Source organism: Pectinophora gossypiella, chromosome 15 (genome assembly GCF_024362695.1).
Source record: "Pectinophora gossypiella chromosome 15, ilPecGoss1.1, whole genome shotgun sequence".
NCBI classification, from domain to species: Eukaryota; Metazoa; Arthropoda; class Insecta; order Lepidoptera; family Gelechiidae; genus Pectinophora; species Pectinophora gossypiella.
Genome location: NC_065418.1, coordinates 5234925 through 5375902, shown reverse-complemented (window position 1 = coordinate 5375902; position 140978 = coordinate 5234925). Strand labels below are relative to the sequence as shown.

General features: G+C 37.2%; 8 protein-coding genes across 15 annotated transcripts; 4 read left to right on the top strand and 4 right to left on the bottom strand.

Moving 5' to 3' along the window:
• Nucleotides 1-682: 682 nt before the first annotated feature.
• LOC126373450 (uncharacterized) lies at nt 683-3428 on the bottom strand. Its single transcript, XM_050019609.1, has 3 exons — nt 3339-3428; nt 2210-2392; nt 683-850 (listed from the first exon to the last, which is right to left on the bottom strand). The coding sequence occupies exons 1-3, from the start codon at nt 3426-3428 to the stop codon at nt 683-685; spliced, it is 441 nt and encodes a 146-aa protein (XP_049875566.1).
• A 16317-nt stretch (nt 3429-19745) lies between these two features.
• Nucleotides 19746-25689, top strand: LOC126373093 (uncharacterized). Its single transcript, XM_050019090.1, has 8 exons — nt 19746-20647; nt 21728-22263; nt 22342-22698; nt 22782-22923; nt 23215-23362; nt 23524-23632; nt 24762-24889; nt 25390-25689. The coding sequence occupies exons 1-8, from the start codon at nt 19941-19943 to the stop codon at nt 25528-25530; spliced, it is 2268 nt and encodes a 755-aa protein (XP_049875047.1). The 5' UTR covers nt 19746-19940; the 3' UTR covers nt 25531-25689.
• Nucleotides 25690-25733: 44 nt separating this feature from the next.
• Nucleotides 25734-79322, bottom strand: LOC126373057 (40S ribosomal protein S19a). Of its 5 annotated transcripts, XM_050019018.1 has the most exons (32): nt 79195-79310; nt 78699-78769; nt 78101-78310; nt 74517-74693; nt 72142-72445; nt 71481-71735; nt 69568-69729; nt 67201-67449; nt 51203-51465; nt 50603-50790; nt 48927-49008; nt 43323-43355; nt 42461-42724; nt 40860-42384; nt 40451-40649; nt 39304-39428; nt 38651-38863; nt 38026-38353; nt 37614-37831; nt 37081-37239; nt 36264-36430; nt 35736-35863; nt 34811-35046; nt 33913-34150; nt 33101-33373; nt 32518-32653; nt 31759-31864; nt 30739-30864; nt 30215-30357; nt 29226-29434; nt 28125-28322; nt 25734-27316 (listed from the first exon to the last, which is right to left on the bottom strand). In XM_050019018.1, the coding sequence occupies exons 2-32, from the start codon at nt 78767-78769 to the stop codon at nt 27255-27257; spliced, it is 7047 nt and encodes a 2348-aa protein (XP_049874975.1). In that variant the 5' UTR covers nt 79195-79310; the 3' UTR covers nt 25734-27254. The 5 variants fall into 5 exon arrangements, with proteins under 5 accessions (XP_049874975.1, XP_049874971.1, XP_049874972.1 ...); XM_050019014.1 differs by lacking the exons at nt 74517-74693; nt 78101-78310; nt 78699-78769; nt 79195-79310 and having other exon boundaries at nt 35736-35851; nt 72142-72454; XM_050019015.1 differs by lacking the exons at nt 43323-43355; nt 74517-74693; nt 78101-78310; nt 78699-78769; nt 79195-79310 and having other exon boundaries at nt 72142-72454.
• Nucleotides 79323-79471: 149 nt separating this feature from the next.
• On the top strand, nt 79472-81041 carry LOC126373236 (protein lin-52 homolog). The gene is made up of 4 exons (XM_050019299.1): nt 79472-79584; nt 79742-79846; nt 80104-80202; nt 80644-81041. Exons 1-4 carry the CDS (start codon nt 79551-79553, stop codon nt 80781-80783), a joined length of 378 nt encoding a protein of 125 aa, XP_049875256.1. The 5' UTR covers nt 79472-79550; the 3' UTR covers nt 80784-81041.
• Nucleotides 81042-84951, bottom strand: LOC126373449 (probable cytochrome P450 301a1, mitochondrial). Its single transcript, XM_050019608.1, has 10 exons — nt 84573-84951; nt 84209-84446; nt 83818-84011; nt 83437-83635; nt 82956-83026; nt 82776-82876; nt 82457-82623; nt 82313-82378; nt 82036-82249; nt 81042-81758 (listed from the first exon to the last, which is right to left on the bottom strand). Exons 1-10 carry the CDS (start codon nt 84949-84951, stop codon nt 81648-81650), a joined length of 1740 nt encoding a protein of 579 aa, XP_049875565.1. The 3' UTR covers nt 81042-81647.
• Nucleotides 84952-85360: 409 nt separating this feature from the next.
• On the top strand, nt 85361-87313 carry LOC126373218 (probable N-acetyltransferase san). The gene is made up of 3 exons (XM_050019273.1): nt 85361-85472; nt 85617-85940; nt 86177-87313. Exons 1-3 carry the CDS (start codon nt 85465-85467, stop codon nt 86373-86375), a joined length of 531 nt encoding a protein of 176 aa, XP_049875230.1. The 5' UTR covers nt 85361-85464; the 3' UTR covers nt 86376-87313.
• Nucleotides 87314-88383: 1070 nt separating this feature from the next.
• Nucleotides 88384-112688, bottom strand: LOC126373086 (hormone-sensitive lipase). 4 transcript variants are annotated; one of them, XM_050019076.1, is made up of 16 exons: nt 112549-112688; nt 112118-112405; nt 109221-109378; nt 102658-102844; nt 101421-101634; nt 100735-100925; nt 99293-99542; nt 98331-98540; nt 97702-97827; nt 96912-97061; nt 95479-95623; nt 94495-94590; nt 93750-93863; nt 93126-93270; nt 92677-92802; nt 88384-92418 (listed from the first exon to the last, which is right to left on the bottom strand). In XM_050019076.1, exons 2-16 carry the CDS (start codon nt 112403-112405, stop codon nt 92317-92319), a joined length of 2502 nt encoding a protein of 833 aa, XP_049875033.1. In that variant the 5' UTR covers nt 112549-112688; the 3' UTR covers nt 88384-92316. The 4 variants fall into 4 exon arrangements, with proteins under 4 accessions (XP_049875033.1, XP_049875031.1, XP_049875034.1 ...); XM_050019074.1 differs by having other exon boundaries at nt 112484-112670; XM_050019077.1 differs by having other exon boundaries at nt 93750-93845; nt 112484-112670.
• Nucleotides 112689-112930: 242 nt separating this feature from the next.
• LOC126373149 (telomerase Cajal body protein 1 homolog) lies at nt 112931-117557 on the top strand. Its single transcript, XM_050019177.1, has 5 exons — nt 112931-113469; nt 113648-113836; nt 114226-114389; nt 115257-115543; nt 117191-117557. Exons 1-5 carry the CDS (start codon nt 113036-113038, stop codon nt 117488-117490), a joined length of 1374 nt encoding a protein of 457 aa, XP_049875134.1. The 5' UTR covers nt 112931-113035; the 3' UTR covers nt 117491-117557.
• Nucleotides 117558-140978: the final 23421 nt, after the last annotated feature.

The window sequence follows — 140978 nt, the reverse complement described above, 5'->3', positions numbered from 1 at the left end:
AGTGGGACGTATTATAATGTTATTTTTGTTTTAAGTATGAAAGAAAAAAGTTGATTGTTAGCACAAAATATAATAAGTATAAAAACACCAATACTTACAAATACGTATAGATAATACAAGTCTGTCAATAATACCTCTCACAGTCTAGAGAATTCAAGTAACTGTTGACTATTATTACGAAATATATGAAAACCACTGAAAGAAAGATTATTTCCGTTTAATAAAACTTGTAATACCAGAAGATATTGTTTAAAAAGGGAATCAGGTAAATAATATCACAAATATTGTGGGTACAATGAAAATATATGAAAAGAAAGGAGAAGGGGCAAGTTAACTTTCACAGAAATCATTTTCTAATATCACAAAAAACCTAACAACAAATTGCTTACGCCGCCGGCTCGAGGCGCATCGAGGTAATATTTGGCAGGGAGAAAAGTGTACTTTACGACAATATTAATTATGGTAATTACTTTAAGGCTTATAGCCGAGACCAACGGTTTAACGTGCCCTCTGAAGCACGGAATTATAATACTTTTTCGGACCGGATCATTCAAGCCTACAATGTGCATACCAAACAAAGGACAGTCTCACAAAGTGATTTTGACATGACCCATCGGGAATTTAACTCGGACCTCCAGGTCGTGAGGCCAACGCCCCAACCTCTATGACATGGAAGTTGTTGTTACGTACCCTCATACAGAATGCCAGCTATCACGATAATGAGTCCCGTGATATAATAAGCGTTGAGTAAACACACGGCTGCTTTGCCTACAAACAGGATTGCGTATACCGACAGTATCGTCGTGTGGGACGAGAACCATAGCGAGCATAGGAACACGTTGCCGTGCATCTGTAAATATTATATTCAATATCAAATTCAAAAATATCTTTATTCAGTAGGTAACATAGTTACACCCTGAATCGTCAATTTTTACATAACGAACGTCTCATCCGCCTAAAACTACTGCAGCATCTCACAACCAGGATTATCAGGAGGATTATCAGTCTCTTTTGGCCTATTGTAGATTTTCCGCATAAGGCATTAAGTACATACTATTAGACAGAAGGATTATTTCAGTAAGTACATCAATCCGCAGCACGAATTAGATATGTCATACAGAAACCAGTGTTGCGACGTTCATTATCATAGTGATGTATCAGTCGAGAATACACCAATCGATTATATTTTATCTAATAGTAGTTATTCGGACACCTAATAAGACACCACGAATTTATTAAAAACATCATAGAAGGAATGCTGGAAGGAAAGAGAGGAAGGGGAAGACCAAAAAGAGCTTACACGGAACAGATTAAAGAAAAGGTTAATGTCGTGCCTTTAAGGGAAAGTCAAGGAATTGGCCTTTGATAGACTGGAATGGAAAATGCTACACCGACAAGAGCGTGGCTCTTAAATTGATGATGATGAACCTATTGTAGATTTGCCACATAAGGCATTAAGTACTATTAGACAGAACGATTATTTCAGTACATCAATCCGCGATACAAATTAGATATGTCATACAGAAGCCAGTGTTGCGATGTTCATTAGCATAGTGATGTATCAGTCGAGAATACACCAACCGATTATATTTTATCTAATACTACTTATTCGGAAAAGTAGAATTGTCAGAGAACATCATCGTCTCGGGTTCGGTTTACTTTACCTGAAGATTTCGAACAAGAAAGCGACTGCTTGTGTGGAAAGCCAAATCAATTACAGAAAACACATTTCTCAAATATGAGTTTCCTTTACCGTTCAGCACATGGATGATAATCATTGAGGATTATCACTAAGCACTTTTTGAACAAAAAGATTCTGTTTTAGGCCTACCCAACAATCTTATAATCCACCACGACATGGCTGAGAAGAGCCTGCGCAAAAAACCCAAAAAAAAACTTTTTTTACAAACGTCGAACATTTTCTCGTTATCTGACTCTGGATTTCCAGATGAAACGCGTTCAGCTGCAAGAGATATAAGAGACTATACCCTTCCCTGTCCACTTTACATGTCGTATACAGTCATGAGCAATATCATGTACCCACTTTAGAACCCTGTCGCACTATCATATTTGACATTTAATAAGACTTACGGTTTAGTTTGTCAAAAAAGTTAATGTGACATGGTTTCAAAGTGTTACATATTAGTATTCATGACCATACTATCCAGGAACACATGAGGTCAATTTTGCTTAACCATAATACACTGACCTTAACTGCTTGCCACAGAAGCAGTGTAGACAATAAAATTTGATACAGAGACATCGGAAAGAAAACCAGTACGATAACCAGATTGGCCGCCTGGATGGGATGGCGGCCATACATCTCGTTCTCTTTTGACGTCATGACTACCAAACCGACGACCGCCGCCAAAAATGTTGCTAAGGACACCAGCTGAAATAAAGTTGATAGTATAACCATGCATTCATAAGTGCTCCCGTGCCTCCCGGTCACTACTTACTGATGTAAGTACGTACTCGTTTCATGGGACATATCAGGGTCCATAGGCACCTCAATAATAACTCTGACTCCAGGGTTGACGAGCTTGTTAATCCACCTCAACACACAACAGTAGAAAATAGACATACCGACATATTTCAGACAACTTAAGCACAAAATTTTGTTTTTAATCACGTTTCCAAGCAATTATAATAAAAAGTATGAAAATAAAATAAGAACCATTAATCCAGGAGAAAAAGTACCTATAGAGCTAGTTGCACCAGAAGTTGAAAATTCCTCAGTCAAAACGAAGTTATGCAATATTGGAACTAGCCAACTAGGAAGCAAAGTTTGTTTCGCTTTAAGAAATTTTAATGTTGTCCGAGTGCCGAGTGGCTACGGTGCTACGTTGCTACGCTACGAAGGCACAGTTGGTGCTACGACAGATCGCCAACTTTGGTGGCTCGTAGACTTTCGTAGTAAATACACTACGAATAACTTAGTAGTTGGTAATTTCCTGAAACTGTTTGCTTTGGCTCTTTTCTCCTGAGCTACATTTGATATACTTAATTGCTAACTTATACTTTACAATTTTAAAAGTTAGTATAATTAATAGATAATTTCTGAGGTAAAAGTACCGGGTTTGATTTCGGGTTGTGGCAATTTAGGAAAAGGATTTTTTCTAAATAGTGCTCACTAGTGGGACTACTCTATGTTATATTATTTTTAAACAATAACACCGAGAAAGGTGTGTAGCATCTGTAGAGTCCGGTTACATGCAACTAAAATTTAAAGCAATGGCTTTTATATTTGCACCCATCCCCGTGTAAAAGACATATGCCTTTCAGAGCAGATATAAAGTTATGTTCTATGTACTTATAATAATAAATATTTCACTCACAATGGTTGAAGTTCCTACGAACCTGACTCCGAACTCGAGATTGTAACCGAACACTGATTCTATTATACAACATTTTTCCTTGTTGTCCATTTTATAAAAATAATATAGAAAATATAATAATAATTCATAAATAAAAAGCTCCGAAAGTAAATGCAAAACATAATACTTCAAAATGACATGAAAACATTGTCATATTGTGTCAGTCACATATGGCTGATTTTTTTCTATGCTTGTTATTCATAAAGCAGCCCTATAAAGATACTTTTTTCGAAAATTCAAAATGAAAATTTTCATCGGAGTTAGTATGGAAATAAATTTGTCATATAATTATATATATACATAATAACTAAAAATCAACTAAAAATGGTCAAGCGTCGTACTCGTAGCAACTTATTTCATAATTAAAATTGGAAAATAAATCAAAAAGAACAATGACATTGACGTTTGGTAATCTTAGATTGAATTTTATTTCTATGTATTTCTATTTTATTTTATTTTTTTACATTAGTAGGTAAATTAATTTACAGATTATGTATGTTCTGTATGCAGCACGCATACTCGTACATCTATTGAGACTTTTTTAATTCATAGACTAAATACACAATATGTTACACTAAAAATAAATTATATCCCTCCTATAACAAACACAAGGAAGGCATTAATTTGCATTTGTATAAACAAAGCTGTTATAATATACCAAATGCTACGTACATATTAGTCACTCGTTCCGCAATCACGTGAGACAGAATAATAAAATGCAAAATACCGTCCGGTTTTTTCGCGAGGGTATCCGTAAAATTTTAAATTTTAATGTGGTTTTGAATGAATTCGTGTCGACTGCTGCGGACCGCAGAACGGCGCCGGAACACAACTTGGCAACATTTGCGACACAAAAATGGTAGAAATGTAAAAATAAAAGGAAAATTTACCCCTTTATACGTTTTACAGTTGAGAAATATTTTGCTTCAAGTGATACACTACGGTGCAAACAAAATTAAAAATTCACGTGCAATGCCTCTTTCCTCGTTGCTGTTATATTTATTAAAAAAATATGCTTAGTACGTGTTTTGTTTGTTTAAAATTAACTAACTTTCGTGGAAGTTAATTCATGAAAATAATAGTTTACTGCACTTTTATTTTAAAATATCAACATGCTTAGGTGCAGCTTAACACGATAGAATTACAATTACAATGCTAAGCTACCTACGATTCTCAAACACAATATTGATGGCGCTGTAAAGATTTTTCTTCGCTTAATCTTTTAATTTCATGGATAACAGACATAATGCATTTCTTATCTTTGTTTTTAAGTATAAATGATGACTCTTTTTATTACACTCTGACACAATTACATCATCCACCCATTATTATTCTGATCAAAATAAAAAGAAGGATATACATGTAAGTACATTTTGTATTATACACACAAAACTCTCAATGTTATATACCTCTATATTATTTAGTTTATTTATAAAAATAGTACAAAAGCGACACACTGACTGTGCAATTTATCAACAAAAATCTATCCCATTTTTCTGTGGAAAGAAGAAGAATTGAAACATTTTACAGCTTTGCGTTTACGCAATCCAGATCCTCCAAAGTGAGTTACAGACGAAACAACAAAAACACAGGACACGCGATTTATCAACAGAACATTTGGGTCACCTCATCATTCTTCTGCGAAGACCGCGTACTTGAGGCCTGAGGCACATCGCATACAGTGGACTGGTCCCAATAAATAATGTACCCTCGGGAGGAGTAGGGAATGTGTCGTCCTTAGACCCTTTTACAACTCTTGATGACACCCCTACGAATTTGTGGACCGCTGAGGGCGATGTGAATAGTGATTTTTGTTGCGGTTCTGCAATAGACAGTGGATGCGACCTGGATGTTTATAAGACAGGGAATAGAGTGTACTCTATTCTAATGGTATTTCTTCAACCAATTCAAGGAGCAGTGTTCTGTCGCAATATGTGTAAGTCTTCGAAACGCGCCAGTGTTTTCGTTTCTTACCGGTCACGATTTTAAACTATTAAAGTAGTTTTCTAGAAATGTTTGGCTTGGAAAGTAATTTTGGCCTAATCCGTATGTCGCATATCGAAGGGAATACCGGGGTAAACTTGAGCGAACAGAGCACGGGTATCTAGTATAAGTTAAAGTAGTTTCGTATACTGTAAGTAATTCGCAGATAATTAGTGTAATGATTTTTGTTAAAATCCTACACGATTGATGTGGGTAGTCCTAAATATTTAATCCCTGGGAATTGGTTTTAGAAACGCTATGTAGCCGAATTTAGATTGAAATAGTTTTGTGTTAATTTACACTAATTCTAGTAACAGTATTCTGGGTATGCATGTTCAATCCGTTTTAAATTTTTGGAATGTATTACATCGTGAAAAAATATAATAAAATTTCACTATCGTAAACATAAAGTACTTATAGATTGTTATTTAAAACGCACGCAATTTATTTTTGTCTATTGGTAGCTAAGCAATCATACTCATCATCATCATCTCCCTAGCATTATCCAGTTCTTCACAGGGTCCGCTTACATAACCTGAAGATTTGACAGGTCCGGTTTTTACAGAAGCGATTGCCTGTCTGACCTTTCAACCCACGCCACGAAGGGAAAATCAGCTCAATACAGATTAGGTCACATACCTCCGAAAATGCATTTTCCGGGAATGTGGCAATGAAAGCTACGCAATAAAATTAATAAGCGAATCATCTATTGAAAAGAACAAGTTCATAAAATGAGTCACAAAAAGTATGTAAGTAAGTAATAAAAACAAAATTATATCCACGGGTAGGGACGACAGGCAATCTAAATGTAGCAAAGAACGGTAACTTATTTGCTTAGGGAGTGTGTAGAGGAAACAACTCTCAAAATCTTGCTCTCAAGTCACGTTTGTCATTCCACACCGATCCGTCACCAGAGAATTTTCACACTCTATAAATTTTCGACATAAGGAAATCCGCAGGGTTATTTCCAATTTCGAAGGATTTCACATTAAGCCGATTTACGTGTAAATAAATCCGTGCTTCTCTACCAGATGTGGGTATCCGCGTAAACAGAATGTAAGGTTATGTTTATGACGTCAACTTTTTTGGTTGCGTGGATAAGATTAAAAATAAATCCTACATTTATATTCAAACTGAATTTGTGTTAGGTACGTGGTAATATAGCTATAGAATTGTTCATTTTTATAATCCACTTTTATCCGTGTCATTTGTAATCATTAGTGCAATTAGCAGCTTCTGTTTGCATGCCTGTATGAAGGGCCGAGTGTAAATATCGTTGAAAACATAATGGCATATTAGCCGTTATAATGGCTCTCCCTCGCTAAGTATACGATGATAATAACAAACCAGCGGACATAAATAGTAACATAATTATGCTGCTATATTTTATAACTTGTAACTTAAGTAAGTACTTAAGTTGAATCACATTGTAGTGTCACAGGTTTGAATCTCAAATCGGGCTTAAAATCACTAATTCTTTTAGACTTAAACATGTAACTATCGAGGAGTACGGTCACGAGTAAGTACTAATATAATATGTATACACTTTGAAACCATGTCACATTAACTTTTTTGACAAATTAAACCATAAGTCCCATTAAATGTCCAATATGACAGTGCGACAGGGTTCTAAAGTGGGTAAATGATATTGTTCATGACTGTACATGATACTATACACCTATGCCTACCCCTTCGGGATATAGGCGTGATGCTAGCTATGTTATGTTATGTGTTACATAAGAAGGAACTAATCGTTTTTTTTAATGTTAACAAGTAAGTATTATGTTTATAGAAAGTGAAGATACGTTTTAGTTTAAATTAGTTTGACGTTTATTTTCGTAATAGTACATATGAAAACGCGTAGCCGCGGTCAGAGTTTGTCCAGGCAGATGGACTGGCTTGTTGACTGGGAAAGTACATACAACCACGGATATACGACGAATAGATGAGTTCCGTTTTATTTATTGAACATAACTTAAGCTCTCGCATAATGACATCCATCGCAAGATGAACTAAGTACCCATATCTCACCGAGCTTTCTGTTAGACCAACGTGATAGATAGTGAGCCGTAAGTGTATACTAGTAATGGCGCTACTGTGTTTTTCTATTCAAGATTTGCTGGATAAATGAAGAGCGTTGATGGCTGTCACCAGGTATAAATCTCCTGCATTATTTTTGATGTGATTCATTCCATTTATTCTGTAATATCATTGTTTATTGTGTGAAGTCGAGTGTAGCCTTCGTACTTTTTTTTCGTAAAAAGTGCATTGTAACAATTGCATTTTGCGTTATCTGTTCACTGTGCCTACATCTGTGGTTAAAAACACACAGACAACGAACGGACTATGAAAACGCTAAAGTGAATTGTTGTTTATTTTGGTTTGCACGTGTTACCGGATTTGCATCGCGGGTTGGAAATGGTCGCCTCGATACTCGTATGGGTGTGGACAGTGGATTAGAATGTGTGTTCCCTGGTTCAGCGTTTATCGCTATCGACCCACTAGTGTCGATTAAATCTTTCAAATATCTTCCTTTCAGACGGCGCCCTGAACCGAGTTTCCCGCCCAACTGGGCATCCTCAGGTCTGTTGTCTTAAATTTTGTACCGGGTGAGAGACCTCAGCGCAGAGATGTAACGTGCCTATTTTACTTTGTATATTTTTTTTTACCAACCTTCTTTGTAAAACATATGGAGGACAAGTCAATTTATTTTTTACATAGTTTCTTCAACTTACAGTTGCCTGGAAGAAATCGCTTCAAGCGTGAAGTCTCCAAATTCCGCGTAACCTATAGATAAGTTTTATTGTAAGTAACTGTTTCCTTGTTTTGATGCAAAAAAGTATAGCTATTTCTAAATTGTTTAACGTAATAAATTACTAGTTAAAGGGAAAACAGTTTTACATCTAATTATTATTGTATGTAACAATATGGCGAAATGTGCTGAACGCTAAAAGTAATACTTCCATCTGTATACCATATTTATTACAATACATTTTCATTTCATTTTATTTCATGAATTTCGTTGCCCACATAATACGTAATACGTTTGAGTAATGAAAATTTCAACCGAAGTCATCATGATTATGTTACATTATTATTTTAAAAGCAAGTACCAAATTTTTGATATCAGTGATAACGGTAAGTGTATTGGATAATTTGACACTATTAATTATCACAATTATGTAGAAGCAATTATGAAAAGCTTATTATGTAGAGGTATAATAATCAATTTGTAATTGCAGCTAATCGTACTCGAATATTCGATTTACGATGCTATAGGATATACGATAGGGTGTTAATTATGAATGCGGTTGGACTTAGACGAAGCCCACGCAGTACCATAACTCCAACATGACGTAGTGAGTTGGCATGTGGAGGATACTAATAGTCCCATACATTTAACCCGACTGCGGCAAAACAAAAAAGAGGGTTGTGTTTTTAACCGCTCCGTCCTAAGAGTTTGCTTACGACGGCTATCTCCTAAACATCACACTATTCGGAAGAATTTCACATAAATATACCTATTTATTTTTCCTAAGTGCGTAATTTTTCTGATTTCAGGTTAAACGAAAGAAGACAACAAGAAAGGAAACTTAAAAAACATTTTATTTCTAAAACACACTTCCGGGACGTAACTAAAATGGGCTATTTTGTACTTCGTAAAATATTTTATTTTCTTGAAAAAGCTTCATACATAGATAATATAATAGAACAAAGCATTATTCTTAATTATAATTTCGCGAGAAAACATTTGGTCATGTGACATTTTGCCCAGTGATGTCAAATTTCAACACACAAAGAAACTGTTAAACAGTATAACCTGAAACCCGACAGATAGTTTTTGTTTATTTTGTGATATGTGACGACTCTCGAAATCAATCGCATTCTTATTTTGTAAAAATAATATATATAAAAATGATCTTAATAAAAAACTATTACATAATTATCGTTAAATGATAAACTGTCATATCGGACATCGCTACATAGAATAAAACAAAGTCGCTTTTTCTGTCCCTATATCCCTATGTACGCTTAAATCTTTAAAACTACGCAACGGATTTTGATGCGGTTTTTTTAATAGATAGAGTGATTCAAGAAGAAGGTTTATATGTATAAAAATAATAAAATAACATCCATTAAATAGAGGATTTCATTGGGATGTCGTAAATAATTTAATTTTTTCCTCTGCATTGCACCCGAGCGAAGCCGGGGCGGGTCGCTAGTATAGCATATTTTATTGTTACAGCTGTCAATTAGCCAATTCTATGTACACTTGGGAGATATACAATTCCATCAAAAGTAGTACAAATGTACGTACTTGAAGTTGTTGGATAGCATGTGCATACTCGAAGCTGTTCTCTACTCGTAACTGCGGTACTGATGCATTATTGACATTAATGAACTAGTGCAAGCCGTAATAGTTAATTACAGTTCCCATTCCGTGCAATGCTGTTTAGAAGCATTGTGTGTACCAGGGATGTTAGGGAGCTCCGTAACCGTAACCGAAACTATCGGATATCCGATGTAAAAAAATATCCGTAACCGAATCCGAAATAAAAGTTTCGGATAATATCGGATAGGGGCACACAAGCCGTTTAACACTATATAACTTGTCGTTATAACTTTTGTCGTTTTAATTAAAACCACTTTATTACCTATTTGTATTTTACTTTTGAAATTCCTTAAAAAATAATATCCGTAACCGAAATTATCCGAAACTAACGTATCCGGAATAATAATTATTCTTAAATCCGTATCCAAAATTTCATATCCATAACATCCCTGGTGTATACTAACAAAGTGTATTACCTAGGGAGCACAGGCGACGTGCCGACAAACATGTAGCTAATAACACCCAATTGCTCTATGTACACCTTGCGAGGCTATACCTGCGGAACCATAGGTAACTAGAACAGGTTCTAAAGGGATTGGGTATTCCATAAGGTAATTGCGAAAAGCTATCCTGATATCATTAATGCGAAAGTAACTCTGTCCGTCTGTTACCTTTACGCGCTTAAACCGCTGAATCGATTTAGATGAAATTTGATATGGAGATAGTTCTCAAACTCGTGTCTCGTTACGTCGTGTTATGTCCCGTCATAAGATTTTTTCCAGAAATCACTCCTTAAAGGGACGAAAATTGGAGTCGCGGCGGAAAGCTAGTTAACCGATATTTTTATACGAACACTAGCTTTTTCCCGCGGTTTCGCTCGCGTTAAATTCGGGGTAAAACAGTTCCCGTTTCCTAATGTACCAATTTTTAGCTTCCTACCTTGAAAACTGCAAAATGTCGCATATAAAAGGGGCTGTGAAGGGGTTGGAGGCAGAATTCCTAAAAAAATGATGCACGATTTTTTTGGTAGTCACTATTAGCTACATACCAATTTTTAGTTTTTTACCGTCAAAATTGCGGAATACTCTATACAACCCAATTTGCGTGAAGTGGGGGGGTTAGGAAGAGACAAAACTTTTTTTTAACTCAATATTCACTAGTGGTTCGAATTCCCTGTACAAAATATGCTAAATCCGCTGCGGGTTCAAATCCCGTCCTTTTCGACTTTTTCGATTTAATTTTCTCTTTTTTGGCAACATAAAATGTCAAAGCTTAGTGTAAAGCTTATATATTGGAGAGGGGCTTTGCAATTAGCACTCTATACTGTAGCAAACACGCGCGGGAAAACGCGGGCAGCAGAGGATCAGTCATTGTGCCGAGTCTTGGGGGTGGACTATGTTCAGCAGTGGACGATTTTCGGATGATGATGGCCGAACCAAACAGCCAAATGTAGTAACACACATTGGACCACATTACTACATCACGTTCCATTTTCAAACAAAGCAATATCCACTATTAAAATAAGAAAAAAAAACAATCATTTTTATAGGACGCCACAGATAATATACAGAATGTTAATGACATCGTAACGTAAACTTTCACGGATGATTCATTATCAAATGGAATTTTCCGTCGCAAATTTTTGTATTTTGTTAAATTATTTCCAATTCTTTACTACTTTTAAAAACTCCACTTGATATACCCTGTATAAACAACATGCTGATATAACAATACCATGACATTACAAGACAAAGAGCAGACACAAAATAAACCTAAGGCGATTCTCACACTGCCCCGCATGATGCAGCGTAGCGCGTGGATGCGTGTTCTTCCGTTGCTTGTATCTCCGTTTGTATAGAAAACACGCACCGGTCTAACACACAGAAAATGCTACCACGCGCGTGCATGCGGATGCATTTTCTGTGTGTTAGACCGTGCGTATGTTCTATACAAACGGAGATACTTACAAGTTGCTTACAAGCAACGGAAGAACACGCATCCACGCGCTACGCTGCATCATGCAGGGCAGTGTGAGAATCGCCTTAAACTAACAACATTAAGAATAGCAGATTTGGTGAGTAGGGAACTTAAATAATATAAATTCATTACCCAAGCCTTAAAGTCTACTATTTATTTTAATATTAAGCATATGTACGCGTATAACAGTCTACAGAATACACCACATCGCATTTATTAAGTACTTACTTATTTCATTTTTATCTATAAATATAAATTAGGTTTTGTTTTGTTTCTAAAGAATATAGAAACCTTATATATTTTGTAAAGACTCCAGACCCACGTCAGGTTATAAAAAGTAATTGGACAGAAGGTAGACAAATAAGGAAGTACAAGGAATGTTCTTCATTTACCCACATCCACACATTTTAACCAAGTATATTATATATTTTGGTTGGTTATTTTCAGTTCGGGTCCCTATATACCTATACAACCAAACACCTATAAGTAGGTATAAATAAGTTGCAAACAATTATGTGAAACGACAGTGACAGTTGTAAAAAATGTAATTATAGGATTACAATGTGATAGTTACATTCCGGCACTGTCAATTGACAAAATCGTTTGCAACTTACATGTAATTACTTAAAATATGTATCTAACTTTTGGACATTTATAAAGTACATTTAATTTACAATACTTTATCATACTGCAAAGTTTCGTCGCCTCAGGAATTACTTTACTGTGGGGTCCATTAACTTTATTTCCTACACTACGAAGTGTAAAAAAAACTAGAAGAACAGATCATCGTCGACAACATCGTACGATTCCACGTAATTATACATTAGTAACGATTTAGTAATCTGTGGTAATATAATTTGTAACTTATCGTGTGAGTTATGAGGTGGAATACCAGCCTCATCAACCCTGGCCTTAGGGTTATGATTGAGCCGCCAAAGGCCCCTGGCATGACTCATGTAACGATTACTCACTTACATCAGTAAATAGTAACCTGGACCAACGGCTTAACGTGTCTTCCGAAGCACGGATCATCTTACTTTCGGTCAATCAGGCGTTCAGCCTGTAATGTCCTAACCAAACTAGGGATCACAAAGTGATTTTTATGATATCTCCCTACCGGGATTCGAACCCGGGGCCTCCGGATCGTGAGTCCAACGCTCAACCACTGGACCACAGAGGCCGTGATTTGTAACTTAATAAAGATATACGTTTCAGTAACTTTATATTCTTTATTTATGAACCAATACTACAAAGGTATTGAAAACAATCTTACTAAAACAATTTAAAGGAAGTAAATGTTAGTCTTTCTTTGGCTGATGCAGTAGGTCGGCATTGTTAAATGCACTCAAAAGCATTTCAAAGATATGAAACAGTTTCGTCCCTGCCAAGTTCCGTCCAATAGTCTTGTATGGCAAGATGCCGAGCATAAAATTAGTGAAAGAAACCGGGACATCTCTTTATATAAGGACGTCTTATCTGCTGCGCGATTAAAGTTTCCTGTTGTTGCTTAAATAAAAGCTTTAGCTGTTGCACAGTAAAGTAATAGTACTTAACAACATAATTATATCTACTATCTACTCAGCCTGTACCCATTGCTTGGTAATATTAGATAAGCAATATTAACTATTTATGTAAAATGAAGCTATATGTGGAGGAAGCAAGAGAAGTATATCAGAGTCGAAGCAAATAGAATTCCAGTCTCTGCTTACCCAGGTGGGAAATATGCGTGAGTTTATGTATGTATGTAAAAGTATAAATCGTATAAGCAGACAACATACCAAAGTCTTGTTAATTCAATTATATATTAACTCATATTGTCACCTATATATTTGACCTAAAGTTTATAAAATCATATTTGAAATTATTATTCCCTAAGCAGAAATGAAAACTGTTAAAAGATATAAAACAACCTTAAAGACTAACCATGTTCGACATAAGTAATTCAGATTTTAAAGCCTTGTCATCACCTCACGCACTTTTTCCGTCAAGATTTCATCAAAATACCAAAACACTATTTAACTGAAATCTCCTAATCGTACAAATTCCTCGGTATTTCCACTTAGTTGATTAAAAAGAAATGTTGTGTAGCAAAGTGCAAACAGCGGCGTAGTTATAAAGTGCTTGTCTCAGTTCGTTAGCTGTTCATTACGTCGACAGTTGCGCTTCTGCGACACAATTTTACTTGGGCACAATTTCACATCAACCATTTTTGTTGGTTTTAATTTACGTTCAGCAGCCGTTTTTGGCTTTATTTCCATTTCTGTTAACACAGCAATATCTGAGTTTTCATTTTTAATCAGCAAGGCTGTTTTAAATGTTAAATAAGTACCTATATAAAACGAAATGGAAATGTATTAAACATTCAATGATCATTTTGGGACACGTAACATTCATACAGACACAACATAATTAACATAGCTTTACGCAAAGGTATGAATGTATGTAGGTATACTCGTAGTATACATACATTCAAAGCACGGCAGCTACGTTTAAGAGTCTCTCTTTATTAAGAGATGCGCTCCTGTCGGTGTAGTGATCGCCTTCATTACTCCATAGATAGGGCGTGTAGAACGGTGGTTGCCCCAATCGCCTTCCGTTCCACAGTACACCGACAAATTTCTAAATCGCTGATGTTCTGGCTAGAGCCCTACGAGAATCCATTTCCTCGGCCTCCAACCAGTACTGATACCGCTGCTGCCCGGCATCAAGGGTGCGCTTTTGAAGTAGCGGCGCCTACTCGTTACGTCACAAGATCGTCATAGAACCTAAGTAGCATTTTATAGATTAGCCCGTCCCAGTGAACTACCCACTACGTTCTGATAATCCTGTCACGTTTAAGAGTGTGTGTTTATTTGTTGCTTTGTGTTTATTCATAAAAAAGTCAAATTAAGTACTTATGTTCAGTAAAAACATTCGGCAGTATTCCTTATATAGTTACGTAGTAAACACATACCTACAACACTACAATAATCGTCACCATCTAACACACCTTAGACCCAAAACCCTTACCGGAACGTGGTAATTCGAATAAATATCACTTTATAGTTTAATTAGCCGACGTCGGTGGCGGCGACGGTGGTGGAGCCCTGCAAACCATATTTCACGGGAATTGCCCCCCGGAGGCCTATAGCCGGCGGGCCAAATCCTGACCGCATGATCGGAGGGCCGTCCTCTCATCGTCTCTGTAATAACTATACTTAGCAATGTCCGTAGGAGACGCGAGCACTATATTCGAAACCACATAGGGTTCGTCACTGGAAGACTGTTTATTTGTTTTAAGATTCTAGTTTATCTTATTTAGCCTTCTTGATCCCTCTGTTAGTGTTGCGCAGGGTCGAGAGGAGTGGAAGAAACAAGGGAAGTTTCTTGCTAATATTTTATATTCTTTTCAAAATAATTCACAACATTTTTTCTCAAACCCGTAGTGCGTAGTACTCGGCCATTTTTTATTATCAGCGAGAATGAAAAATGTATACCTATGTATTGCTCAAATTAAATTATTTATCAAGACTCAAAACGTAACGTTGAAACGTTTATCAAACCTTAATCGTAGAACCTAAAACGAAACGTAAACGTTCCAACGCGAATGCTTGTTTTCACACAAGCAACCCGTAATTAGGTCCGCTAAAGTAAAAATTCATTCACTGTGGAAGCAACTGCGAAACTGGCCTGAGGTTGTTTTCACTTCAAGTTTGTTATACTTTAAGAGTAGAGTAGCCTCACAACTCACAACCTCTCTTTGATGGTTGTAAAGGGGCACCCACAAACCACAGACCCGCAGTTTGACATTCACAGAGCGAAGATATGAAAATGTACATTCTAATGTCGTTTTATAACAAGCCCCCTAGGGCATTACATGTGCTCTTGTTTGTAGACATAAAAATATTATGACCGTATTTCTGTATTCTTTAGAAGGAAAATCTCACGTACAAAGCTGTCATTTAAAATATCATGAAACATTATTCTCAACTCATATGTGTTAGGTATAATGAGAAACCTTTCTGTAGTCGTGTCGTATTTTACATGCATATCTTCGCCTTATTGTAAACCACGTAAGCGCTTTGTTGGAAAATTACATTGGGATAATTCAAATTCAAAAAATAAAATATCTTTAATTCAAAAATATCTTTATTCAATAGATAACTTAGTTACTTACAATTTGAATCATCATTTTTTGCATAACTAACGATTCATCGGCCTAAAACTACTGCAGCTTCTCACAACCTGTACAGCCGGGGAAAAGAAGCTGCAAGAACCCCGGCACATGGCCCTAGATGTTATTTAAAAATAAACAAACATTATTATACAATTTAGTAATTTGACTGCCTAATATCAGTTCCCAGACAGTAAATCCCGTGCATTCATATCTTATAAATAATTACTAACTTCACTAATTCGTTATATTAATTATATTCTAACTAAAAATTATGCATTCCCAACTAAGCAAAATAATACAGCGAAAACAAAATGGATTAACGCCTTATTGAACCAATATGGACTGAAAAAGTATTCGGTATTTTTTCCTAAAAGCGAAAATTATACATGGAAAAGATGAAATATGCGATAAGACAAATAAATGGAAACCCATTAATGCGCATCTAATCTACATCTAGTTTATTTGTATGCATTGGCCGTGCGATTGGAAGCATAGTCCGCACGTTCGTTCAGTTTTTCAGTCGGAAAGCAATCTAGATAGTTTTTTAGTTTTTATCAGTTGGCACCGTTTCTTGTGAATTCGTCTATAGTTCCTCAGTTTATTATTAGAAGGATTTCCTTTGTCTACCTATTCTAATCTGATTATTTACTAGAGTTGCGTAAATTGTGAGAGCGTACGGGAAAGGACTAAGACGGATAATATCTTTCATTAATTCTAAAGGACTTAGCATTAATGAAAGATATTAGCTTAAAAGTTTAAACATAACATAAAAGTATAAACTCACGCCTGTATCCCAAATTAGGTAGATAGAAGTACATTAGTCGTAAGATGAACTAAGCATTTACATCTCACCGAGCTTTCTGTTAGACTAACGATATACAACCAAAGATAGTGCTAACTAAAGTATATATGGTACTATTTTGCCACGCTCTTGTCGGTGTAGCATTCTCCATGCTCCTTTTTTAAGGAAAAATACTACTTTGTAGCATATCTATAATATTTTTGATTATCAAAACACCGAACTTTCACTCTACCCTTTACAAATAAGGAGACGCATATAACTATGCATTATATTTATCCAATAAAGTGAATATAATATCATTGTTACAGTTACATTTACTTTTCCTTAGTTCCACTTTCTTTGTTCAACAAAGGCTTTATTGAATAACGAACAAACAAAGCACGTTTCCTCGTCTGTAATATTAAAGTTGAAACAATGTTCCGAAGTCGAAATAGTATTCGGATGTTGGGCGTTCGGGCGAGAAAGATTTGTGGAGTCGAATATCGTGAGAACATTCCCTGTTACTCTAGCTTGCCCTCGCTAGGAACTTGGCGAAAAAAGGATGTTTTATAGCCTGAGCTGGCCAGCGGGCACTGTTCCAGCCGGGCCATGTTTCCCTTTGCTCTTTTTTGGCCAATCTTCAGCATTCCTTTTTAACTTCTGAAGATTAAAAGCCGGAATCTGAGCACGTGCGAACAGCATTTTAAACGAGATGCTAAGTACTATCATAATTACTATATTAATCAAACAATAGAATTCCGAATGCTAATGTGTTAGCGAACAAACCTGATTATACATTAGGAAATGAATTTCCGCCAACAATAACGCATCGTTCCCCGCAGCACGGATTTCAACCACCATTTCAATTTCCCGGCATATAATCGTGTTCGTAAATATCCGTTCTATATCTAGTCAAAACTACGATTAAATCATTCGGATCATCAGAAATCATAATAAAAGCAGTTTAATACAACTATCTATTGTATTAAATTTCTCAATGCAATTTAATTTAATTTTAAATTCTTTATTCAAGTTACTAGGACTCATGTGCACTCAATGCTGTGTAATAAATAGAAAAACTATATCATTCCGGTCACATTTTTTTCAAAACTCAACTAATAGACAACAAATCGGTTTGGTACCTATTACTTATCATACGTGTACATAGGTACATATGTATACGTATAGACATACTTCATTTTATTTATCATAAACTATGATGCCTCAAATTTTAATAGCAAGATTGGTTCTAACATATTAGAAATTGCAGACCTAAGTTTTAGTTCATCAAAACCGAGTAAATAAACGGACTTCACGTATACTTAGCTACATGTGAATGAAAAGAAAAATAAACTCGAAGTTTAAAGGCGATGTTTATTGAAATTGGAAGGAAAGCAGCCTGCAAATTGAGTTGAGCTATCCAGTAGAGCCAAAGTTTGTAGTTCGATCGAAATCAATTTGGTCGGTTCGGCAAGTTTTTAAGTACCACCTAACTCTTATCAGGAGTTTGAGCGGGGAAGTTTGCGAACGGATCGTCAGATAACCTCGTTTCAAGTCTCTCGAAGCCATGGCTGTTCGCCTTTCAAACCTGTAAGACGCTGTAGAAAAAACTCATCTAGTTCAAGTACTCGCTAAACTGGTTATATTATAACTTTGAATTTCTAAGAATATGAAAAGTGAATTATAAGTTTGGGATCAGGATGCTCTACCTTATACTACATTGCCATTTCACTCACACAGATGGAGATCGAACGACGCCGATCATATACGTATATGGTCGTAAGGCCCAAATGCCTTTTAAAATCCAAATCCCATTGTTTAACTATTGTGTCTGGAAATCCGGGAGTTACGAGGATATAGATACTTTAGGTATAGTAAACAGGACCAAAAACATCCCCCTGCGACATCACTATAAATAAGTATTACCAAATCTGAAACCCAAGAAACTCCCATTGACGTGTCACTAAATTTCATAAAACATCTTCATCATTATGAGTCACAAATATTTAAAAATAATAGTATGCTCACCTCAGCTTCACAATATGCTTAGTGTTGACAAATTATCTGCATATAACCACATCACGTCCTTGACATACTTTTGCTGCTTTATTATTTATTACACATTTTTATTATACCATAATAATAATTGCAATAATGACGTCATTTGTAGTAATAATTATGTCAGGGCCATTTATTTCCCTCTAGTGCCGACGCATATGATTTGCGAATGATAGAATTGTTTACCGCTCGGTTCACAACTTAATTGCAATGTACAGTCAACCAACTAAAACTTGATTAAATCAAAATATTATGTGACCATAATCAAAGCACATAATAACGGGTTCCATATATATGGGAGTCTCATATCCCCATTTAAACGCGGTAAGAACCCGTTATTATGTGCTTTAATTATGATAATAACCGCGTAAACTTAAAACAATTATGTGACCAGTGAGTAGACTGGTGACTCGATGTGGCTTCGCCTGACATTCATATATTCCGTATATTGGTATTGATTTATAAGCAATCAGCTACGTTAACAGGAGAGCAAATACGTCGGGAGTCGATGACTGAAATGCGTAAACATCTTTATATATTTGATAAAGTTTCCTCTAATTTAGACGCGTTCATGTTAATTTTATATGATTTGAACGGTGATGCAGAAAATTGGAGAAACTACGGATTTTTTACTGTATCGTTCAAGATATAGTGATGATATTACATTTAATCTTCGTCATCGTCATCGTTTCAACCCGCGAAGGGAGTTAATAAAGGTTAGGTTACATACCTCCGAAACGTATTTCTCGGGTATGTTGGTTTCTCCGATGTTTTCCCACACCGCTGACCACGTGATAATAATATAATTTATGATCCAAACATAAATTTGAAAAACGATTTCGAAAATCATTGGTTTAGGCCCCCGTACTTGATTCGAACCTTACAGTGAAAGTCAAGCGTTCTACCAACTGGGCTACCACGGATCACAATTAACCTAATAACAAAGCGAAAATAAAGTAGACATATTTACCGCAGTAGGTATTTATATGCTTATTGTTTTTAAATATAAATATATGAGATAAATAAATTATATATAAATTCTGCGAACGATACAAAAACTAGAACAGTTGAGTGATCGGGCCGACCACAATTTTCCGCGGCGGGTGCGTGCGGCGCGTCACAAATCATCGTAATTGTCGCCAAATAATAGCCCCACTAACTGCGTTCACTGCACTCAAATGCCATTTAATTGTTGCATATGTGCATAGCTGCACCATTGCAATATCCTGTGCTTCCTCTAAACTCTGATGCAACGCACACGCATTTTATATCAAAATGTTCGCGGCGATCGTGTTCTGCCTCCTATTTTCAAAATCAATCGCTCAACTCAATGGTGAATTTTGGTGGTTGAACGCAAAATTAAATAATTTACGCGAAGAACCCTCTCAACCCCGATTTGAAACGTTAAGTAAATTCGATACCGATGAAAGCGCCAAAATTGTGTTCAGAGACGACGACCACGGTCTAACTCATAGAGAAGACAAATACAACTTAAATAGAAATAAAGATAAAAGTATAGATAGAAGTGAAGGAAGTAAAACCATTGAGTTTCAAGATAAAAGTGAAATATTATGGCCCGATCGCTTAAAAGAAACCATCGTCAAAAATAAGAATAAAGTTTCAAAATCCGCAGTAGAAAATAAAAATAACAGCAATACAAGTATAACGGTACCTTCCAACAGTGATGAGTTTGAATTTACATTTCCAGACAATGATATTTTTTTGTGGCAAGATGCTCGATTTAATAATACAGATAAAAATGAACTAGAAGTTATCGTGAACAATAATACCAACAAAAACAACTCAAATAGAATAAATAATATAGAACAGAATGACGCAAATAAAATCACATTTATTGTTAACAAAGTTCCTATTAAAGTTTACAAAGATGTAATTGTGTCACAAACTGAAAGTATTTGTACATATATGAAGAAAATGGAATGCAGTCGCATTGGGGGGACTGTGTACAGTAGTCGTGAAAGGTAATACTTAAACTGATAACAGCGATAAAATATTTTTTATGAATTACTTATTTTATTTTATTTTATTTATTTATTGCTTCATGTACATAATTATACAAGATGTTATAATGATTAATGAGGTAAGTACATGACCCTGGAAGGGTGTTGCAAAATTTGAGCGGACTGCGTGATGGTCATAATAAATAAAACATTAAATATAGATATCAATTAGTGGTATTGGATCATGCTATATTTATCATATTTGTGATTTTATTATAAGAATAATTTTGTTTGATCATGCTGTAATATTATGGTATATTATTAGTGGGATCATATTTTATTTTTATTATTTTATTTGTTATTGTCTCGTTTTCGTCATTTTATTCATAAAATTGTTATTTTGTTATTTTATATTTCATGCATGTTATAATTTTTTATCATTTATAAATTCATTTATCGTATAGTACCCTTTTACACACAAATAGTCTTTTAGGTTTTTGTTAAATGTTTGTGATTCTATATTGTTTCTTAAGTGCTTTGGCAATGCATTGTATATGTTTATAGCTCGGTAGTAAGGACTAGTTTTGAACAATTCCATCTTTGGTGCAGGGGTCTGTAGGAGGTCTTTCCTTCTTGTGCTGGTGCAGAATTCAAATTTTTGAAGATTTCTTTTCACGAACAATGCTGTCTCATATATATATATTGAAGGGAAAGTCAACATTTTGTTTGATATAAAGAATGGTTTACAACTAGTTTTAGGTCTTAGGTTATATAGGATACGTATGCACTTTTTTTGTTGTACGAATATATCTCCCGAGTCTGTGCTATGTCCCCAAAGGAGGACGCCATAGCGCAACCAGGAGTAAGCGTACGCGTAGTAGGCAGATAAGGCCGATTCCAGGTTTGTGTTTTGTTTTAATATTGAAAGGGCGTAGATAAATTTTGAGAGTTTAGTTTTTATTAGACGTTTATATGAGTGTTTCTTCTTCTAATCGAGTGTTTCTTTTATCCCCTGTAGATGTAGGTCTCGAATAACAGATTTGAGTGCAATAAATAATATTTGTATTTGTTAGATTTCTAGTGAAATTTTATATTTTTCAGCACATCAAAAAGACCTATATTTGAAACCCGAATGGTTTGTTGCGTGCTACCATTACGTCCAGAATTTTTATCCTCTCAGATATATTTTTTTGACAATTACAAACCAGTCAAACGCCTTAAGAGATCAAATCAGAACGATAAGATTAATCCATCACTGAAGCAAAGAAACAACCTTATGATCCACAAATTCGGGTCACAAGCTTATAAAGCAAGAACAACTACTACAAGACCTGTAAACCAAGGAATCGTTACGCCCAGTGACGAATATGTTGACCCTTACTGGAATATCAAAAACAAAAATTCAAAACAACCCACTACAAAATATGATGATTATGAGGATTATGTTGAAGATTACGTAGTCGAAATACCTCGTCCAGGACTAGTTGGGTTGTATTCGGACAATAGGCCTTCTAAATCAAGTTGGTCTTACCCAAACGTTCCAATAGTGAATAAAGGACCCTACGGCCAGATAGACAGTGATGAAGATGGTGGGCCACTTTTTGGCTATGCCCCACCAACACTCGATCCGAGGCTAGGTAAAGAACCTATTTGATTTTTACAAGTAACTTTATCATCATACATATTAATTATTAACAATTGTTAATTTATTTTAGGAGATCGTTTACCTACTTCAAAGCCGAGAGTAAATGGAAGACCAGTGAAACTTACAACTACATCAGATGAGCGGACATATGATATAGAAAGTCAGACAATCAGCTATCAGTCGAACCCTGATTTTCAAGTACTTCAAGGCTTTAAACTTTTAAATTTGGTACGCAATAAAAGCAGGATTTTCCGGAACGGGAAGAAGACAACGACAGAAAGAGTTATCGAGGATGAAAGCAAAGAACACGTGCTAACAGCTTCGAGCTTTGAAAGTGATTACGATGACAGCTCTTTCGACAAAAATCAGCAAGTTTTTGGAGAATGCGGAAAAGTTGTGAAAGGATCCAATCGGAGTTTTGAAAACGGTAAGAGCACGATAAGAAATAAACATTTAAAATAAAACTACTTACATAAAATGAAAGTAAGAAATAATGGTTATCGTTAACAGGTAAACAAATTGGAGACACGCAGAAAGGGGTACATCCTTGGCTTGCGTTAGTGGTTTTGACTAGAAGGCGACAAAGTGTTCTGTGTTACGCCACAATCGTGCATCCTAGAGCCGCGATTACCGCCGGGGATTGCGTGTTTGGGTAAGCACGTAGACAATTATTCCGTGACTAGAAAGTCTCCAAGTCTAAATATTCTAATAAGACCTTATTCTGGGAACGGTGTGTGAAATTGTAAGCTTAGTTTTAATTGCTTTACTTTTTAAAAGGTATTTACCTAACTAATAAGTTTAGAAACATTACGACTAATCTTTTTTTTCATCATTTTGGGCCCATTTACAGTACGACTTCAATAAGAGTTAATGGTTTTATTTGTTTCTGTTATTCTAACGAATGATTTGATTTTATTAATCTTGCGTGCTATTTGCCTAACAGTAGAGCATCCCCTGGGGAAATAACCCTAATTGGGGGTACTTGGCGTCTGAATGAGGAGGACCACGAGGAATGGCAGAAACGCATGGCGTCAGTTCAACTACATCCGCAATACAAACCTGGACAATTGACACACAACTTGGCTCTTTTGGTAAGCTACATGCAAATACTATTGGAAGCAGAAACGCTGGATTTGACAAGACAATAAAAAAGTTAAATGATAATAAACAGCACTCACCGAGTCTTCATCCTATTGCTGCCAGTCGCTGTTACACCGTCTTATCTCAATCCTTGAATTTATTGCTGTTCTAGTATTGGAAACGCCCACTTAGTATGACCGTAGAAGTCCAGCCCGCCTGTCTCGCACATCCTCATGTGGGCGATGTCTGCAAGTTCTTTGGCTGGGGAGGATATGATCAAGGTAAGACAGAAAGTATAAAAATTAAATACATATTTCATTACAACTCATATTGCAGTAAATTCAGAAGTAGAATCACAAAGAATTAATCACTATGAAGTCGGTTAAAAAAAACTTATCTGAGGGGTCAAAAACTCAAAAACGCTGTGTACGAGCGATATGTGGGTTACGCCCCTCAGACAGTTGTAGACCGCATTTTAAAAGACTCCGACTATTAACAGTACCTTCAATGTACATATACGAGACTGTTATGTTTGTGAGAATGAATATGAATCGCTTTGCCAAAGTAAAAAGCTTAAGACGAAGCTATAAGTTGGTTCACGTAAGTGGTAAAACTACTTTGTTTAAAAACAACATTTATGCCATGGCTCCGAACCTATATAATAATCTGCCGGATGGCCTACTTAGAATTAGCAATAACGTGAAATTTAAAAAACAGTTATTTAATTTATTAGTTGACAAAGCATACTATAAGACATCTGAATATTTGACAATTTTCAAATAAGACGACGACACTGAATTTAGTATAATATGGGTATTTAAGTTATAGTATTCGTAACGGTAATGTGTAATTGGTTGGTGTTTGTTGTTAATTTTATTGACATTGTGACAGCACATACTATTGGAATGTATTCACTCAATGCATGAACTCTTCAGATATTTGTATGCCAGTCTCATGGCAGTGCATACTGATACATGTTTAATGTTATGTAATGTTTAATAAGATCTTCTTGACGTATGTACACAAATAAATTATTTTGTATTTGTATTTGTATTTGGGGTTAAAAACGCCACATCAAAGTCATTCATCTAAAAAGCAATATTGCAATTTGACGTTTGCACATAATAGTAAGTACGCAATGCCAACAAATGTCAAATAGCATTATTGCTTATTAGGTGAATTGTTTCGATGTGGTCTTTTTAGCCCCCTGTTCTGGACCAAAACGTCATCACAATCCAAAAAACAGCCATTATGATACATTTTCAAATATACACCGTAAGGATTAGTCCATAACATCATGAACACAATCCTTCTGGCCGTCTGTCGGTTTGACGCCTCCGTACCCGGAAAGATAAAAAAGTACTTATATTGAAAATAACAAAATAATAAATAACTTACATTTGCCTTTAGCAATCCGCAAGCAATCGAGGTGGCAAGAAGCCGTGATCCTGACGCCACACACATGTTCGGAGCGGGTTACCAGCAAACGTGTACCTAAAGAAGCGTTCTGTGCCTCTGTGCAGTCCCGCGGTACTGTTGTAAGTGTTTTTTTACAGCTACCTTCTTTATAAAACTTTTCTAACCACTCATTTAAAATACAAATACCCACACGTAGGAACTGCTCACAGCCTCTGCGATAATCGAGCCAATAAAAATGCTTTATTTATCGCATAACAAATACAGTTGGCTCATTCAACGCGTCGTGGTGGTTAGCATGTTAATGCATGTTATGTGTGGGGGCTGAATAGTTTATAATCAGTTCCTATTTTTAAATTATTTTTTTACAGTTCATTGTTAAAATTCATGCATTTATTATACATTTATATCCTCAGAATCAGTCATTAGCGTACCATAGAACTTACATAACGCGCGCGATGTGATATGTAAGCCGAAGTTGTTAACTACGCGATAAATAAACCAATTCTAGTGGTTCAAATATCAAGTCACGCGCCATTTTGTACATCATATCTATAACGGGCGTAAGTTATACTAACTTGTGGCCAATAGTGGATTTTCAATACTGTCATGTTTATTCCAGACAGGAATAGGCGGTCCACTTATGTGTAATGTGGGCGGTCGTCAGGCCGCGGTGGGGGTGGCGGTGTGGCGCGACCACGCAGTCGTGCTTCTGCCGGCGCAGGAGTGGATTTCGCAGACGATAGCAGACTTACAGCTGTAGAGAACTTGAGATGAGAACAGTATATTCAGTCTATTATGTTTGTCTCACGATGCAAAAAAGTCGTAATATACTGAGATCATTTTGTTTTGACTCCTGTTACAGTGTTTTACAATGCCTTTACCGTTTAAGATGTTTCTCTAATTCTTATACGATTTGAAGCATAATCGAATAAAGGATTATTTATTGAAAATTAAACAAGAATCTTATTTTTATTTGTTTTATTCGTTCATATAATGTTCCTATTTATTTACTTTCTGTTTCAGAGACCAGCCCATACACTTTGTTTGAAAATTAAAAAATAACATACTAGACTGATCATTTTCGTTGATGTCTACAATACACTTTAGGAACTAAACACAAACAGTAAAAAATGTATAAACATTTATGGGGAATGTCGAGATCTACTAACGAAATTATACTAAGAAGTTCAACACAGTCCTTAGGGGTTTACAATAAATTATTTAAATTGTACTTACGACGATCTTTGGTGTCGAACTTTTAAAAATAATAATAAAATAATGAATGAGATAGTTGCGGTTATTATATACTTTTCTCTACAACAATTTTATGAGATGAGCAAAAGATACATGAAGATAAAAATTCACAAAATAACAAGTCTTTACAATTTACAGCCCTTTTTTTCATAGCCTACGCTTAATCTTATATTTCTGAATCCTACAAAGTTTACAATTAGCTTTACGGATGAGAAATATAAAATCAGACACGTAAACATTTTTCTAGTCCCTTAACATCACTAAGTAGTTATAATTGATAAACCATAATAATACTCTGGGCAATTGTAGGCAATTAATTATGTTTCAATAACATTAACTTTAATTTGCATTGTGATAGCGAAGCTAATATTTAGGGAAAGCGTTTACATTTTTATATGAAATACATTATATATGTTTTACTATTTTTTTACTTATGTCTTTTTGTTGTTCTGTGACATGCACAGATGAAAGAGATGTAGTATATCGACCATCACAACACAAGCGAATGATAATAAAATGCAAATTTGTCTACAATGCGCGGCTAAATGCCTGGACTACACCTACAATTTACGAAAAAAAAAATACAAAATAAAAAAAAATAAACACAAATCCTATGTGCACGTGGTTTGAAAACTTTTTAAATTTATACTTATCTAAAGGCATTGCGCATTAGGCATAATTCATACTAATCGTAATGGAGCGAAGGTACCCAGAATCTGTACACAACACTGGTGTTAATCTGTACGGTCACGAACATTAATACGTATACACTTTGGTACCATGTCACATTAACTTTTTTGACAAATTGAATAGTAAGTCTCACTAAATGTCAAATATGTTAGTGCGACAGAGTCCTAAAGTGGGTATATTATATTGCTCATGACTGTACATAGCTAGAGCTCCAATCTCGGTACCTTCGAACAGCGACGCTAAAGCTACGCGTCTACTTGAGTGGAATCGGAGGAGGGACGGCCAAGATTTCTAGCTTTGTACTGATTCGGTAAATTCTGTCCGTACGTTGCCATGACAACATATAGCAATTCGCAAATATCGGCTTGCGTCCAGTCCGATTCCACTCAGCGGACGTGCAGTGTTAGTATAAATCGTGCTTAAGTTTTCGAAAACAATGTTACGAAAATTTTAATGTTTTTAGTATGTAGATGTGAAGTTCAGGCGGCGCAATACGAATACTAGATAATGACAAGATCACATTCATCACATTGTTTCAGCTCACGCGATTACTAGCGGCTCGTCGTCTGAGAAGCCGTGGATTGGAGGCACGTCATCGTCGTCTGGAATAAACATTACCAATTTTAATGACAATTGTATGTCCCCATAGTTTTGTATATTTATCAATATTCAATATTCTTTATTTATCATACTATGATGGTGTACAAGTTGGTAAGTTACATTTGAGTTTCACAACACAGACCCTTTCGGGCACAACAAAATAGAAGTTTAAAAGAAAGAAGGAAGCTTTTCAAATAGTAACATCAGTATCATTAAAGTATTAGTGCTGTAGTAACATTTATTAATTAGAAGTTCTTTTATTTTATTCTGTCGTGTAAAGTCAATCGTTGAAATGCACCGATCGATATCTGCCTGAGCAGACCACGATGTGTCGGGATTTTGTGATTTGCGTATATAATACCCGCCTTATCGTTGAAAGCATAAATTTTGACTTGCCCGCCCATACTTGGGCAAATCCATTCTCTAAGGTGAATGACATACAGACAAAATAAGGAAGTTTAGATAATAATTATCACGTTAATTCTGGACAGTACCGTCTCTATTTTTATTGGGGAACGTGGAGAAAGATACCAGTGGATACCAGTGTCGTGGTTCACGCCGCGACTTGTGCTGAGTGAGGCCCTTTTATCTCAGAACGTACACCACCACCTTATGATCATTGTAATGAACATCCTCTTATGCTTTTTGTAATTGTTTTGTAAAAATATAAGTGATGTTATTGTCTTGTCTTTGTGTGTGGCGTCCTTTTATAATAAACAATTTCTATTCCATTCTATTCTTTTTTTTTAAAGAGTCCGTCATTGTACCGAACTGGTTGTTCTGTTTAACAGTATGGATGATTGTACTAACCATGATCTCCAATAGTGGCTTGTCCCCGTCGACTGTCGTACCGCGGTGTGTGCGAGGTGAACCTCAGGAAGGAGCGCGTGAGCCGGCGGTGTCGTATGGCGAGGTGCAGCAAGGCGCCTCCCAGTGCGATGCCCACGATGACGGCCGCGCCCGCGCCCCACCATATGGCGCCCATTGCTGATTGAGGCTCAGCCATGCCTGGCGGAAAAGTGACTTTTTATACATATTGTATGTAATTAGTTATTTCTGCTAGCGTTGTAAGCTCTTTCTCACTGAAAACGAAAAATAAACTTTTTTACATAACAAGGCATCACGCCAATCACGCCTGTATCCCCAAAGGGGTAGGCAGAGGTACAAGGTTTGGTTTGTTGTGACTGGTTGCTGTAAACTATTTTACGTGTGGTGTATTTTATCGCTTTCTATAACAGCCCAACTGAGTAATTAAATTACTCCTGTTCCCGGATGAATAAATCAATACCTCTTCATCTCTCGTGTGGACCATCTACCCTGGTGTCAGAGTGACAATTGAGCCACCAAATGCCGCTGACATGGCTCCTATATCGACTACATACTTACACACTTACATACCGACTACATACTTACACACTTACATACATACTTAAGCATATAGCCGGGACCGACTGCCTATCATACTACGCATCGTCTTACTTTCAGACAATCGGGTGATCAGCCTGCAATGTCCTAACTTAACCAAACACTAATATCAACACAACGCTTATTTTTATATTATTATATTACACACAATGATATGATATAAACTACCCATAATATATATTTTTAATTGAGTCGTGAACTAGGTTCAAGATAAATTATTTTGATTACTAAATTCTGAAGACAGATCTAAAACTAACGAGAAACATTTTTTTTTTTCTATTTAACTTATTTATGAATTTTAATCAAAAAAGACGTAATAACAACTCCGAGATTTTATCACGTTTTTCTATGACGTCACGGTGTGCTTTTTCTATAATTTCCTTAGTAATTTCGTGTTTTGACGTTTAGTAAGAAGTAACTGATTTGACTAGTTGGAAACCAGCCTAATAAATATACGAAATAAATAAAAAAACATGACCATCTTACCTTCCATATTAAGCGTATGAACTTCGCTAAGGTCACTGTAGTACCCGTCCTTGGTGACAGTTCTGACGCTGACGTACAGGGGACTGGCTGTGGTGTAGGACACGACGAGGATCGGGGAGTGTTCCGCTATGGCCGTCTTCATATCTTTTGTCGGGTGCAACATATCGTCTGGAATCTCCTTCTCTGAGACTATTACTTCGTACTTGTGTCTGGAATAAAAGTGTTGCAGAGTTCGAGATTGGTGTTAAAATAAACAGCTCTAGTTTATCAAAAGTATATAGTTGACAAGTATCAGTCATAAAGAGAAAATTAGAGCTGATTGGCCGACTCTATGGCTAGACTAATCGGGTCGTCGGGATCGTATATTACGTTCTTCGGGCGCCGAACATAAGCAACCGCTAGCCCCACAGTGTTCTAATAAACATGCATTTCTGTATAGACTGTACTGTACTTTTTAAAAGGTTCACTATCGACTGTTTATCAAATACACTGCGTAAAACAGAGTCTGTCCTTATACTAGTAAAGTTGCCGCTTGTAACACGCGCTACCGAGGGTGTTACCGAACTATGAATAGTTTGACTTTTGAAGGTCGGTTATCAATAGTTAACCTTGAACATCATCTGTACTATCCGATCGACGAAAAAGACAACAATAGTACTATCTAATGCAATAGAACAAAGTAGTAGCAGCACAACAAAAAAAAAATCTCGAGTTCCTCCGTGCTTCGGAAGGCACGTTAAGCCGTTGGTCCCGGTTGCATTAGCAGTCGTTAATAACCATCAATCCGCACTGGGCCCGCGTGATGGTTTAAGGCCCGATCTCCCTATCCCCGCTATATAGCCCGTCCCAGTGGGGACGTTAATGGGCTGATGATGATGATGATGATGAGTAGCAGCAGTAGTAGTAGTAGTAATGTAATAGTACTTTACAATAGGACTATCTGTAGTCTATCGATACCCTAATAAAAAATAAAATGTCAGTGTACTCACTCGGCGAGCGTGTCCCCGGCGGGCGGCTGCCAGCTGACCATGACGTGTCCGTTGGGCGCCTGCCACGCCACCACGCCGGTCGGCGCCGCCACGCGCCCGCTGCGCACCGCCGCGCACGTCTCCGCAGACCCGCTCACGTCGGCCTGCAAACATTGTGTTTTTTTTTGTTCCGCATAACATTTACTATACGGACAAATGGGGAGCGCTGAGGACTCTCGCGCGGTACAAAATTCATGACAACAGGCCTGAGGGTGCTCTTTTGAGCGTCTGCAAACATACACTTTGACCTATTCATACAGTTTCACTTGCAATAAATGTTGTCGTGATCCTTCAAAATAACCGATTGTTGTCTCAGCAATTGCTATTTGAGGTAGAATATAAGAGAGCGTTTTCTCTGAAATGGAACGGAGCAATTGCAATATTGTTTTATAGATGAATTGCCTTGACGTAGACTTTTTAGACCCCCTGTTCGTGTGTTGTGTAGGCTATGAAAGATTTATTTACTATAAAAATCATAAACTCACTTCAATACAGATTTTGAATCGCGCGCCGGTCGGCACATCGTTTATGATGTGCGTGAGTGTTGTGTTGATCGTCGGGTTCAGCCGATACCTGCTCACTTTCTCTCGAGTCTCCTCTGTTATGAACAGCTGAAAACATATTCCTTCTTTACAATCCATATTGCTAAGTTGTGTTGGTAACTTTGAGAGTATTTATTTTAATTAAAGAATACTTTAAATTACATTTAGTCATAAAAATACGAAATGTCCTAAATAAAGCTCTTAATAATTTACCAAAAAAAAGTTAGATGGCGTTGCAAAGTATGAATAGAATAGAATAGAGTAATTTTATTTGCTTGGATACATGGTGCAATTTGATGACCATCAAATTGAATTGAATTAATTGATTCATTTAATGATTTTGGTTTGATGACGTGAGAAGAATGGTTTTTCCCTCTCAGGGTGTGATTTCCCTTGGCAACGCAGAAGTCTAAATAAGAACGCAGAAGTCTAAAGAAGAATAAATAAATAAATAAAGTCAATTGCTGGTTGGCAGAGCCACTATCAAGTAAGGCTTTTAGTTTATACTATCTGGATGACCAATCCTTGTACAGGATAGGTACACGAAAGCACCTAAGCGGCTGGCATGATCACTCAAGGTGTTCAAAGTCTCGTTAAAAATAAGAATAAAATAATAAAAAGTATACGCTACGCTCACATGACAGTCGACAACGCCATCTAGGTTTTCAAGAAGAACTAGGAAGTCAATATAATGTTCCTATACTGCGGATGCGACGGTAGCGCTCCTAGCGGATAAACGAACGTAACTTAAATCCCGCTGGCAGAAAAACGACATCTAGATCTAATACGGGATTTGGAATTCTTTCCGGGATACACGTCGCAGACAGACCTCTTGTGTAGTAGTCTGTAGTAATACGTCCATGGTATAAGTTTCTTGTATTTGTGCAGTAAAGTGTATTTGATTTGATACACGAAACTCTAATAAAACGGTGATTTATACTGAACAGTAACAGGACCACTAACCTTGTAAGCGACAGGCTCACGAAGCACATCACAATTGGCGTTCCATATAATCTCCAGTTGAGACTTGTCCTCTAAGAAGTTGAAGTGAAGATTCTTTATTGGAGCTCTGCAAAAGAATAATAAATTATAATTTACATATATTTCCCACCTTGTGAAGCAGAGACTATGGAATTCCATTCGCTTCGACCCTTACTATTCCTGACATAGTTCACAATTAAAATTAATTGTTTTTTTTATTGATTACAATAAAATATTGAGAAATATTGATATGATTGTAAAATTTGCAAAATTCGTATATTATATTGAACTATACCCCATTTTACGTAGCATGATTAGAATACGAGTGAAATGTCTTTTTCGCACTAATGGTGTACAGCTTAGTACGAACGAGACGACAGATATGCATGACAAAAAGGAATTATGAAATGTTAATTACGAAATCACTACCGAGTCTGAATCGAAAAGAAACTATTTCATTTTTCCTATTGAATTTACTATTTTTTTTTAATGAAAATCTGCTGTATGTTATCACGTTTTTGTATGACGTTACGACGTACGTTTTCACTTTTGTTTCGACGTTTAGTAAAAAAAATACTAATCTAATCTAGCCTACTAGATCCCACTGCTGGGCAAAGGCCTCCCCTTCCTCTTTCCATTTTTTACGGTCCTGAGAGTATTCCAGCCAGTCCCTTTAAAAAAAAATATTTCAACTAAATGGCAACTACCCAATTATGCGGTTAACGTAAGAAGAACACTCACTTGGCATTCTCCCTGGTGATAATTTCCACGGGCTTAGAGAGCGGACCGCTGCGTAGGCCCACTGCGAATAAGTAACTCTCACACGCGTGGAAACCGCTTATGATGACAGTTGTGTCCTTGGTGATCAATTTCTGGGCTGTTGGAAATAATTAATAAATAAGATTTTCCATAGTAACTTTAAAAAAAATCTTTATTGTTGAAGATAGATGCTACTTTGTAATATTTAGAATATCAATTATCATAATTATTATAATATCAGCAATTTAGCATTATTGTGATAATGCTGCATTTAACTGAGAACAAAGTTACCTTATTCATAGAAACCATGATTACAATTTGCTTCTTGACTAAATGTGTGTTAAAAGCAAGGGAAAATTTTGTAAGACATATTTTCTTCAACTTAAAATCTTAATATAATAATAATAGTAAATTATGTTATGTTGAATACTTTTACAAAAAACGCGGGGGGGGCTGTTGGAATAAGCAATGTTATTGACAGTTTGTCCATCTGCTACAGTGTAATTGACAGATTGTACTATGTACAATGTATTTTTACAAAATCATAAGATAATTAATAACTTACGATGCATCATTCCCGTACTAGTCAAGCCGTTCTTCAAGTGACTGTAGTGCACCCTGTACTCCAACTCTTTGTTCTTATATCTATCACTGGTAGGCCGCGTCCACGACAGTTCTACAGCCGTTCGCCTCTCCTTTATTAGCTTGGCAGTAAGGTTCAAACTCTCATCTGGGATACCCACGATAGGTAGAGGAATTGTGAAGGGGTTGCCGAAGACATCGCCCTTGTAAGCCATTATGTCCACGTATACTTGCACGCCGGTTGGTAAGTCGATTACTGGAAGAGAATGCACGGTTAAGTTGAGACACTCCAAATAAAAATCTCTCGCCCGCAGTTCTAGCTAAACTAGGGATCATAGTGTTTTTTGTGATATCTCCCCTTCAGGATTTGAAACCTCCGAAAACTTGAATTTGCAATTAACAAGTGGTCCTTCTAATCCATAAACTTACTTATATCAAATATCAGGGAAGTCTGAGCGAGTTAAGATATTTATTTCATTCCGGATGTTATTACAGAGGTCTTAAAAGTAGAGGAAACAAACAGAGACCCTGTAAGGGCACTACGACATAGTCGACCCAAGTAAGTTTACTTCACTTAAAATTTAATACATAATGAAAATATAAAAATGAGAATAAAAATAATAATGATTGTGGCGGTGGAGGTTTTGGACTTTAACATAGCTGGCGAGGAGTCAGTGTAAATACTGTACACGTCTGCCTTCGGGGATACAAGCGTGTTCTGAACGTATTGTTCGTTACAACAGTAACTCATTAATGAAATAGCCAAAAAATCTTAACACAAACATCACAACTTACATGTTATATTAGTAGCTGTAGTATTGACGACGTCGGACATATCGTACTCCCTCGGCGCGAGTATTCTGACGAAGTAGCCTTCAATGCCTCTGATCTGGTGCCATTCGAGATAGACCGCGGTATCGTTCAGTCGGGACATGCTCACGTTGACCAGATCGTCGACGTCGCCGATATCGTCGAACACCAGGTACGCCACCTCTGATGATTCGGATGAGAATGCACCGTTGTGAGCTGTTACCTGCAGTTTGGAACATTGTTAGTATACAATTGAATCTTTCTTTTTTCGGGTTCACTTGAGCGTAACGGGCTTTTTTGACGGGACGGCGATATAGATTTGCCACAAATGGCAGGAACTACTTGTTCGAAAGATTAACTACTTCGCCGGGTGGTAACGGGTCTTACGGAACGTCTGCATTAAATAATTGCTGAGTTGTCAGCAGTTATAGGAATCAATACAAAATAAGAAATCCTGATGCTTCGTCGTCTTCTATTCCACCCAAGCGAACGCACCGATTGTTGATAATTATTGATTTACGCGTGCCATAAATTTGTTGTAGATAAATGTAATGTTCTTACAGTCCTCTGCAACCTCTTGGTTGCGAGGTAGACCTCCGTGATCAGTAGGACAATGTACGTTACTTAAATATCAATCATATCTGATATCTAAACCTAGCCAAGCTCTTTACAGAGTCGAATAATATTTTACATAATATAAGAATACCCCTTCTAACGACACTATGATTAGAATGACAGCAGAACAGAGATAAACATCGCTTAGTACGAACGATACGACAGAATATATGAATCTAATCATGATACGTTAAAAGGGGTAGAGTACAGAAGTAGAAAAAAAAGTAACTTCCTACTAATCTAAAAAGAAAAGACTTCTCAAACTTACCCAGAAGGAATAGTTAGTCTCTGGTTTGAAGAATCCGTCGATGGTTTCAGAAATGGACTTGTTGTTCGGCGGGTGCCACAACATGGGTACTTCCTTCTTGACCGGCGGTATAGGCGGGGCGTAGTGTATGGTGTAGGAGCGTATGACGCCGCGAGGGTGCTCTGGGGCATCCCATAATACGTCCACTCGATGGCCTATCCTCTGCCGTACGCCGATGCGACGGGGCGGAGATGGTACTATGGAGGGAAAATTCGATTTAAAAGGTGCAAATTTCAAATGGGAATGGGCCAGTCATGTTTGCAGAATGCATCCAGATAGGTTGGCGAAATGTGGACACCAAAACCTTTTTCTTTTTATAAAGAATCTTGGATGCAGAGGCGGAGGCAGGTTTAAGAAGCTTTTGACAAAATGTGGAGAAATCTCTCGGTACAGATAAAGATGAAAAAGCAGGAATAGGCGTTTTCCCAGCAGTAGACACTTTTGACTAGCTTTATAACAATATCAGATCATCAGATGACCAGTGAAGATACGGTCTGAGGTGGAACTAAGTAAGCATTAAGAGTAAATATGGCGCAGTACTAAACAAGTACGAAAAGATTAACGTGTGAAGAAAACAAGTACCTAGCAAACTCGAAGGAAATCCAAATCCATGTTTCTGTTTACCCCCGCATTTAGTTTGAGTTTATGTATACTGTAATATGAAGTGTATCAAAACCACGGAATAGAAGAAAGTGATTGGAAAGGCCCTAAGCTTTCCTGTGATAAGGAGGGGATCTTGGCCTAATCAGATATCGACTGTGATTTTCCCTGCAGGTGATAATGCAATAGACGGCCTTTTGATGTATCATCGGACGAGCGGAGTGCAAAGTTAAAGTCAGTTGGCCCTTCCAACCGTATACTTATATTCTGTGATCAAAACACATACCTCCTTCTCCAGTAGTAGTATTGTAGTACTTGTTCGACGCATAAATAGTTTTAGATTTGCTATCTCGGAGGTAGAAAGTGACGTTGTATTCTGTGTACGGCTCCAAGTCGGTGAATCTGTAAGTAAAACTTTGTATCAATTCTTATAAGACTGTCCAAACTAAATTCGTTCACATAAAATTAAAAGGCGGTTAATAAACAAAAATAAAAATAAAACTTCTTTTTATAAAGGTACGAAGCACATTTAGAATGCCTAATTTCATTGGCGTAAACAGTGATTTGCGATTATTAGAAACAATCAAATTCTAATTCTTCTTATTGAGTGATTTACGAATTTTAATTAAGAAATACATAACAAAGAATACGGATGATCAATATTCATCTTAACTTTCCGTTAATAAAATGGCTCCAACTTATCCTCTGATTACTCGTTGCCCTGCCCAACCCATTACGGATTACGGGCGTGAGTTTATGTATGTATTAAGATTAACAAAAATAAGAAAAACAATACCATCAGTCTCAACCTTACCTGTAAATACTATCATTGGTCCAGGTCATATTTTTCCAAATGCCGTCGCTGACTTTGGAGATAGATGGCAGGAAGCTGTACTGTACCATCTTCTGTTGCGCCATCCAGCAGGATATGAGGAAACTCGTCGAGTTTATCGACAGCTGATCCACGCCCATACCTTGGAACTGTTTGGAGAGAAACGTAAAAGGTAAATTATCGCCGGAAGTATAAAAGGTTCATTGTCGCAGTAGATTAAAAATATTGACCCCATTTTCTGAAGGCGGACGCCTGCACGGCGCAGAAGCGTTACCGCCAAAACTTATGTACCTTACGCCGCTCCTAATATGAGTTATTATAGATATTATAACACTTCATCATCGCTAATTTAATAGCCTGGCTCTTGTCGGCGTAACATTCTCGATGCTACTTTTTATGGAAAAATAGGACAATGGTTTCCCTCTTTCCTTCCGTTTCGAAGTACTTTGTCTGACGTGAGCGGGATGACGTCTAGAGTAGTCTATTTCATAGCCGTACCGATGGCTGGGAACCGTTGCAACCGTTGAGGTCTTCATCCGTATCCCATATATCCCGGGCAAGAGTTCTACGTTATACCCCGTAGGTCTGGGTCCCTATCCGAACTCAGCCACCATCTCACTCCAGCCTACTGAATAGGCGGCCACACCCGTGACAAGGATCGCCGAACAGGAACTGCCCCAGTGACGGGCAAAGAAGATGACTCTGTCCCCTCTGGGCCGAGTTAATGGTCATGTATGAAATCAAAACCAAAGGCTAAGTTGTAACACTAAGACACAATAAATAAAATCTCTTGTTTTACCTGAGTATTCCTGATGGAGTCACTAGAACTGGAGCAGTTGGCTTCGTCAGAGCCGTCGTAACAGTCCTGGTGTCCGTTGCAGAGGGAGCCTTGAGACACGCAGAGCGTGCCATCATCGCAGAGAAACCCATTCGGGCAATCCGCACTTGGTTTGTGGCCCTGCGAGTAAATATTTATTCATAGAAAACCAACCGCTAGACAGCCGCTTTTGTAAAAAAACCGGACCTGTCAAATCTTCAGGTTAGGTAAGCGGACCCTGTGAATTTATAAATCTATCTTCCTAGTGTCATCCAATTTTTCTATGGAAAACCAACAGTCAAACAAAAAAATCTGTCTACCAAAATCGGCAGCATTTATGAACATAATTTCGTCTTTAATTGCCGTCCTCGGTTCTGGCATCTTGTTGGGTCAAAATATAATGTGTCCACAACTCACATATAGCTTAGAGGACAGCACAGTACCGTACAGACACTCGATCATAGTGGGCTGAAAACGTCTGTATGCGTGTCATGGGATCCTAATAAGATACTCACAATGCGTCCACAAGTCGCCTCGTCGCTTCCATCGCTGCAATCCCTCCGACCATCACACAGCTTGGAGTTGAGCACACACCCTCGCCCGTCTAAACACGGTGTCTCGTCGGCCGCACAGGTTTGTATACGTGTGATGGGGTCCTTGCAACCGCGCTCGTCGAGACCGTCCGCGCAGTCTTCTGCCGTGTCGCACACCCATTGCAAGGGTATGCATACTCCTGGGAGAACATTATCAAATGACAATCGATAGGGCAATTGATATTGGCCTCTCCAAAATGATGCACCATGTCTTGGGCTGGTAACCTCCAGTATTGGCTACCAATAAGGGTCTCATAGACCATTCGGTTCAATCGACCAAAAATTAACGCAAATACTGACGCTTTATCGCTAATAAAAAAGTTTTCCAACTTACCCGGCGAGCACATAAATTGGGCCTTCCCACATTTCGGAGAGAACGCCTCATGTTCCGGTCGCACGGAGCTCGTCTCAGGCGTGAACATTCCACAGCCCACTTCATCAGAATTGTCCCCGCAATCGTTGATGCTGTCACACCTCCACCAATACGGAAGACAGTTGCCGTTGTCGCATTTGAACATCCATTCGAGGCAAGAAGTGTTTAAGGCGAATTCAGGCTTGTTTTCAGTTGCCGGTCGCGGTATTAACTTCGAATGGCCAATGATTGTGCAGTTTTTCTCGTCTGAAGCGTTGTCGTCGCTACAATCGTTTTCGCCGTCGCAAACCTGGAGGCCAAAGAGAGCTTAGTAACGAATTTACCTCTACGGCATAAAATCAGCCTATGAATAAGTCAAACTGTTAGTCACTAGTTTATTCATCTTTTTCCGTTACTTTTAGTTTCTTTACGAACTTCTAGTGAACCATCGAAGACAAATAATATCTACGCAAATCACTAATTGTTAGCCCGTATGGCTTACGAGTGGTGTCAGGGTTATTATTCAGCCGCCAAAAGCCCCTTACACGGCTTATGTAATTACGTACTTTAGTGTACGATTTATAGTTATGATATCTGTCTAACTTACCCAAGCCTTGAAGATACACTTGCCGCTTGGACACCTGAACATATACGGCGCGCAGGTGGAGTTCCTGCATCTTTCGTCTCGCTCATCCTCGCCGCCAGGACAGTCTCTTTCTCCGTCGCACACCCACGAGCTGGGGATACAGAGGGCGTCGCTGCCGCTGCCGCAAGCGAACCCGTTCACTGAGCAGTTCACAGTGTCAGGACGTTTTGGGATCTAACAAGAAAATGTTGTATGTATTTATTATTATTATTATTATTATTAAAATTATTATACTAGCCTATTACCTACATAATATCCGACTGCTGGGCAACGGCCTCCACTCAATCAACAGAAGGGGGTATGGAGCATACTTTACCACGCTGCTCCAGTGTTGATGGAGACGTTTCGGCTAGTAGCCAGAAATATCTTATAGTATATACTAAAAACTCAATAAGACCACATTTCTTATCATGAGTTATAATTACGCACATCCACTACTTTCAATGAACAGTGCCTGCTGTTTGTCATAAATAATAACAGTTATTATCATTAAAATGACTACTGCAGATCCTTCACTCACATCCTTCACTTTCAATGAACAATGAGAGATAGTGCTATCATAAATAATAATTGCAATTATTATTATCCTAATAATAATAAAAATGGCCACTCACAGTGCAGTTCCGTTCATCAGAGCCGTCTTTACAATCGTTATCGCCGTCACAAACCCATTTCTTCTCTATGCATTGTCCTGTGCCGCACTGGAATTCATTCTCCGTGCAGTTGCGGTGACCGCAATCTAAAATAAAACAAGAATACTCTATGTTTAATCAATAATACTAACATAACTCATTCATAATCTTATTGGGGACTTGTGGCTCTGCCCACACGGATAGGGATACGAGCTTGACTATTTGTACAGATCGTGTAATACTTGACGCGGTATCATAGAATATGGAATAGTACCACGTATAGAACGCCAACTTTCCGCTCCCCACCAGCGTCTGAGCTAGGTTTACTTTTTCTATACTCCAAGAACAAAAAACGGCCTCTGTGGTCCAGTGGTTGAGCGTGGTCCGGAGGTGCCGGGTTCGAATCCCAAAGGTTGTTCAAAAGTAAGACGATCAGTGCTTTGGAAGGCACGTTAAACCGTTGGTTACGGTTACTACTTACTGATGTAAGTGAGTGATCGTTATATGAACTATGTTAGGGGCATTTGGCGGCTCAAAGATAACCCTGGTGGGTTGATGGAATAATCCACCTCATAACCCAAACGATAGAAGACTCGAAGAACTAAAACCTAAATAATAATATAATTGTTGTTCAGGCATTACAATTATGCGAATATGTAGTACATGAATAATGCATAACGCGAAGTGGAGTTCCTCGTATCGTTACCGCAAAGCGCTTGTTATTTTTCTATTACCGAGAAATAATTGTAACTTGTGTCAAGTGTTATGTCGAGCTCTGCTGTTTTGTACATAAAACTAAGCGATGTCCATTAAAAACGTTATCGCTTAGAAACTTTGCTTGTTTTAGAATCATAAAAAACCGGAATATTTCTGCTGTGGTATATGAACAGGACGCAAAACGGGTACTGTTAATCAATCTAGTGGAGGAAACAAGAGAAGTACGACAGGAATTCTATAGTCACTGCTTACCCCGGTGGGAAATAGGCGTAAGTTTATGTATGTATGTATCTTTTATATTTTTCTTTAGTTTCCTCACTTTTCAGTTGATAAAGATCGCCATGATAAGACTCTCTTAACGTTTATTTTTGATTATTAGTCTTAAGGAATAAAGCATATTCGTGTGACTTACCCTTCTCGTCAGTCAAATCAGCGCAATCAAAATCTCCGTCGCATCGCCATGCAGGTAAGAAGCACTTGACGTCATCGCACGGGATCATGGGCGGCGTACATTGACAGCCTAGCTCATCAGACAGGTCCCCACAGTCGTTATTTCCGTCACACCTCCACGCTGAAGCTATGCACATCCCGTTCTGGCAGGCGAACTGGCCCTGTGTTGAAAAGAGATGGATGTGTAGTTGTCACTTAATCTTTTGAAAGAGCAGCCAAAACATGTTCTGGAGAAAAAATGGAGTTTTCAATTTCAACATGAATTTTAATGACCTGAGATTGAAAACACGATTGTAGTTTCTAAAAATGTAAATAGTAAGTAATATTAGGTAATATAGGTAATATTATAAAGTGAAAAGTAAATGACTTACAGCACTGCAGGAGCCGTCAGGTTTCTTAGGACATGTCATATTCGGGGCAGCCTGTACACCATTAGGGCAAATACACTTCCCATTAACCCTCTCGAAACCATCAGGGCAAAGGCAGCTGAAAGTATTGCCCGGCCCTCCGAGACACAGAGTATCGCAGCTTGTGTTCTTATATGAGCAAGCATTGCTTCCATGCTGGACGAAATGAGCAAATACTTTCAAATCCATCAAGCTAGTTAGAGAATCGTTGATCGTCACCACATTCGCGCCAGTATCTTTGTCCGCTATGAAGATGGACTTGGCTTTCCAATCGTCCCAGTACATCTTGTCCTTGAGTACTGCAACGGCAAACGGATGCGACACTTTTTCGTCGTTCCACAATATCCTCTTGAAGTAACGACCGTTCAAATCTGCGCTGGCAATGTAATCCTCCATAGCGTCGACCCAGTAAATCCTTTCTGACATCTGATCGATTGTGATTCCGTTAGGCCACTGTACGATCGGTTTCCCAAAAAGCTTCTTCACGTCTTTTCCGTCTAAGTTTGACCTTGAGACGGATGGGTTGCTTCGGTCCCAGTCAGTCCAGTAAAGATATCCAGCTTTAGGATGCACGGCAATGCCTCTGGGCTTCGATAATACATGGGCATCTAAAATAGTCGCACGCATTCTTCCTTGACTAGTCAAGTCAGTCCTTACAGCCTCTATTTTCCTTCTCATACCGTCAACGAAGAATAAGACGTTAGAAATCCAGTCTAAGGCCATTCCTTCGATGCTGGCTAGGTCAGTATCAACGACGACCTCTTGTGTCGTTCCGTTGTTGAAGCACTGGCGACTGATCTGATCCAGCTGAATGTCAGCCCAATAAATACAATTGTTCTTTATGTCAAACTCAACTGCAACTATGTTCTTCTGGCCTTGCACTGGGACGATGGTAGAGTTGTCCGACAAGTCTATGCGTGCGATTTTGTCCCTCAAAGCGACTATTAAGAATTCTTGTGGTAGTCCTATCGGGCATGGAGTTACGTCTGGTTCATAAGGCAAATAAGCGGAAGCAGTGCATACATCGCCATCGATTTTCCTGTAGCCCTTTGTGCGTGTGTAGAAATGTCCAGGTCGACATTGAGGCGGTGTAGCATAAGGATCGGTCTTGACAGTTTTGTTACGAATACATTCGTTTCCTGAGAGCATGAAACCAAAGTCGCATTCGTAATCACGTCTGCTACATTGACACACTTGCTTTTGCACGGGCCTATCGTAGTTGATTCCATTATAGCAGTTTGTATGAGCGAGTCGTCTCTGGAATGTGTCTCTCTGGCCAAGAACGCATGACACGGAAGAATTTGGCGGCGAAGGTGACCAGAATTTGTAGTCGTCGTTAGTACAGTTCCGAGCGAAAGTATTAAGTAGGTCAATGGTTATAATTATCCACTGGTGTTGTTCATTAGCAGAGCCGAACATAGTGAAGGTGGTTGTATTCTCGCCGGGCTCGGTCATCAGTCCGTAGATGCGGAGGTCGTCGGCATTGAACCTGCAGACAGATACGCGGTTATTGTAACAGTCGGCTTTGTTGATAAAATGTATGATAATTTGAACATGTGACTCACTGATAGGAGTTCCATTCGATGCCCTCGTTGGTCGAGTACAGGATCTTTCTGGTTTCTCCGCGGGATTTGAAGTATTTCACCGCAACGAGAACGCCGCCGTGGTCGCCATAGTTGAAGAAGTAGTAGTCTTTGAGGATTCTCTTCCACGTTAGCCCTGCGTCGCGACTCATGTATACTCCAGGGATTCCTTTTAGGGACTTGCCCATTACTCCGGTCGCCATAATGATTCCAGGTGCTGATTTCGAACTCATTATACTTGCCGATCTAGAAGAAAAAATATCTACATCGTTTTGGATATACACAACGATGAATCGATAATGTATCAAGGTGCTCACTCACCACGATTCGCGTGTAATGTAACGTTACCAAGCATGATGGCAATGAAGGAGAACCGCTATTAAGCTGCTAAGCAGTATTACATAACGCACAAAACCGAATCACAAATGTTACATTACAGGCGTGTGCTCCCGGTGAGAGTAGCACCTTTAGGTGTATTTACACGTACTAAAGTTGTGTAAATAGTGAAACAACTAAGTGTACAAAAGTGATTCAGTGACCGTTGCGAATTGGGTACAACCAAATATAAATACAAAACAAATTGTGAGTTGAAAACCAGGAAAAACTGCAAGTGCTACCTGTGGATGGATAGGTACAATTATTTACAAGGAAATATACCCTATGTTAATTAAAATACAACATAACAGTGGTAAGGAAAATGATACAAAATAACCAATCGTAAATAACTAAGCGTCATATCAATGCCAAAAAACGTTGTCAAAAGCTAGAAAAGAAAATTGAGATAAATGATAATATAAAAACAATGTTATATTATATACAATGCACTCTGTTACTTGGTTTTTACCTTAAGTTTTGATTGGTAACATTTCCAGGCGGGCTGCAAATAAATTATCAATATCTTACTTTATAGGAAAAGATTAATTCCCTCGAAGTTCCCTAGGATGAAAATAAATACATAGAATAAAGGGAAAAGAGCGATAAATATTTAAAAAGAGAGATATACTTTTCTAGAAAAAATCCTAGCATGTCCCCAGCTTTTCTTCCCGTTATGAGTAGTATAATAAATGAAAAACACGACATGCATAAGCCATCATGTAACATGTTATAATTATTATGTTTTACGACATGTATTTATTCATGTCGAATAAACAAACTAGTTTTATTTAATCAACAAATTTTGTAGATAAAAAATTACTGATGAATATTAGTAAGTAAATGTACCTAGTACATGAAAAAGTGGGAGGTAGTGATTGAATAACAATACCGATAAACAGCTATACGTACTTCAAGGTTATTAATAAACTATTGTTTGTTATATTATATAAATCATAGCATGTAGCTATATTTAAATGAAAATACACATTTATTTATAACTAGCTTTTGCCCGCGACTTCGTCCGCGTGGCGTGTTATATGAGAGAGAGAGATCTTTGTGTGTGTGGGAGTGCATATCAAATTTCAAGCATCTAACTTATGCAGTTTAGATTTTTTCATACAATTTTTTTCCCAATAACTCCCATTTTTCAAAATACAGCCAAAAATAAATTTTATATTTACTAAGGTATGCATGCATGCTAGATTGAATCAATTGATTGAATTGATTTTTTTTTAATTGATTGTTCATTGAATTTTAATTTTAATACACACTTCCTCTCTTCCCTTCAACGTTGCTGTGCCCTACAGGGTCCATGTTTTAGTTCCTATGCCTATGTAACACCCCATTGTACTACATGGAATGCAATAAATAATTTAATTGAATTGAATTGAAAACATCTATCTTACGCGGTTTCGATTTTTTCATACAAATGTTTTTTTCCCGCTAACTCCCGTTTCCGTGGGAATTTTGCAATATCCTGTTGCAACTAAGCTTTAAGTTAACTAAGGTACCTGCATGCCAAATTTCAAGCGTCTAACTTAAGCGGTTTAGATTTTTCATACAAAAGGATTTTCCCGCTAATTTCCGTTCCCGTGGGAATTCCGGGAATTCCTTTCTTAGTGCACCTCTACGGTACCTAAGCTATGTCCCTTCCAAATTTCAAATGCCTACGTTTAGCCGTTCAGGCTATGCGTTGATATGTCAGTCACTGAGTCAGTCAGTTTCTCCTTTTATTTAGATTTGATTTTTGCGTACAAATGTTTTTTCCCGCTAACTACCGTTCCCGTGGGAATTTTGTAATATCCTGTTGCAACTAAGCTTTAAGTTTACTAAAGTACCTGCATGCCAAATTTCAAACGTCTAACTTGAGTGGTTTAGGTATTTCATACAAAAGAATTTTCCCGTTAATTCCCGTTCCCGTGGGAATTTCGGGAATTCCTTTCTTAGTGCACCTCCACGGTACCTAAGGTACCTGCATGACAAATTTCAAACGTCTAACTTGAGTGGTTTAGATTTTTCATACAAAAGGATTTTCCCGCTAATTCCCGTTCTCCTGGGAATTTTGGGAATTCCTTTCTTAATGCACCTCTACGGTACCTAAGGTATCTGCATGCTAAATTTCAAACGTCTAACTTGAGTGGTTTAGATTTTTCATACAAAAGGATTTTCCCGCTAATTCCCGTTCCCGTGAGAATTTTGGGAATTCCTTTCTTAGTGCACCTCTACGGTACCTATGGTACCTGCATGCCAAATTTCAAACGTCTAACTTGAGTGGTTTAGATTTTTCATACAAAAGGATTTTCCCGCTAATTCCCGTTCTCGTGGGAATTTCGGGAATTCTTTTCTTAGTACACCTCTGCGGTATCTAAGGTACCTGCATGACAAATTTCAAACATCCAACTTGAATGGTTTAGATTTTTCATACAAAAGGATTTTCCCGCTAATTCCCGTTCCCGTGAGAATTTTGGGAATTCCTTTCTTAGTGCACCTCTACGGTACCTATGGTACCTGCATGCTAAATTTCAAACGTCTAACTTGAGTGGTTTGGATTTTTCATACAAAAGGATTTTCCCGCTAATTCCCGTTCCCGTGGGAATTTCGGGAATTCCTTTCTTAGTACACCTCTACGGTATCTATGGTACCTGCATGCCAAATTTCAAACGTCTAACTTGAGTAGTTTGGATTTTTCATACAAAAGGATTTTCCCGCTAATTCCCGTTCCCGTGGGAATTTCGGGAATTCCCTTCTTAGTGCACCTCTACGGTATCTAAGGTACCTGCATGCCAAATTTTAAACGTCTAACTTGAGTGGTTTAGATTTTTCATACAAAAGGATTTTCCCGCTAATTCTCGTTCTCGTGGGAATTTCGGGAATTCCTTTCTTAATGCACCTCTATGGTACCTAAGGTACCTGCATAACAAATTTCAAACGTCTATCTTGAGTGGTTTAGATTTTTCATACAAAAGGATTTTCCCGCTAATTCCCGTTCCCGTGGGAATTTCGGGAATTCTTTTCTTAGTGCACCTCTACGGTATCTAAGGTACCTGCGTGCCAAATTTCAAACGTCTAACTTGAGTGGTTTAGATTTTTCATACAAAAGGATTTCCCTTCACTACCCTGCTCCTATTGATTGTAGCGTGATGAAAAGTATACTATAACCTGTCCAGGAGTGTGAAGAATAATTGTACCAAGTTTCATTAAAATCCGTCCAGTAGTTTTTGTTTCTATAAGGAACATACAGACAGACAGACAGACAGACAGACAGACAGACAGACAAAAAATTTACTGATTGCATTTTTGGCATCAGTATCGATCACTTATCACCCCCTGATAGTTATTTTGAAAAAATATTTAATGTACAGAATTGACCTCTCTACAGATTTATTATAAGTATAGATATAAGATTACTTATAGAATAAGATTTCCTTCAATATCAGTAATAATTTCTTATCTATTAATTCCTCAGTAAGTTATTAAAATTAATAGATGATAATGTTTAGTAAGTGCAAACACCAATGAAGTTATTTTAAAATATTATAAAAAATAAATAGTTTAAAAAATATATAGTATCAATTTGAAAACGAGAACACAATATTTCCTGTCCACCAAGTCATTTTCAATGTGTCATTTAATGTCCTTAAGATCAAGGAATATGATACCTAATGGTAAGAACGTAGTAAAAAAGTAGGTACCTAATTAAATTCACGCCCGTAATCCCTATTAGGGTGCATAAATAAGATCACGCCTATTTCCCGTTGGGGTAGGCAATAACCACAGAACCCCGATCCTGACATGTCAAGGTGAACGCTTTCTGTTTTTAATTCACGCCCAGTCCAGTGAGCAAGCCAACTTACTAGAAACTTGTTTCTAAGACCACAACAATACCTACTCTATCTCAAGTTCAAGACGATAGCATTGCTCTCTATGATAAGTGTTACTCACGCGATAGTTTCTTGACCATTCCAACTAGTGTGTTATTTACTTATTCGATCTACGTTTTATTGAATGTATTTTGATACTTAATATTGCGCTCACGAATCGTCCAACGTGATCTAATTATATAAGTCCCATTCCCACAGCTGGTCACAGACATCCCCTATACCCTCAATCAACCGTTGGGGTATGCTATCACGCTACACCACTGCGGGTTGGAGGTGGGTGATACACATATTAAAATCTACATAATCACATCTATGTTAAGACGCTCACGCTATCATCCTTTGTCGTAGATATATATCTACTACCAATAATAGAGTAGATGACTGGGACAAAAACAAATTATAAATTGCTAATCTAGAAATGGGAGCTAGTAAGATTTTCCTATATCGTCGATTTTATGCATATGGCCTTAAGGCCCTAAGTCCTTTTAAAATCCAAACCCTATTGCTTAACTATTGTACATATAAATCTAGGCCGCTGGTGAATATACATACTTAGGTGTGTACGTATTTATGTTTGGTATAGAAACGGTCCAAGCAAGTGGTAAGTTGTAGAAAGTACATCCTATCGGTATTGTTTAACAGCAATACTAGAAACTAAAGACCATTAAAACACTCAAATTCGTTAAAAATAATATTGATCTCATTGACTTACAATTCTGGAAATGACAACATGTTTATATTTCTTACAAACACTGGTCTGTCAGAAACAAATAAAATAACAAGTTAAGGCGATAAAAATTGACCCATGATTTTTTTATTATTTTAAATTGATCACGCATGGAATAATATTCATAAATATCTGTCCGTATCGAAAGCACAATCCCTGACAAATAAAAAGTTAAAAATAATACTTTATTTTTAACTCTTGCCTTCCGCCCCGCAGTACTCTGTCTGATGCGAATTCCTGTTCAAGTGAAGACCTCAACGTTTGCAAAAGCGGAGATGGGAGCCATCAGCAATGCAGGACGGAAGAGGCGAGTCACAAAGACTGTAACCTCGAACCTGAAAGATGGCAGTAGTAACTGTCCGGTACTATTCACAGACGAAGGACAAGAGTCCTAGTACGGTTTTGAAATAGACTACTCTGGGCGCCATCCCACTCGCGGTTGACAGAGTACTGCAGGGCGAAAACACTCATCCGATCTTAAAATATTCCACCAATATTTAGCAATCTCGTCGTGTAAGGTCTAATAACAAATTAAAGGTCGTAGTTAAAAATAATACAATACAAAAACTCTTTATTGGGTAGTGTCCTAGGTCAAAGATAAATTAAGAAATTCTGATTGCTAAGTAAAGACAGATCTAAAGCTGACGAAAAACATATTTTTTTTCTATTTAACTTATTTATGAATTTGAATCAAGAGAAACGTAATAATAAGTCCGACATTTTGTCATGTTTTCTATGACGTCACAGTATGCTTTTTCATACAAATTCAATAACAATTCGTGTCTTGACGTTTAGTAAAAAGTAAGTTTACTACTCACATACACCGCGTTACTTATTATTGTTATTGTTAAAATAATTTATAAATTTATAATTGTGTTAAATACCATTTCATTTGATGTTAAAATAAATTAATTTGTAATTAGATCGTCCTGTCCCACATGTGAATGTTTAAGGAAAACATACCTGTTATTTTGACACCTTTAAGGAATCTTTAATGAACACCTATAAGGAAAACTGAAATGTAGGTACCTAATTTTATCTATGTATTCTTCAGTTTATCCTCTATACGACCTCGATTTCGAGACCACAAGAATCATTATAATACTAGCATAAATAACCTTCTAATCTACTGTGCAATTGTATTTGTCACTTCTCCGGGTTAAAGTTGTAAGACCGAATGTCCTTTTAAAATCCAAACCCCATTGTTTGAAAAAAGTTTGAAAAAAGAGATAGTCAAATGCGCGTCGTTTCGCTTTCTCAATGCACACAGACACTAGCAACCGGGAGCTCAAAGAAGCGGGAGTTAGCATTACAATTGGATGTTTGCATACACAATTGAACAAGACAAAATATGTCCCTTACCCCACCCCCTCGGGGCGGTCTCGACACTGTATCTATACTTTTAAAAGTGCCCTTTCGTTAGTTGTATAAGCCATATAATCCTTAAATATATTGAATTCCTCACCTTGTCACTGGATACAGTTGACTGAATTTCTGGCACAAGTGTAGACTGCACGAGTTCTCGATATGGCAGCTCAGTGGTTTGCCTGCGCATAAATAACACGCGCCGGTGAGCAATATGAGCGAAACAGATTAAACAAAGGTAAAATAATACATTGAATACTATATTGAATATTCGACTCAGCAGAAGATCCCGATGAGGACATATCACAAAAATCACTTTGTGATCCCTAGTTTGGTTAGGACATTACAGGCTGATCACCTGATTGTCCGAAAGTAAGATGATCCGTGCTTCGGAAGGCACGTTAAGCCGTTAGTCCCGGTTACTACTTACTGGTGTATGAATGTAGTCATTACATGAGCCATGTCAGGGGCCTTTGGCGGCTCAGTAATAACCCTGACACCAGGGTTGATGAGGTTGGTATTCCATCTCACAACCCACACGATAAGAAGAAGCAGAAGATACTGATATAACATAAGCTCGCGACTATATAGTCACGATAACAATTGATATAATTGGGATATACCAATTGGAGTCGTCAGAGGTACATTTATTGGAAGATGATCTGGGGGGGGTTAAAAAGGCCACTGTGTGCATTGCGCATTTAATTTTATACGCGCAAATGTCAAATTTAAATATTGCTTTTTTAGATGAATTGAATTTCTCTGATGTGGCCTTTTTAAACCCCCTGAACTAACTACCCATACCTTACCGAGCTTTCTGTTAGATATGGATATATATGGATATATAGTGCACTAGTTACAATACACACAATTTCATACTAAGAATATACAGCACCCCCTCCGGTTGATTGAGGGGAGGCCTGTGCCCAGCAGTGGGACGTATATAGGCTGTTTATGTATCAATAAATATGATTGAAGGCTTTCACGTCTTATCTGGGTTAGTACTTAGTAACCACCTCGTTTTAGTTCTCGAGCCTAAGCGATAAGCTCACTGAGAACAACGTAATGAAGTTTGATTACACAACAAAGCAGCGTTGTAACAATATCGCCAATTTTGCACTTCCTTATCATGCGAAGTGCGATGAACCTACTTCTTGAAACACTGTTTGTGTTGTTTACGAATGTTCTAGAATACGCCCCTTGACATTCTTAAAATAAAAATAAATAGGTAGTGTTTGCTTAGGTTAGGTGTTGGCAAGATCTCTGATCTCATGGCTTGAAACCTTGACTACTAAATAGAAGGGTTTAATTGCCGGTTCCGTCAATTTAGGAAATTAACTTTTCCGGATTGTCTGGGAACACCCAGAAAACCCCATTAATTTGAAGTTGTCTTCCGATTACTTGTGGTTCTGCCCAACCATTAGGGACTACCGACGTCTCTTTATGTACGAATGTAAGATTTTTCAAACAAAAATAGGTTTGTGTGTGCCCAAAATCTCACCTGATGGTAAGTGAAGAAGCCTGTACAGTCATGAGCAATATCGTGTAACCACTTTAGAACCCTGTCGCACTATCATATTTGACATTTAATGAGACTTACGGTTTAATTTGTCAAAAAATGTTAATGTGACATGGTTTCAAAGTGTATACATACATATTAGTACTTGTGACCGGTAAGTTGGTACACGCTTACCAACGTTGCGTAGCATTGATTTCCACTTATGTAATCGATGTCATTAAAGTCATCAAAATCCCTTAAGCATCAAGCATTCTTACCATTTTCGTCTTCCGTGGGCGGATTGATAGGAGACCATGTGACGCCGTGGTCGAAAGTGATCAGGGAAATGAGATGTTCTGGTCCGATGTTGGCCACAGGCGCCTTGGAGTCCACTCTAGACGCTATGTAGATGCCCTTCAAGCCTTCTACTCTGTACAGGTCCGTGAACGGGTCTTCTGTCACATCTCTGAAAGGATAAACAAAGTTAATACAAATTTGGACGGATTTTTCGGAACTTTCAATTTCTTTTTGGCTGATAACTAGTATATAAAAGCGAAACTGATGCACTCATCACGAAATCTCAGAGGGGTTGAAAGTTTGCATGAAACTTTGTCTTTGTAAAAGTTAGAATCATGAAATTTCACGAAAAGTCGCGAGCGGACAGTTAGTCACTCAGCATATTATGTCAAATTGGCACATTTCGCTATTATTTCTACAAACTCCTAGTAAGCAGCGTGGTAGAAAGCTCCAAGTTTAAAATTTCTAGATCATATTTAGGGTTATAATTTACTAACAATGGAGGGAAAATCCTTACTACTCAACAAAACATGATATTATGCGCTAAGTAAAATCAGAAGAATATTTTTTAATATACTTACTCCAACCAGCTATCTTTCCAGTTGCCATCAGGGAAGTAGCAGAGAATCTGCTCCATACTCAAAACGAAGTTGTATTGCGTGAAATTTTTGCTGATCTCCGAAACATATAGGTCCGCTAAGGTTTCTGTGTGCATGACAGAGACGAATATACGTTTGTCAGTAACATCTGCGATGTGGAACTTTCTTAGGTCCAGTTCCGTTTCGAATTCAGCCTTAAAGAATGGCCCTCTTTGGTGTGAGATGTAGAAGTCTAGAGTATTTCTCTGTAACAAAACAAATACATTATTTGGACAACTATTCATAATATTCATATGTACATCATCGTGAATAAGGTACATAAAAGTAGCTTCTTTAATGAATAAAGAGTAGATATATAGAAGACATTATTAATACTGTATTGACAATCCGCTTGAAGCGATTAGCCTGCAGTCCTAAACAAACCATAGAAGTTGTTTTTATAATATGTTCCACAGGTTTTTGACCCCGGGACCTTTGGATAGTGAGCCACACGTTCGACCAATATGTCCCAGTGCTGGGCACAGGGCTCTTCTCAACCGGAGGGGTGTATGGAGCATACTTCAACAAGCTGCTCTAACTGCGTGTTGGGTTTTTTTTTACACATGATGAGTCTTATCTCGCATTATTGAAGTCCGGGCCTGAATCGCATTACCCTACCTACTGGATTTACCACTTCCTTCGCATCCTGATAGCCAGACGTACTCTAATTTTGTTAGTCATTGCATTTTGTACATTTCCAGAACTTGTGCAATTTATTTTTATACGTGAACTTTGTCCATGAATCAGTTCCTATGATAAACAGTTACAAAGAACCCTATCTAACTAAATTGTTATTAAATCCATCCTGTACGTTTCTTCCGCGGTTAATTGAAGCAAGGGATCATAATATTAAATAGATATTTACGTCCTTCTAAATAAACTACAGAAAATAAGCTAACCATCAGTTTTATATACACTGCACTTAAGGTTTACGGGAATATGGTGTCTTTTTAATTGCATAGGCAATAAATAGCTGACATTATTGTAAAATGCAGGTACATTCTTAAATATTTACCGTACACTCATAATACGTAAATATTTATTACGTATTTTAATATCATTATGCATTTATCATCTACAAAATGAATATTGAATTATGAAATGAGTATATTTACAAACATTAAATAACAATCAGAAATATATTACGCAACATTTACTTATTTAGAAATTAACCAAGAGTATCTATGTTTTGGTGCATTAACTACTTGGCCGGTCAAAGCTATGGAGCTGCCACAATATGCATTATGAGTTCACCGACGTTTGCCAATAAACAAGCGAGTCTAATAATGTACTTGTTCCTCGCAAATCACACTCCAGTAATAAAGGTCAATAGTTGAACAATATCAATTATGCTGAAATGATTCATTGACAACGACGGAAGCGTGTCATCTCATCCATGCGCGACCTACACATCCATTTATTGATACATCTCTGAATAGGTATTGAGTCAGAGAAATATTTTATCAGTTCTCATTTTACCAAAAATTAAGTATCGTCTTTTATGCTAAAACTGGGAACTAATGTAACAATGTTATATAATATCGTTACATGCGTGATCATCATCCCCCTAGCATTAGTCTACCACAGAGTCCGCTTGCCTAACCTGAAGTTTTAACAGGCCCGACTTTTTACAGAAGCCACTGCCTGTCTGACCTTCCAACCCGCGAAGGAAAAACCAGCCCAATACAGGTTAGGTCACAAACCTCCGAAAATGCTTTAAAATGCTTTTGAGGGTTTCCTCACGAGGTTTTCCTTCCCCGATGAGCACGTGATAATTTATGATCCAAACATGAATTCGAAAACAAATCCGACAATCATTGGTTCCTATGTAAGATTCGAACCTGCGACCTGAAAGTAAGAGGCAAGCGTGATAATAAACATAATAATTATATATACACCTAGTATATGCACGCACTCCTCGCCAGCTATGTTTAAGTCCCATGTAATTATATTACAGCTGGGAGCAAATAAAAAACCCGTACACGAACAGGTACGGTCACGAGCATTAATATGTATACACTTTGGTACCATGTCACATTAACTTTTTTGACAAATTGAACTGTAAGTCTCACTAAATGTCAAATATGTTAGTGCGACAGAGTCCTAAAGTGGGTACATTATATTGCTCATGACTGTACATCTACTTAACTTCCCAGGTATGCCCTGGAAACCGACGTGAGATCCTTTCTAACATGATGGACACCATAATGGGGATGAGCTGATCACCTTTCACCATACGGTTAACCATATCCATCTTGGGACTTGTATAATATTGTACATAATCCGCCTTAGCAATAAAAACTAATTTGTCAGCCAAGCAAATTTCAATCGAATTATTTGATAATTGTTAAATGCTTAATCACGCGTTCATCGCTACTTTATTTTTATTTGTAATACGAGTTATGGAATGGAATAAAACGAATAGAATTCAAATCGAAGAAACATTTGTCAATGTCCGAGATCCTTAACTTTATCATGCGGGTTTATTCAACGCCTATAATGTAGTACAAAACAGACAGATCTCGCTCTTCCCCTATCATCATTACCGTCTATTTTTCTTTGATTCGGGGTGCTCTGTAGTTCAATTTTCTATTTGATGTTGTACTCTTGACTTTGAGTATTCAAATGCTTATTATCAACGCGGGTATGGCGTAACAAATGACGATCGTATACGGAATAATAACCTATCACCATATCGCTCATCAGATCAAACTACTTATATCCGAAAAAAGCGAGACATCCAATGTGGGTGTTTGTTCTGGTAATTAATCTAATTTTCTATCTTATTAGAGAAGTATGCCAGGATCAAAGCAAAAGGGATTCCATAGTCTCTGCTCACCCCGGTGTAAAATAGGCGTAAGTTTGTGTATGTACGTTCTCTCTTCGTGGCCCATTGACTTGGAGGTCTTCCTAATCATACGGCAGGTCCTGTGTCGTATCTGATAGCATGTTTACATTTTGAGATCTTTCTTTATGATTGCCATCCACGAAGCAACTATTGTAGATATTTATTTATAACATACTAGGTACTGAATTGATATTTCATATTTGAACAATTTATCAATAAAAAATGTAGCGGAAATTACCAATAATTACATTTTTCCTATTATTAATAGGTCATAGAGCTGAAACGTATGACTTGGGATTTAGACATAACTGACAAGGAGTAGATAGATGCATATACTATACACCTACACCACCCCTTCCGGGAAACAGAGCTAAACTGTTTATTGTAAAAAAATGCTTCTAGGTATTGGAAAGATCTGGGGAAGGCACGATATCAAACTAAATAAAATTATAATAATACTATAAGGATAATCCTTATTGCAAACAAGGGCATAGATATTTTTTCCGATCACGTTGTTATTACCTACTTTTTTTATTGTTTTAACATTTTAAATAAACCAGGTTTAACTTTTTATACCGAACATGATCTAAGTATAAGCAAAATTCTGCAATTGAATTTGGAATAACTTAAACCTAGCATAATCTAATCGCTAAACCAGGGGATGATGTTTGAGCCACTTGCTCTATCTTTTATATTTTTAAATAAGCCTAGCTACCCAAGGTTAAATAAAAAACACATAAACACACCAAAAAGACTTTATTAATTAAAAAAAAACAACTAAAATCTTTTTACTCTCGCTTGTGTGTGAACCCCGAACGGTGATATTGACTTTTGTTTTTCTGTGCTTTATCGCTAACGGTTTAGATTATGCTAGGTTTAAGTTATTCCGAGTTTATTTGCAGAGATTTTGCTTATTCTTAGGTCATGCTCGGTATAAAAACTTACACCCGGTTTATTTAAAAAGTTAAAACAAAAACAAAAAGTGAGTAATAAATAACAACGTGATCGGAAAAAATATTGTTGCCCTTGTTTGTAATAAGGATCACCTTGGTTTAAGTATTACGGTATAAGTCTAATAAAATCTTTAGCAAAAAGTATACAGGATTTAATAACAAATCGATTGTACTAAAATAAAACAACAGGAATGAATTAGCATAAAACAATTAACGATTTCATAGCAAACATAAATAAAGATATTTTCGCAATAGGTCCTATTGTGCTGCAGTTTTTCTATCGTTCTTTGTAACGTTAATGTATTGTACGCAATCGTAAGTATTGATTTGTAATATCGCTGTTATAAACGTAAGAAGTTGATATCCTACAAATATAATTGAAACTAACAACCTAACATGTTTGAAGTATGATCCGTCTGGTATTTACAGATATACTAAGAATTGATTAAAAAATATATAAAAAAGAAAGAATAATCAGATAATAAGCCAGATAGACGGTCTCATCTGTAAAAACCGGACCTGTCAAATGTTCAGCGGCCTTCGCTAAGTTGCAAACGATTACGAAAGTCCACTGTCATTATATCATCTCCCTAGCGTAATGCCATTTTCACAAAATCTGCTAACCTAACATGAAAATTTGACAGGTCCAGGTCAGGGTTTGACAGACGACTGTGTAATCGAATATAATATATTGAATTGAAATTATTTATTTATTTATTTATTTACATTTCAAATGTCACCTTATTGCATATTACAGGTTGGTAAATGGACCCTGTTTAAGGAAATAAATTATCTTTATCTTTAAAAAACAGGAAACTTTAGGGAGATGATAATGAGCCATATAATAAATCTGCGACTCCCCATTTTTCCGGCCAAGTAGTTAATGCCATCTGCGGCAAATCTACAATAAGTCACGTCAAAAAACAAAAAAAAACATAACTGATATCATATACCTTATATAATGCACTTCGTTATACTTATGCGTTGCTAACTGGTTTGTCAAATATTTTTAGAGTTCCGAATCTCAAAAGGAAAACGGAACTCTTAAAGGATGACTTTGTTGTCCGTCCGTCTGTCTGTTCGTCTGTTTCTTATTAAAACAATAACAAAATACAAAATCATAATATTTGTCGTTCTAATCTGCCTAGTCTAAATTAGTCCACAGTAAATCAAGCCAATAAGTACTCAAAACGCCTACGATGTAAACATTCACATCCTATCGAATTTCTTTGTGTAAACAATGGTACAATTTCTACGAACTATGACCCATGTGTTTATATATTAAAGGTAGCCAAACAGTTCTTTATGTTTTGATTTTGTACCTCGTAAGGCCTTGATATCAAAACACAGTAGTTAAACGGTTTTGGATTTTAAAAATCAACTTGGCTTTACGACCTTAAACACACTCAATAAGTAGCATTACAGAAAGAAAGGTATAATTTTCAAATATTTTTTTTATAATAGAAATAAGCTCACGAATATAATATTCCCAATTGGTCTGTCAGAGGTAGATACCTAAAACCATCGCAAGATGAACGAAGTAACCACTGTTCACCGAACTTTAATTTGTGTATGTTTTGTATGTAGGTACTTACCTACATTTTTTTACATCACCTTTAAGACCAAAGAAAAATCTTTTGTTTTTTTTTACAGTAAAGTAAGAATTCAATCGGCACGATATAGTTTTTGTATTCTTATCGAATAACAGGAAAACCAAGTAACAAGTAATCCATTGGATACCGAGAAATTAATGTGCTCAATATAAAATAAAGAAGCTAAAATATAACTGAGGAAAACATCGATTTTAGTACCTATCTACTTGTTTTATTTGTTATTCGAATTTTATATTTAGAACATAAAAATGTGTTGGTACTAATTTATCGCCTTAGCTTCACCTGGCATATCAGGCGAGAAACAGGAAAATAACAATGCATAACGTAGGTTCTACCACTTATTTTGAATCCTATTAAACTTAATACTTAAATCACTTGACGCTAATGCTTTAAATTTCACAAAAAAAAATACACAGGCAAGGAAAATCCCCGAGAATTACTGCAGGGAACTTTTTTGAGAACTTTTTAAAATAAAAGTGTTGGTCGTAAGCACATACAAATTTTAAGAAACAAAGTGTTTCAATTTGTCAAACAAACTTTACAAGATCCTCAGAATCAAGTCAATCACTTGTAGGTAAATAACTGTACTTGTATATTTCTAGCTGTCAGATACTTTTTTCAAGTACTTTTTTAAATAGTTTCAGATTAGTCCGTAATCTCATTACACACGGTAACACGCTTTAGTAAATACCTAACTCAATAAAGGGTGTTAGCGACATCGTAACGAATACTGAGGGGGATGATTCAGACCATGATTCAGAATTAATATCAAGTGGAATTATAGGTCGAATAGTGGAACAAAGGGTTTAGTGACACCGTAAAGCATACTGAGGGGGATGATTCAGGCCATGATTCTGAGATGAAGTGGAAATTCCTGTCGAAAAATTTATGAAAATTTTAGTGATTTGTTATTATTGTTTTCAGTTTCATACTTTTGCGAAAATTGAACCTGATATCAAATCAGAATCATGGTCTAAATCATCCCTCAATGTTTTCGTTACGATGTCACTAACACCCTGTATAATATTTTGGAATATAAACAGTTAAGAAAACGGACAATCAAATTCTTAAATACAATCCACGTATCCATGACATAATTGTGAAACGGACGGGTCTCAGATTTCATACGGATACCCCAAGACCCCAACCGCAGTAGTGGGGGCAATTTGTTCGGCGCGCATTATTCACTTGTTGGACAATTTCCTCAGTTGTTACGTTAAGTGAACGAGTAATAGGCTAAACCTCGGCCAGGAGTGTCATCACACGGCGGGATAATAGGTCAGGAAGGTTCATAATAGACACTACTCACCCTTGTAATAAGGTAATTAGAATTACCACAAGTATGGCACCTGTACTTTTTAATAAAGCACATCTACAAATAGAACGGCCAATCATAGCGCCCGCCCGCCTACTTGATTAAATGGGTTTTTTTGGTTGGCACTACTTACCACATTTTCTGGTGTCGCCATGTTTCTTTTCTCTTACTAGTCTGTGGTTATATTCACCGGGTTGTCTTAATATTTAATCTTGTCAAATCTAGTTCTAAAACCTCTTGAAAGTAAAAAATGATCATAAAATCTTATTAGTTTGATTTTATACTAACACATTCAACGTAAACAAGTAGTGACATCTGAAAAGACAACTCAAGTGTTGGGGCCTTAGCCAAGTTGCAAATTGAGTATAGGTTTGACATAAGGTGACATGTCCATCATGATGAATGTATACAGTCGATATACGTTCGTATAGTGACAGGTAACCAACCCGTTGGGCAGGAGGGTTATCCTAATAAGTCATAAAGGTCTATCATTGCATGAGCGTGGGCAGAGTACGACTATACAACGACAGCACAGATCAAATTCTTCTTCTCCTATCATGTGGGTTGTGCGGTGGATTACCAACCTCAGCAACCCTGGTGGCAAGGTTATTGTTGAGCCGCCAAAGGCCCCTGATATGGCTCATGTAACGACTACATACTTACATCAGTAAGTAACCTATTGCAAGTCTTATAATAATAAAATACATTTATTTTTAAAGTTGCATAATACCTATACAAACATACCTACGTTTACGTTTCCGCTTTTAGTAGTACCAATTTGGAATTTCGTCATACGATAAGCTTTATCTAATACTTGACTTAATATTATAACACTTATCAAAATTAAATAATTTGTGCGCTGCATGAGTGATTCTTTTCTATGCGTCCTTTACCAACTGCGTATATTGTATCGAAAGGGTCGTTCTGAAATCCAGGCTCCCGTGCATTATAGAAACTTCTCGTCTATGCAGTCTAATTCAGGGGTTTCCCGTTGCCTAATCAGTCGACCGGTCAATCGGCACAATAGGATTTATATTCCCCTTTCAACCAACGATTGATGTTCGATTAGTGTGGCGAACGAGAAAAAAATGGATCGATTGATCGACCCGGAATCACCCTCCAGGTGTTAGTGACGTCATCGTATTTAAGATCTAAGACGTATTTAGTACCTTATTAAATACGTCTAGATATATATAATACTTTATTGAAAAACTTAATTCGAAACGCATTTTCACTAGATGGAAAGTAATGATACCGAACCGACTATCGACCATGAAGCGTAAACAGTGACTCACTTTTTTTAAACACCAACTTTGACGCAGTTAGTGCAACAGACTGAATAAAGAAACGAATTCACTGAATTTGGAATCTTCTATTTCAATTTCTTAGCAGCTTACCCAGAGAGTGAGGTCGGCACCCGATACGAATTGGTGCGGGGTAGAGAGTTACCGTTCTTATATATTATTCTCTATGCGTAAAATTTATGTTGCGGGCGTAAGTGATAGAGAACATACGCGTACATACTGCGATCAGATCAAAGATGTTTTAAAAAAAGGGCCTGGTCAATAATAGTAGACGGCGAGTACCTATGCATGAAGATTGATGATGAGAGTAGAAGAAGCGAAAGTGGTGTCAGGTTCGTAGTAAGTGGAATTCCGTGGTCTATGCCTCCCCGACGGGATATAGGCGTAATCTTATGTATATGTCGTGGCCAGATCGTAGAATTGATCATTTCATGGTGTGTTCGACCATTTCATGAAATGGTCATATTTCACAAACACAAAACGTTTAACGATATGAGCAACTAAATGGCCAAACGTTAGCAATCATATTGTAAAATTAGTAACATTATCCACCGGTAGTGGCGCTGGCGTCCATTATATTTAAAACTTGATTAATATTATAATCGATGAATCAATGTAATTGTCCAATTTACCATATGGAATAGGTACATCATTTTGAACCTAAGATATTAATCGACTATTCGCATTTTTATTACACCACATAGCATGGACACCGCCTACATTAACGTTATGGCCAAACGTTGATTGAAATATCATTAAACGTTGACTTTTCAATGATATGGTCAACTTAAGTTGGCTATTTCATGAAATATGACCATTTTATAAAATGGTCGAACACATCATGAAATGATCAATTCGATTTAGGCGCATTAGGGCTAATTCTCATTATGGCAACCGACTCGCAAATGGACTACTTCTCATTATGGCAACTTCTCATTTGGGCTACTTCTCACTTGGGCTTCTTCTCACTAGGGCTACTTCTGAAATTTCGGAAATGTTTAATGAAATATTTACTGTATTTAAGTATATAAACATTATGTAACATTCATTCATAAGAGATAGCAACTGGATCGTTTATTATTTATTATAATAAACGATCTCATTGTATAATTTATATAAGCCTATTTTCTACATTTTATCCGCCGTCAAGTTGTGGCCTAACAATAAATTCAGTTGCTACACAAAAAAATCACTGCCAATTTAAATTTAAATAAACCTCATAACTTAATATAAAGCTGCTACTTTATGCTTAAAATGCTACTTCACTATAGCTGCCAACCTATTATTTTTGCTACCCATTTTAATTATTTTTAAAACCCCAAATCACATTAGTTTGTCGCCGCGTTAAATACATGCCCTTTATTTTCTATTATTATTGAAAAGAACACCGCAGAAAGACAACTGGAAAACAACACACGTAAAAAAACATAAAATCAAAAATGACATTTCATGACAGGCCGGAGACCAGCCAGTCACTGCCCAACTAAAGAGTTTGCGACATTCTGGTAAAGAATACAATATTGATTTGTGTATGGTATAAATTATTAAAACCAGACTAAAGTAATTACAAGAAGTAATACTTATAATATTGTATATTTACCTATTACATTGGTTCAACTAATGTTGATTTATTATTAAAATAATGTCATTGATCTCTTATGAATGAATGTTTATATAATGTTTATATACTTAAATACAGTAAATATTTCATTAAACATTCCCGAAATTTCAGAAGTAGCCCTAATAAGAAGTTGCCATAATGAGAAGTAGTCCATTTGCGAGTCGGTTGCCATAATGAGAATTAGCCCTAATGCGCCTAAACCATCAATTCTACGAGCTGGCCACGACATATACATGCGTAAGGCGTGAAATATGGACACACCATGTGTGAATGATTGTGTCATCAGCTTACACTAAGAATCATACATAAAGAATCTGGATCACACGCACCCTTGTAAATTTCCAGGATTATAACAGACGAGTAATGAGTCATACGTGCAAATATAAGACACAGTAGTAGATTACAAGGCAAAACAGAAGCACACGCACGGAATAGCGCATAATTACCGAAGCCAACTACGAATTGCAGAAGCGAATTCGTATAATCATGATAATACACACGAAGTATTCAATTATAGAGGTCCAAGGGCAAGAGAAAATGACGAGTGGTTAATTATTCATTCATACAGATACAGCCTTTACTGCAGATGGTCGAGTCGCGTTGGCTCGAAGCCTGCATGCATATTTTGTTTCTTTTTTATGTTTGCGTTTGGCAGTAAATGACGATGCGGCTCTAAAAGCAAGAAGCTAAAATTCTATTCACTGTATTTATCTTATTTTTTTGTAAAGCTACAGGAATACACGAAACCACGACCTTAGCAAAATCTATACTAATATTAATAAATACGAAAGTGACTGTCTGTCCTTTTCACGCTTAAACCGCTGAACCGATTTCGATGAAATGACCTCCGTAGTGCAGTGGTTGAGCCTCACAATCCGGAGGTCCCGGGTTCGAATCCCGGTGGGGGTTGTAATCCCTAGTTTGATTAGGACATTACAGGCTGATCATATGATTGCCCAAAAAGTAAGATAATCCGTGCTTCGGAAGGCACGTTAAATTTATTTAACCGTTGGTCCCGGTTACTACTTACTGATGTAAGTAAGTAGTCGTTACATGAGCCATGTCGGGGCCTTTGGCGGCTTAATAACAACCCTGACACCAGGGTAGATGAAGTTGGTAACTCACCTCACAACCCACACGATATAAGAAGAAGATGAAATTTGATATAGAGACAGTTTGAGACCCAGGAAAGGACAAAGGATAGTTTTTATTTCGGAGATCACCTCCTAGAGGTATGAAAAGGGGACGGCATCGCGGGCGAAAAGCTAGTAATAACAAAGATGTACCTACTGTCGTTTTATTTATGTATCAACATGTATATGTATGTGCATGTGTATGTATGTGCCAAGGACAACGTGAGCGCTGCGATATTAAAAATTCTCAGTTACCATAAAATGCTTAATAAAATGCAATGTGCCAATTAATTACAATAAAATGCAGCTAGACAAAAAAAACAAAATATTCATCATTCAAACTGTAAGATACGAGGAATTGGAAACAAAACAAAACTAAAAATACAATCTTTTAAAAACAACGTATTTTTGTCTAGAAACTTTTTATGAGACTACGATAGGGAAAGGCGACGCTGAAAAACATCGCAAACGGTGTTTACACCTTGTTTACGATAGCGAAAATAAACAGAGAAATTGCGTCATAGCATAATAAGAACACGATCGATACGAAAGTGTCAAGAATGTCGAATCGTCGCCGACGATGCAAATCGATAATGTCTCGTGTGAATATTCTATTGTTAAATGTTTCGTCTGTGGCATAGAATAAAGAATAATAAATACTGTCTGAGGCTGAAAGAAAACCCTAGAATGCAAATAGCCCCCGTGGCCTAGTGGTTAGAGCGTTAGGCTCCCGATCTGGATGAGCAAGTTCGATTCTCTGTGGGGACATTGTCGAATCTCTTTGTGAGACTGTCCATTGTTTTGTTAGGACACTGCAAGCTTAAAACACCTGACTGTCCGGAAAACACGATTCAGTGCTTAGGAAGGGAAAGGATTGTAGACAAACAAATAAAAAACAGAAACTCACGCCCTTGACACAAGATGGGCAAAAGTAATTAGGACACAATTTGCAGCCACTTTTGATACGAAGTATTAAGACGGAAATTGTTATTAACCCTAATGGCAACAGGAGCTACCTTATAAAGGACAAAATCCCTCTGTTGTTTTTAGGACATAGCATCTTTCAAATTCAAAAATATCTTTATTCAGTAGGTAACATAGTTACACTTTGAATCATATTTTTTTACATAACGAACGTTTCATCCACATAAAACTACTGCAGCTTCTCACAACCTGTAGAGCCGGGAAAAAGAAGCTGCAAGAAAATCCTCAGCACAGGGCCCTAGACGTTCTTTAAAAAAAATAAACATAAAATATTTTTATACAATTGATTAATTTACCTACCTAATATCAGAAAGCGTTAAATGATCCGACGCTTCCAGTACGGCATAGACGCTGAAAGCACCATAATATGTAGAGAAAGAAGTGTAGTGTAGTAAGTATAGTTATTAAGTATGACTAATAATCTATGTAATGATCTTTCAATATAATCAGTATTAATCATGCATTCGCTGGTTTTACTTGCCTCCTCGACGTCCGTCCCTATATGGCGACCGCTTGCCAGTTTGGGGCTTCGCACGTGCGGAGTTCTTATTTTTATTAAGTTGGTGTACTAATTATCGGGACCTCAGTCCAAGCTATTATAAGAACTTTAAATAAAAATAAGGAAAAATGCGTCTGCAGAGCGTCAATGAATTCGTGATAGCCCGCGCTGTCCAGAAAGCGCGTGACTCACAATGTAGTGTGCCTGGTTCGAATCCCGGTTCGAGCTCTAAACCACTGAATTATGAGTTTGAATTCATGTTTGGATCATAGATAACTGTTATCACGTAGTTTTCAGGATTTATGCCCAGTTAATGGCACATGCCGCCCCCTATTACATGGGCCATAAACATAGCTGGCGAGAAGAGGTTATATTCAGTCAAAGCAATGGTAAAAAAGTGACAAGTTGATTCTTCCATTGTGTGATTCTTCGATTTTTGAGTTCATGTATGTAAACATTGTAAACATTGTATGAATAATAATATAATATCGCGATCGCGAATATCTCACGTAAAACGATATTGAGGCATTGTCTGATAATAACCGATTTAATCATCTCAAAGTCTTTGTTTCAGGACGAATTATACATAGCTGCGTAATTATAATATACCTATGCTTAAGTTTATAGGTAATTTATCTTATCAGAATATTTCAGTGTAATATGCAAAACACTATAAGCATGTATTGGTACTGATTCCAGTACACATACACATACATACATAAACACACGCCTATTTCCCACCGGGGTAAGCAGACTATGGAATTCCATTTGCTTCGATCCTGACACACTTCTCCAGATCTTCCCCTCCTTCCTTCTTCTTCTGATTCCAGTACACACCATCGAATTTTATTTTAAAAAAGGAAAGGGTAATTGACACGCATAAAATTTATAGAACACACGTGTAAATTTTAGGCAGAAATTTAAAAAAACCACCCAAAATTTTACATTGGCCAATAACCTTTGACAGCACACGTCAAACGGGTTGCTTATCGGCGCGATACCTATGTGATTCGCCCGGGTTGTTCATTCATTCATTTTAAAATTAACAGTTGTCAATACATACATACATACATAAACTCACGCCTATTTCCCACCGGGGTAAGCAGAGACTATAGAATTCCATTTGCTTCGATCCTGACACAGTTGTCAATCAGCCGTCCCTTTCCTACTCGACGGATAAGAAATGGCAGGTATAACTTAAACTTGATGGCGTCTACAGGAATTTGCACCAATATATAGGTGAAATATGCAAAACAGTATAAGTACGCATTTTCACTTTGATATAAGTATTGAACGTACTTCAGAATGTTGTACATTACATTCGTGCGTACACAACACCACTTAATCCCCAATAGAGCCGAGCAAAGAAAACCAGCGGTCACTCTTGTATTGACGTTGATAAACATAATTTATGTTTTTGTATGACTTAAAAAGACAAGATTTTGAGTAGACAAGAGTGTCTACTCATAATCATAACGTCTTTATTGTGCAGTTTTTTACGTTTTTTATGTCACTTCCGTGACCGTAACACTTTTGGAACTAACAGTTCTATGTTACATAAAAGAAATGTGTCTTTCGTTTTTAGCTTTTTTATACAGGCAGGTAGATATTGAAACCAGAATGAGAACATATCCGCTAACATTACGTCGACAATTATTAATGAAGCACATTCTCTTTTACTTTTAAAACATTAAACGCTACATATTGACAACTAATATTGCAATATGTTTTATAACACACTTACAAACTTTAATTATTATGATTATTTTATGAAAATATGACCGTAAAAGTCGACGAACATTGACCTCGTATAACCAATAGACTACCAATCTCTGTAAAAATGTGTCCGCGGCGCATCTTGTCACAAGCGACGCCGTGTAACGACACTGTACAACTGATATTGCACTTTATTTGAACGGAAATAACATAATAATTCATAATAATTAATAATAAAATAATAATAATAATTAATTCATTTAATTCGAGGGAACGAATTTGTTCTATCTACATAACTTAATGCCCCACGCACGCCTTTCAAAAGTCCGGGCCTCCATAGGCCCGAGATATGAAAAAGACATAAAATAATAATAATAATTAATTCATTTAATTCGAGGGAACGAATTTGTTCTATCTACATAACTTAATGTATACGTATTTACAAATTACGACACGGTTCGGACACTTGTTTAGAAAAACTCCTTAGCGACTGTGAGTCTATTTGTTTATAGTATGTCAGTGACGCACAATGAAGAAAAGATAGTATGCAAATTTTTGTGAGTCACTCTAGCTTGTCTATGTACATGAATGCACCAATAAATAGGTTGGTATATAGAGTGTAATGTACTAAGTTTTACTACTAACTTAGCTGCTGGCTAGACTGAGAGTAAGAAAGTAATATAGCATCATGTATGTACCCCCGAACGGATAGGAAAGAAAGCTATGTTTTAGTCCCATGTAATAGGGAGGAGACTATTGTCATTAACCGGACACACACATTTTCTCTATTCGGGCTTTGTCTCGTCTTCGGAGGTCCGTCAGACCTCCAGCACACCCTGGACACTTCATACAAACAACCTCGTTTTACACAGACACCACACATTTACGCTATCGTACACGCGCATCTGTGTGTGTGACGTCTGACGACATACGATTCAAGTCTAAACTATGTTCGAGGGGGGTGAAGTAAATCTAGCTCAGACACTGGTGGGGAGCGGAGAATTGCCGTTCTATACGTAGTATTCCTTATTCTATGCCTCCAGAAGAAGTTGGTCTATTTCTTCTCTTTAAAAGTAAGAGACGTGAATTGTATGTGTTTCCCAAACATAAACTCACGCATATTGCCCACCGGAGTGAGCGGAGACAATGGAATTCCATTTGCTTACATCCTGACACACTTCTCTTGCTTCCTCCACATGCATCAATCGTTCATACACGCATACCGGTTCAGAGTAGATCGTCCTGAACCTTTTTTAAGGTTTTTTTGTATGTGTTTCAATCCTACACCGCTACTAAATTCATATGTGTACGTTATAATTAGGTAAGGATATAGAAATAGTGACATTTAAAACTAAATCGTATCAAGTAGGTGTGACGCACTGAGTCAGTTATGCTGTGGGTAAGTACATAAGAGGGGAAAACATTTGCTTATGTTATTATGACGTAAATATAAGATTGATTTGAAGTGTGATTCGTGATCGTGATGTACCGATCTAGACGATTAATAATGATTGAGCTTAGATTGATATAAAAACAGCTTAGTAAGAAATACATTTTTTTTTGTTTATATTAAAGTTAACTATGTAGGAACTTTGAGTAGCTATGCACACTCAAGAGAGACACAGATAAAAAGTATACCTACCTAATAGAATGAAACTTAAATAAATAAAAAAGTCTTTGGGAAGAAATAGGTTTTATAGTATGCTCCATACCCCACTGATTTGCCATTGACATTGATTGAGGGGACTGCTGGGCACAGGCCTCCCCTCAATTAACCGGAGGAGATATGGAGCATACTCTACCACGCTGCTTTACTGCAGGTTGGTAGAAGTGTTTTGCGGCTAACAGCCAGCCTCCGTGGTTTAGTAGTTAGAGCGTTAGGCTCACGATGCGGAGGTCCGGTTTCGATACCCGATGGGGACATTATCGAAGTAGATAATTATCAAAATGCTTACCTCCTTCGACTGCTTCGTCGCGAACATAAAATCTCCTTTGATGTGGAAGTCTTTGGCATCCTCCACCAGTTTCACGGCTGCCGTCATATCCATAGGATCGGGGACGGTGAGGACTGTGCTGGTGCCGTCAGGCTTCCACCGCTCCACGTAGAAGGCCTTCGGGAACTCCGGCCCGGACGACCAGAAGAATGTCTTGACGAAACTCTGAATGTGCTTAAACGTCTTCCCTCCGTCTAACGTTAGGTACAGCTACAACAAAAAATAAATATTTTATTCATCTTGGTGATAATGCATGCAAATGTAGTAGTGTAGTTAGGTATTATTATAATAATAATACGTTCTACTTATTTAAATTGGTGGTTTGTTCGAAAACTACCTAACCAGAACGAATACGCGAAACATAACAGAACCCTCTGTGTACGGTTAGACCACAATAACAACAAATCAAACTCTGTTTACGCATATAAGATAATATACGGAAAAATATACAATTTATTTATAATAGGTAGCTAATATAACAATTGTTATTGACTTTAACGCTCCTCAGAAGTCCTAGTTTATACATTCAATGGTGGTAATTCCTGCAAATACCATCTAATTTTATTTTAAGTTATACCTGTCATTTTCTTATCCGCCGAAAAGGAAACAGACGGGTAATCGACAGACATAAAATGTATGGAACGCATGTCAGTTTTTGACAGAAAAAAAAACCCTCCCAAAATTTTATATTGGCCAATAATCCTACAAAAGTTGACAGCACACGTCAAACAGGTTGCACATCAGCGAGATGCCTATTTCATTCGCCCGGGTTATTCATTAATTTTAAAATTAACAGTTGTCGAACATTCCTCCCTTCCCTTTCCGGTGGGTAAGAAAATGACGGGAATAACTTAAAATATAATTAGCAGGGATCTGCAGGAATCGGGGCCAATATGTTGTAATTAACGCTACGCATTATCGTTAACCCCTCAATGCCTAATGGTCCCTATGTCCTATAAATAATACCTCCCTTCTTAACCCCTGACGCAAAGCAAGGAAGATGTTATAAGTTTCATGTTCTTAGCTTTTATCCTGTTTATTTCACTTGTCCAATTTTTTTCCTTAATTTGGGTGGTTTTATCATGTCACCTTGCTGAAGGTGATCTGACTGTTCATTTCCCATAATAAGGAGTAGGTATTTAACCATTTCTCTGGACTCCCCAAATTCCAAGTAGTATTTCTACAGTCGAAAAACCCCAGAGTTATCAATAAAAAGATACGTGGAACCATACTTAAGATGCTTTGAATACGATAAACTGGGTATTCGCCGAATGGTTCTACGACGAAAGATACCAAGTACGAAATAATGGCGTGTGTTACAAATACATACATCATTTTTAAGTTAGTTTATGTTTGTAACGAAAAATATATATATATATACCTAAAATACCTATACCGGTATTGTTTGTCAATCGTAACGAATTATGAGCTAGGTAGGCATGTATTCTATCCACTTAATACACAACTTCACGACTGTATTCCCAATTGGGCTAGTCAGAGGTACATCCATCGCAAGATGAACTGAGTGACTGGTGATGAGCCGTATCACCGACGATAAAAGGCACTTAAGATAAATTAAGTCCGGTACCGGGGATCGATCGGCACTCGTTTTAGCCACACATGACCACAGAGACTTCTATCTACTTAAGTGGGGACATTCGTAGAAAAGGATGTCCCTTAATCGTATCAACTGGGTAACCCGGTCAATGGCAGCCGTTATTCGTTGACATCCCTACGTATACGATATGAACCGGTTGTATCTACGCAGTTCGTGACATCCTAATTTTAACCAATCCATCTTCGTTAACTCTCTGACACGATATGTATTTTCACCTTAAGCACATACATTGGATTAACATTGGTATAGGTATACGTTTTCAATGTTACTTACTGTGGACTTGCCTTAACTACTTGGCATGATACATAATTATTATTTTATTACCCACAAAAAATCGAGAAAAGACCAGAAGGGTATACTTATAAGTAGATAGGTACCTTACCTAAACTAGCACGCGCTGATAGGCGTTTTGACAATAAAGTACAGTAATATAATATATAAATAAATTAATACGTGATGAGCGGGATAAACGTCAAAACGGCCATCATAGACACAGCATGCCACTAGTTAAGTTTAGTTAACACTTATGTTTAGAAACGTAACTTTCAAAAATACTTCTATAAAGAGTTTTTTTTTTATAGACTTACCATACCAGATTACTGCGGGGCGGAAGGCAAGAGTGGAAACCACTGCCCTATTTTTGCCTAAAAAAGTAGTATGGAGAATGCTACACCGTCAAGAGCGTGACTCATATTAGTGATGAGACTTACCTTACGATTCGAATCGACTTTGTCCAAAATGACGTATTTGTCGGGAAACTCCTCATCAAATGCCAGTTCACTGGGGTGGAAGTTCAGGTCTGATCTGTGGATGTTACGGCCGTTGTCGCTGGTGTAATATAGCTTCTTGTTCGTTGAGTCCACAAATACGCACTGAAAATGGTACATCTATTAGAAAACTGTAACTGAAAATAAACTAATAAGAAACATGAAATAAAATGTTTCCAATATTTTATTTACAGTACTTGGGGTTAAACAGGCCACATTGAAGCATCTAAAAGGCAATATAGCAATTTGACATCTGCACATATAAAAGTAAGTGTGCAATGTCAACAAATATCAAGTGCTTCGATGAATTGCTCCAATGTGGCTTTTTTAATCCCCCTGAACTGTATTTAGTGTTTTTGAGTAAAAGATACTACCTATTTGTGTGTAAACCAAATCAAGTTATATAAGACTTTATTTAATGTAAAGAATCAGAACTGAAATTAAGCCCATTTTCTTTCAATATAATAATTAACTTGCTTAAAAATGATTCATAGTTATTGACTTGATAACCAACAATGACAAATATGACAAATATATATAGACATTTTAAATGTAATAAAATAGGCTTGTGACCTCTAAGAATAAATCACATAATAAATTATTAATTATGATAATTATGTAGATAAGATAAAAAAAAATATGATTTTTAAATACGAAATAGGTATTGAAAATATACTATTTTCATAAATAAAACCATTTTTTTTTAACTTTAATCAACTACACTTTTACCTAAATAAATAAATGATATGACTCAGCAAATACATTTGATGTCTTCATATTGAATATTTTCAAAACATTGAACTTTACACATGGTTTCCTCTATTCATATTTACACAACTGGGTAAATTATATCAACCCGTTTTTATCGCGGATTTTGAAAAGAGAAGCCATTACAATATTTTACCATGTACAACATAATAATGTTTACTGTATGACTAATACTTTAGAGTATCAAGAATATTAGTCACACTATATTAAAATATATTCCATCAAGTAACTGGCTGGTGACTAGTATAGGTATATTAAATGAGTTATATAGTGCATCAGGTCAAGTACTAATCAAATGTTTGAATGCAAATTCTAAGGTCAATGTACGGAAGTTACTTAGCTTATCTTTGATTATTGTTTGATGATAACAAAAACCGTTATTCTGCAGATTTGTACCTATAGATTGTTATGAAATATTTTAAGTTATAATAAATAATAGTTAAGAACAGTATTATGGACAATTTTAGTTTGATAAAGGGATGTTTACCCCACAGTTTTGGGAGTAGGAGAGGTGTTAGTTTTATGTTATTGTTTTTATTAATCAAGTTTTATACATAATCAGGATATGAATAATAAATTAGACAAATATAAAAAAAACATGAATAATCTACTGCCACAGAACTACCTGCTGCTAAAGCTTATCTATTGCAACTTATAAACATGTTTAATTACAGACTAATTTCACAGTTTGTTTACATAAAGCTATTAAAATTTTGATTACAGTTTATTTATTGCTGCTAGTCAATAAAACATTACAGCATTGATATATATATAATCAGTGTATAATTTCATTATGTATGTGAGTTGCGTGTTTTATTTCTCGATTTGTTTCTTTTTAATTAATATATTTCACTTTTTGGAACATACTCTTGTCTATACAAGACACTTAATTGTGATCCTTAAAAAAAATTTTATTTTAAAGAGTCTGAATTAGCAACACAAAACATAATCATAAAAAAACATAAACACCTTAAATACATCCAACTGATGGGCACAGGCCTACCTGTAGTCAACCAGAGATGGATTGAAGTATACTCCATCACACGGGTCCACTGTGGGTTGGTGAAACATTAAAAATAAATACTTACAAATTCAGGATATTTTGGATGATTGAAGAATTTATCCAACTGTGCATAACCACTGTCCTCTGCATCCCCCAGTCTGAAGTTCTCAGTTTTGTTGGTGAACATCTTGCCATAGTCATAAGAGATGAACAGGGCTGAGGGGGAGACCACCCCCTTGTTCCTTGGACTTGAGTCTCTGGCCAGACAGATGATGACATTGGAGCCCTCTCCCACCCAGTGGACCATCAACTGCTGATGACTGTCATTCAGGTGGGTAGTCTGACAAAAAGGAGGAATTTAAAAATGTCTGTTGGAAAAGTAACAAAATGTTTTCAAGAATATTTCAGTGAAAAAAAAATATGTGTTAGAATTTATTTACTCAAGTATATTGTAGCAAATAGTAAGCAATTAAACTGCTTAGTCATGAAAGACTAAAAAATCTAATCTTAGAACTTCATCCAAACAGAAAATGAAAATGCCCTTGATTGTCAACACAAGCTTGCCTTGTAACAAAACACGTCGTCATAAGAAAGATAAAAATAGTAAGGGAAAGTACTCCAAAAGTGAATGAACATGCAGTACAATGACAAGCAATAAATCACCGTCGCATCATACGGGCGACACGGCGACAAACTTTACAACAACAAAGGGGACCGTCGAATTTAATAAGGAAATAAACTATTACCCAAGTACTAATATTTCTCTGTAACGCGGCCGGCAGTGACGTTGAAGCACCGCGTTTTCTTCTTTCTAAATGCGAGCTTTCATCGTTCTCTGGAATATTGTTTATCACAAATCTTTTAGCCCTAGACTGAGGATCTTCTGCCACGTACAAATTTCTCCCCGTAAACTCATGCTGTCCCTCACTCAATACAAATGAAAATAAACACACTGCCGCGAGCAAACCGACTCGACGTCCAAATGCCTCCAACATTTTGTTATCACTGCATATCCAAACACATCCAACTAAACTCGTAAATTGAATTATACTGCGCTAAAAATGCAACGAAGTGAGCAGCAGATTTTCCGTCACAAACAGTGTTGCCGACAGTAATTTGCTAAAATCCCCAAACGCATTGTCGAAATTCCCCACGTTTGGGGAAAGAAAAACGATAATTCCCCACATATTCCCCACAGAAATAAAACAACCAAAAATGTAGGTAAAGTTCGGGCTCTGTGAGAATGCATTTCTGACGTATGAAGATATCACTAGTGTCACATTCACTGTAAAGTTCTTTTTAATATCTATATTTTCTAATTATATTTTTCATTACGTTGAAGAGCAAATACCGTCATTTTTTTATTTTTTACAGAAATTAAAAATGTATTTTTTCCCGCTAGGTAGAGCTACTTGAAAGCTAAATTCTGCCGGTAGGTCGCGACATATTCCATGTGATTTTTATTTCTGCCACTAGGCGGCGATAATAGATAATACTTAACGTTAAATTCACCGCAAGTTTCCGTCAAATTTTACTCTCCAGATTCTGCTTTAAGCTTGACGTCAAAATACGGCAGTAGTTGGCCGGCAACTTGACCATTATTCTGACGTCAACTTACGGAATAAAAGGCTATCAGGGAAATCAATCAAGACTAGCAGCAATTTGATGTTAAATATCGCGTATTTGTGTTCGTACTTAAAATCCCCGCATTTTCCCCGAATTGAAGCTCTCCCCACACATTCCCCAATCAGCTTCGCTTTCCCCGCAGTTTGGGGAATTCCCCACAGATCGGCAACACTGGTCACAAATAATTTGACGTTTCATAATTAATTGTTACCATATTAAAAAAATAGAAATTGACGAAAGAATATTGACGTGATTGTATAGTGATTGACAATCACATTGATGTTACTAGATACATGATTATAATATAATACCATTTCATTTCGTTTGGTCATAGAATAAGGAAACGTTTGGTACAAAGACGAGATTTGAGATTACATAGAGCAAAACGGACCTCCACGGTCCCGAGATGTTGAAAGATTAGCAAAGTTTAGACTTTCTCAAGTCTAAATCTAGTCTTTTACACCTTACCAAGATCGTTATTTATATTATAACAAAGACCTCGTGTTTAGTCTGACTAGAATAAAAATACTGGATTCTTATGGTATAGAACGGACACGAAAGTGTGTGTCAGGATCGTAGCAAGTGGAATTCTGTGGTCTCTGCTTACCCCACTAATTCAATCAGAGTTAGATTATTATTAATAAGAGAAGTGAGAGCGATAGCAACGGGTAATCATTCCCGATTTCAAATTATCATTAGTTCGGCAAACAGTAGTTAACGGTTCCAAATGCTCAAGCAAAAATGAGGATTCCGTGAAGACTGGCTTTTAAAAGGAGCTTGCTAGTAAAGCCTTAGCATATTTTTTTAAATGCACGCATTATAGACCGCAAAGAAATCTAAATTGCCCAAACACCGAATCAAATAGCGCCTTCGTATTTTTCTTTATTTAGTATCGGCTTGTTTATTTTACGGTATTTAGCTGGATATATCAGTTTCATCTCTAATATCATTCTCTTTTTAGAACACACCATTTCTGTAAAAAATAAATAGTGCTTAAATTGTATTCAAATATAAAATGAACCATACTAGGGAATGCAATACCGGGATACCAGGACCCCGCATGATTTTTGCGCGATCAGTCCCGCACGTAAATCGAGCGGGATTGCGTATCGGCAAACGCCGCGTGTTGTTCGGCGCGCGGAAGCTCTTTACTAACAATTGTACCTACAAGCGTGGAAGTAGAGAGAGCGTTTTCTGCAGCTAGCTTTCTGACATGTAAAGTTAGGAGTCGTTTGGCAGACTTTCACTTTCTTTGACTTTCAACATCATGCAGGGTCTCGCAAATACCGCGGGACCGAGTACCCTTAGTCCCGCAAATACCGGGATTGAAATTTTGGTGCGGGATTGCATTCCCTAAACCATCCCAATAAACATTTTGATGAAAATCAATGATCATTTGCATTTGTTTGAGATTTTAAAAAAATTGGTGTGGTTTACAGGGTAATAACAATAAAACTATGGAATTTACTTATTTTTTTATTAGCCGTAAAATTACAGAACGATGACCTGTTGCCTGGCGGCCTGCTTGGCCTTTAGGCGGACCTGAGCGGCGATTCTGTCGAGGTCACGCCTGCCCTGCACGGTGAGAATGCGGCCACCATCCTGGACCTTCTCGACGAGCTTCAGGGCTTCCAAAGCCTGTAGCGACTTGCGGGCGATGCTGCCAGACGACCTGAAAAATAAATATTGTTCAATTCAATTCTTGAGTTAATCACTTTTGTGTGATCAATCACAATTGGGTAGTTTCCTAGGTCAAAGATAAATTATGAAATTCTGATTACAAAATAAAGATAGATCTAAAGGTGACAAGATCATTTTCTTTTTTCTATTTAACTTATTCATGAATTTTAATAATGAAAAATGTAATAAGTGCGACATGTTTTTCGATGACGTCACAGGTTGCTTTTCCATACAAATTCCATAGTAATTTCGTGTTTTGACGTTTAGTAAAAAGGAACTGATTTGATTAGTTGGAAACCACCCTATTCTGCTAGTATCACATAATGACAGAAATATTGCAATGGATCAGCAATTGCCAAAGATACATCTATCAAACCAAATAGAAATATGAACATTATTTGCAAGAAAATCTAAGGCTCAGATAGACATGAAATAGCTTGCTTACTTAGTGGCTTGCTCCTAACTGTATAGGTACTTTACTATGGTATATGCATTACCAAGCTAGGTAGTAGTAATAAATCAACAGCTGTGCAACTTAAGACCACATATTAAAATACACAGTTAAAGAGGAAGTAATAACTATCTAAAGCCTAAGGTTCCCATTTATAGGTATAAAATTGTGCAACTTTTATAACTGTGGATTATGGCCACATTATGTGCTTTTTCTCTTTTCAAAATTCTGTCCTTTTCATTGTTATTCAAGAAAAGTGAAATAATGGAACTGAAGTAACAGTGTAATGAAGTGAGAGAGGAGTCTGGGTAGCTCTGTATAAGAATAAACTCACTCTCCTTTTGAGAGTGTGTTTCCTTGCAATCCCAAATTCCACTTCAGTAATATGTTGCATGATCCAGATCACAAGTGTACAATTAAGAACAAAAGAGTAATGATCTGAATTTACCAGTTAATTGATGTATTAATAAATCATGCTATCTCGACAGGGCTTAAGGTAAGATTAAAATTATGAAACACATCTCTTTAATGATGAGCTTTATAAATTGGACTTGGACAATCACAAAAAAAACTTTTTTTGCCACTTTTGGTATTCTCTTACTATTTTAGCTTTATCAGAAAATTTTCTCATCTCTAATGGCTCTAATAATAAAATTAAAAGCAAAATTTTGAAAAATATTTTATTTTGGGGATATCCTTCAACTGTTTAGTTTTGGCTTGGATTTAGCATGGTCAATATCGACGGGGAAGAAGCAAATACTCCTATCTTACACAGACCTAACTTTACAGGAGGAGGAAAAAACTGAATAACTTTTTTGTTAATAATTATAGCGCGACGTCATGTTCTGAAGGTAGTTTTGTTATTTCAAGAGACATTTTTTTAAACTAATATTAATTTTGTATATATAGAGGAATTAAAGTTAATGTAAGTTAGAGCCTATTGGTTTCTGTGTTGGGTCGAAAGTTTTGACGTTAGACGGTTTTTCCACTTGCAATTAATCCTTCAAATTCCTATTGTTTGACTTATTTCTCTTTGTAAACTATTCACTGTAGCTTCAAAAACCTATTAATAATTAAAAAAAACAATAACTATAAAACTAACGTAAATTATACATGATTTTGTAAGATAGGATCTATTGCTTTGAATGAATTTCAAATTATGTTCAAGTTAGGAGATATTATAAAGCAATGCCGCAACATTTAACTAGTAAATATTTAACTGTAAACTATTATAAAGCATGCAATATAATAACAAATAATCGTATTTTAAAAAAAAATACTGAAACGACAGCTTTTTTAAAGAAAGTGCTACGCTTAGCATTTTTAATGAAAATAAACTTTGATCTTAAACAAGGTTTCACAAATTATTTATTGATCATGATAAAGTAGGCACCTTCGTTTTCTAATTGGCATTTAAAAAAAAATATCAATATAGTACGAATTATATATTCATTAAGTCAATAATCAACTGAGATCAACAAGTAGGTACTTATTAAAATCATTATCAATAGCCCGGTCAATAAAGGGGTTGTAGAGTATGTGGGAGGAATCCTATGATTTTTCTTCAGGAATGTGTTCCGGAACACATTCCTGAATGTGTCCTTATTTATGGAGTTAACATAGTAAAAATTCCCACGTTTACATGGTGTCATTTCCGTAACTTAATGTTTACCAAACCATACAAAAATATAAAATATCGATATTTTTGTATGGTATTGGTCGTTCGATTTACTTCTCACTTTTTATTCTAAATTCCTCTCCAAAATTAAAACTGTGGGAATTTTTTTGACAAAAAGATAATTATAAATAACCCAGTTATCCAATATCAAATAATTAACTTGTCAAACAATTTTTATTATTTTTATTAGTCTTTAAAAAAAATGTTTTGTGTTGCGGAATGGGTGTAGGTCAGAGATACCAATTTTGAGTTTTTCGCTAATATCTCAAAAACGATGCGTCCTAGAGAAAATAACTTTATATTAATTTAAAGAACATTAAATTGTCTACAAATTTGTTAATATAATATTTTTTTGATATTTCGCCCGTTTTCGAGCTACACGCTTAGGAAAAAAATAATTTAATATTAAAAAATTGTCAGTGATCGAATCACCCCAAAAAGTAGATCTTGGGTCCATCATCTCTTATTTTTGAAACAAAGACACATTTCGTGCCATGCCCATTGCCCATCATCATCCATCGACCTCCATCATCTTCCATTAAACAAAAAGACTCATGCTTCTGAAGATAGGAGCTATTATCGATTAAAACATGAGATAGGAGTTATTTATTTCTGTAGAAAGGAGATATTTTTATAAAAACTATTGCAACATATAAAATCTTTATTTTAAGAGCTATTTCTATTCATCGAAAATCACCCTAAAAGTAGGAAATATACAACGGAGATCTTGCCAGCCAACGTAAAATTAAATTTCGCAACGAACTACATCAAAAAGTCGATTTGCCTAAAAATGTAAGATAGGAGTATTTGCTTCTTCCCCGTCGATATGCCAGTCTCAATTAAAGTAATTTATTATCATAGGCGCACCCAGGGCCTAATAATTATGTGCATACGGCGAATTACTGACAATAGGTATTTGACTAAAATTATATTTTTAAAATTTTTATTTACTTTCTCCCCTCATAGTTCCTACTTGCCTTCGGCCAAAGTTGCACACATTGGTTTATTCTTTGTCTCCATAGTTACATTAGTATAACTAACTTGAAGTTATTCACAGGTCCAGCATTTTAATTATTACGTCTATATTAAAGTAGGCATCACACTTCTAACAGTTTTAGCCATTTGAAGTAGTAAATAAACTAAACAAATCGCATAACTCATGAATGTTAATATAATTAATTAAATAAATTATGAGGTAGGTGGTATAATATTTACGTCCTACCCTGCATCTAGCAGGATAGGGGATGATAAAAGGCAATGTAATAATCACCTGCAGAAGTGTGAGGGAGTGACACCGTTGCGTTTACGGCCACCGAAGATCTTGGTGACGGTCTTGACTCCAACTGGGGAGCGGATGTAGATGTGACGGAGGACAGCAGCACAGCGTACGTAGAACCAATCAGGATCATAAGGAGCCAGCTCCTTGAAACGAGCGGTCTTCACCAGGTCCATGTGTTCAGGTACCTTGACTTTGCCGGTCCTAAAATTAACAGTGGAATATAGTTATCAGTGTTTAATAATATTACTGAATATACAGGTGTTTTTATTTAGAGAACTAGTCCATAATCTATTTTCGTATATTCACTAAACTCTCTACTGAACACTTCACTCAACCCACTATCAGGAAAAGATATCTTTGATGCATAACTTGTACCACTGTTTGGCAGCATAGTGCACTAAGGTTTTATAATTAATAGCAAGACTTTTCAGACTATATACCTACTTGAAAACCTGGTTGGCAAATTAATAAATGACCCTAATCAAGCAGTCAGTACTGAAAAAGGTCCATAACCAATTAAAATTATTTCTAGAGAAATTTAATAAGAAAACACTAATTGTTGTTGAATATGTGGTCAAGGAATACTTACTTCTTCAAGTGAGCGGCGAGGGCCTTGACGACCTTGTCTTGTTCGACATCCTTGAGTGTGACGGAACGCATCTGAAATTTTTGTAATTATTTTTTTGAAATACTATAACATCTAACTTACATTCCACAAATTCTGCGTCTTTATGAACAGCGTTTAGTTTATTTGCTATAAAATCATGTAGTGGTAAGGCATAGATGAGAGTACAGAAACTAGATTTCTGGTCAACTCTTCAAAGTTAGGTTATGTTAACTCGCCGCAATGATCTGTTAACAAACCACTGTAGCAATATTTTCAAGTGAATGTATATAATATATAACATTGCATAGCGAATATAACACCTGGGACCTCCATAACTGAGTAAGAATTTCACTATTTTACGAATTATCACATATAAAACCGAACATGTCACTTCAGCTTCACACTTTATCAATTGATTTGTTTCGTACTTTTGCTAGTTTCAAAGTGAACCCAAGTAACAAAATTTGATTTGTTTTACCTTTTACACTAGAAATCACAAATATTTCACTAGATTCAATGATTACACTAGGAAATAAACTAGAAAAACCATGTGGTTCACGCACGACACCTACCTTGCCTTGTGTTGGCAACCGGAAGAAAGAGAAAGAAAAAGGAACGCAGTGCTGCCATTATCATTCGATTTTTTCACCATAGACAACTATTGAACTGGTTCACTGAACTGAATCACAGAGTTGAGTTGTTGGTTGGTTTGTCCTACAGACGTCCGAAAGAGCTTTTCAGTAGTGGTGGTGTGAAGACAACATAAATTTGAAAAAAAAAAACGCATAAGTTTTTGGTCACGCTTCTGTCTGTTGTGTTGTCAAAAATTGGAAAATGGCCGCGAAACAAAATTCTATTGATCAAGAAGGTAATAAATTTAGAATTTCGCGTAAATACTAAATACCAGTGTCTATTGTTGATGATTCACGTGTACTAGATTTCAATAAATACTTAACATAAAGTAAATGTGAGAAAAAACATCTAGCGTTGACTTAATCTGTTAAGAAATTGGTTTGTTGTTGTAGGGCAGCAAGCTACGTCTGATGATATTCCGCTGACATCCTTGGAAGAAAGTCTTCTCAGTTTAGAGAAACTTGATCGTGCCTCTCCAGAGCTATGGCCTGAACAAAGTAAGCTCAAATTCTATTTCGTAATATCGTAACCTTAAAATTGAAGATCTTTGTACAAAATACGTTTTCAAAAAATCGCGGGACTTACGTTCTATTCCTCATGTTGTCATTACGTCGTCCATTAAATTATTGCATTTTGTTTTGGCATTTCGGTTAACCGTTTCTATTTTTAAACTTATCATTTGAAATGGGTGATGGAAATAGTAGTTATCAGAACTCTGATGATGGTTCAAGGTGTTCAAATGATTCCTACGCAGTTCCAGGAGTATCGGAGTTCGCACCCCAGCACAATGCGAACCAATCACCGCCGTCGTGGAACAGAGGACTTACAAAAGAGGACATCAGTTATATGCAACGTGAGTACCACAGTTATTATCATATGTGAAGTTTCCTTTAGTGTCTAATCATATCTGTAGGGATTGTCTGGCATATAATATCAACAACAAAACCAATAATATAATAATATGGTTATGTTTATAGTAATGACTGAACAAACAATACCTACTACTTTTGGAAATAACATTCTCATAAAAAAATAAACTGCATTATTATACTTGTAAAAAAGAAAACTTGTAGTCAAATTATTTAATTAATTCTCACTAGTTTGACAATTGAAGAGAAAAATAATTCACTAGTTCGACGATCGAACTAATTAATCGAACTAGTGAGAACAAAGGGAATAGATAGTCTTAATTTGCCAATTATGACATACAAATATTTTATCTATACAGTGCCAAAGTCTAAACAGAATTTTATAATTTGAGTACACATAATAATAATAATATCTTTTGTTGCAGGACTAGGACTACTATCAACAAGTGGATTAATAATGGAAGTGAAGAAACTCCATGACCTTGCATACCAACTAGGACTTGAAGAAGCTAAAGAAATGACTAGGGGCAAATACCTGAACATATTCTCAAGAAGGCAACGGTAGAGATTTGCTCAATATCTCAAGAAGGCAATGCAAAATTTCATTTTAGGTCTTACCTTGGACCTTAAGTTGAATTTCAAAAATGTTGATTATGAGAGCAGAATTAAACTTGGAATTCTAGGAATTAGGGAACATTTAGCAAGTTAGATGGTTTAGTACCTATAATTGGTAAAATAAAAGCCATTGTTATTTTTCAACATTTATTTAAATTTAGTTTGTAAAATGTATTACAATAAAAACATTCAGTAAAATGTCTTTTAAGTGAAATTTTAATTTCTCAACCTATGTTCCAGTATATTGACTGTATACATTTTTACACTACGTAGTGTGGTGGAGTATTCTAAGTGAAATTTTAATTTCTCAACCTATGTTTCAGTATATTGACAGTATACATTTTTACACTACATAGTGTGACTACATAGTGTGGTGGAGTATTATCCATACCCCCTTCAGTTAATTGAGGAGATGCCTGTGCCCAACAGTGTGAAGTATATAGGCTGTGTTTATACACTTACTTGGTTTTACTTATCAAACGCGGTTTCGAACATTAGAACTATTATATAAATTATAATTTGTATATCATTATGGCTCTGACTCCTGCAAACACCTATTTCCGCCGAAGTGGTAAGGAACGGATGATAAACAGACGCTTATTTTAATATGATGAACGAGTGAATAACACGGGCTAATCAAATGAGCATCTTGCTGATATGCAACTGACGTCTACTGTCAACTTAATTCTGTCGATTACCCGTCCCTTTCCCATTCGGCGGATAAGAATGACAGGTATAACTAGAAATTACATGATGTTTGCTGGAAACAGACCCAATGTTCTAATAGTTACCTAAATAAAACCAGTGTACTAATTTACATTCTGTCAATGAACCTTATTTTCAACTGCTTGTTTGGTTTTACTATGAAGGTCCTTGTAGGCTGGATGTCCCCATAGTGGTATTCAAGCTTAAATCTTTGTAATGTCTGGTAAAACAAATATATCATTAATTCAAAAATAAGTTCTTACAGACTTGAGAAGAAAGTCAATACATACACAAAATCACACACACTAATTATTTCTGAGGGAACCGTATCTAGTAGTCCAAGATCATTTAATTACACCCGTCTATCGTAATATACTCGTCTAGCGTAACAAGCATATTGGCATATATATATATATCCCTAGACTGCGATTTATAATTTCATATTGCCCTACATGCGCGATCACTATGTAAAATCAAAATAAGTATGCATAACATACCTTAGTTAACAAAATAGTCATCAGGGTCTCAGCAATGTTCTGTCCTAGGCATCTCCTTACTCCAAACCCAAAGGGAATAGATGCGAAAGCGTGGTAATCCGAAGCGTCGGACGTCAACCATCTCTCTGGGCAGAACTTATTGGCGTCATCAAAGTTACTCTCTTTCAATGAAGCATCTTGAGTCGACATAATGATCAAGGTGTCGCGAGGTATGCTAAAATAAAAGCTATTTAAGTACCTTGTGAATACTAAATATAATTTTATATTTAATACTTACTTGTAACTATCTAATGTTATATTTTTCGGAAGGATTCTGGTCAACACTGGAATCGGAGGTGTTAATCTGAAACGAGGGAAAAAGAAACTCCTGTCATTAAGATATCTAACACTGAGTTTTTATGACTGACGATTTATCCCTTACCTCAAAGTCTCTTTTATGCAAGCTTGCAGATAAGGAGTTTCTTCTTTAACTTTCTCCATATTTTGAAAATACTTGTCTGTGAGTCTATCTATGTCCTGACTAAGTGTCTTTTGTACTTTCTGGTGCTTTGCCAAATAATAAAGCAAGAATGACATCGACGAAGTTATCTGTAAATGAAAAAAGGGTTCATCTAAAAAGTAGAATGCTTAAATTTGAAAACCAGTTATCTGTCTGCCACGATGCTCCAAACTTCATAATATACTATCCGTGTTTGGGACGACGCGCACTGAAACTTTTATAAACTAACCTTTCTACTCACCGTATTTACCCCAATCAAGAGCATATCCATTACAATTGTGGCTACGTTCTCTGGTGTCATTCTGTCATCACTGACTAACAAAGCATTGATCATGCTCAAATCTACTAAAAATTAAAATATATTAGTTCAAAAAGTTGGTTAACTACAAAAAGTAACATTTAATACAAGAATTGCACATACTCTTGATATCTTCACATTTGTCTGCATAAGTCAATTGTTGTTCTGACTCCATTACTTGTTTTCCGATCAAACTGGAAATTATATTGTATATTAAAAACTGTTTTATTAGAACAACTGTTATTTTTACTGTTTTGCAGGCTTGAATCACCTGATGTCCGAAAAAGTAAGACGATTCCGTGCTTCGGAAGGCACGCTAGGCCGTTAGTCCCGGGCTACTAGCCCAAACACCTCCACCAACCCGCAGTGGAGCAGCGTGGTGGAGTATGCTCCATACCCCCTCCGGTTGATTGAGGGGAGGCTTGTACCCAGCGGTGGGATGGGTATAGGCTGTTTATGTTTTATGTGTTTTATTAGAAAAGTAAAGAGGACTTATTAACGAGACAATAGGAGGTACTTTATGCCACTAACGCGCAGAAGTGTGTGTGTGACTGTAGTAGCTAGACTAACCCAGTAGAACTTAAGCAAAGTAGTATGTACTTACTTGTCTAAGCTATCACAGTTCTTAACGAGAGAGTTCCATGATGGTGTGGGTAAGAGCTTCCACATTTGTAAGCCTGACTCGCACTTTAGCAACGCCTCGGTGGATTTCTCGAGACTATGGTAAAGCCAGGACATGTCGCATTGGCTATATACTACGTCCGTAGACAGCATTGAAAACTTTTTTGAAAATATCAATAATCCTTAAAATAAGAAAATTATAGATTTGGTATTTGTATCTACAAGTTAACAGAGAACGTCGGATAAAAATCATTGATAAAAGAACAGGCATTGATAATTACACTAAAATCGAGTTTGGCAGAGTCGTGAGAATTTAAATGAATCTAAAAAAGCTATTACCTAAATTGAAGATACAAAAACTAACCCATGCAATCGAAAGTCCACTTGTGGATTTCTTTATACAAATCTTTGGTCAACTCATCATGATAATCCCTTGAATTGTACATCTTCTTCACGAAGTTTTCTGATATCTCATCTAAACCGTCCATATGCTTGGCTATGGCATTCTTTAGAGGCTCAGTAACTATGGCCCGATGACGATGCCAGTCTTCACCTTGCCTGTTAAAGAAAAGCTACTTTATTAACTTAGGCGGAGCAAATTTGCAGGTAGATTAACTACAGATTATGCGGGGTATTTACGTTATGCTGCAATGTGTACGCAAAAGCCGGTAAGTAAAACACGTTTATGAGAGTCTATGATTCTACTTGGCATAATACTGAATAATGGCTTTAAAAAGTTTACAAAAACGACTCACAAGTTATACAGTCCTCCCAAAATGGTATTTCTGTGTAGTTTTCTGTATTTATCTAGAGAGTCGAGTGCTGATCTAACTGGGCGGTCCCCTTCCATGGAAAACACCTTCTGAATATGTTCTGGGTGGTTGATTAGGACTATGTCCCCGCCTATGGGACTCACAAATCGGACGATAGGACCGTACTCGTCAAACAAACTGGATAGCAGTCTAGTAGGTTTTCTGTTACTTATATACGCTCCTGTAAAATATGCTTACAAAATATGAAGTAGGTAGGTAAGTAATTAATATTAGGTACCCGAGTTTGTATATTGTGACGATTTTTTATTTCCTGCATAATATAAATCAACAAAAATATTCGACTCACCGATGTTTAGTCCCAGCGTTAGGGCTCCTGCAGTGAGTTGTGTGCCTACTTCAGACAAATAGTATCGGGTTCTGGCCAAGAATTTCAAACTTGCTGGTCCCGGGACTTCATCGAAAGGTAAAACTACAGGCTCTCTTTTCGCTAACAACATGGGAACTACTCGTGTCGATGTGGTAGGAAATATTTCACCGGATATAGGCGCATTTGTTGGAGTAATTCCAACAGTCACAGGCTCTCGTTTTGAAGATTCTATACTGCTAGACTCTTGTGGCTTGACGGATATCTGAAGAATTTTATGTAGCCCATAAAAGTTTTTCTGTGAGCACCAGAATCCTTTGAAATGTGATAAAACATTGTTTCCTTTTATTATTTTAAACATTATTTCTTCTATTATCACGCCACAGAAATTAATAACAATTAACAATTTTACTTGACAATGACAGCGAATTGAAACAGAAGAATGAAAATTTATTTTGAATTTGGCGCTGGCGCCATATTATTTTATGAGTTTATGGTTTCTTCCTGTTTTGTATCCCCAATATTATGATTTTTAATTTTATAATTTTGTTATAACACAAGAATCATGATTCATGATTTTTTTAATGGATTTCCTCATAAGTTGATCGATAACTAAAATAATTTTGGTAGAAATCTTATTTTTGGGTGGGCCATACTGATTTGCATAATTCTAAGAATGGCATTGGATACATGGCTTTTGAGAAAAAATATATAAAAATATTTTTTTGGCTGGTAACATTGACTACATGATCTGTCAAAAAAATGAAAGAAAAGAAATCGAGCTATGGTAGATGGCGGGAGTGATCTCGTGTGATATAACTGTGTTAGATTTAGTTTTTAAATTTTTAGTGTTTATTATAAAATAGTTAATAAAATGACTAGGTAAGCAATGTGATTATCAACAAACAATAATTATCTATGTGTGCGCAACAGGCTTTTAGCAAAATGTGAATGCCAAATGAAGCATCCACTATTTCTTGAATATCCCACAGATTCGCGTTTATATGATCTCGATTACCTTTTCAGGGCTAAAATAGAACTGGGCGACGTGACACCGCATAATATAAAACAGCTGAAGAAGCTGAACACAGTCGTGTTCCCCGTATCTTATAATGACAAATTCTACAAGGACGTGCTAGAGGCTGGTGAATTGGCGAAGTTGGCTTACTACAATGATATCGTCGTGGGAGCAGTGTGCTGTAGGATAGACACGTCGGAAAACTCGCGGAGACTATATATAATGACGCTGGGTTGCCTCTACCCCTACAGAAGACTGGGCATAGGCAGCCTGATGGTGGAACATGTGCTCAAATATGTTGAACAGGACGGCAATTTCGACAGCATCTTCTTGTAAGTAATATAAACGGCAAATTGTACAAGTCTCCATAGTCAATCATTTGTATAAATAAACATATTTGTTGATTGAAATAGTCAATCATATTTTTATAGGTTATGTATATTGGTAGGTGATTCGGGCTATGTTATCAATACTAATACATTATCCTTGTGTGCGCAGCATTGGCGATGTTTATTATCCTTTCAAGTTCAATGTACTTGCTAGTCAACATTGTTTATTTGTATTTCAGACATGTCCAAGTGAATAATGAAGGTGCAATAGACTTTTACAAAAAGTTTGGCTTTGAGATTGTTGAGACAAAAGAGCATTATTATAAGAGAATAGAGCCGGCAGATGCTCATGTCCTACAGAAAACAATTAGGCAACCACCCGCTGAACCGCTAGTCAACGGGACTGTTCCACATGCAAAGACCAACGGACACGACTGAGAGCATTTCCTGGAACCCAACATTTTGTACTGGAATGAAGCCTCGAAGCGGTTGTTTATGTGAAACAAGCAAGTGATACAAAAGTAATATGTAAGAATCATAATCAAGTCACACAGTGTATACTAGAGCCATGGTTTACATTAAAATATTTGTAACAGATGGGTTATATCAATAAGTTGTGGTTGTGGACAATCAAGGCCATAGACACCTAGTACATACTAGAAATGACTGATACATTTCCAATTTCAAGTTTATCTCAAGTTTTGTACAGTTCATGTGCTCGAATGTTGTTGGTAGAAACATTTCTAAAGTGTGTGTCGAAGAATGGAGTGACAGTTGAGTTTAATAGCTTCAGATTTGTAACTACTCTACATAATTTTAACATGTATAAAGTAACTGCTCTAGGCATTCTTTTACTAAATTTGATGGTGTACTAAATTCTTTTTTACTGTAATTATAAGTAAGAATCTGAGATAGGTGTTACAAGTTTCCTGTTTGCTATTTACCATAACAACTGAATATGTTCAGAAGAGAATTCTGAAACAAGTGATTCCCCTCATTTCTCTCATGTTTATCAGTTAAGTGCAGCATTGGAACAAGAAAAGTAGTTATAAAATCATGTCAACTGGAAATACTGTATAAATCACTGAACTACATAATTACTTTTATCCACTGCTGATACCCTTCACTGTTTTTGTTTAGCTTTGTTGTTTTATTTCAAATTTTTGTTCTACATATTAATTTAACCTATAAATTTTTATTTCCAAAGGAATTCTGTAAGTAGTCATTGTATTCTATGTATTATAATATTGAAGGATAAAGATTGTTACCAAAAAGTCAATTCCTCCCTCAACAGTACTGTAATGTGTATTTGTTATGCATCATGTTCCCTACAATACAACTTAGCATTATAGTATAATAAACATGACTTAACATTACTGGATGTTTCATTTTCTCTATAACAATATTTAATACTGCTAGTCAAAAAGGAAATGTTTAGTTTCGAGTTCACTTAAATATAAATGTGCTGAACACTAAAATTATACTTCCATCTGTTTACCACATTTATTACAATAAATTTTCTTTCCAAGTACCTAATTTATCATGAGCTCAAAGGCCATCATGTATTTGGTTTACACCTAATTGAGCGTTAATTAAAAGATACATTTGTCTACTTAAAACATTGTTTATCAACCTTGAGACCAATTATTAACCAGACATCGAATAGGCAGTGGGACTTGCTAAGCTTTCTCAGTAATGTTAAAGGATAAGGTACTATCTGGGATAAGAGAGCAGGTGGATAGGCCCATAGATAAAATATGGACGAGATAATGTAGCATCCCGCCTGCCTGTATGCCTGAAGGAGAATAGGTATAAAGTACTATATTTTTTGACCCCACTCCTCGTCACTACCACCACTGAAAACGACCTTATGATTATTAATTTATAATAACATAAAACATAACATAAACTGCCTATATACGTCCCACTGCTGGGCACAGGCCTCCCCTCAATCAACCGGAGGGGGTATGGAGCATACTCCACCACGCTGCTCCACTGCGGGTTGGTGGAGGTGTTTTTACGGCTAATAGCCGGGACCAACGGCTTAACGTGCCCTCCGAAGCACGGAATCATCTTACTTTTTCGGACAGTCAGGTGATTCAAGCCTGAAAAGTCCTTACCAAACAAAGGACAGTCTCACAAAGTGATTTCGACAATGTCCCCATCGGGAATCGAACCCGGACCTCCAGATCTATAATAATTATTAATTTCATAAGGTCGTGTTTATCACAGCTAATTGATATCACGTAAAACTTCCCGTTGGTCATATTAGTCTGACCATCAATCTGACCAGTGGAAAATACTGGTGGTTTGCAGGATTTGAGCTCGGTCAATGGCAGTAGGCTCGCCCCCTATTACATGGAACTTGAACTTAGCTGGCGAGGCGTGGATATGAACGGGATGTGGAGATCAAAATACCATTACACAGGAAAATAAAAGGCTTACATTCATTATAATTAATTTATTTAAATACTTCATTCGTAGTTAACATAAATCATTGTACAATACAGTATTGCATCGCTTTCTACTATGGACTTTTTCTTTTAGCTTTGGTCATACATAATTATGCAGATTCATAAATGTTATATGAGAACTATCACGTTTTCATCCTATTATACAAGAAGGCCCGATTCTATTACAACAACTTTTATATTTTAGTATTTTACATAACTTTTTAGAACTATGTGACGTTTCATGACAAATATAAGTTTTAAAAACTACCATCCCTTTTGTTATGGACTTTCGCTTTATCCTATAAAAATATAATTAATAATTTTTACAATTTCATCTTTACACAAACAACATGCAATATTTAATATGTATATTAGTGCTTTTTAGAATACTGTTATGCTTTTTCAAAGCCTCAATTCACTATCACAGACTTAGGTATTTAAATGATTATTGTAAACATCAAATACTTTAGTAAGACATCATTATTTGAATTGAAGTTTTATAACGTTTATTATTATTATTACACAATGATTTGGTTTCGCGCATTAATAGGTCTCGGCTCTCAAGACAATATCTTAGAAATAGAAATCGGACAAATAAAAATACACAGGTTAGGTAGGTACGGTCACGAGTACTAATATGTATACACTTTGAAACCATGTCACATTAACTTTTTTGCAAATGAAACCGTAAGTCTCATTAAATGTCAAATATGATTGTGCGACAAGGTTCTAAAGTGGGTACCCACTTTTGCTCATGACTGTACGTACTTAAAAATAAATATTTACTTAGAACGAGACCGCAGTATAATGCGCAATTGCTTTGCGCAATTGTAATTGTTGGTGTTGCCAACAGTAATAATATATCCTGTATTATGAGTAATATGATTAGTTTAGCAAATAATAGTTGGTTTCAATAATACTCCTTTTTATTTACTAAACGAACCCCTTATTTATTTAATAGTATTCAGAAGTTGATATGGTTAAAGTTTAGTCATTTCACGAATACAGGAAATTGATAGAATGAAATACATTAATATAAAACATTAATATTCAGATTTAACTGCCCATGAAACAGGAAAAATTGTTCCTGTTAAAATTACCAGAGCAACTTCCTGAAAATAAGAAAAACACCAATCATTCGAAGAATTTCGTATGCTTACTAGAAAACATGCACAAATGGGTTACATTTACTATGGAGATTCTAAATACAAATTTGGATAAAATCTGTGATATTATTTCATTGCAGGGTATCTAGCAATCTAACAAAAAACTTTACAGGTAAGTACGTAGATAATACGTTTTAAAATACATTGTTCAGTAATTTAAACTCATGCTTGTCATAGCTCACGTATAAAAAGCCTAAACATCAAAATTGAGATATTTTTTCATTATTTCTTTTTAAATAAAGAAACATTTCTTTTTTCATACTAACTTGCAGTTGTTTTCCAACAAGCCGCTATTATAAAAAAAATCTTTGATCCAACATACATAAGTATTTATTGAACCTGACGCAAAAATTTTACATGTTCTCAATTTCCATCAATTCCAGTTTTTGCTTTCAATTATATTTGCTTAAAACTTTATCAAAAATATAACAATAGTAGACAAAAACATTGAGCATTAATATCAATTAGATAATATACTTACAATTCTTGCTTAAAATATTTGTTGTAATAAAAATAAATAAACAACGAATTTAAACAACCATGTTATGTTTAAAACTTAATTTTTTGAAACATGACACGAACAGCGTTTTTGTTTTAAAAAATAATAAGTAAAATGTGTTTAACTCTTTTCAATTCCTTTGGGTTACATAAGCTGCCCAGGATTTAATGCAATAAGCTATATACTTGCGGAGTGTACGTTTAAATGCACGAAGACCGTAGCGAAGTGAGACGTTGACTTTTCGTCAATAATTCGTTTTCATTGTATATTATAGACATGTCTATAAATGCACGCGTCGTTGTTCCAAAAACAAATACATATAGACCTCATTACATAAGTCCTTGACACAAGTGCTTGACTTCAAACCGCAAGCTTATGCCGAGCGTGCGTGACTCGTTAATTTAGCGCCACTACGACTCAAGAAAGCTCGGTAAGGTGTGGATACCTAAGGTGGTATTAATAAACTAATCTCAGCTTTTAGACTGCCCTCAAGATCATGTCAATGTGACAGTTCTTATATAAAAACAGGGACTTGAGCATGATCTTGACGTACTGTCTCAGCTGAGATTGTTTATTAATACCACCCTTAAGTTCATCTTGCGATGGATGTACCTCTGATTACCACAATTGGGATATAGTCGTGAGCTTGTGTTATATTTCGATTGACAAAATTACTTATGTTACAAGACTCAAATTTGTTAGAATATTAGTTGAAACACCAGAATAAATACGATCATTCACAGCCCAAAATAAAACAGCACTTTCATAAAACCTAAACAGAACTAAGGAGGTGAAAAGTAAAAATACTTGTTCAACTTTGATTCTGTATGTTACCTAAAGTGCTATAACATCTATTTTAGATAAACATCTCATTATTTTCTATTATATTCAAGACTGTACACGTAATCAGAGAAGATCTCGTTCTAGGTACTACAATAGTCAAAGTTTTAAATGAAATCTGTCTATAAATTATAAAATAAATACTTATGCTTTTCATCGAGTTTTATTATTCATTCAACCTGAAGAGATATAAATAAACTATGTACCGATTACAAGTACAAATCTAAGCATGGGTAAAACAAAGAAATATAAATGCAATTGGACTGTAAACAGCAAACTCGCAACTCTCAGTTTGTTCAAACATTGAAAACTTAAAACAACATTCCATATCGTCTTTGGTTTAAAACCCTCAACGACAAGAAAAGGGGAACATTAAATAAAATATATTTTACATTAATAACAGCACAGCAACATTTACACAACTTAACACAAAATATTACAACCACATAATTATTATAAGTATTCAATAAACAACAAAAAAAATAATTGTTACATCATAATCACAAATCAACATATTTGTTACTTTCAAGTTCATATAAACTGATACCTTTTAGTTTTATTTCGCGATGAAACAAAAAATGTTTGTTTTCGTTCAAGTAGATTCATTTTTCTTTATTTATAATTTGTTTTTTATCTTGAAGATTCGAGTATTTTTTTTGTGATATACATTCGGTATCACGAATCAGTCCCTCCAAACAGGGGACAGGGGAGTTCAAAATGGTGGCCTTTTCGATTGAAGCAATTCATCTAAAAAGCAATATTGCCATTTGACATTTATTGCCATAGCACTTAATTTGACTGACAAATGACAAATTGCGTTATTGTTTTTTAGATGAATTGCTTCAATATGGCCTTTTTAGACCTCCAGGTACCAACTTGAACGAAAGAGAAGACAAGAATCAGTCAACACTGTAAACAGCTATGATGACATCTATGACTTAAAATATCACACGTATAATATAATAGCTTTTTCTTCGAATACTCCGCAAATTTTGCTAAAGAAAAGAAGCAGATACATTAACATCCAACATCGATAGCGACTGAAACCACTATAAAGTGGAAAACTTTTAAAAACGTATGTATTACGTATCTTAGCAACGCTTTTTCATTATTTTATCACGTTGTTGTTGCCCACTCTAGCAGACAAAACTTATCTTTATTTTAGTCTAACAGCTCTAAACATAGTGCCGTCCTTTATTTATGAGTGCAAGACAGAGGTAAACCTAGTTTTAGAACTGTCATACTAAATTAAAATTAAGTTGGTGTCTTCAGGAATCAGCACCAAATAGTATAAGGCCCCTCGCGGGCCTTCGTGATACGAATTCGGCCGAATTTAGTCCATTATTTTTTCACGATGGCAACACAGTGTCTCAGTCCCGTACATTTTACTATGGTTGGCAACACAGACACATACCACACATTCATAAGTGGTTGTTCTCGATGGGCGGTGTGTTTTCCAAATCCATCAGTTGCTTGATCCTCTCCACGCATAATTTGGAGCCCTCGTTGGCTTCTTTGGCCATCTGAAAGGTAATTCATCTGAAGGGTCAGAAATGTAGACATGAAAAAAATTACTACGTATAGAACGGTAACTCTCCACCCCGCACCAATTCGTGCCAGGCGCTGACCGCACCCCCTCCGAGTCTTACTTTTAGTCTAAAAAGTCAGTTAGCCACTAAGGAGTAAGGGGGAGCGCGCGGATTGTCTGTCTCGTTCGCACTTACGCGTTAGGCGGCACACGGGAAGAACGAGATATTTGTATGGGTGTATGTAAAACTCACCAGGGAGAAGTTGAGGAACCCGTGCGGTAGACCTTCCAGCACGTCGATGCCGACCGTGTTTCCGAGTCCTTTGAGCTTCTTCGCGAACATCACGCAGTCATCCAGGCACGGGTCTAAATGCACCGTCTGTTGCGAAAAAAATATATACTTATAAACTCTTTATTGTACAGATGGATGTACATCTGACTACCGCATAGTCGTGAGCTTATGGTGTGATAATTAACAAATGAAGCAAAGAAAAGTTGCAACAGAAGGTGGCTTCTCTAAGAGAGATCTCTTCCAGTCAACCCCACATGATGCCTAAATGGAGATTAAACGCGGGAAGGCACAGAGCGAGTGGTTATAAGAGAAAACAAAAATCATAGACCCCCGAGCATGTCGTAAGAGTTATCATATCACAGGAAGCGACAGAGACAGACATGCACGGAGAAAGAGAGAGAGTTACATACCAGTATCCTAACCGGCGGGAATCTCCTGAGCAGATTGTCGTCAGCCCAATACGGCGACAGCAGCGGATCGCGAGGCACGGAGAATATGAACTCATCGGAAGGACTCCGCGCTATCAGAGCGTCTAGATTCGACCGGACGGCCATTCTGTAAAAATATGTCCTGTTTATTACGTAAATATTAACTGTTACGTTAGATTTGTTCATGGACACAGACCTCCAACAGCTGGAGGGTAGTGGAGTATTAGAGGATATTCCACTAAACTCGTCCTGTAAGGATCGGGTGAGAGCAATAAGGCCGCCATTATGCTCCTTTTTACCCGACTACGGCGAAATAAAAAGGAGGCTTATGTGTTTGACCACTATGTATGTATGTAGACGTGGTCGTATGCCGTTCTGTCCTAAGAGTTTGCTTGCTACACGGCATACGACCAGAGCTAACATCCTAAACATCGCTATTTGGAAGAATTTGAGAGAAACATTTTCTTGTTTCATACTTTTTAGAGCGTGATCATTCCGTAATCGGGTTTTAATTTCGCAACTTATATATTTTATGTAATAATAAAATGGAATACAGTTTCTCAGAAAGTTTCCTTCAAAGTATTTTAAAATAAAGCATCTACTTACTCCTCTTGAGTCGTCCTGTTGATAGAGTTGGATCCGGTTATGTACGCCAATCGTGAGGACATTGCTCCCATAATACCCGTCGCGGCTTCGCTTATCCTAGAAACAAAAGATTGGCTGGAAAAAATGTTGTATAAATATTATTTTATTTGTTTATAAATATTACCAGTGCATGCCTTTGGTGCTTTTAGCAACTTTAAAAAGTCGATCGTGCGGATTCCCTGTGAATTGATCATCATTTTGAAGCTTTTATTTCTCCTTGTTAAGGTGCAACGCTAATACTCAGACCCTGTATAAATTAAAACACTACATGACGTCAAATCATTATAACATAAGTGTTTGATACAAAGGAGGGCAGAATAAAAAAGATAAAACGGTAATTTTCAGATTTTTGAAAGTATGCAGTTTGAGTAGTAGCGTTGCCTTTTAAATATTAATACGACGGTTGCTGTAGAGTTACTTCTTTTGTTCTTCTCTCCAGCTGTACCCCTTGTAACGTAGCATGATTAGAATGACAGTAGGACAGAGATATAGTACACCGCCTAGAGCGAAAGAGACGAGAGATATGCTTCTTTCGCACTAACGGTATACAGCGTAGTATGAAAGGGACGTCAATCTAATCATTCTACGTTTCGGGTATAATACGTATATTTTCCGAAGCGTTTATCGATTATAAAATATAGCTTTGCCTACCTTTGTTGGTTAATTAAATGAAGCATATGTGCATTTTCATTGGTAATTGACTCACCTAGTTTTTATTCTTTTTTTCTCTTTGTAATCGTCTTCATCCACAACCAGGGGCGGTTCGCCCACTAAAGTGCACGTACTTTCAGATTCATTCTCCCTGTAAAAGATACGTTACAGTAAGCGCGTTTTACCATACACTCAATGCGAATTCGTGAATGACGGACAGTAGAAAATTACTTAAGAGATATCGGATGACGGACATCAGATGTAGTTCGTAAGCTGCCATACAAATAGTTCTACGAACGCTTCGGTCCCTCATTTCACGGACTCGGATCGGCTGTAGTGTGGAAACACCCTAAGAATAGTATTTTTGCTTCTCTCGCTTGCTCTTTCTAACTCTCACTCCCTCAAGGGAGTGAGAGTTATTCGTTATTTGTTTATTATTTGTTTTTAAAGGTACATTTGTAAAACTTGAAAAGAAATAAATAATAATACGACGTTTATAACGGCAACTCTCCGCCCCCTATCAATAGGGTATTTGACTGGGTCAAAGATAAATTATAAAGTACTAATCTAGTAATAGGACCCCGTCTAACATGTTCAAAAATCAACCTCATTTTACTTTTCGAATTATTTTATAATTTATGAATTAAATAAACAATGAGTACGACGTTTGGCCGCTTCTATTGATGACGTCACAGGACAGTATTTCCATATAAACTTCAAACTTTCGTTTTGACGTTTCGTAAAAAGTATCTCATTTGACTAGGTTGTCAAGTAGCCTATTCGTATAGAGCGCCGAGCTCGAAGTCGCTAAAGAGTAAGGGGAAGCGCGCACGCCCTGTCTGTCTTGTTCCCACTTATGTGGTAAGACGGCAGACGGTCTTCTATCGTGTGGATTGTGTGGTAGTACCAACCTCATCAACCCTAGTGTTAGGGTCGTCATTAAGCCGCAAAAGGCCCCTGACATGGCACAAGAGTACATTATTGAGTTCAAGTTGAATATTCCGGCAAATAATTCGTAGTGTCTAGGTAAATTACTTACTTATGACTATCGGACTTCAAGACGTAGGCGTTCGGCTTTATGATCGGAATGCGTCGGCCTTCGGAGTCCGTGTCCGAGTCGAGTACGTAGCGCTCGAGGAAATCTGACACCACTTGCTGCGACCTGTCTTCTGGTGGCGTGTTACCTGTAGACATAGAATAATGAATAATGAATTGAGTGCCCGGGGCTGCACAGTAAATATTTCGACGTAGACGTAACAAATGCCACGGGCTTCGATCAATACTGTAGATGTAATAGAACATCATCATCACTAATTTAAGAGCTACGCTCTTGTCGGTGTAGCATTCTCCATTCTTGACTATCAAAGACCAATTCCTTCACCTCCTTATAAGACACGACGTTCGCCTTCTCTTTAATCTGTTCCATGTAAGCTCTTCTTGGTCTTCCCCTTCTTCTCTTTCCTTGTAGCTTCCCTTCTATGATGTTTTTAATAAATTCGTCGTGTCTTATTAAGTGTCCAATCATCTTGCCTCATCTTGTCTCTTGCCTCTTGTTCTTGAATAGAATCAATGATGATGACAGAAGTCAATGATGATGTACCTTTGCTAATACGAACTAAACAAACCTATCAAACTAAACATAAAACATAGATATGATTGCGTTTACCCGTAGCAGTGTGATCACTCAACGAACCGGTGGTTATAGTACTATCATCGGAATCGGAAAGGTTTCTCCGCTCGTAGCCAGCTATGTAGGTTTTGATTTGCGTTCGAAGCTCAGCCAGGCCCGGTGGTAACACCTCACGAAATGACGAACCTTCGGTGATACAGGTCAAGTACTAATCATCATTATCCTATGTTTATACTGTTTTTGCCGTAGTCCGCTTACCTAACCTGATGTTTCTTGTAGTGACAGATTCTGTATTTGCTAAAGCGACTGTCAGTTTGACCTTCCAACCCGCTACCGCTACCCGGTTAGATGGTTAGCCTCAGGGAATACTTTCTGAGTTGAGTTTCCTCACGACATTTTCCTTCACCATTAGATTCACACGTCAACTCGAAAACGAATTTGGAATCAATAGTAGAGGATCTTGTCCGCAACTCTCGAGATAAAAGCGCGTGTTAACGAGTAGATTTTATTTTGTTGATCATGAAAGGTGGAGCGATGGTGAGACCTTTGACTAGCAGCTGTGGGGAAATACTGGCTAGTAAGTGAAGTGCATGAACCACTTCCTAGAGTAGATATAACCACCTGTCGAGGGGCATTAAGACATTATTATTACACTACCCAAACTATCAGGGCCGATGCCGACGATCGAGTAATGTAACAGCACATCGGGTGCTATACAGGCTATTCTTGCCGCGCGTGACCTGATACCTGTACCTACGCGAGGGGAAGTAAATAAAGGAGGGCAAACATATGCCATCGAAGCAAAAAGAAGGTTACACACTAATACACAGGAAACAGCTTACCAGTAGCGGTATGTTCACTCTGCAAAGAAGCGGCGCTTATAGTGGTATCGGAAGACTTTCTGCGCTCGCTGCCAGATTTGTGCGCTTGAAGCTCAGCCAAGTCTGACGGCGACACTTCCTCGAACGACGATGGACCTTCGCTGATTCCCTCTGTGGAGAGGCAGCTTTTTTAGATAGTGAATACATAATCATATAATAAAGAATAGTATTACGTATAGAACGGTGAATCTCCGCCTCGCACCAATGCGTATCGTGCGCTGATCTCACTCCATCTGGATGTGACTTTAGTTGACGCGTTAAATGGCCGTAATCTGCCAAGGAATAAAGGACTGCGCGCGGACTGCGTCTCGCTCTCACTTCCGCGTTAAGCGACACACGGTAGCAATGAGATTTTTGTATGGAGCGTCTGAAGTGTGATCAAATGTAAATGTACGAGTAGCATAATATTAAAAGGAGCCAAACCACTTTCAGTTAAGAACGAGAACGGGGTGGTGGAACTGGGTCTTACATTAGTCTTAAACCTGCCCCACTAAGGAGTAAGGAGGAAAGCGCGAAATGTTTGTCGCATACATTTACGCGTCAGGCGTAAGAATGAGATCCGAGTTCCGAGGAGGAGGAGGTGGTATGGAGTATCCGAGGTATGACCTAATGTAAAACAAAGACCACAAATACACCCAGACCTGGAGGTTTGCGACGCAGTAGCTTTTATTAGTTGACTGATCTCATTGTTTACTTTTTGATGGTGTTCTCAAAATCAACGTAACCCATTGTAAAAAAAAGCGTTACGTACCTTGCGAGGGGCTGATCTTGAGGAATCCGTTGCTATCCAGCGGCGTGGTCGCGTTGGAAGCGCCAGTTTCTTTGAGCGCCGTCTTATCGTCCTGGCCCTTCGGCCTTGTGTTTGGACTCGCGTATGCTGGAATTGATAATACGGTTTAATTTGTCAAAAAAGTTAATGTGACAAAGTTTCAAAGTGTATACATATTAGTACTCGTGACCGTACCTACCGGACTCTCACCGATGAGTTATTAATTTCTCTTAAGTACAGTTTTCACTGTACACACAGCTCGACCATTATAGAAAACGATTCGGCTATCACGTTGGTCTAACAGGAAGCTCGGTGAGATGTGGGTTCTTTGTTCATCTTGCGATGGATGTACCTCTGACTACTTCAATTGGGATATAGTCGTGAGCTTATGTTACAAAAACCTCAAACAGTGTATATTATCTACATTTTCCGAAAACTGTTTTTTTTTTTTAATTTATTTAAATGAAAAACTAAACGGTAGATTTACAGATCATCCCCGCCAAACTTATGAAGTTTGATGGCGAGTAGCGCTCATATGTTTATATCTTAATTTACCTACCGACGCTTTATGGATTGCTAAAATGACCAACGAGATCATCTACCGTCCATACCTTTTAAGCATCTCATCATGAACCCGAAAGGCAGCAAGGGATCCATGAGGCAGAGCAACCTCGCCGGGCTCGGTATGAAGCTGATCAACAACGGGGCGTATGCCATGAACAGGCCCTCGGGGGGCCGGAGTCCGTGCGATAATATCTTCAACGTACATCCCGCTATCAAGTTCGCGCCCGCTGAATCGCCCGCGAATACTATTCTTTTACCTGTTGAATAAAGGATCGTTGAAGGTTTTTTTAAGTGCTATATATTATTAGGTTATGGCAATCGATCGCTTAGTTTTACAACCATATCTGCCAGTGTCAAGTGATCGGAAAACAAAAAAATACAGTTTGAGACCAAATAACCTTAGTATCGTTTATTTTTCTGAGAACGGAAACAAACAACTTCATCTTCTGGTGAGGCAAGCGGGTCCCGTGAAAACGGGATGATAACGCTAGGGAGAAAATGATGGTATGTTCTGTGCAATAAACTGTATTTCATTTGATTATGACAATCAGACAGACATAAGCTACTTAATTATAGATTGTTGTAAGCTGATATCATAAACGGAAATTGATTTTATCGGTCGATCTCATGGTAATTACTAAGATGTTAATCTCATGGTAATTATTTTGGGAATAGGCTAGTTTCCAACTAGCCAAATCAGTTACTTTTTACTAGACGTCAAAACACGAAATTACTAAGGAATTTGTATGAAAAAGCACACTGCGACGTCATATAAAAACGTGATAAAATGACGTACTTATTATTATGTATTTCTTGATTAAAATTCTTAAATAAGTTAAATAGAAAATAATTTCTTTAGTTTTAGATCTATTTTTATTTAGTAATCAGTTTTTATAATTTATCTTTTATCTTTATCTTTATTTGAACTTAGAACACGACCCAATTGTCATGTAGATTCATACCTCATTAACATCTGTAAAATAATCGAATCGAAAAACTGACAACTCACCAGTGGTGCCCATCTCCTTAAAATTATTCAACAGCCAACAGTACGCGTAGAATACCTCTTCTAGCGCCCTCGGGAAGGGCGCTTGTGGCGCTAAGCTATAGTCTATTGACAATATGGGTACGTTCAGCTTAGCTGCCCACTCTCGAAGATACGTCTCGTGAGACTTAGAGCTTTGTGCCACGAACCCTCCGCCGTGGCAATGGAACAGTATGCCGTCTGACGGTGGAAGCGTAGATGAGCCTTCGCCCGACTGTGAAAAGAAAACTTAAAATAAAAACCAATCGGACTGACGGTACCATGGAGTAAGAAGACCGGGTATGCTCAATCCTATAACAAGCCGCCATTGCTAGCCCTTTGATGGCGCAAGTGTTACCACTGTGTTACCATTAAATTGATATCTCCAACATTCCAAGGACGTAAATTTTATTATTGAAAAACTTTGTGGATTACTAATGCATTTAATTACTATTACGGCTTAGGTGGTAACTCACCCACTGTAAACTCACCCAGTAGGTGAGTTATTGACTTGTCACATATATAAAAATCATTATAACTGTATTTATTTTACTAAAATTTCAAAATTTCCTTGCAAAGTAAATATAAAAACATTGGTCGTGGGTAATTTATTTTTACAAAATGGCATCGCAGGGTGGGATGACGTCAGCCGGGCTAACCTTGAAATGTTAGCTGTCACTTTTGAGTATACCTGGTTATTTTATACCTTCCATAGACGGTATTGCAGCCACTGTTGTGTTGTTGTACTTACGAAGTTCTAAGTATTTGATGATTTACGTTACGGTGACAAGGGCAGCCTATCAGCCTATCGCGCATAACAATTGTCCATAATGTTAGAAAGGACACAGTTCCTGTCTGATTTTACGATATGCCCAGTAAGATAAGCAGCTGAACGTGTTCTATGTTTTTAATCGCGCCCATGATTTCATTTCATTGATAACTTATAGCATCAACATCAATACATTATTAATATTATGTATCGCCCATCACGTGATACAAAGCGCATTAGATATAGATCGATAATAGCACGCGTAAATCCCAAAGAGTAAACATGTGTACGCAGTAAACCTTAACCTCATTTTCATTCATTCCATTGATGATAAGATTTATTGAAACACTGTATTTCCTACTTATGAAATAATGTATTCTACTAGTATCTTAAGATTTTTGTCACTATAAAACGTAGCATGATTAGAGTGACAGCAGGACAGATATATAACGCATCGCTTAGCGCAAAAGAAATAAGATACATGTCTCTTTCGCAATAATGGTACACAGCTTAGTAAAAAAAGAGACGGGAGATATGTTACTCTTCTCCTGATAAGTTTTAAGAGGTATAAAAGGTTAATCACATTCCAAAGTGGAAGTAAACTACTTGGCCGGATAAAAACGGATTGAAAACCACTTTAAAAAAAATGCCTACTCACCATACCAGCCCGTTTATTGACACTGATGAGTCGAACGTTCAACCCTTGCAGCCCTATATGCACAGTGGGTGGTAGGATGGTGGTCTCTTTTCCCTCCTTAGTGGTGACAGTGATAGGTTCTGGTGGGATTGTGATCAACTTGTTCACGGCCACCGTCGAAGACATCAAACTTGGAACCCGTTTCATTATTTCTAAGGAATTAAATCAAATATTAGAGTTTATGAAACCTGTAAACTTAGAATACTAGGTTCTTGGTTTTGCACTGGACCTTTATACCAACTAAAGCAAAAAACAAAACAATCGTCATGTTGCGGATAAAATAAGAACTATATTTTTTTCATTTGAATTATAAAACCAACTAACCCAATACCCAACCCAATACCCAATTTTCAGGGGTCAGCCTCACAACAGGATTTTTATAGTTCAGGCATAGAATAAATAATAATACCTACTATGTATAGAACGGTAACTCCTCGCCCCGCACTAATTCGTATCGGGGGTCACCCCACCTGGGTCTCCGTTTAGTCTTAAATGGGATAAACTGTTAAGGAGTAAGGGGGAGCGCGCGGAATATGTTTCGCTCGCACTTAAGTTTTAGGCGGCACACGGTAATAATGTCATTTTTGTATGGAGTGTCTGTGGTGTGACTTATTGCATAAGTAGCATAATATTAAAAGGAACCATACCACTTTCAGCTAAGAACCAGAACGCCTTGCAGAACTCTACGCTGGCCGACTGCGATATGTTCACGATCCTCCGCGCCCTCATCTCTGGGTCAATAAGGTACTGACCCCCGGTCCACACGGAACTGATCAGGTTCCCGTGACTGTAGTACGCCTCTGAGAACCCGGCCATGCATATCGATATGCCTTTCAGTATGCCTCGCATTGACGGTAAGAACTGAAAAAAGGAAATAAGACATATGCCTAATTGCCTATGCAGGCGGACATAAACTTAACCTAATTTTAGTTTGACAGCTCTTAAACTATTGCCGTTTTCTTCACTTAAAATAAGTGTAAGAAAGAGATGGAGCTGGATTATAAAATTAAATTAAAATTAAGTTGGTGGTTGCCGCTGTTTCTATTCTATATAGGAAACACACATTTTTTTCCAAAATACGTAATCCATAAAAAGTATAATCGATTTTTTTATCGTCTTGCGATTCGATTATCTCAACAAAACGCTGACTAATGCATTGAGTCTAAGCGTCACGAAGTCAAGATAAATTAATTTAGCAAATCAGCACATTCTCAATAAAATATGCTACAAATATCTTGGCCGCGATATGGAATGTTAAACACGTAACAAAGACGCACGTGCTAACGATTGTATGTTGTAACAAAATATTGTTCTTGTTACTACATACATAATATCATGCCTATTTTCCAATGGTGTAGGTTGAGACCATTAAATTCCATTTGATATGATCCTTACACAGTTGGCTCGACCATTATAGACGGCGATACAGCTCACCACCTATCACGGTGGTTTAAAAAGTGGCGACTCTAGGGCCGGTGCATATTAGTACTCGTGACCGTACCACTGACTATGTCTATGACGTATTTTACAAACATGGGTATGTACAAAAATGGATATTATCTATGTAGGTACCCTGAGCATGGTACCCCGCTAGCCACAAGTTGGTAGTGTGGATCGACGATCTAACGGTGTAGTGTTGCTCGATAAACGACTGTATATCGATTATTTTCTAAGCCCCTAAATAATTGAAATATCGCTAGCAATATATAGTAGAAGATTCTAATTAAAAAAATATTAATCGATAGTATCGATAGGTATCGATATTTAGAACTAGATTAATCGATTATTCGGCAACGATATCGCGTTGGAAGTTGTATATATGCATAACGCTGTGCGAACTTCGTTAGCGTGTTCTGGGACTACATTCTAAAGTGTCGAACTAACCTGGAACCCAAGGCACCGTCCATAGAAGCAGTACTGGTTGATAGTGTCGGCCTGTGAGAACAGTTCTTCTGGGGAGTGTGGCTCTGAGGGGAAGAGGTCGCCGGGGGGCGCCCACGAGAGCAGCGTGTGAAGGTGGTGCAGGCATGTGCCCAGCGACGCCAACAGCTGCCCGCACGACTCCACCTCTCTGGAAGATATTACAAGGTCATTTTGTACACTCAAACCCACAGAGCATAGAAACAAGTCAGATATGCCCTCAGCACTCAAATACACGAGTCCGCAGCATGCATGTTGACTGTTATCTCAAGTCGGCGTGTGAAGCTGCCACACCAATACATTTCTGTCTACAGTCAGTTAGCGGTACATCGCTACATAAGATTTCGCCTGCCGTTCATAAAAAAAAGTCTAAAGCCCGGACGGGGATCGTTCTGGGGGCAAGATTTTTGTAAAGTGAGAGTTTGTATGCATCCGATTCCCCTTTCGTAGTTGTGTTTTTTGTGTAGATTTTCAATACGGATAACCCAATGAATGCTGTATCCAAAAGTCTGATATAAAGACGTTAAAAGGACATTGCCAAGAGTAACGTGTCTTCTGACCCTTATAGGGTTTATGGGCGGAGTCAATTTATGTTATAGATGGTTGAATCCTAACTTGTCACTCTTTAAGATCCCGCGAAAAAACATAAATAACAACGAACCTCGCATTGTGGATTGCCAAAAAAGTATTAATAAATATTTATAAGAAAGTTGTTGCACGTTGTATTTTACATTACCTAACTTATATTACAAATAAGTATAATATAAATCTTGACGTAATTCTTCGCGGTTGAGAGCTAAAGGACTATAGTCACATATTATACATCAGTGGCTAGAGGCGTTGCGGTGGCGTTCCATTTTCACTTCTTTCGACTTGTGCAACTTTGTACTTTATGTTTTGATCTCTTTAGATACGTGTTTTTTGTCTCGAGACGTTGAAGCGTTGAACCAGCATATACGGTCACGAGCATTAATATGCATACACTATGGTACCATGTCACATTAACTTTTTTCACAAATTGAACTGTAAGTCGCACTAAATGTCAAATATGTTAGTGCGACAGAGTCCTAAAGTGGGTACATTATATTGCTCATGACTGTACATAGTGATAAGAGTACGTTGTTTCCTTACCTAACTAATAACTATTTGCCTTTACGTTTGGCCTTTATAGCTTATGCTTAAATGGGGCGTTAGGCAGGGGGTATGGATCATACTTTCTCACACCTTTCTGCGGTTTGTAGGCAAATAGAACTAGTCTAATCCGGTTAACCCACAAGTTTCTTCTCTTGACTGGATAAAACAGACAGTAGCAGAGATGAGACAATAAACGCGAGTGCGCTAAATATAGCTAGCGAACAATTTCTATCAAGGTTGCCTGCTTGACGTTTGTTGCTAGGAAAATGTTTTTTATAATTACATAATATTATAGTCGTATATCATCTGTGATTAAAAGACATCAATTTAGGCAAGTATCTACTTATTTCCTATTAAAAAAAACAGTTTAAAAATATCCATTAAGTTCGTGGAACAAAAATAATGTAAGTAATATGAGAGCAACGTGGTTTGCGGCGCAAAGTTTAAAATTCAAGGCTAATGAGTTAGGAAGGACAACAATATAGGCCCTATTATACACACCTAATAGGTAGTCAGTATTATTTACATTGGCCTATGCCCAGTAGTGGTATATATACCTAACAATTGGTTGTTTATCTTTGGTCGCTGGTTGCAAGGCATATGATGAGGCCTGGTTCCAGATTTTAAACGACAGACGTGAAAAAAGACATGATAATGAGAGGGTCGCTTCACTATCCACACCATCTAACGACCCTCAGCTGTAATACCAGTCGTGAGGACGCTATTGCCGCTCTCGTATTGGACTTTTCAGCCATACAAGACGTTGCCATAGAAACGCTGTATAAATCATGTGATCAAGATGTAAAACCATATGATGATGATACCTAGGTATAGGATTCTACTAAGACGACGGAATATCTAGTCTACTAATAAAAAGAACCGATGTGACCGCGCCATTTGAAGCTAAGAATTCGACCCAAGAAATCACTGAATTCTTATCCTATTCGATTGTAAACGAATATGGCGTCTGGTCGATCAAATAACACATAATATATCATATATGATATACACCAGCTCCTCGCCAGCTATGTCTAAGTCGAATATGGTGCGATCTGTTCGATCAAATAACACATAACATAACATAGCAACAGGCCAATCCCCGAAGGGGTAGGCTTAAGTATATAATATACACACTAACTCCTCGCTAGCTATGTCTAAGTCCCATATAGCGTGGTGAGCCTATTGCCATTAACATAAACATAACATAAACTGCCTATATACGTCCCACTGCTGGGCACAGGCCTCCCCTCAATCAACCGGAGGGGGTATGGAGCATACTCCACCACGCTGCTCCACTGCGGGTTGGTGGAGGTGTGTTTTACGGCTAATAGCCGGGACCAACGGCTTAACGTGCCTTCCGAAGCACGGAATCATCTTACTTTTTCGGACAATCAGGTGATTCAAGCCTGAAAAGTCCTTACCAAACAAAGGACAGTCTCACAAAGTGATTTCGACAATGTCCCCATCGGGAATCGAACCCGGACCTCCAGATCTTGAGCCTAACGCTCTAACCACTAGACCACGGAGGCTGTTAGACCACTATTGCCATTAACCGGTCACAAATCAATGGTCTTGAAACCATGTGAATTCAATAACGATAAAAAAACGTATGGTCTTAAATAAACTGCCTATAATAACCAACTAACCAGCCTCTGTAGTCTTGTGGTTAGAGCGTTAGGCTCACGATGTGGAGGTCCGGGTTCGATTCCCGATGGGGGCATTGTCGAAATCACTTTGTGAGACTGTCCTTTGTTTGGTAAGGACTTTTTAGGCTTGCATCACCTAATTGTCCGAAAAAGTAAGATGATTCCGTGCTTCGGAGGGCACGTTAAGCCGTTGGTCCCGGCTATTAGCCGTAAAAACACCTCCACCAACCCGCAGTGGAGCAGCGTGGTGGAGTATGCTCCATACCCCCGGTTGATTGAGATTGAGGGATGATTGAGAGGAGATGATTGAGGGGAGGCTTGTCCCCAGCAGTGGGACGTATATAGGCTGTTTATGTATGTATGTATGTAATAACCAACTACTCGGCACAGGCGTCCCCTCTAATCAAAGGGGTACAGTCATGCAAGTTCAATTCAAGTATATAATAATAATAAAATGTATTTATTGGTCCAAACAACTTAATAACTATTACAGTAAGATAATAGCAGAAATTAAATATTGTAAACCACTGCTGGTACTTAAATAGGTACAACATGTGCTATAAATAATAAGTACCAGCTATCCTATGTCCCTTTGACACAGTAGTATATGAGTTGAGCGTTCGAGAGAGTTCTAATTATTATTATTTTAATATATTTTAAAAAATAATAAAAATAAAAGCTATGGAAAACTAAGATCAAATGATTATGCTGATCATATCAATTGTCAAGTAGTTTGTCTAGTCTGGTACCAGTACATCAATAAGTCATGTGAGTTGCTATACAGTCATGACGGGTCGAAGCTAATTGCTTGGCATGAACACAATGAATGATGACCAGTTGGTAACGAATAATGACATACCTATCTACTGCATGTGATAGTCCATGACTTGCAACTTTAATGAGGTAATTTCAAAATCCAGTTGCGTATTTACGAATGACCAGCATACCTAAACGCGGTCTAGATTCTAAGGTTGAGTTTCACTTTATAATTAGCGATTGTTCAATCAACAAAACCATTGTTTCTGTATATAACGGCCTCTTAGTTCCAGTGGATGAGCGTAGGGCTTACGAGCCGGAGGTCGAGGTTCAAATCCCGGTGGAAATACATCACGAAAATCGCTATGTTAGCCTAGTTTGGTTATAGGACATTACAGGCTGATCACCTGATTGTTCGAAAGAAAGATGACCCACGTTAAGCCGTTGGTCCCGGTTACTTCTTACTGATATAAGTTAGTAGTCGTTACATGAGTCATGTCAGAGGCCTTTGGCGGCTCAATAGTAACCCTGACACCAGGGTTGGTGGGGTTGGTAACCCACCTCACAACCCACACGATAGAAGTTCTGTTAATCACGTCATTAGCTACTATTACAGGTACGTACCTATTATGAGTGATATGCTAGTGCAACTTGGTGCATTAAGATAATAGTGCATATTATCATAATGATTGCAAATTGTTTCATGAACACTTATTTTACCTGTTGTTATGAGGATTGATAATTCATTAAGTATATAATTATGCAAGTCGCATTAAAGGATAAAATTATTTAAATGGCCGCGAAAAATCTCGACTTAGAAATATAACTTTACTTTTTGTACTTTTAGGAAAAATTGATGATGCACCCCCCTGATGCCGGGCAGTAGCGGTATCAGTTCTGGTTGGAGGTCGAGGAAATGGATTCTGGTAGGGCTCTAGCTAGAACATCACCGATTGAGAAATTGGTCGGTGTACTGCGGAACGGAAGGCGACTGGGGCAACCACCGTTCTACACGCCCTATCTATGGAGTTATGAAGGCGATTACTCCACCGACAAGAGCGCAGCTCTTAAATAAAGAAAGAGAGAGAGAGAGAGAGAGAGAGAGAGAGAGAGGAAAAATTACCCAAGTTACAAATACATACATAAGATCACGCCTATTTCCCGTTGGGGTAGGCAGAGAGCACAGCATTCCACTTACTACGATCCTGACACACCACTTCCACTCTTATCGGTCTTCATGCAAGCTCGCCGGTTTAGGGTACTCTTGACCTGGCCTTTCTTTAAAACATCCTGGATTTGATAGTATGTACGCCTAGGCCTTCCTTTTCCAACTCTACCACTTACACGCATCATAAATCTCTTTTGTAAGTCTACTTTCATTCATTCTATCTAGATGTCCGAACTATCCAGGCATCCCTTTCTGAATTGCGTCACTACATTTTCAGTACGTAGTCTTTACATGAGTCATGTCAAGGGCCTATGGCGGCTCAATAATAACCCTGACACCAGGGCTGATGGGGTTAGTAATCTGCCTCACAACCCACACGATAGAAGAAGATTTTCAGATAAACTCACGCAGATGTTCTATCTTTAGCAGAAAAACAAGTTACCAGACGACATCACAAAGCTCAGAGAAGTGTGTCAGGATCGAAGCAAATGGAATTCTATAGTCTCTGCTTACCCCGGTGGGAAATAGGCGTGAGTTTATGTATGTATGTATGTATCACAAAGCTCATGACTATATCCTTATTGGGGTAGTCAAGAGGTACATTCATCACAAGGTGAACTAAGTACCCACACCTCATCGAACTTTCTGTTAGACCGTGGTAGGTGAGCCATATCGCCGTCTATAATGGTCGAGCTAACTGTATTAGTGAAAATTGCACTTAAGATTAATAACTCATTGGTGCAAGTCTGGTACCGGGACTCGATCCGGCGTTCAAAATTCAAAAATTCAAAATTATTTATTTGCTCTTAAAACATGGTACAATAAAGGTTTTACAATAAACGTGAGAATCTCATGTTTTGCCGCTATATGATGATGTTTTGATGTTTTTTCATGTTTTGTTCCCCGTTTGGGAAGCAAGCCAGTGAACCACAGGACCACAGTGACTAAGACAACTTTGTGAAAATGCATTTGGTGTAAACATAAATTTAGGATGCCAAAAAAATCCAAGTCTATGAGTGTAGTAGGTACCCAACAGCCTTTTATAAAAACTCATCTTCAGTCTCAAGGCCACAATGGACAGTTTTTACGTACAATGTTTTTATCACCTTGTCAATCACGAATCACGATCTATATGACTTGTTTTGTTTGACAAAGTAAAATTAGAAACAGAGTTTTTTTTTAGTAATGAATGATAGTGTAATGAGACAAGGTGGACCAACGATCTGGTGAAGGTCGCGGGAAGCAGCTGGATGCGGGCAGCGCAGGACCGATCGTCGTGGAGATCTTTGGGGGAGGCCTTTGCCCAGCAGTGGGCGTCGTACGGCTGATGATGATGAATGATAGATACCTAACTACACTTTATACCTACTTTTAGTTAGTAACATGGTGCTTATTAGTTTGTGACATCTGCTATTTATGTGCACCATGTGAAATTCAAAGATTATGTTGCCACCCTGGACACTCCATACAAGTCTCATGTATACTGTGTGCCGTTTAGCGCGTAAGTGCGAGCGAGACACAGAGACACAGTCTACGCTCTCCCTCATACTCCTTAGCGGCTTACGGCCATTTAAGATCCAGATCCAGAGGGGGTGAGGTCGGCACCAGATACGAATATGTGCGGGGCGGGGTGTTACCGTTCTATACGTAATATTATTCTTTATTCTATGCTACTAGCAAAATTGTATCCAGTATCAATATTCTTGGAAAACGTCTTATCATACGAATTGTATGCTTTTAACATAGATAAAATTTATGCTAGCTATATACTAAGCTACATAACTAAGAAGGAAAATACAATACGAATTACGTGCTACACTTACTTGACAAAGTATCCTTTACGGAAGAGTAGAGCATCTCTCCCTGTACACACTTGTCTGCTGAGTTTAAGTCCGTGCAGCACACAGGAATCCACTACGGAGACGAAGCTTCGGTAGCCATTTCCAGGTGATTTTGAGTCAAAATCGTATAGTGGTGCGACCTGTAGAGAAATCATAAAATTGTCTGAATATTGTTGAATTTATATTTTAAAATATGAAAAATGAATGAGTAAACTAAATAGGTATGGTTTCATATTCTTATTTTACATATATATAAGCTCACGACTATTCCCAATTGGGGTAGTCAAAGGTACATCCATTGCCAGATGAACTAAGTACCCACGCCTCATCAAGCTTTCTGTTTAGACCAAGGTGACAGGTGATTTGATTGTTATTTTAAACAGGCTCCAATATAGGAGTTCTTATTGAACTTTTGTTAATGTACCTAATAATGTATTACAAGTCTAGTATCAATTTCAATTATCAATTAGTCTTGATATTTATTTATTATAATATAATATATAACATAAGTGTATCTATCTATATTGTATTTTATTTAAATACTAGCTTTTGCCCGCGACTTCGTGCGCGTGGCGTCTTATATAAGAGAGAGAACTTTGTGTGTGTGGGAGTGCATACTTATGCAGTTTAGATGTTTTCATACAATTTTTTTCCCAATAACTCCCATTTTTCAAAATACAGCCAAAAATAAACTTTATATTTACTAAGGTATGCATGCATGCTAGATTGAATCAATTGATTGAATTGATTTTTTTTTAATTGATTGTTCATTGAGTTTTAATTTTAATACACACTTCCTCTCTTCCCTTCAACGTTGCTGTGCCCTACAGGGTCCATGTTTTAGTTCCTATGCCTATGTAACACCCCATTGTACTACATGGAATGCAATAAATAATTTAATTGAATTGAATTGAAAACATCTATCTTACGCGGTTTCGATTTTTTCATACAAATGTTTTTTTCCCGCTAACTCCCGTTTCCGTGGGAATTTTGCAATATCCTGTTGCAACTAAGCTTTAAGTTAACTAAGGTACCTGCATGCCAAATTTCAAGCGTCTAACTTAAGCGGTTTGGATTTTTCACACAAAAGGATTTTCCCGCTAATTCCCGTTCCCGTGGGAATTTCGGGAATTCCTTTCTTATTGTACCTCTACGGTATCTAAGGTACCTGCATGCCAAATTTCAAACGTCTAACTTGAGTGGTGTAGATTTTTCATACAAAAGGATTTTCCCGCTAATTCCCGTTCCCGTAGGAATTTCGGGAATTCCTTTCTTAGTGCACCTCTACGGTATCTAAGGTACCTGCACGCCAAATTTCAAACGTCTAACTTGAGTGGTTTAGATTTTTCATACAAAAGGATTTCCCTTCACTACTCTGCTCCTATTGATTGTAGCGTGATGAAAAGTATACTATAACCTGTCCAGGAGTGTGAAGAATAATTGTACCAAGTTTCATTAAAATCCGTCCAGTAGTTTTTGTTTCTATAAGGAACATACAGACAGACAGACAGACAGACAGACAGATAGACAGACAGACAGACAGACAGACAAAAATTTTACTGATTGCATTTTTGGCATCAGTATCGACCACTTATCACCCCCTGATAGTTATTTTGAAAAAATATTTAATGTACAGAATTAACCTCTCTACAGATTTATTATAAGTATAGATGTACAAGTATTCTTGTACTGCTGCATCATACTGCTATACCTATTATATAAAATTAAACATCTTTTATTCTCAAAGGTTACCTGCAAGAGATAGATAGATTATTGCTATTAAAAAGGCCACCTATTGCACTCTTTCTATTTCTCTTTTATTTTATATTTTTTTGTATTGAAACCCCCCCTAAACCCTGTGTGTGAAATAAATCAGAAATCATTTATTCACTTAGGATAGGTAGGTAGAGAGTCACAGTATGGAATAAGTCAGTGTTCCAGAATCTCTATCCTGCTAATTATTATTAGCATGCAAATATCAAATAATTCATTAATACTGTAAAAACTATTAGTAATTAGCCATTCGCGTAATTTACAAGTCATTATTTTAGTGGGTCCAATTCATTTGCTATGTTATGTTATGTCAATACCCAACACCATTCCATAAACAGACTATATTGTAATCTTTGCTACCAGGTTAATAACACACAACAACACGGGGAAATTGATAATTAAAGTTTAGATAATCTGCTTCATTAATCTGCAATAAATACAGTATGTAATGTTAGGTCACACTTTAGCTAGCTGATGATAAGCTGACCTCACAACATTACTCATTACCGTAATTATATACTATATAAATTAATATCAATTTCATGATAGTGGTAAGACAAAGAGCTATAATGTACACTTGTCTACAAAACCGGGTACAAAGTTCACTATGTAACACCATAATATATGTTCTGTTATCTGTTGTTGCATGTTGTAAACAAAATGCCAAACATGTGTTCTAACATCTGTGTTTGCTAAACAAAACATGTATGATTATAATTAATGTAGTAGATGACATTTAATTAGTGTTTTTTATAATACCTATTGTAGGTAATTCATCTTTAAAATTTACTGCAGATTGTATTGAAAACATATGACTTCAATTTTTTTTAACACAAATATTTTTTATAACAATAAATAATATATTAAAAGATATTACATTTACAAAATTGTCCAAGGAATATTTCTTTAGTAAACACATTCTACATTACATTTTTCTTTTTTTTACACCCACATTCAACCTTGCCTCACCCTTTTGAAATACCTATGAGTTACATATTGAAAATACAGTAACAGCAGTATAGAATTTGTAAATATTACGTACGAACTTTAAAGAATATTGATCAAACTGGGATGACGATAAAAAGAGTGAAAATAAAAATACATACCTTCCTAACATGATCCACTAAAGGCCACACTGTGTCAATGTGGTCTATGAGAGTCATGAAGCCTTGGTACAACCGCTGGCCATTCTCACTATCATCCGGCTGGAAGTATGTTGCGTTGTTCTGGCATGAGTCTTTCAGAGCCTCATACATCGCATAACTCGGAGGCGCGCCTTCTCCTGACTCCTCACAGCACAGAGAAGCTCGCGCGGGTGACTCCGTAAACGACATAATCTTTGACAGACCCCTCGCACCAACACGAAACCCGCGGCTCAACAATTTAAACTTCATCTGCAAAGATTTTCACATAAACATAACACACCAAACTGTTATTCACGAAACAAAATATCGACACCAATGAATAATTACAAAATACTTCGCGTGCAAATTTTGTTAACATTGTACGTCTGTAGAGTATTGTTTCATTTATATACCGGCTGATTACACCTTCATTTTTAACCTTTTACAGCGAAGAAAATTTTTTCGCGAAAATCGCACAATTTTCACGTCAATGAACGATGAATGAACCAGCATGAATCGAAAGAAGACCGATGGAGGGACGGATTGAACATATCATGATTGAAAAACATTATATTGACAGCTGATTTCCAGAATGGTAGACTTTTTTCTTTTTTCAGGGTATCACCAAAATAAACACGAAGTTAAAAAAGCAAGTAGCACGAAGTAGCACGACCTGAAAAATCTCTAGTCTATGAACATATATTTCATCCATCTCGTTTTGTTTACTAAGTTTGTGTATAATGCTATCTCTTTTTACAGCAGGATAATGAATGGTTGAATTTAGTGAATTTACTTTACTCACTCATTCACTCGGCACTTTTGACAAGTGGGCCGAGTGGCGGATATTATGTTTTGCTATATTATTTGTTATCAATAAAATTATCTTTCAATAAAGTAAATATGGAAGAAACATCAATGGAAACTGATACCCTTTTAGAAAGTGAATCTAATGGTCATACTAACGACAATATGGAAGATGTTGCTGATGTTAATACTGAGGACCGAAGTTGTTATCAATATCCAACTTTATTTATGAGTAAAACTTTGTTAGAATTGTGTAATTCCTCTTGGACTCGGGCTCCGAAGGCAAAAGAAGACGTGCAGCCTTACTTGAGAGGTTGTAAATGGTCACCAGATGGGACTTGTTGTCTCTCTGTGGTAAATAACGATGGTGTCCACATTACGGAACTTCCACGCGATTTGTACACAGAATCTGCTTCTCCAGATCGTAACATTGATATTTTAGAGTCAGTAGTTCATGTGAAAGAAGCAGGTTTGATTTATGACTTTTGTTGGTTCCCTGGGATGAATAGTCATTTTCCTGAGACATGTTGGTAAGCATAACCTTTTTATATATTTTTCTGTTGTTTTTAAATACCTTATTTATTATCTTTGGAAAATGAGATTTTCATTTGATCTGAAATTCATTAGAATTTATATGGACAAACAAAAATAAATCTTCAATTTAACTTATTTAACTTCAAATAAATATATTTCATACTTACATTTCAGTTGGTTGACAACAAGGCAGAATGCCCCGATCCAAATGTGGGATGCGTTTGATGGTTCCCTGCGATGTTCTTATCGTGGTTTTAATGCCGCTGATGAGATGGAACCAGCTCTGTGTGTCACATTCACTCCTGAAGCTAATAGTATTATTGGGGGTTATAAAAAATTTCTTCGGACATTTGATGTTGACAGGTAACATTCATACTACCCATAGTAACATAAACATTTAATTATGGATATATTTTCTACAGCCTTAAATTTACCTATAGTATTAATTTAATTTTATTTTTTCTCCGTTTACCCTAACTAGGAATAGGTATGATCTTATGTGTCTATGTACGTCTCGAATTTAGAGAGCTTCTTTAAATCTAACAATATGCATTTTTTTGCATTACATTGGACTGCACATGTAACAAGTTTCACATTACATCCTCAAGGAATTTCAATATAATAAAGTAAGGGACCTAGTACAATGAAACATCAACTGAATGTCTCTTGTACTACCACCATGCCCTCTTATTTTGTTCTAATTTTATTGGCTCAATTTTATATCCTCTACAATAATTTGACCAATGTTTCAGACCCGGAAGAGACTTTTCTGAGCACAAGATCGGCTCCCCTGCTGCAAGTTTAGCTGTGAACAGCAATCTATTGGCTGTTGGGTCTTGGAACACTACTATCGCCTTATACAATGTCAATGACATGGGCACTTATAAAAGTATTGGCAAAATGCATGGACACACAGGTCACTTTTTTATTTACTATATGAATAAAACTAGTAACTATACAATCAATCAATCAAACAATAATTCTTTATTGCACAAAGACATAAGTATAGGTCATGTACAAGCAAATGAAAAAATGTTTCCTTTCCACTGGTTGCCTGGAAAAAATTGCTGCTTAGCAATAAGGCCACCAGATTGTACTGTATCTATCATCCAATTGTGTAAATTTGTTTTGTATGTTGTGTGCAATAAAGTATATTTGATTGATTGATTGATAAAATAAGCACAATAGACAGCTTTATTGCTAAACAGCAATTTCTGCCAGGCATCCTTAGGGTGAAAGAACTTTATGTATTGGAGCGCATGATGGACAATATGCATTCCATAGTAGCAATGTTGATTAGATTGATTGTACTGTTGATGTAGTGATGAAATATGATTCAAAATTTACGGCTGTGGGTTACCTATGCTTCTCTCCTATTCTGTCATTCAGAAACGTCATTTGCTAGAACAATATAAAGAGCGGGAGTGCGACCGTACTACAACCATGCATGCGCTCGTATTATCTCACTCTACCAAATGACGGTTTTGGGTGTCAGAAAAGGATAGTAGCTTAGGAATGCGCGATGCGGCGCGGGCAGATGTAGTTCAAACATAAATGTGCAAATATTTTTTCCTTAGCCTATTTGTGTCCTACTGCTAACCACAGAGCTTCCTCTCTTCCTTTCCAGGCAGATGCTTTTTGTTTTGTTTCAAATTATTACATTAAAATTCTAATTATTTTAATCTACGTGTAATTATTTATTTGTTGTTTATATCTAATGAATATTTAAAATTTTCCATAAAACCATAAAAGAAATTCATACTTTATTAATATTTAATTTCAGGTGGTATCACACATATGAAATTTACTCCAGATGGATTAAAACTTGTTTCTGGGGCAAGGAAAGACCACAGACTTCTAGTTTGGGACATTAGATACTACAGAAGACCTCTAAACATTCTGAGTAGAGTGGTAGACACAAACCAGAGAGTGTACTTTGATATATCGCCTTGTGGGAAGTACCTAGTATCTGGCAATACTGATGGTACACTCAAAGTATGGGATGTAGACCAGGTTGATTGGAAGTCTGAACTAGATACTACAGATATCCATTGTGATAAATCTACTAAGGTATGTGTACTTTTTTTTAATAATTTCAGTCATAAGTGTCTGAAATGGCAGCAAATGTTCGTGATATTTTTATTATCATTTTGTATACCTACTAAAAATATTCTCTGTTAGCTGCATTTATGGTCACCAGCGTCAAAAGACACCGCATTATTATACGGCATCTCATTTTATCACATTGGTATATACCTAAATAGGCACATTTTTTGCCCGTGATACTACCTACCTGTAGTACGCCTGGTACTAATACGGTGCTTGGTAGTACTACGGAAAGAAAAATCCACCCGTGGTATTACTAACATTTAGCAAAATATATTCCAAGTTTTATAGCTCATATGCGCTACGCGTGTAAACCCAATGTTGCGAAGAACGCGGTAGATATTGCTTTATCAAAATTAAAAGAAAATGTCGTTAGTAGTGATAAGCCAATATCACGATAGTACGACAAAACTATTTCAAAATTGAAAGATGACAGTGTACACCTGGTTTCCAACCTATGTATTAAAAATTATAAGTGAATGTTATAAAAACTAAGATTTTTTTTTACTAAATGTTGGTAGCACATTGAAGAATTTTCTTTTCGTAGTACTACCAAGCACCATAGTAGTACCAGGGAGAAAAAACGAAAACAGCAAACCTTCCTATGTAGGTACCTACCTATTTCTCACTTCTCGGGTACATAATTATTCAGAAAAAACAATGTAATGGCAGAAGATTATATAAAAATAACTGTTGCTTGATATTAGGATCACATTATGTATAGAATTATGTTGCTACCTATATCGCTGTTTTTGTTTTTTAATTAGGACAACACTCACTATAATACCCATCAAGATAAAATTACTTGTAAATAGCTCACCTCAGAAGATTCCTCGTTTATGTAATTAAAAACTAACGTCAAGCAAATCCATGATTGAGTTTGTAAACAATATCCAGACCTACTTATAGTTCACAGTGCATTGTTTTGGTCTAAAGATAATTTGGCGTCGTATCAATGTGACATCACTGACCTTTGCGATACCGCAACCAACGTGTTTAATGACGTGAACAGAGCAATTTCAAGGAAAACCGCTTTGGACTTTCGGGTTTTTAGGCAATATAATTATACATTATAAAAACGTAACATAATCTTACGAATATGTTACCAAATGGGCTAGTCAGGGACACATCCATCGCAAAATGAACTGAGTATGCATACCCACGCTTAAACAAGCTTTCTGTTTGACCAACGTGGTAGGTGGTAAGCCGTATTACCGTCTGTAATTCTCAAGCCAACTGTGTTAGTGAATATTGCTCTTATGATGAATGTCCGGTACCCAGGTCTATACCTAAATAGTCACATAAAACATAAATAGCCTATACGTATACTTATATGTCCCACTGCTGGGCACAGACTTTCCCTCAATCAACCGGAGTATACTCCCACGCCTCCTGATTGTCCAAAAGAAAGATGATCCGTGCTTCGGAAGGAACGTTAAGTCGTTGGTGCCGGTTATTACTTACTGATGTAAGTACGTAGTCGTTACATGAGTCATGTCAGGGGCCGATGGCGACCCTGACACCAGGGTGAATGGGGTTGGTAATCCACCGCACACCCCACACGATAGAAGAAGAAGAAGACTATCTGCTAACATCTTCTTTTCTTTACAGTTTCCTCTGCATAACGACTGTTGTAACAGCGTCTCGATCCATCCCCTCAGACCGATATTAGCCACCGGATCAGGCCAATACCACTGCAGAGATCCCATTCAGCTTTTAGACGACGAAAATCAAACGGACGGCATAAGCTTAAATGGCGACATAAATTCCAGTCATATGAGTGATACAAGTGCAATTAAAGACTTTAATGTTAGTGAAAATAAAGAGTCGAGTCGAATAGAAGAGGACATATCGTCAAGTGAAAACTGTTTAGTGTTTTGGTGGATTGGCGACGTACCTGGTATAGATTAGATAGATTAGGTAGGTATGTAGTTATATTACTTATAAGATCGTGATTAATAAATCATAATTTCGTAAATTATTGACTTTCTATGATTAAGTTGGTACTTACCTACGTCATAATTCCTTTTCCGTTCACACGATTCGTGTACCTATTAATCTAGTAGGTTGAAATGGCCGTCAAATACCTCACAGCTACAATATTTTATTTATTTATTAGGGTTGCCAACGGACAAAAACATTTTATTTTGTAACTAACTTAACCTACCTATATGCAAATATTGGACTAGTGCTCGTCCAATTATATCCAAACATAACATGTTAATTTATTTATGCTTCAAAGGACGACAATCTGTATAAAATCAAAAATATACATAAACCCAATATGCATTACTATATTTATGACATAAAACAATAAAATTGATAATATATAGATATATATGTACATCAGAAAATAATTACGTAGTAGAAACGTGATAACTTACTACCTATACCTATATAAGTAAGAGTCTTACATAGGTACTTCTAGAATATAGTTAGCACGTGCACAGAAAATAAATTTTTTTTTATTTCCTTTGCGTGTAAAGACAAATGTGTATTGATATAAAATAAAAGTACCCTTTACTGACACAAAGATTCGGACAATAATTCATGAAGCCGTCACATAAAGAAAACGTACGCAATAATTCAAGTGTGTGCGTTCACGTCGTACGTCTTTTGAATAAATACGTGATAAAAAATATGTTTTTATTGTGTACCATGTATTCAGATTAAAAAGACTCCTGTCACGTAAACGGAATTCAGGGTGATATACTGGTTCGATCCACATCTCTTCCGTTATGAATACATTTCTTTGCCTATCAGTGACGGGATTGTTTTTGAAAGTGTAGAAACTACACACTTTCAATTTGAGGTAGCAAGTCCGAATCCCAGAACAGGTCTTTTCAAATTCATTTTTGGATCAAAAATCATAATCACATACTCAGCGGTGAAAGAAAACGTCGCGAGGAAACCCACATACCTGAGAAATACGGAGATATGTGACCTTATCTGTATTGGGCTGGTTCTCGCTTCCGTAAAAAACCGGACCTGTCAAATCTTCAGGTTAAGTAAGCCGACCCCGTGAGAAATGAGATAACGCTAAAGAGATGTGTAAGTAAAGAACTACCTACTTTATACAAGTTATAGCCAAGACACGTAGCTGCTTGTTAGTAGGACGGTACGGCATAGGTAACTCGCGTAAAGTCGTCTTTAGAAAGTTGATTGATCTACCTTCCACACTTTTTTCTTTCGAGGTTCTTGTCATTCTTTATAGTTTGATAAATAATCAACGGCGAAAGAATTCAGAATCAGGCACATATTAAGCGTTACCAATTTAAAATGAAATAACTACTTTAACAAAAGCTGTATTGGCATTATACGGCATGAATAAACTTCATAAGTATGTAGGCACTTAGTACCCACTTAATTATCTTCAAGTTTGCAAAGTTCCAACAATCTACGGTAGAGTTGCTCTATTTATATTACCTATTATTTGAGCTCGTGTTCCTTCGAGTTGGAAGTATGCTTGATAAGGGTAGGTAGGCGTTTTATGCCTCGTAGTACCTAAGTACTATGTGTCGGTTGGTTAGCTAGCAGGTGAGATCCCTCAGTGCTCCCCATTTGATGCAGCAAATCTACAATAAGTCATGTCAAAAATAAATAAAAAAACTTGGCTGTCACCTGGTCTATGTGTACAGTCATGAGCAATATTATGTACCCACTTTAGGACTCTGTCGCACTAACATATTTGACACTTAGTGAGACTTACAGTACAATCTCTTTATTGTACACATTAATTAAATTAACGACAAGAAAAATAGGTACAATATAAAAGATAGGTACCGTTACTTGAACAGAAGAGAGCAGGTCCGGTATTAATTAAGGCGTCCAGAAGCACGGTTTCGAATTTAGACAAGCTTCTAGCTGAGCCAAAATGCACCGCTTTTATCTACGGCTTCGGGTCGTGGTTAGTCGCATTGTCAAACGCCACACCAGAATAATAGCCTACCCGCCGGCTACTATAAATTCAGACACCAAAACACGGCCGTTCGTGTAAATTGTCTGGATTGTCCTGAATTGTGTCTAGACTAGACAAAACCTCTGATTTATACTGCCTGCTTGGCCTGACTTGAGCTATTTCTGTGGCTACGGCAGTTACTAAAGGGACTCTATTTGCGTTTGCGAAATACAGGGTGTTAGTGATATCGTAACGAAAACTTTGCGGGAGGACTCAAACCATGATTCTGAGTGGATATCAAGTGGAATTTTTCGTCGCAAAAGTATGGAACTGAAAATAATAAAAAAAACACTAAAATTTGTATGAATCTTCCGACAGGAAAATCATCCCGCTCAGTATTTGTTACAATGTCAGTAACACTCATACGCACTTGTATGGCTGCCTGTACCTACTTGTGTACGTAGAGTGTAAGTGACATCGTAACGAATACTGAGGGGATTGATTCAGCTCATTATTCTGAGTTAATATCAAGTGGAATTTTCTTTTTGAAAATTAATTTAATAAACATAAAAAAATGCGACAGAAAATTCCACTTGATATTAACTCAGAATCATGGTCTGAATTAATCCCCTCAGTATTCGTTACGCTGTCACTAACACCCTGTATATTGTATCGGCAGGAGCACCAATTTGTCAGCTTAGTATCGGCTATTCGTTATTATGTCTAACTAAGAATAATACGGACGCTTTATTTATAATCCTAAATCATCACCTCCATTTTTGCACAGAGTCCGCTTACCTATTCTGAAGATTTGACAGGCCCAGTTTTTTACAGAAGCGATTTTCTGTGCAGCAGCAGACCTTCCAACACGAAGGAAAACCAGCCTAATTACAGGTTAGGTCATATACCTCGGAAAACACATTTATCGGGTACGTGGGATGTACATGAAATATGAATTCGAAGATAAATTCGAAAACTGTTGGTTTAGTTACGTGCTGAATTTGAACCTGCGACCTCACAATGAGTGTCATGCGTTCTTCCTATTACGTTAGTATCACGGCTCAACCTAATCCTAAATCATAATCGATAAAATCTACTTAATAAGTACATGATCTAAATCATACATACAAGCTCAAAACTACATCCCTATTGGGATAGAGGTAAGTTACATGATGAAGTAAGTTACCCCACTTCACCGGACTTTCTGTTAGATGAACGTGGTAGCTGTATCGCCGTGTATAATCGACAAGCCAACTGTGTTACTATGTGAAATAAATATGAGAGTAATGTACCTAGGCTTAACAACACATTCACATTATTATTCTTTTGCCCGCGGCTGTTTTGGATAAACAAGCACGAATAAAATGATGTCTAAAAAGCAAAAGAAATTTCCTACAGTAGGTAAACACAATCCAGGTTTTTCCAGAGAAAGAAATCGCAGAGGTTGTTTATGAAGTCACTTGAAAACAATTGCTTTGATGTTTTTGTTTAGTAAGTCAACATTAAGTACCTACTTAGCTATATGGAGTCCGTTATTAGGATATCGATGTAAACAACAATCATTCTGAGTTATAGGTTCCAATAAATATTTATTTGAAAACATTGCCGTTTAGCCGTAAGGTATAGGGTACGTAGACAATAAGATTTTCCTAGAATGGTATTGTGCTTTGTTTACCTACTCCTACTGTCAAAGTTCAGCGTTACGAAATATGATAAGTATGTATCTATCTATATCTAAGCTAAGTAGGTATAATTTTAGCACAAAAATGAAATGTATTACGTGCTCTCTAAAGTAATGGATTAACTTATGGGCGATCGGTTTGATGATGACTATCGTCGGGTACACACTTTAGAACCCTGCCGCACTAACATATTTGACAGTTAGTAATACTTACAGTATAATAGTCATAAAAGTTAATGTGACATGGTACAATAAGTGTTTACATTAATGCTCGTTACCTTACACTGTCACTACAGTTTATCATTTTCATCTTTAAACACCTCTTGAGTGTAATGTAATTATTACAAACGAATGGGTAGTACCGTCTCGTATCGCAATGCTACAATAGGAGTTGCCAAATTGTTACTGATGTTTGCCCGGATCATAATCTCGTAAGTCTGGCCCGGCAATAACGCTAAAGTTACGACGGGCCTTAGTGATCATTAGACAGAATGTTAATAGCATATAAGTATGCGTACTTACATACCTACAGGACAAACAGTAAGGACCACTACACTGCTCTATTGCAGATTGAAGGAACATCCATCCATGTTGGAGACACTTTAAAAACACAGCTTTCCGCATCAGGTTTAGTTAGTTCATTGCAGCTTGAGCTTCGAATTGACTACAATGGGAATCTAATTCGGATACTGTACTGGAGGAAGATTCGGGTATAGAAGATGATCCGTGCTTCCACTATTACTACAACTTGACTATCTTTTTGCAGTTACGTATCTCAGAACCTCTCACGTTGTTATCGAAGAATAACATAGCGTGCTGTGTCCCTCAAGGAGTTGACACAGCTAAAAGTTAAACTAAGTAAATAACCAGTGTTGTTATATCAGTAAGACGACCTCCGTGGTGGTCCAGTGGTTGAGCGTTGGGCTCACGATCCGGAGGTCCTGGGTCCGATTCCCGGTGGGGACATATTACAAAAAATAATATAATATTTGTGGTCCCTAGTTTGGTTATAAAATTACAGGCTGGTTGTGATTGTTGTGACCTGATTGTCAGAAAGTAAGATTATCCGTGCTTCGGAAGGCTCGTTAAGCCGTTGGTCCCGGTTACTACTTAAATACGTAGTCGTTACATGAGTTGAGTCATGTCAGGGGCCTTTGGCGGCTCAATAGTAACTCTGACACCAGGGTTAACGAGATTGGTAATCCACACGGTAGCGGTAAGACTGGAGGCTACTGCTGGAACTATATTAAATCTCTCGATGATGACGATGCCCTTCCAGACGTATCCGTCGACAGTGATACCCTTAGTGTTGGCTTGAGCCCTTGCACGGATGTGAGCGTGACTAACAATACCAAAATTTTTTAAAGTCCTGTTGCAAGAAGTACAATAGACAGTCACATTTTTTTATTAGTCTAAATAGTGCCTATCTGATGTAAGCGCACGAGCGCCACCACTTAGTACAGATTGCGGTGCGAACGTGAATAATTTGCCCATTTCGACATGTCAACGCTATAAAATTGCCATGGAGAGCACTAGACAGGCAATAAAAGGGGTGAGAGTTCATATCACGGACTATGGGCGGGTAAATGACGTACGGAATGTGCATTACGGCTTGCTTATGCGCATGTCAACCCGAAATTTGATGATAATGGAATTGCTTGCAAGCTATAGGAATATTAAAAAATACATAATCTGATTACCTACATGTATTAATGTCGCGACAATAATTAAGCTGGTTTAAGGACGATAAGCAGCAAAGCACTTTTTATTCCGAGCACAGATTACTAATTAGTTTCTTCGTCGTCTCGGGTTAAGCACGGTAGTACCCACTTAAAAAAGGTTTAGGTGTAATTACTGGTTCTTGCAGTTATAAAAAAAAACCTTTACTATCTAAAATCTTAACCATTTTTATGTATTATTTACCTAAAGATCATAAAATCGACTTCTTGAAACAATTTATGTTGATACTAAAATTCCTTAAAAGTTTGACAGATACAGAACGAAAATACAACTACAATTACTACAAATAAATATTTAAATAAAAGTACAGGTGATTCCAAGTGTTGATGAGAGGAAATTTTCAAACTTATTTGCAAATAATTTCCTCGTTTTATTACAATATAGATAGGTACTCCTTCCTATATCCATGTTGATACTTGTCAGGTGTCCCGATTTTGAGAATTTATAAGACGATACATTGTCGCGATTTCGCACGATTTGTCACCCAACTTGTGACGTGATTCTTTTAGCGTCTGGACTTAGAAATCCTCGTGCCGCTTTTCTCTCGGCAACACGTAGACAAAAGATAGGTAAGTACCTCTTTTTTTTCTGAAAGAGTTGATTTATTTTTATTTACACATTGTTATACGTATCGCTGCCTGTTTGCGACAAAACGAGCCGCTTACCTCTTGAACGGTCCCTAATTTTTAAACGGTATTCAAGTGGGTGTGACTATGACACTCGCGTGAAAGTTCCCTCCTTTCTGGGGAATTAATTTTCCCGTTGTGAATGTTTGAGTAGGTACATGCCTCGACGCATATTGTGTGTAGGTATATTGCGGGAAAGAGAAATATAATCGCACCTATTCCGGGGGGATTAAATGAGGATCGATTTAGCGGTACATTGTATGAGTTCTATGCTAAGTTGTCTTAGTCGAATAGAAGAGATTAGGGAAACTAAGATGCAGGTTGCAGTTAGGTTTCATAAGCAAGCATGTACCTACGTAAGTACGTAACTAACGGCGCTGACTTAACGTGATTACTAAGCCCTTAAGTATATTGAATTTATGTACTGCTGCAAGTAAATATGTACCTAATCGTCTTCGATTGACACCCTCGCATACTTGTAATCAAACACCACTTAACAGGTAAGTTCGTTTGAGTCCTAATTAGGCAAGTGAAGGTGGAATTTATTTATATTTTTGTTTTTAATTTTACATTTATATATTTACAATTTATTTACTTACATGAACATTTTTTTATTTGTCTCGTGTCTAATGTTGTGTGATTATGTCATTCAGGCAAATTGGAATTTTCTTTCGTTTCAGTTTTGTTACGAAATACTTATGTAGGTGCCTACTATACTCTTACTATGAAAGTTACATAGGTACTAAATTATATAAATATGATTACGATTATTAGATGAAGAAGCATTTAGTTTTAAAAGTATAATTCCGAAGTTTTTATTAAGTATTGGACGAATTCATCATGTTTTATTTTCTTTTACAGCTTTCAGAATTGTAATTTATTTAAATTAAAATTCTTTAATTATGGTACTTACCTTGGACCGTTCTTATTTAGAACCAAAAAAATACTTTCTTTCGTTTCTAATTTTGTTTTCAAACTTCTTGTCGTTTTGAATGGGTCCGTTCTTTACTGACTAGACACCCTATCATAGGTTTTTTTTAACGAATCTACATTTTTGTGTATTGTTTTGGGAAATAGGCGTGAGTTTATGTATGTATGTATCAAGGATTGCTTGTGTTAAATATAAAGGGATTGAAATAGAAATCCTAGAATAGAGTGGAATTATTAAATCTAGATGCATATTTGTATTGCGGCTATTTGTCAGCATACCTAAGGGAAAAAAGTTACTTTGATTAAAGTATTTTACCTATTTATAGAAACCTAAGCATAGTCTGTTTATAAAGAATCCTTCACCCACTACTGTTAATGTTCTTATGTTTTCATTCTACCTAGTTTTAAAAATACTGAAAATGGAAGAGCTGCTGAAGTTTCCAAAAAATATGTCGTAATTAAATGATAAAGAGAAATGTTTATTTTGTAGCGATGCCTAAAACTTAGTTTACGCAAGTTTTGGCCTAAGAAATGACCGTTTCTTTAAACTATCTGTGATAAATATTTTTTCGAACTCTACCAAGTACATTTGGAGATAAAACGGAGATGAAAGCACGTAAATACTACTAAAGACTGACGAGAAAATGTAGCTTAGGGTTATAAAATATTTTCTTGTAGTAGAACATTTTGTTGCAGCGTTCGTCTAGAAAACTACAAATAAAATATGCACAAAGAGTTGCAATATCGCTGTTTCTCCCAGACAGACGGATTTATCGTAATTGTTAGTTAAGTTTTTTATTAAGTATTTCTTCTTCTATAAGAATTGTAACTTACATTTTTATTCTCTAGAAAAGCATTTTACTGTTTGTTATGCTTCTACAGAGTTTTTATGATAAGTATGAGTAAGTACATAACACAGCATCACGCCTGTGTCGAAGAAGGGGTAGGCAGAGGTGTATAGTATATAAATTAATTCCTCTCCAGCTACGAACCTAAGTCCCAAGTAGGGGGCGAGCCTATTGCCATTAACCGAACACAAATCCTGGAAACCATGTGATATCAATATGATCCAAAACTTGAACATTAATTCAAACTCATAAAGTCGAATTCAGTGGATCCCCCGAGCCGGTATTTGAACCTGTGACACTTCACACATGAAGCTATCACGGATTATAAAGAAGCCTAATAAGTATAAGTTAATTGGTTTGAAACGTTTTGTGGGTGTCTGTATTTTTTCAAAATTTATCGTCAGGATATTAGATTGCAGCCCAGTAACCCATTTCACTGGACACATACAAAGCATCAGGGTAATAAATAAATCCTTTTTTCATTTGATAAATGGCTGTTGTAGGCATCATGAAAACGAAGTGCAGTTTTTAGGCCAAAGTATTAGTCGGTTAGTCCGAAGGTGGGCGAACATCGAGTAGAATGAGAAATCTGTTAATGTAGGAAACGAAACGGTTTTATTGTATGAAGACCCTCATATTATATTCATAAACAGCCATTAAGTATACGTCCCATAGGCTTCGCATAGGCCTATCCTCAATAAACCGGAGGGAGCATACTCCACCACGCTGCTGGATGGTTTTTCGTTGGTGGATGTGCTTTTACGGCTAATAGTCGTGACCAACGGCTTAACTTGTCCTCCGAAACATGAATTGTCTCACTCAAGCCTGCAATGTCCTTACCAAACAAAGGACCGTCTCAATTATTGTCTGAAAAAGAAAAAAAAATGTCTCCATCGGAAATCGGATTCGAATCAAATCTTCAGCCCAGCGCTCTAACCACTAGACCACGGAAGTTGTCCTTAGATTCTCAGTCGTTGAATTCGAACAGCTTGCGGGGTTCCACTATCTTTCTTTCCTGCACTATATGGCGGAGTTTTTATTGGCCCCGATTCCTGCAGACACCGCCTAATTTTATTTTAAGTTATATCCGTCATTTTCATATCCGTCGAAAAGGAAAGGGACGGATGATTCACAGCTCTTAATTTTAGGAAGAATGAGTAAATGAATGAATAATCCGGGCGAATCAAAAAGGTACGTCGCTGGTATGCAATCCGTTTGACGTGCTGTCTACTTAACTGTGTCGGGTTATTGACTGATGTAAAATTTTTAGACGATTGGTTTAGATTTGTGCTTAAAATTGACGTGTGTTCCATAAATTTTATGCTTGTCGATTACCCGTCCCTTTCCTTTTCGGCGGATAAGAAAATGACAGATATAACTTAAAATAAAATTAGATGGTATTTACAGGAATTAGCACCATTGTAGTGATAGTTCCCGGTATTGTCCCTGTTATGTATGTATTATTAAACCGTCGTAAGCATAAACTCATGACTATATTCCAATTCGGGTAGTCAGAGGTATCCATCGCAAGATGAACTACCTACGCCGAGCTTTTTAGTTGACCAACATGATAGTTAAGTCGTATCGTCGTCTATAATGGTCGAGCCAACTGTGTTAGTGAAAACACCAACAATCATCTCGACTTTAGTGTTTCAGGGCAGTAAGTACTTACTTTAGACAGGTATTTGTTGATATTTCAGGACGTTTTTGCGTTATCCCTCGTGGGTTTATTTGCTTTACGCACATTCTTTTCTGACAATGCCTTGAGCTAAGGTTCATGCTGATATTCGTTTATTTTTACCAGACCAGAGCTGCGTTGGTCCTTCCAAAGTATAATGAAAGCCACTCGAGGTATATCCACCATAAATCAAATAGGTAAATAAAGCACAGAAATTCGCCTTTAACCTTGGTGTAGACAGTGGGAATTTATGAGGTGAGAGTAAGCATACATAAACCTGTGATAGGAGCCAATATTGATAGGGCAAGTTGGAGGGTCGTGGTCAGATTCAATTTGATGCCCCAGCGGCTTTAAACGAGGGCTTCGTTTACAACCATGACACGTGAGGCTGTGTACTCTTACAGGGGCGTATTTAGATATCTGAGATAAATTAGAGGCTACCCTATAGTTATCTATTTAACTCTATTTAGTTCGTGTTGCAAGCCTTTGTCATGTAACTTTCTACGGAAGTGTACTAACTTTCCACGCGCGAGTTTTACAGTAAGTATGGACTTTGATTATCGCTTATTGCAACAACTATCCTATGTTCTTCCATAGATTCCCAAACTATCTCCAAATACACTTCTCATCAAAAAAATCGAAACACCTTGCAAGTTTACGTTTTGTCAGGATTATCAGAAAAATGTGTACATTTAGGAATAAATGTTAAATGTCGTTTAATAGTGAGTAATATGAGCTTATCAAATCTTAATGTTAATGTTCTAAATTTAAATGAATTTTTCATAGGTTTCGTATTTTGTTAAATGAGTCATTTTTATTCCGTATGGAGTATAAAGGAAATGGATAAAACAACAGACGTAAATGAAAAAAAAAAAGCTAAAAAACGTTTATTTAATAACTTGTATTCCCTCCCCGAGCTCTAATTACTGCTTCCATACGGTTCTTCATCGATCGGATGAGAGTCACGATCATGCTGTGGTATATTGTCCCATTCCTCTTGGATTGCATCTTGCAGCTGGCTAAATGTTTCTGGGGTAGGATCTCTTGCTCGAATTCGTCTCTTTAATTCATCCCACAGATGTTCAATGGGATTCATGTCCGGGCTTCTTGCTGGCCATTCCATAATAGAGATATCGACTTCGTTAAGATAATCTCGTACGACGCCCGCGGTGTGAGCCCTAGCATTGTCGTGCATGAATATGAAGCCGTTGCCAATAAAATGTGCATAGGGCATCACATGAGGCTCGAGACACTCTTCGACGTACCGATGACAGTTTAGTGCAGGCAGACGTGGCCCAGACACGAAAGCAAGCTCTGTCTTACCGTCGGCGCTGATTCCTCCCCAAACCGTCCACGGACCGCCACCATAGCTGACCTTTTCTTCAATGCAGCATTGTGCATAGCGTTCTCCGTCTCTTCTGTAGACCTTGTTCCTTCCGTCGTTACCATACAGCATAATTTTACACTCATCAGAAAAGAGAACTTTGCTCCACTGTAGGTATGACCAATTTAGGTGCTCACGTGCAAAGTTAAGGCGCGCTCTTCGATGGTCTGCAGTTAATTTCGGCCCATTTGCTGGCTTATGCGGTACCAGTCCACGATCCTTCAACCTTCTTCTAATTGTAGAGTCACTTACAGCCACCCTTCGTACAACACGAAGCCGCTGCTGCAGTTGAAAAGCGTTAAGGCGTCGATTTCTTAAAGAAGTTGTTACAATAAATCGATCATCTCGCTCAGAAGTGACCCGATTCCTGCCAGATCCTGAACGGCGCGTGAACAAACCAGTCTCCCGATAACGTTTATAGACTCTATGAACAGATGACAGGCTTAGATGCAGTCTTGCAGCCACAACACGCTGACTAAGGCCAGAATCCAGCAATGCCACAACTTGGGCGGCTTCTGTGGGCGAAGTATCCATACGTTTTAGAAAAAAAACCTTTTTTCAGACGTCCCAAAGTCACAGTATTGAAATAAAAAACAAAAAGTTTAAGGATAGGCGCCAATTTTTAGTTTTTAAACGCTAAATGTACTCCAACCCTAAACACACATTTGTCTCAAAACAGTGATTCATTTCGTTTATAAGATAAACAAATGAAATTCTAATTTTGAATTTAGAATTTTCGCTTATTACTGTAATGGCCAAACTGCCAGCTATACATTTATGTATTTTTTTTCATCGTATGAATTCTTTTTTGTGTTAAATTCGGACAGAAACAATGAAAACGGAAGTGTTTCGATTTTTTTGATGAGAAGTGTATATTCACACACATCTCAGCGCTTTAAGCGTGAAAGGGTAGAGTCATTCTCAGACAAACAGAGCCATTTTTTCATTTCTAATATTAGTGTGGGTTATTCAAGTCCATGTACAGATACTTATACATAAACTCACAGGTAGAGCCACAAATAACCAGAAGATAACTTTTGATACGACTTCCTAAACTTGATAATATGATAGATCGCTCAGTAACAAGTGATTGCTCCACCAGGGCTAACATGCGCAACGTGATGAAATTATCGATCGATTCAATAAATTTTGACGAAATCGATAAGTTTATTTTTTTCCCTAACATGCGTGCCACGTGATTTTGTTCGTATTTTGACAAAACGACATGACTTATTTGGGTTCACATATTAGCACCAATCGACAAAACGACATAATTATATCGTCAGAATCAATAAAATGACCGTGACAAAATTTTATCACGGTGCGAATGTTAGCCCTACTGGTCCTCACCAGTTATCAAGTTATCATCCGATATAAGTCAAGGGGTCGTTTTAATTTTTATATATGTCGAGAGAAGATTAAAAATCATACGAATAGAGTTTAGTTAGACCACCTTGCTCAGTGTAAATTTCCTCATCCCTTCCTCATTATGATCCGACATAGTAGTTTGAACTTAGGCCTTTCAGTGACGAAGGAATTTCTCGGAGGAAGAAATCTCGAAGTAAGGCACTGTATTAATAACGAACAACAAATTGGTGGCCTAACATTCCTAAATAGGAATCCCTCCATGAAACCTTATCAGTAATTACATGCTTGTCAATTCAGCTAGAAGAATATCCCTTAGGATAAGATAAGATACGCAGGTTAGGGAACTGTAAGTCTGGCATACAAATGAAAGGCAAGTATGAATGGTCATATACATAGGCCTTTTTTTACTTTTGATGGGTTTGCTCTTGGCCCTAGACTTGCCCGAAGGCATTGACGAGGCCTAAGATGGAGCTCGCCCGGAAGGTGCCTATTCACTCTGGCCTTGAAAGCACCCGGGTCATATGCATTCGGAAATACAGAAGACGGCAAAGAATTCCACTGTCTACTTATTAAAGTTATAATCCCTCTACGTTTTTGTTAGACAGGAAATCAGGTAGACCATCTGATGGTAAGTGGTCACTGCCGCCTGGATAACACCCAGAGGATTGACTTTGTGTTGCCGACCTTGAAAAGCTTTGCGTTTTTTTTACGTTGTAGGTACTCGTTCCTTATTTGGCAATGTCCTCAATAATAAATGTTGGGTTGGTTCCTACTGCTTTTTGATGCTGTAGGTTTGTGCATTCTGTCAGGGATTATGGGCAAACGTTTTACGTATCTGTCACTCCTTCCTTATGTACAATAGTAGTTGTAAAAGTGAGAGCTAAGGAGTGGGCATAAGAATAAATGTAAGTACTTACCTATAGATTGCTTAAGCTTATAAGCAAGGAAACTATATTCATATTCATATATTTATTTGTATTTATCATACATTGTCATTATTTATCTATCATACATTATTAACATTAAGTTTAGTTGAACATCATTATTATTTTATAAAAAACAATTTAAATTATATACCTAATTCAAGATATTTTGTTAGCAATAAGTAGTTAATATTTAATATGAACTAGAATCAGAATCAGAATCATTTATTCAACGTAATTATCATGGATAAACTTGTTGAAGGTCAATGTAACATTTTGAATTTACGTCATTTCGCAAGGTGTTATAAGAAATGACAAGAAACTGCAACAGCAACACATCTTTTAAATCAATGAGGGTACATTACAAGATCATTACAAGATCATTACATTACAAGATTAGATCAGAACACTTCACTATTCATTCATCAATGAACTCCTTAATGATATAGTAAGCTTTTTGTATGAGTAGCACTTTTAATTTACCAATGAAACTCGCATCAGTAGGTACATCCTTCAGATCCTTCGGTAACTTATTGTAGGTGCGCGGCCCCATAACACACAATGAGTGATAATTCGATAAGAAATACAGAAGGTTTTACTCCCACCCTGGGCTATTAGATTGACGGCCAGGGTAGGTACTTAATGTCTGAAAAATGCCGTAAAAGCTAAAACGGTCGTCAAAAGTTGTAAAAATCACTTTTACAACCAAATAAAATGTTGAGGCTTCGACACCTCCGATACGATTTAATAAGATTTTCCGAAGACATGTGGCTATGTTTCAGTGTTTATCTCAAACAATAGGATGTTATACTAACAATTGACGATCATTTATTCTTTATTTTTCTAATTTACTTTTGTGATTTTTTTTATTACTTATTGTAGATTTGCCGCAGATGGCATTAACTACTTGGCCGGACAAATGGGGAGCGCTGAAGGCTCTCACCCGGTACAACGTTTAAGACAACAGGCCTTAGGGTGCCCAGTTGGGCGCGAACCTCGGCTCAGGGCGTTATCTGAGAGGAAAAATATATATTTACAACTTCCTACAGTTTTCAACTTCTTACAGCTTCCATCCATAGGTATTTCGTTTCCCATTTCATAATAAGTGCGCCTAAAAATAACCAGACGTGAATAACAAAGGGGAAAGCATTCAGCGAATATTACATAAAGGTGTATAAGCTCTTTGAGTATGAGAAACTCTTACATGACGTGTTATATTTTATACACGAAACGACTACATGTTATTATAATACTCGTATACTACGGACACAGGTACAAGTGGGCAAAATACGGAATTCATTCTGTTGTTTGGTAACAGAAGAAATCCCGTTTCTTCTGTTGTACTGTGTTATTGTTGTGTTGTAATTTACACCTCATGACCTCATTAATTATTTCATTTATATGAAATCCTTTTTTCCTATTTATATAGGAAGGATATTTTTCTCTTCATCTTGTTGCTGGTCCAAAACGGCCCCTGTGGTCTAGTGGTTGAGTGTAAGTCTCACCTTCTGGAAGTCCCGGGTTCGGATCCCATTGGGATCACAAAAATCATTCCGTGATTCTTAGTTTGGTTAGCACGTTGCACATCACTCGATTGTCCGAAAGTAACATGATCCATATATGTAAGTAATCGTTACATAAGCCTCGTCAGGGGACTTCGGCAGCTCAATAGTAACCCGGACACCATTGTTTGTGTGGTCGGTCATTGGCCTCATAGTCCATACGACAGAAGAAGAATTGTTAGTCAACAGCATATGCGTTTAGACAACAACTACGTTAAAATAATTAAATACAAACTTCCATTGTTGACAATTCAAAATAAAGATTTTGTAAGGACTTTCAAGCAAGAAATTATACATTGTTTTAAGTTTACGCGGTTATTATCATAATTAAAACACATAACAACGGGTTCTTACCGCGTCATTACATCCCCAGACTCGTAAAAGAGCCTATTGAAATCAGAAAACATAAAAATTTCAACAGGGAAGACGGGTTCAAATTATCGACCATGTGGAATCCAGTAGTAGGTGTTGTAAAAAGCTTGAAACGGCCTAATGTGGTGAAAAATCGTGAGGACACAATACAATACAATACAATACAAATACACTTTATTGCACCAAAATAAACAGCACAGTGAGTGCGGTTTGTCGTAGTGAGTTTGGTGCGAGTTCAGATGGTTCCGAACATTCCGATATCAAAAACATAAACAAGCGGCAAAGAAAGAGGGTAGACAGATATGTCTGCCCGTAGAAAATTATGGATCTACCTACTCCACTCCAATCTCATCAGTCATCCCGTAATCATGGCACTAGCAACAGTGTCGAAATATCGGAAGTCTCATATCCCCATTTAATAGCGGTAAGAACCCGTTATTATGTGTTTTAATTAGGCAAGAAATTGTGAAAGCATTAAACTATTAATAGGGCAACTTACTAGTATGAGGACTCTATAGAATAATCTGCGTTAATTATAATAATATATTAGTTTTGTAATATCACTTTGGGTTCTTTGCTAACAAGTAATTCATTGTTCTGTTCTACTTGGCTTTCCACTGGCAATTGACTTAACTGGTTTTCTTGTTTGCGTTAAGTATAGCCGGCACTTGGCTAAATTACTCTACTTAGCACTTAACTAGTGTTGAACGGAGCACTAGTTTCGTTGGATTGAACTGGGTTCTCGCTTAGTGGCTTGTGGGGTAGTTCGAACTGCACCAGTAGCATGAAAGCTGCCATCAGGCGTCAGACGCCCGCGACGCGATAAATAAAGCTATAGGGTTTACAACATGAAGACTTAATTACTTATTACTAACCCTCAATAAGAATTAAAGCTATGATGTCATAGAAAATGTGATAAAATATTAACCTTATTGTTGCCTTTTATTGATTGCAATTTGTAACTAGAAAAAAGATAATGTTTTCCTTAGTTTTAGACCTGTCATTATATAGTTACCTATTCCCATTGGCTAGTGTAAAGGCACCTTTGCGGCCGGATTAAGTAGACGGGGGCGGCTTTTTCACAAGTGCGGTGGATAGCAGAAAATTTGTGAAAATTCGTGTAATTAATAAAAACAATTCTTTGACTTAAAACTACTGGCAAGCAAACTCATTCTATTGGTTTGTTAATCGCGTCGCGCGCTTACATCTCGCGTCCATGCTTCCAGAGCTGTTTCTCAAGCATTTTATTTTTGTTTATTTCTTTTCAAAGGAAACGCCTTTAGAATTTTTACCTGCTATCGTGGTGAAAGGGTTCGCCAATCAGCGTGGGATGTTTTCGCAGATTCTTTAGGGTATGCTGGATATTATGGAGGTATTGTATATATAGTATATACCTAGCTAGTTCAGTCAGTGCATTACGGGCCTAGGACACCATGGTTGCGCAAACCACGGTCGCGCCACCAACAAAATGTATACAGTTGTATAAACGCTGGGGTCCACAGGTGGCGGATAGTGGAACGGCCATCTGATATGATGGTTGCGAATATAAAAATAAGCAGTCCCCGACCAAACAGCGACAGGATTAGCAGAATGTAGTGGGTAGCTCACTGGGACGGGCTAACCTATAAAATACTACTTAGGTTCTATGACGATCTTGTGACGTAGCGAGTCCCCCTTATGCCGGGCAGCAGCGGTATCAGTACTGGTTGGAGGCCGAGGAAATGGATTCTGGAATGGCTCTAGCTAGAATATCACCGATTGAGAAATTGGTCGGTGTACTGCGGAACGGAAGGCGATTGGGGCAACCACCGTTCTACACGCCCTATCTATGGAGTTATGGCGATTACTCCACCGACAAGAGCGCAACTCTTAAATAAAGAGAGAGAGTATAAACGCTACCCTAACCTGGTGTCTTGTTGGCAGCGCCACCCCATACATTTTATAGGGGACGCGACCGGGGTGGCGCGACCCTGGTGTCCTAGTGTGAAATGGCCCTTATAAAAGACTTATAAGTCACTGTTAGTATAAGTGATTAGGAAAAGTCCACTTGATATTAACCCAGAATCATGGTCTGGACCATCCCCCTGAGCATTCGTTACGATGTCACTAACACCTGTACACAGTACAATACAATTTTGTTTTACTCACAAAAGATAGGTAAATTACATATAACAATGAATAATGACATGTCAAGTAAATACCAGCCTTATTGCTAAAGGAAACAACGAAAACGCATACATATATAAAAGCACGCCTTTACCCCGCCGGAAGCCGAAAATTCTTATGGTTTTTCATTTGCTTCACAACCATTATTTAACTCGCTCAATCTCCGCAAAGAAAGATTGAAGTACTTTTGGAACTGAAATTGAAGTTATATCGACTTTATGGTGCCCGGCGGTAAAATATACTCTTTCATGAACCCACTTCAAACTTTATGAATGTCACCTACTTTTAGAGTTTGAAACTTCTGCAACATATCATATGAAATAACTGCACATACTAACATAATATAATATAGTCACGCGTATACATGTATAGTCTCTGTGTGCTCTAGGCAGTAGCAGCCACTAAACAGTAGGATACGAACCTTGCAGATACTTCAGGATTTGTCATGAGATAATTGGGATTGTAAAGAAGATTTATTTGAATTATAACAGTTAAAAGAATTAAAAAAACAATACCAGCTTATTATAAATAGAATACCTCCTCCAGCGCGCCACACTGAGGCAGAGCGCCCAAAACGCTGGCCCTCTGAACTACCAGGCCTATTCTCTGCGCAAAATAACTGCCAGCTCTCGGACCGCCAGTTGCCTCAATGAGACGCGCCGAAATGTTATTCAAGAAGATAAATAAATGAATAAATTGTACAACAAATAAGTTTAAATCTAAGCTTGGCGAGAGACGCTTTTGACGTATTCCAAATTTCCGGGTGATAGCCCTGACAGGAAAATCTCGTGACAGCCCTGTTCGGGGAATGTGTGACTAAGTTCGTAGTGTCATGGGTTCGAATCCCGGCTCGGGCTGTAATCCACTGAATTCGACTTTATGACTTTGAATTTATGTTCGAATCATAAATAATTGGTGTTACATGATTTCCAGGATTTGTGATAATGACAATAGGTTCGCCCCACATTACATGCGGTAAACATAGCTGGCGAAGGATGGGTGCATATACTATGTACCTATGCCTACCCTTTTCGGGATATAAGCGTGAAGCTATTCTATGGTAATTTCTGAGTAAATGCGTTCATTTCTATATTATGTTTGCTAGTGAGTAAAATACTTACTGTACCTGCAGACGTAGTATTAATCCATATTCTATACCTGCAGTCACACACAATTATGCGGTACCTACTAAGTTTAATTACTAATCCACTCAACATCAGTAGAACTTAGACAAGTTAATTCATTTAATATTCTGATAAACTTCTTGAGAACTTCTCATAGATTTTGCATTGATTTAAGGTAATACTCGTATATGCACGTATATGTTACAGATTTTGACAATTGATTACGTGTAGCACTTTGCTACGCCGCTGCTACGCAGCGTTGCGTAGAAGCCCTGATTTGGCCCTGATTAAACTATTATTAGAAGCTCCTTAGAAGTAGATTAAAATTCTTACGCATTGTACGCGCTTTTAGATATTTTTTTATCGAATTATAATCAGTTAAGATAGATATTTGTTGTGACATTACACGACGGAATTTTTAATTTATGAAAACGTAAATTAGTTTTATCTGTTCTATAATAGTTATTATAATACCACATAATACTGAAAATTCTAACAGCGAACAGGATGCGGAATAATTTTGGTCTTCTTTTAGCGTTATACTTCGAATGCAAAAATGTAATAAAAATAAAAAAATCATTTTAGCTAATGTAGAAAGAAAGGTCGAGGCGGCTTTTCGCATTGACTTATTTGATTGTTCAAGAATACATTTTTAAATTTTATTTATAGAAATCGATGCTTTCAGAGGAAAACTCGATTGCAAACGAAGTTACCGGCCATACCTTCGCCATACTTAAAATACTTTACAAAACTGACAATTGGACATAACCAATTTTTGAATATGCTTTCACGATCCCTTTGAATTTAAATGGGGGCTTTTAAATCTTTCGATGTGTCATTAAATGAAAATTTGCATGATGAGTTTAAATTATAGGCTAATGTAGGGGAAAAAGCTTTGTTAAGGTTTGGTTAAAATAATGTTCGGCCATTGGTGTCAGAATTCGCCATTTTGTGAGATATATTGTGCGAATGAGAACTTTAATGTCAGTACATTAGGTTAGCGGGCGTCACGCAGGCGTGTTAGCACGCTTGGACAGTTATAATGCTTACCTATAAAGACTTTAGCAAATTATTTTATTTAGAATTGATACTACCCAGTCTTTCTTATTTTCCTGTTTTTTCCGGCCATTGCCACGAATTGTTCTAAATGAGCGTTTCATTTGTAAAAAAGAATACATCTATATAATTTCACATTCTTTTGTTTTTATTTTTTTATGTTGTGTTATGTGCAATAAAACATTCTGTACTGTATTGTTTGGTCTGAGATTAAAAGAATGCTAAATACGCTGCTGATCACAAGTAGGTATAGGTATGTTTTTAATATCAAGTAATGAATGTCATCATAAGCGGATTCATAAACTCATCACTAAACCTTTGACAAATAATCCTGACACTAAATACTTGGCGAAGTCAGTCCTCACAGTTCACACGACAGATGATGAAGAAAGATCTTGAATTATAAGTGTACTTAATGCAACTTAATTTTTGCGTCCACAATAATAAGAAACAAGTATAATTAATTTAATTACTCGCATGTAATTGAGTAATTTGTTTCGGTATGGTTGCTCAAACGTGTGGTTCGTGTATGTGTATAACAAACAGAAACACTTTGCAGTCTGTGGTGTGTTGCAATTCACTCGAAATGAATTCAGAGAATGTCCTTTTCGCCAACGTGTGACGTGTACACTACTAATTAAAACTGCGTACATTTGTACAACACAAAAAATATTTTTAATAATTTGATTATATTATTAATGTAGCAAATAAAAAAAAACAACAAACAAAAGTAAAATGCGATTAGTACCCCGAGCCCTCAAGAGATGGCGCTAGTGGTATTTTAGAACGCGGTAACGAGATGTTTTTGCCGATCCAATAAGATAAACCTCATATATTCCAATTGTATTCTAATACCTACCTCAGTAGTTTTACTTCTACTATAGTAGCTTGCTCCGGTAACTACTATAACCAGGATAAAACTGCTCGTGGTTCTCAATACTGCTTCCGCCGTGTGCCAGCTTCTGCCTAGGACTAGCATACAAAGGGACAGTGCTCAGTTGTACACGACGATTGTACGTAACCGCGCAATAAACCGTTTCTTCACATCCCGGCTGTTTACTTTCCACTCGCCGACCGGCTCGACTTGGCTATAAAGGACCCTACTCACTACACTGGCGCCCAACGCGGGGCAAGCCTAGTCAGCCCCAATACATCACGAGATCAGGAAGACAGACTGCAGCTACGCTTTGGGAGCAGTTACAGACCACCACTACTGTACAGACACCTCGACGGAAGATGGATTTATCACAAGACCAATTCCGAGAACTGCTACAGCACAACCAGCAGCAGCAACGTGAGCTAATTAACGCGTTGACTTATGGAAAGAAGAAAGGCAATATGGCTGATTGCAAGGTGCATTTCTATGGCGAAAAGCAAGCTGAAGCCGTTGATGCATTTTTCTCTGCACTTCTACTTTTTAAGGACCTTGAGGGTATCAGTGACGACGATTTTCTGAAGGGCTTACCACTGGTCTTACACAAAGAAGCTGGACTCTGGTGGCGAGGCGTCAAAGGGGATATAAAAACTGTCTCCGAATTTGAGATACAGCTGAAGAATAAATTCGCACCCATGATGAATGCCCAAAGTATCTATGAAGATCTATACACCATCAAACAAGGAGCCAACGAGCCTACTGAATCCTTCCTTGATAAGAAAAAGTCGTTGTTTTCTTTGCTACCTGAGCCCAAGCATCCTGAACACCAGCAGTTGAATATGATCTACCACTTGCTCCGCCTGGACATTAGAGACAAAGCACCGCGTAATTCTTTTAATACTTACGATCAATTGATCGAGTCGGCGTACAATATTGAGAAAGTCTCGAGAGAGAAGAAGTCTACATATAGCACTAATCCACCTAATGTTTCTCGCAAACCTACAAAGATACGATGTCAGTTCTGCAAGAATCCAGGTCATACTATTGAAGAGTGTCGCAAGAGACTGAAGAAGGTAGTAAACGACACTACTCATCCTACATCTCACCAGGCACAAACTCAAGCACCATCACCATCGCAACCTAAGTTTTCGTGCTACGGATGCGGTACACCAGGCGTTGTACGTACCAACTGTCCTAATTGCTCAGCCAAAGCCTCTAAACCGATCAAAGAAGAAGAAGTTGGATTTTGCGCTCTTAGTGTCCACATTGAAACCAAGCCTCGACCAGTTATACCAGCTGTGATTGGCGGTATTAAAGGCTACCCATATATAGATACATGCGCTAAGACTAACGTAGCGTCTTACTCACTGTATCGTCGTCTATTGGCAGAGGGGCACAGATTTAGATCGGAACATGTTAACCTGACATTGGCGGATGGTATCACAAAGAAACGTACCGTTCACGTCGTTGATGTGGATGTCGAAGTGAACCGAAGAGTGTTCCAAACCAGCTTCATGGTACTACCCGAGTGTAAGGACAACAAAACGCTTCTGGGAATAGGGTTTATAACCCAGGCCATGATGGTCCTGAACGTACCACAGTTCACTTGGTACTTTATTGACGACCCTGACGATGTGAACGAGTTGTTTACTGAGGACTTTGTCATATTCAACACTCGCACTGCAGGTGGAGCTAGGAGAGGAACCACAGACGCTGGAGGGATTTATGCGGCTTGTGCTCCAGTTACTACTGCTCCTGCGCCGATAAATATTGACCATGATGACGTCTCGATTCCGGAGACAATAGGAGATGCAAGTCTACCAGAGGATACTGTTGAAGAAGCAAGACCATATTCTTTGATACCGAATCAACCTCACCCTGCGAAACGGATAAAAATGTTATTTGATGGTTACTCGCCCATGCTGGACTACATGTTTGAAGATGCCAAGCAGAATGCACAAAGATTGGATGTAGACTTGTCACCACGCTCAAGAATCCTGTTTGCAGCTACTACAGACCATTGCACTGATGTAGGCATAAATGCTTTGGACATCCAGCTGCCATAGCTAGTCTCCCAGTGCCTAATAACCTGCGTCACCTACTCACCTTTTTGCAAACATGCTCCTGGTACCGACGCTTCATCTGTAACTTCTCTGCAATTGCAGAACCTCTCACCAAACTCACTACACTGGCGCCCAACGTGGGGCAAGCCTAGTCAGCCCCAATACATCACGAGATCAGGAAGACAGACTGCAGCTACGCTTTGGGAGCAGTTCTAATCCAGGGGGAGGGAGAAGACGAACACCCCGTTGAGTATGCGAGTCGCCTTCTGACCGCCGCTGAAAGAAATTATTCAACGACAGAAAGAGAAGCTCTAGTGGTTGTGTGGGCCGTTACAAAGTTCAGAGGTTACATTGAAGGAGTGCCAGTCGTAGTAATCACAGATCATCAAGCTCTGAGGTGGCTTATGTCCCTAAAATCACCCACCGGTAAACTAGCCAGATGGGCACTACAGCTGCAAGCATATGACATTGGCATACAGTATAAACCTGGCCGTACGAATGTCGTAGCAGACACGCTTTCACGCCCACCATGCACAGAAGAAAATAGAGCAGAATGTGGTACCTGTGCAGTCTCTGTTGATATGCCTACCCGAAGCCCTAGTGAGATCCGCACAGAGCAGCTAAAAGACGTGTTCATAGCCCGAATCGTGGAAGCACTGGAAAAAGGGAATAATGAGGACGCTACGTACTGGTGTAATAAAGGTTACTTACTCGACAACGGACTCCTATATCGTCTAGCACCTGACTCCGACTCAGAAGAAGCTCAGCTAGTTGTACCTGAGCATGAATGGGCGAATATACTAGCCGCCTACCATGATGACCCGATGGCTGGACACTATGGTGCCGAGAAAACCCATGCCCGAATTTCGAAGCGATACTTTTGGAAAGGAATGCGCAAATTCATAGAAGCGTATGTGCATAATTGTTTAGCTTGCCAACGCTACAAACCCAGTAACCTCAAGCCGGCGGGTTTGCTACAAACAACGACCATGAATAAGAGATTCGAGACAATATCCACTGATCTCTTCGGTCCACTTCCAAGCTCATCAGATGGGAAGACTTGGATAATGATTGTGCAAGATAATGCAACTCGATGGGTGGAATTA

Coding starts and splice junctions, on each gene's coding strand:
- LOC126373149 (XM_050019177.1), top strand. CDS start 113,036: ATGGAAGAAACATCAATGGAAACTGATACCCTTTTAGAAAGTGAATCT. Junction 114,390..115,256: donor CAAAATGCATGGACACACAG/GTCACTTTTTTA, acceptor ATTTAATTTCAG/GTGGTATCACACATATGAAA. Junction 115,544..117,190: donor ATTGTGATAAATCTACTAAG/GTATGTGTACTT, acceptor TTTTCTTTACAG/TTTCCTCTGCATAACGACTG.
- LOC126373057 (XM_050019018.1), bottom strand. CDS start 78,769: ATGCGTTCCGTCACACTCAAGGATGTCGAACAAGACAAGGTCGTCAAG. Junction 37,240..37,613: donor AGGCGACTTGTGGACGCATT/GTGAGTATCTTA, acceptor ATTTACTCGCAG/GGCCACAAACCAAGTGCGGA. Junction 32,654..33,100: donor TAGTACGGGAATGATGCATC/GTAAGTTATTAA, acceptor TATTTCCAACAG/CCCAGAAATTGATCACCAAG.
- LOC126373450 (XM_050019609.1), bottom strand. CDS start 3,428: ATGGACAACAAGGAAAAATGTTGTATAATAGAATCAGTGTTCGGTTAC. Junction 2,393..3,338: donor TCGTAGGAACTTCAACCATT/GTGAGTGAAATA, acceptor ACTTTATTTCAG/CTGGTGTCCTTAGCAACATT. Junction 851..2,209: donor TTCTGTGGCAAGCAGTTAAG/GTCAGTGTATTA, acceptor TAATATTTACAG/ATGCACGGCAACGTGTTCCT.
- LOC126373086 (XM_050019076.1), bottom strand. CDS start 112,405: ATGAAGTTTAAATTGTTGAGCCGCGGGTTTCGTGTTGGTGCGAGGGGT. Junction 95,624..96,911: donor GAGTGAACATACCGCTACTG/GTAAGCTGTTTC, acceptor CTATGTCTACAG/GTAACACGCCACCAGAAGAC. Junction 93,864..94,494: donor AAAAAAAGAATAAAAACTAG/GTGAGTCAATTA, acceptor CATTTTTTCCAG/CCAATCTTTTGTTTCTAGGA.
- LOC126373093 (XM_050019090.1), top strand. CDS start 19,941: ATGTTCGCGGCGATCGTGTTCTGCCTCCTATTTTCAAAATCAATCGCT. Junction 23,363..23,523: donor CACACAACTTGGCTCTTTTG/GTAAGCTACATG, acceptor TTGCTGTTCTAG/TATTGGAAACGCCCACTTAG. Junction 23,633..24,761: donor CTGGGGAGGATATGATCAAG/GTAAGACAGAAA, acceptor ATTTGCCTTTAG/CAATCCGCAAGCAATCGAGG.
- LOC126373236 (XM_050019299.1), top strand. CDS start 79,551: ATGGCCGCGAAACAAAATTCTATTGATCAAGAAG. Junction 79,585..79,741: donor AAATTCTATTGATCAAGAAG/GTAATAAATTTA, acceptor TTGTTGTTGTAG/GGCAGCAAGCTACGTCTGAT. Junction 79,847..80,103: donor AGAGCTATGGCCTGAACAAA/GTAAGCTCAAAT, acceptor ATTCCTACGCAG/TTCCAGGAGTATCGGAGTTC.
- LOC126373449 (XM_050019608.1), bottom strand. CDS start 84,951: ATGTTTAAAATAATAAAAGGAAACAATGTTTTATCACATTTCAAAGGA. Junction 83,027..83,436: donor AACTGTGATAGCTTAGACAA/GTAAGTACATAC, acceptor TATAATTTCCAG/TTTGATCGGAAAACAAGTAA. Junction 82,250..82,312: donor ATAACATTAGATAGTTACAA/GTAAGTATTAAA, acceptor CTTTTATTTTAG/CATACCTCGCGACACCTTGA.
- LOC126373218 (XM_050019273.1), top strand. Junction 85,941..86,176: donor AATTTCGACAGCATCTTCTT/GTAAGTAATATA, acceptor TTTGTATTTCAG/ACATGTCCAAGTGAATAATG.